Source organism: Colius striatus, chromosome 8, assembly GCF_028858725.1.
Source record: "Colius striatus isolate bColStr4 chromosome 8, bColStr4.1.hap1, whole genome shotgun sequence".
NCBI classification, from domain to species: Eukaryota; Metazoa; Chordata; class Aves; order Coliiformes; family Coliidae; genus Colius; species Colius striatus.
This window is the reverse complement of record NC_084766.1, coordinates 25212362-25332172: the sequence shown is the minus strand read 5'-3', so window position 1 is coordinate 25332172 and position 119811 is coordinate 25212362. Positions and strand designations below refer to the sequence as shown.

The window sequence follows — 119811 nt, the reverse complement described above, 5'->3', positions numbered from 1 at the left end:
TGCGGAAGAAGCCACAGGTGAAGGCCATTTCCATGTTTAATTGGCTCAAGCTGTAAACCAGCTGTATTTCTAGTGGTCATGACAAAGGAATTTTGTCTGTGTGGTTCTATGGCTCTTTCCTATGAAGTTTAAGAGTTCAGGCACTCACAACTGGGAAAGGCCTGAATAAATAAAAGGTAGGGTATGGGTGCAGTAGAATAGATGGAACTTTATTGGCTTATATTGATTTGAAGTTTTCCATAAGAACAATTGTTGGAATGGGTACACTGGTAAATTAGTGTGTGTTAAAGGTGTGAGCAAACTATGTAGTGATTAGTAAATATATATTAATGTGGTAGAATTAGTGTTGACTTGCGGAATCAAACTCTATAACTCAAAGAGTTATAAAGAAGGGATGTTTATTCGGCGCCGGGCGCACGGGGGATCGCTCCACCACAAACGTGCGCACCCGACTCGGCAACTTGCTTGGCTTATATTTGTTACAAAGTTACAAAATCATATGATGAGATTATCTGCCTAGACAAAGACACAACCTGTCCCCGATTTTCACATGTAAATTAGGTCTTCCTTTCATTTGCGTGATGTCTCCCGGTGATGGCTGGTGATGGTCTTTGGGGCCTTGGGAGATAAAGGCTGATAAGTCCTGAGGCTTTCTCACCCCTGATCTTCAGATATCTCTTGGCCCCTCGCAGAACCGGTTTCTGCCCTCAAGGAAGTTGGAGGACCCCGGAGGTATTGTGTGAGGAGATAAGCGTGACCTTTTACAGCTTGTGTGAATTTTGTCCTGTCTGAAAAATAAGCTTTATACTATTGCGATAAGTTAGTATAAGGTTTATTAGCACATGTTAGTATAAAGCTCTACATCAGTGTAGCCTACAAAGCCATGACAGATTATATTTTCAACCAAATGTGTCCTCTTGACAGATCAGTGCAATGCTGCCAGCCTTTTGTCCAGTCAAAAAAGGGAACTAGTGTGCCAGTTTTGTTCCTGGCTTAGAGATGTCAGTTCCTTGGGTGAAGTAGGCTCTGAAAGAAGAGCAAGGACTTCACAGGCTTGAGATATGAAAAATCCCCATGGGTGGAACTATTACTGCAGCTGAAACTGGTACTGTAAATATTCTCTCCAGATGTTCACCTAAATGAAAGCTGCAGTCGTCTGCTCCGTGAGCCTTGTGTCAGGATATCAGTATCTGCTTGGTATCGGAGGAGTAAATAGGTTCCTGGAAGGTTCAGGAGGGATTTTGCTGAGCATCTGATCTGATCCCATCTGGAAATTAGTAGGAAGGGAAGAGGTGCTCCAGAAAGTGGGAAGAAAAGGAAACTAGGAATGCTAGGGAATGTCTGTATCTGAACTGTATTGTAATTTGTGGCTGTGCTGAAACCACACACCAAATTGGTGGTGAAGGGAACAAAGAGCAGCTGAGTCTGGAGGAGCCTGGAAAAGAAGTTGTATCGATTTGATGAGTTTACACCAGCTTAGCTCAGACGTGTTGGTGTGAGCTGCAGCTGTGCTGCTAGCTATATGCTCAGGTATACATTTCAGGCAGAGGAAGCCAGCCTAATTCTAAAGGAAGTATTCTTTTTCTGTTTTCATGAATGTTTTTCAGCTTAAAAGAAGCATAGCACTCAGCAGCTCCCTAAACATTTGCAGTGCAAAGAGTAATGGCTGTCTGTATCAGAACACTTCCATATGAGTATGGGTTTTATCCCTTCTATCAGCTCCACTTTTTTCACTGTCTGTATTGTCTTAGGACAACAATGAAAATCTTCTACACAATTCCTGTGTCCATCCATTCCTTGACAGTATATGTATTCAAACATCACTTGTTTCCTCTTAGTTCCCATCTTTCCTTGTATGTGCCACACAGAATGATTGACCAATGGATACTGAGACAGAGATGGTCTTTGCTTCCTCTGCCGCCTCCTCTCTGTTCTTGTCTGGGTAAAGCAAAGCAATGCTGGGAAGAATGGGAAACCTCAGTGTAGTACAGCTGTTCAGCTGAAATAAGAGGAAGCTTAAAAGCATGACAAGCCCTTGCATTACAGATTAACATGCAGCTAACTGCAGCCATCAAACATGACACTATCAGAGAACACCTGTAGTAATGTGCAAAAGAGTCTGAATATAGCACTGGGATATACAGCATGAACTGCTCGTAGCTAAGCATTAGATCTATCTTGAAAACATGATTCTAATGAAAATAATTTATGGCAAAATGCATGGTGGAAGATAATCACATGCAGGAAAATGCATCATGCAATGTGTAAGAAATTATTTACATGTCTATAAAGGAGAATGATGGATGGGAATGTTTGAGTTTGGGGTGCTGGAGAGCTGAGCTGCCCCCAAAGTGTATCATTATACTGCCAGCACACAATGCAGTGATTCTTGCTGCTGAGATAGGGGAAATGTACGACCCAGAGTGTTGGTATGCTGAGCTTTGTGGGTAAACAGTGCTCTGGAAGATGCAAGTTTGGAGACAGATGTGGGTATCCGCCGCAAACTGTGACCGACCGTGTTTATAGTGTTTAATGGGAGAGAGAGCTGCCTGTGCTACACCTGGGAGGAACAGCCTACAGTGTACCTGGAACCATTGTGTCTCAAAACCCTCTTCTGAGTTTAAACAGACTCTACGGGTACATTTAAATGCACATGGATAGAGAAATAGTTACCAGAAAACAGGAAGCAGAAGAGAGGAAAAATTATGCTAAGCAGCTGTGTGTGAATGTATCCCAGGAAAGGATCAGCTCCAGAGCCAAGAGGTCTTGCTGAATCCAGAACTGGTAATCCCAGGATATAGTCAGTAGAATCAACACAGACCACCAGCATACACACCATCAGGCCACAGTCAAGAAGGAGGTGGTACCTACCTGCTGACAAAGATCCCAAAATTACACATGCATCTGCAGAAACACATGGACTTTCTGAGCACCGACCCTGAAGCCACTGGCACAGCAGTATGAACCTCCTTATCAGAGAAAACCACGGTGGTTCAGCTTTCCCCTTCCCTGCTGGGTAACAATGAGTGATTGCAACAGTGTGAATCATAAAAGAATAACAGAATTTGCTGTCTGGATTAATAAGTCTACCTGTTATTAATAAGTCTGCTACAGCAGCTTAATAAAAGGTATGCTAATAAACATCAGTTGATCTGTTTCTCCACAAACTTGATGCTATATCAGGGACAAGGACATTTACAATGCTTCAACTCCAACAGGAGAAGACTTACAATGATACCTGTCTTCGCCCTTAGCTGTCACTCCCCGTGGTTCACAGAAAAATCTTCCTTTTGCAGCCTCACTGATTATGTTTACTTCTCTTCTTGTACTTAGTGTTCTAGGAGAGTTTCACGGTCCTCTGCCACTTCAGAAAACTATCTTCCCTTTTCATTCTGATTCCCTTGAAGTTGCACAAGGTCAGTCATTTTGAATGACTTCCATTTAGTGCCTTTGGTGAGGTCTGGCACATTAAAACAAGGTGGAAATGAGCAGACTGATTAATGAAACAAGCAGTACCTAGAATTTCAATGAAGTGGTTAGGGAAAGTATTCATATGGAGATCTGAAACAGTCATGTAAAGCAGATGCAGGTTCATAGCTTAAGATGGTTATGCATGTGTAATGCCCTGCATGTCATATGCCATGTGGCTTGGCAACCTGCAGCACCTTCTCCTTTGTTTAAATCGGGGCTGCAAATCACCCTCATGGAAAACTATATTCTTCTCACAAATTGTTTGAAGAGGAAGTTTGAGTTAATGGTTGGACACAAATTACAACCTCTTTCACTGCTGAGGGTGGCCTCGTGGCTCTGAATGTCTGATGGCCCATGTACCCAAACGTACTTCTCTGCAAGTGATCTGCTGGCTCTCTGTGCACTGGCCAGGTGTGGCCACTCAGGGTTGCTCCTTTGCAGCAGTTCAGAAGAGCCAAACAGAGGCCGTGGCTGCAGTTGTTGGGAAGGATGGAAGCTGGAGTGCGTGTCTAAAAAGGTCTCTTCTGCCAGAGGAGCAGGTGTCTCCACAGAACTCCTTGGGCAGAGGGACCTACAGGAGGAAGAAACACTTCTTCCTTTTCTACAAACAAATTTGAGGTACTATCTCTGTGGCTTCTGAAATTGAAAGCAAACAAAAGCTGTTCAGGAAACTGATGTGGTTTGGTGTTTTTGTTTGTTTTTTTACAGTGTGATTTCAGCTACCATTCAAATACTTCAGAAGTAGTTAGTTTTCAGCGTTAAAGTGTGGTAATTCTACAGTGAAGGCTGGTTTCCTAGAAGAAAAGCTGAAAGTACTGATGTATCTAAAAGAAAATTGGACAATCATGAAGTCCAGCTATGCTTTCAAAAGCCTAAAGGCAATTTCTTCACAGACTAGAAATGGTGCTTTTTCTTTTTGCCTCCTTTTTATCTTTGACAGAGACATATGTGCCCTTTCAGATTTGGGGCTTTTAACTCTATTCAGAACACCTACATTAAAATGTTATAATAACGATCACATGGTTGTGACTGATAAGTTTCAGATGTTAAGAAGCTGTGGTTAGATCTTACTACTTCATCATGATGCAGCTGCATTGTGGGAAACTTATTTCCCTGTGGATACTGCGTAAAACCTCCTCACTTTAGGATATTTCCTGCTTTTGCATGAAAACAAAAGCATGAATCATTCTGGAAGGTAATTAAGTAACAGATGAAATAAATAGCAAAGAATGACTCTCATAATACCCACTCTATCCTTCTAGATCTACCTGTAACACCTTAACTAGGATCTCAAATTTGTACTTTTACAAAGTTTCTGGTTATTTGTGAGCGTTCAGACTGATGGGAAGGATGAATAGATAAGAAAATCAATATCACAGGACTAGGCAGGTGACTTTCCAACTTGTTCAAAGCAAGGCATGCAGTAAGTGCCTTCTACCTCCTGCTTAATTTGGAGGAAGGTTGTTGTATGCAGTGAAATGCTCCTAAATGGTCAGGGAAAGTGAGATTTACCTCCCTCCTTCTTGTGAATATTCAGCATGTATAGTGATAAATGATTCTAATTAAATTAAGTTCCAAAAGTAGTTTGTGTATTATGATTACCTACTGATAGCTACACTTTTGTGCTTAATGACTGCTACTGCCTATTTATTTGAAATTATTGCAGGGACCACGCATCAGACCAATATGATCAATGCAGAAGCCGTTCACTTTAGCATTCAATCACATTATAGATGTTATTCTTTTCTAAATACATGTTGTAATCTGTTATGACTGGGTAGCTCAGTCTATAATGCTCTGTTCACACACCTAATAGCAGAATATGATTTGTTAAACTTAACAATGTTAATATCTTGATAGTAGCAGTTTCTACATTCTTTTACCTGATTCCTTCTTTATCTATTATCTATTCCAAGCTTACACAGTTTCTTTTCCACACACACAGCTGCCTTCACATCTACAATCTAATAAGCAACTTGTCCTTGACTATTCTTTAGGCTCATTGTTCACTGATATAGCCAAAGTCTGAGGTCTGTGTCTGAGCCTAATGCAGCTTACGGTTTCATATAACCAAAGTCTGGCTGGGCCACATGTTCACTTTCCTTCAGGTACATTGCTACAAATTATGGTCTGGTGCATTAGTTTAAACAGTATTTGTGTGTACACAACTCTCCTGTTTGGGGAAAAAAACCACAAAACACAAAATCCCCGAAAATACAAACAAGCTGATACCATTACAGCTGTCACACCCGGGGTTTGTGTCCTTGCTGTCTGCTCCTTATGAGAAACACTTTCACCTTGCTATCACCAATGCTGGAACTGCACTTTCTGTTGAAGCTGCTTGATGTGTCTACATTTCCTGCAAACTTAACAAAACAGTCAGATACAGAATGCTTTGGTATCTTTTGCAGCTGTTTACATCTACAGGTCATGTAACTGTAAAAATGCCTCTAGGTCTGCTGTAGTTTTGCAGGGCTAAAGTATGAAACTGAAAGATAAAGCAAATGTTTCCACTGTTTCATTCCACCTGTTCCTTCAATGTGACATAAAAACATTTCTGGACTTCCTGGCTAACCCTGGGCACGAAACTTTGCTTTATCACTTTATTAGACAGTAATTCACATACACATCAGTGCCTTTTCAAGTAAAACTATATGATAGCAAGTCCAACTGTTTTTCACTTGTTGCTCAAGGAAGTTAAACCAAGCATAAACATGGATTGATTGTATGGTTGTGTACGGTGTGTCAAACAATGGGATCTTCTTCTGGTAGGTTTCTTACAAACATGGCAGAGAGCTCACAGCTGAAGATTGGATGTGTGCAGGAAACCACAGAAGGAGAAAGGCACATTATGTGATGGCAGCTACTGTTTTCTCTTTTGAGGTTGAGTTTACAACATCAAAAATTACATGGATGAAAGCTTTTGAAAAACAAACTGGGGGATGGGACAGGATGAAAACTTGGAGTGCACAATACATGGCAGACTCAGACAGTTCAGGTGTTCCAAAACCAGTTTCTTATTTTGACTTGTGCTTTCAGTTTTGCATCACTATTACTTCTGCTTTGCAGACTTTCCCTAGGCCAGCCAGCCTCAGATGTGTCACTCCTTTCCATGTGAGTCAATGGTCTCCTGGTGTTTCTGGATCCAAGACAAACATTAGGAAAAGAGTGGCCAGAGTCATATCTACTCTTAAAGTGCTAAAATAAACAAACACAATTTCACTATAAATTGCTCCAGGTAACTGTCAGGGCACTTGTGATGAAGGAAGCTCTATCCATGTCATTTCTGTACACCAAGGGCAGGGATTATAGAATCATAGAATGGTAGGGGTTGAAAAGGACCTTTGGAGATCATCCAGTCCAACCCTCCTGCCAAAACAGGTCCACCTAGATCAGGTCACAGAGGAATGTATTCAGGTAAGTTTTGAAGACCTCCAAGGAAGGAGACTCCACACCCTCCCTGAGCAGCCTGTGCCAGGGCTCCCTCACCTCAACAGTGAAACAGTTTTTCTTATGTTTAAAAGGAACTTTTTGCGTTCCATCTTGTGCCCGTTACCCCTTGTCCTGTCACTACATACAAGAGAAAAAAGGGATGCCCCAACCTCCTGACATCCACCATTTAGATATTTGTAAATATTAACGAGATCCCCCTTCAGTTTCCTCCAGACTAAACAGCCCCAGTTCCCACAGCCTTTCCTTATGTGGAGGATGAAAGATGTTCCAGTTCCCTGACCATCTTGGTGGCCCTGCACCGGACTCTCTCCAGCACTTCCCTGTCCCTCTTGAGCTGGGGAGCCCAGACATAGGACTCCAGATGAGGCCTCACCAGGGCAGAGCAGAGGGGGAGGAGTGGCCGCACTCTTCTTGATGCAAGCCTGTATGCAAGCTTGTATCTGTGTGGTGTCCACTTTTAACTGTTCATGCTCCTACTGTGGAGATGTGTTGATGCTGCTGATTATTTTTATAGACTAATCATGCAAATTTGCACAGAACACTACAGATGGCAGTACTGGCTCTCTTTTAAGCTTACAAATCTGCTTCTTCAGGTTGTTTAGTCCATGTTTTTGACCCTGGGACAAAATGTTTGAAGTGGGGCAGAGCAGCACATAGGGCAGTTCCCCGAGGATACATTTTGAGTGGAGCAGCGTGAAGCAAGGTAGAGTAAAGGTGCCCAGCGGGCTGTGATCAGGAAGGCACAGGTTCAGATGCTGTTTTGATGGAGGACGTGCAAAACTTCTAAAAGCTGCTCCCTTCCCACCTCTTTCTGCCTTCCACCAACCCGCTGCAGCGGCGTCAAGCGGCTGTGGGCACGGATGTGCGGCCTGACAGCTGTACCACGACCCCACAGGCGGCGGCTCGAGGGCTGTTCCTGTCAGGACGCTTCTGGAAGCTGCCCTCGGCGCGCACTGACGGGAGCGCCCAGCCCGGGCCGCGCTGCGGCGGCCGGGACGGGCCCGTGAGGGTCAGAGCGGGGGCGGGGCCGGGGACTCCCGCCTGGGGTGGGGCCTGCCCGGCGGGCACCAATGGGAGAGCGGGGGGTGAGCGGCACGGGACGGCCGCACAGCCCTTCCTTCTCGGGCGCGGAAAGGCGCTCCCTGCCTCCCGCTCTCCCCGCAACCAATCACGGGGAGCCCTGCCGCCTCGCCCCGCCCCTGGCGGCAAACAACCAACGGGAGGCGCCACCTCTTCAGCCGCTCGGCCAATCAGCGACCGCGCCTTAAAAAAAACATCCCAATCAGCGCGGGCCGCCTCCCGCCCGCAGCGTCCGGAGGCGAGGGTCGCTTGGGCCGCGGCCTTTGTTATGGTGCCGGGAGCGGCCGGTGCCGCCGCTGCCGTCCGCCGCCGCGCGGGGCCTGCCGGCCGGCCTGCGCCATGACCCGGCCGTTCGGCGCGGGCGTGCCGTCGCTGGGCCCCCCCGCCACCAGCTCCCGGCGCCATTTTACGCCGGCGCTCGCGGCCAGAGAGACGGGCCAAGGCGTCAGGTACGGGAGCCGAGGGGCGGCCAGGGCTGCGGGAGGTGGCTGCGGCCGCCACCCGCCGCTGTGCCCGCGCGGCGGGGCGCAGTTCGGCGTCCGCGGCGGGGAGGCGCTGGCGGCGTGTCGCTGTGCCGCCGGCGGGGAGCGCGGCCGCTGGGCGCCGCGCGCGGGGGCACGGGCTGGCGCCGTGGCCGCCAGGTGAGGCCGCGCCGAGGGGACCGGCGGTCACGGGAGCTTCACGGAGCCGGCCCCGGCTCCAGCTGCTCTATCGCGCCTAGGCTTGGCAGATGGGGGTGTGAGGCTGTCGGGGAGCACGGCGATGTGGCAGCCCCGAGGGGCAGCCGGTGCCTGGCTCATCCATGCTGGCAGCAATGGGAGTCCCAGGTCTGAGGTGCCGGCCCTTGTCTCCGTGTGGTGCTGGCGGTTTGTTGGCCAAGGCAGAAGGGGTGTAAGGGCAGGGCAAGCTGGCAGCACACAAAGAAGCTGAAGAAAATGTCAAAGTGCTGACGAATATCCTCAGCACATCATTCAAAACATGTACAGTCTCCTGTCTCACGCCTTCGGAGGTCTCTAGAGCTAGGGAGGCTTTCGAGCCTGTTGCACCAGTGAACCGTTACTGCTAACGGTGCTGAAGGATGAGGTCACTAATGAAGGCTGTGTCTGGCAATGACAGGTTTTAGACATGACCAACCCGTCTCCCAGCTAGAAATCCATATTCTGCCAAAGACTCAATTAGGTTTTTCAGCGGCTGACAATCAAAATAAGTTTTGTTCCTTGTGGTATGAAGTAACTCATAATTTTCTCTCCTAGGACAAAGTTAGTTTTCTTCCTAGTAGATGTTACAGCACTGTGTTTTTCGTTTAGTATAAGAATAATGCTAATTACACACCAATGATTTTGATTGTTACTAAGTAAGTCTTTACACTAATTCAACAATGTTTTAGCTTCTCTGTCCCTCCCAGCAAGAAGGCTGGAGGGGCACAAGAAGTTGGGAAGGGGCACAGCCAGGACGGCTGACCTAAACTGGCCATATTCCATGTGTCATGACATTGTACCTAGTGTATAAACCGGGGGGAGCTGGCAATGAAGGGTGGGTCACTGCTTGGGAGCTGGCTGAACATCAGTCTGCATGTGGTGAGCAATTGCATTGTGCATCACTTGTTTTTCTTGAGGTTTATTTCACTCTCTTGTTCTTTTCATTACTACTTTTAAATTTCAAGTATTAAGCTGCTCTTACATCCACCCTTAAGTTCTACTTGTTTTCAGTCCTTCCCATCCCACCGGGAGCAGCGAGCAGGCTGCTGGGTGGTGGTCAGGCCGTGGCTGAGGTTCATGCTGGTAGCTCCTTGTTCAGTTCACTTCTGTTCGTTTGAAGGAAAGGGAGAAGGTAAAAGTTCAGTTTCTCTTCCGTGTTGCTTCTTGCTCAAGGAAGTGAAACTGCTCTCTGTTTTGGTTTTTCTGTGGTCACCTGACCATTGTGAGGTTTTGTGTATCACTTTCTGTTCTGGGTTGTTTTGGTTTGGATGGGGCTTTTTTTTGTTATTTCTATGGTGCTCGCTCCATTTCATCAAAGATGTAGTGGCAGTTTCTAGTTTATTCTTGTGTTGTGTGGCTTTGCTTTGAGCTATTGCTAGTGTTTGCAGCACAGAGCTTTAAAACCACAGGTTTTATACAGTCAAAGATAACCACTGATACAGTTGAAAATGCTCATTGCTTTTAAAGGATGTTCAGAGGTTTGTTTTTAAACAAGAGTTTCTCCCTTCCCTTATTCATGCAGGCTCTGCCTTTAGTTTGGATACATAGAATCTTAAAGGTTGAAAGGGATCTCCAAACATCATCTAGTACTACCCCCCTGACAGAGTAGGACCTCCTAGAGTAGGTCACCTGGAAGGTTTGTTGGGTGCATCTTCTGCCTGTGTAGCTTTTTTCTTTGTCAAGTGAGATGATGTATTTATGAGGTTTGCCTTTCCTTATGTAGATGTTTCAGTGGTCTCCCTGGTGTCTCAGGTGAGATTTCCCCAAAAGTGGTGAAATGGGTTTTTTTGGTGGGGATAAGTATGTTTTGCTGAATATTCATATTTGGCTAAACCAGAGCTTTGTTGCTGTTGACAAAGAGATGTTGAATAACTGTGACTTTCCTGTCTGATAAAAAGAGTAAAATCCAGTAGTTATTGTTGCTTCATCAGTTCTTCATTCTTTTAGGGCTGATTATTTGACCTCTTATTAAAACAATAGCAGACATTCTCCTGTGAGTGGTTTTGAGCAGCTGCAGTCTCATTCACATTGAAAATTGCATGTTCTTTTTCATACATGTGAAAAGGATGTTGGAAAGCTGTGGTAGTTTGACCCTAGCTGGATGGTGCCCACCATGCTACTCTTGTCACCCCCCTCCTCACAAGTCAGGGAAGGGAGAAAATAAGACAAAATCTCATGGATTGAGATAAAAGCAGTTTAACAAAGAAATAGCAAAGCCATTGGTGTGAGAAGCAAAGCAGATGAAGATATTACTCTCTGCTTGCCATCAGCAGCACTGTCCAGCCGCTTACCAAGAAGCAGGGCTTCAGTATACGTAACGGTTGCTCTGGAAGGCAAAAGTGAATCAGAAATGCCTCCCTTTTCTTGCTTCTCTCCCCCGAGTTTGTATTGCTGAGCTAATGTCATATGGTGTGGAATATCTCCTTGGTCAACCCGGGTCAGCTGTCTTGGCCGTGGGTCCTCCCAGGATCCTGCCCACCCACAGCTACTGGTGAAGGTGTAGGACGGAATGCTGGAGGCACAGCCTTGATGCTGCAAGCAGTAGCCAAAACATTGATGTGCCATCAACACACGTGTTTAGCTAGGAACAGAAGGCACGGCACGGCACAACAAAGGGTGCTGTGGAAAACCACCACCACCCCAGACCCAATACAAAAGCCCACTGCCTTCTTGTGTTCCTCCTCGGACTGGATCCCGCAGTGTTGGCTCTGGCGGGGATAGGGTTAAGTTCCCCCGGGCGGCCGAGGGGGCGTGGCCAGGCTGCTCGCTGCCGCGTGACGTCATACGCAGCGGGTCGGCGCGGCTGCCGGCGCGCGGGAGCTGCGGGTCTGCGCTCGGGCACCGAGTAAGGCACCGGGCGTCGCTCCTTCTCCCTGTCCCTTGGCTCTCGTTTGCAACTGCGCGTTCTGGCCAGTTCTGGGCTCCCCAGCTCAAGAGGGACAGGGAACTTGGGGAGACAGTCCGGCACGGGGACACCAAGATGATCAGGGGACTGGAGCATCCTCCTTATGAGGAAAGGGAGCAGGATCTGGGGCTGTTTAAGTCTGGACAAGAGGAGACTGAGGGGGGGTGTCATTAATATTTAGAAGTATGTAAATGGTGGATGCCAGGAGTTTGGGGCATCCCTTTTTTTGATGGTATCTAGCAACAGGACAAGGGGTAATGGGATGAAGCTGGAACACAAAAAGTTCCATGTAAACATAAGGAAAAACAGTTTCTCTGTTGAGATGAGGGAGCCCTGGCACAGGCTGCCTAGGGAGGATGTGGAGTCTCCTTTCTTGGAGGTCTTCAAAACCTGACTGGACAGGTTCCTGCGTGACTTGATCTAGGTGGACCTGCTTTTGCAGGAGGGTTGGACTGGATGATCTTTGAGATCCGTTACAACTCCAGCCATTCTATGGTGATTATGAGACTGTGAAAGCACAGTTGTGAGTGGCAGGAGGATGGAGCCAGGCTCTTCTCAATTATGTCCAATGACAGGGCAAGGGGCAGTGGGTACAAGCTGGAATATAAGAAGTTCCAAAGAAACATAATGAAAAATTTCTTCACTGTTCAGGTGAGGGAGCACTGACACAGGCTGCCCAGGTGGATTCTGGAGTCTCCTCCTCTGGGAACATTCAAAACCCACCTGGACAAGTTCCTATGTGACCTACTCTAGGTGGTCCTCCTCTGACACGGAGGTTGGACTGGATGATCTTTTGAGGTCCTTTCCAACCCTTAAGATTCTGTGTGTATGGATGCTTGATTATGTTAGCTTAGAATCTGGAATAAATAAATTTTGCCTTTGTAACTACTGTTATCCAGACAGTAATGGTAGAGGTTTGTTTTGGAGGCACAAAAGGATTACAAAAGATGGAAGGAGATATTGAACAAGTCTGCACTATTTGTGCTTTCTCACACCAATGTCATGTTGGAACTTGAAGAAACACTTCCAAACAGGCATAAGTATAGTCTTGAAGTCGTTAGTGAACCTCTTTGCTGTGAGGTAGAGGATGAAGATAGCAAGTTCATAGTTCTCGATGTATTTTAATGTTCAGATTGTAAGTTACTGTGATACTGTGGTTCTACAGAATCCCCTTGTTACTCCGACAATCTTATCTGCCTGCTTTTACGCATGACGCATTTATGGCAAAATGCCTTGATTCTCTCAAGTCCCACTTATTCTTGCCAGAGACAACACCTCTGATTTAAAGCTGTGAATTACCTTGTTCATATATAAAAATGAGATGGTTGTAGGCTGTTTCTTTTGGAAGCCAGAAGATGCCTGTAGCCTAGGCTGGAAGAGAGACTACAGACATGTATTTTGTTAAGGGGCAGTGCTGGTACAGTTTCCTGCTGAGAAGCCTGGTAACAGTGCTGATAGGAATTTGCATCCCAGCCTGGCACCAGATGTGTGAAAAAAGCCACAAGGAGCTGGGACAACGTGAAGAACGCTACAGGCTTAGTTAAATTTTACAGCTTGCAATTAGAACTTTGTGGTCAGACTTGACAGCAACTAAGAATGAAGTGAAGCGGGTTTGGTCGCTGATGATGTTAAGTCTGGCTGCTTACCACTATCACACTTGACAAAAATAAATGATTACAGTAGTAACTACCAGCTCAAAATGTTGGCAGTGGAGATTGGGAAGTTGTTAACACAATCACATAAGGTACTGCTGAGGTCTCACCTAGAGTACTGGGTACAAGTGAAGTCAGTCCAGTTTAAGAAAGCTTCCTTTAAGCTGGAAGGACTTACTGGAATAGTAAAGGAAATGATTTGAGCAAGGAAACTGACAGATTGTTAACCAAACAGAGTGAAGGCTAGAAGGCAATAAGGAGGATGATTCTTTCTGTGATGTATCAGAAAGAGCTATCAGAAATAAATGACAGCATTGTAATTGTATCAATGTTTACTGTATGGGCATTTAGATATTGTTCTTTTACAAAGCTAAAGTTGTGTTTTCTCTTCAGAAACCAGTCCATTACAGAGTTCTTCAAACCAGTTTTAAACCAAGGTAAATATGTTTTTAAATGGAAGATATTTATAGGAGTTTTCATTATATGAGTGTACAGAAGTATAGTCTGATCTCATTCTGAATTGGAGCAGCAATGAGCATAGCTTACCAAATATGTCCAAAAGTACACATTTAATTTTTTTCTAATAGTTTAACCAAAAGCATTAATTTCCTGATAAACTAAATTTAGTTTTAATAAATGGAATAATAATAACTTATTATTTTATTCAATGATTGTCTCACATTTACCTGTTGTTGTTTGTAATAGCTGAAGCTGTGACACAGATCATGTGGTTCTTTGATATGAAATAGATCACATGGCATTAGCAAAACTAAACGATTAATTAAGTTTGGATTGCATGTGAGAGAGAACATTTCAAATAATACAGTCCTATAAGATTTTGGTTTTCAATAATAGTGTGAATGATTTGTCTTCTCTCTCTCAGGTCTTGGCCATAAAGACAGAACTGTGTTGTGTTCAAAAGGCAGAAAAGCTGTAAAAGAAGCAGGAATTGGACTCTCAGTTTTATATGCTGACCGTTTTGAAAACAAAATATCTTCTCCAAAGGATGTTGGAAGAAAACAGATGCCAGTTAAAACACCAAACACAAGTTCTGTGATAGATGCCTTTCGGAGAGGCATTGAGGAGGAAAAGGACAGTGTAATCATTGCGGAGAATGGCAGAGCAAGAAAGATGCTGGATTCATCATACCCGAAAGTTGTGATTAAAAAACTCTTTGCAGGGTCTCATGCCTGTTTCTTGGCCAAAGAGGATGAAACTGTCAAGTTGGAAGAGGGAAAAAATGGGGAGTGTCTGGGTGTAACAAGAGAAGCATTATCCTGTGGAAATAGTTGGGAACAGAAAACCAACTGTATGGATCTAGAAGACACTAATTCGGACTCTGACAAACGGGTTCCATCATCAGAGGCTGATGCTCAAAAAGCCTGTACTAAAAATAATGGCACTGCAAACAACACCTCTGTGTCTCAAAACCCAGGCCTTCCTAGGACTTTGCCCTGCAGTCCTACTGATCCTGAGTTCAGATTGACACTGGAAACTCTTTGCAGAGAAAGGAAAAGGAAGAAACATAGAACGAAGGAATCTAAGCCACATCCTGTAAAGCCATTCTCAGGAACAAGCATGTTGCATCAGGTGTGTTTAAAAGGGTTGATAAAGGTGCAAATCAGTGACCCATTGTGCATCTGATTTTGTTGTATTTGATTTTTATTATTCAGTTTAGGATGAGATTCTTGTTGCTGCCTTTTTCAGATGGAACAAAAGTTTATGCTCTTTTGCTGTCCCTTTGTAAATTTTAGGGCATGCTTGGGTATGCTGGATGAGAAATCTTCGTTTGAAAGCAGGGAAGATACTCTGTGCTAGATGCAAGTATGGAAGGAAATGCAACAGAAACTAACTTTAAATTGTCTTTAAAGAAAAAAAAAAAATCTGTGTCTTAAATGTCTTAGAATCTTGTGTTTTCCTACAGTGTAGCTTAGGGAACAACTGCAACATCTAACTAGCAGAAATTTGTCAAGCTAATAGCAATTCCAATTTATGAACTTAAGCCAGAGTGTTTAGACAAAAGTTGGGAATGGTCCTAGTAAGTACGTAGCATTTCATTACAGGTTGAGTTACATTCACTTATTTACCAACCAAGAAAACCCTTTAAAAGGTTGCTGGTTACTTGGGAGGAAGATCATTAGGTGTGCCTCCATCATGTGCTGTGAATGGAAAAAAAAGAGTGTTTGGCTTGTTTCCTTTTCTCCTTAGCAACCCTCCTTCTGTATTTGCTTGTCTGTCATGTTCCTAATGACTTGTTTGAGGAAAGAAAACTTGGCTATATTGCAATATAGCCCAAGGACAGAAGTGACTAATGGCCCTAAAGGTTGAGGGGACAATCTGAAGAAAAGATTTGAGCTGTAGCAAGTCTTTTGCTGAGATATTTGCAGCTATGTCTGAAGTTTCCCTTGAAATGAAGTATATTACTGTATTTTTGGGGTGTGCGGAACTAAGTGTGTGCAGGATTCCACACTTGGCTCAAGATGTCAACATCCTGTTTCTAAAAAGTGTGCTGTTAACATTTTTTCCCCCTCCATCTTTTTTTTTTAGGGAAATGGATGTCCTTTAAGAAAAATACCACATTCTGGTTCAAGGGAGACTGCCTTAGGTAGAAGCAGTACAGGTAATGTGGAATTACTTAGGCATTCAAGTTCATCATTTAGTGTCCTGTTAAATGGCTCTTTTTCCTTGAAGTCATGTTTTTCTATTTTATCTCTCAAAATAAAATCTAGTCCTGTAGAGTGAAGGTTATTTTAAATATGGCAAACTTTAGTTTAAAAGTAAATTGGGGTTTTAGTGAAAACCAGATTTTTTATAACAATTAGAAGTTGTGATTTTTTTTTATCTTAAGCCCTTAGTATTTTTAATTTCTCTTGCATTTTGGAGAATTCACATTCACTGCAGTGCTGAATAAACTTTGCCTTTAAGCTTAATCCAAAAACAGCATTCTTGTTGAGCTAAACAGTAAAGTTTAGCTGGTGTTCTTGTTGGGTTTTGTCCTTTTTAAGCACGTCGCTTTGTTATGCAATAGGTAGAACTGAATATAAAAAGCTCACAAGTAGACGCTTGAGCTAAGTCAGCAGGATGATTAAAAAGAAAGGAGATGGAAGGGAACCCAAACCAAGGAGAGTAGTCTCATGTTGTGGGTCCATCGCTGTTTAAACCTATCAGACTCTGCTGCTGTGCTTCACTTTCTTCCTGTTCTGGCACTGGGACTTGTCCAGCAGTTGGAGAAGCTGATCTGTCTGAAAATTGAGTTGGGAAGTTCTCAGCCAACATCAGCTTCATCAAGTGTCTGGGGCTGGTGTAGCTTAAGGGAGGAAGGAGAAAGGTGTGGTGAGGAAGATGGGCTCTGATGCCATAGAACCATCATCTGCAGACAAATTTCTTCACGTTCTGAATGCTTTTTTAAATGAGCACTATTCAAATTATTGCAGTATTTCCAAAATACTTTTCACACTGTTCATTATTTCTAACACTTATTATGGTTAAATTAACTTTCTTCCAGTCCCACCCCTCGACTGGACTACTATCTCTTTCCAAAGACTGATTGATTCTAATGTATAGGAAGGGTGTTCAATGGTGGCTACTGAGCTGCTTTAAAATAAAAGATTTCATTTCTTTTCCAAGTTTGTTACAAGAACAGCATAATGATACAGCATCAGCTAAATCTCGTGCTCCACTGTGTACAAGGAGAATGGAAACATTGTAGTTTCTGATTAAAATCTCAGTCATAATTGCTTAAAAACAGAAGTCAGCTTTTTAAAGGGTAAACTTATAGGTGCTTTTTCTTTCCTTTTATTTTGAAACATGGCAACAGCTGTTTACTTTTCTCTTAAACTCTTTATAGATGACCCATCTCAACCAAAAACAAAGAAGGTTTCAAAACATGAGACTTCTTCTCCAAATGCATTGAGAACATCACCTGAGATGGCCAATGGTATGTGGAAGAAGCAGTCAGTTTCTTCATGCTGCCTTAGCTCCAAGATGTCTTCTGGGCAAGCCAAAAAACCACATGTTCCTAAGAAAAGAAAACACCCTGCCATGAGTGTGAATGCAGCCGGTTCAAATCATTCTGAAGTATCAGATTTTAATGACCCTGCTTTTAATGCATCATCTGCAAAGTGCAAAAATAAGGTGTCTCCCTTTGTAAAAAATATCCTTCTGAAGTCTACTTGTGGTGATATTGTGCAGCTAAAAGAGGCTGCTGCTCTATCTAGATGCGATTCCACGCTTCCAGAGGAATACCTCAACTCAAGAGATTCAACCGAGAAAAAGAATTGCTCCTCTGGAAGTTTGTCATCTTCATGTTCTGCACAAGGCCCTGGTAAAAATAACCACATCTCTGAGGCAGATACCAAAGAGAATCAATTGCAGGTGGCTAACTCATGCTTTTTCTTGGAAAAGTCCCTTCCTATTTCTCAGGAAAAAAGTGCTGTGTTGCCTTCTCCTCACGACTTAACACAAACAAAAGGTGTGAAATCTCACCTCCAGACTGATGGCTTCTCTCAGGTATTGGATGCTAAGAAAGAGCAACGTGGGAAAAGATCAGAAAGACACCCACACAATAACACTTGCAGTGTTCAATCCAGCAATGGTTTGTCAAATACAAAAGACAAGACTTCAGAAAGTGCTTCGGATTCTTGTGCAGGGGAAGTTTGTGGGAAACTTACACTCCCAGAAGAGACTGGTACGAGCATTCCCCATACTTTGCCTTTTAAAGAAGGGTGCATGAACAGTAGTCATATGTCTGCACAGCTCTCAGGAGAGAGAAGAGGTGAAAGCACTTGTACAGACAAGTCCAAATTGAATGGAAAATCAAAAAGCAGCTTTGATAGTGAAGATGAGATATTGAAATGTAGTCTAGATGATGATGATGACGATGATGATGACATATTCATGCCACTGCAAGAAATTCTTTATTCAAGTCCCAAGCCACAGGCAGGAACTCTAGAAGAGTCTTGTCTCAACAGTTTTTCTCAGGACATGAGGACCCCATTGCTGAAGCTTCATGTAAGTGACTGAAAAACAAGGAAAACATCACATCAGCTTTGTTATGTTGTACTTTTTAATATGATTTCCCCCCGTTATTCATAATGCATGAAAACTCAGAGTTATTGGCCTGCAAAACTGGTTACTCAGCTTAAGGGTCCTGTGCTGTACAGTGCAATGTAGTCAGAGAAAGGCTTTGCGTGTTACTCTGCTAGTCCTTGGGATGGCTCGAAGATGATCTGTACAGCCAGATTCTGTTACTCTCTGTCTTTTGGTAGGGTTTAGGAGTTCTATTTTTGCTTTTGACTCCTAAAGAAAAAGGCAGGAGGTCACATTTAGAAGATGTGTGGGGTCTAATGTTTATGTTTTCCTGATCAGGTAAGATTTTTATGAGTTGAAGTTAATTAGAGGAAATTGATCTAAACATTGGGAGATCTTTGTGCTAGACTCCAGTCAGATATCCTTGTCACAGTCTGCGATTGTCAGAAATCTGTAATGAGTCCTTGATCTGTAAGCATGTTTTCTTTAAGGGTGGATTTCATGGAGATTGGAAGTATTTTAGAAAGGATTTTAAATAACTGAATGATTACTTCTGCTCACAAAGGATAGATGAAATATTTGAATCCTGGTTTGCAGGATATTATAAGGATGAATTGTTCTGTGCTTTCAAAAGTTAGTCTATTTTTTCAGTAACAGCTTGTCAAAGAAGTTGTGATTTTTAAGTTTTATTGTAATGTTTTAAGTAGGAAGATCCTTCAGTAGGGCTTAGTGTGGCACTCCTGACAAAGTTGGTACAGGTTGGAAATGGCCTGCATCTAAATGAAGAGGTTTTGTACCAAGTCTGCCTGGGTTGAAGGTAATTTTCTTCGTAAGAACTGTGTGGTGCTGCATGTTTTGGACAAAAACAGTGTTGCTAAGAGACCAGTCTTCTGGCTATTGAGGGTCAGGATTTTCACAGCACCAAGGCTTTAACTTCTTCCCACTCTTGCCCCTACAGTGAATAGGGCAAAAAGCTGGGAGGGAGCAGAGCCTGGACAGCTGACCCCAGCTGACCATAGGGATATATTCCATGGCACAGTGTCACACTCAGCTATTCAAACCAAGCTGGGGGAGTTGATCTGGCATGTAGCCATTACTTGGAGTCCAGCTGGGCATCCTTCTGCTTGTGGGAGGTGCTGAGCTGATTGCCTTTTTATTTCCCCTGCTCTTAGTCCTTCTTCCCTCACGTGGCAAACTGTCTTTATCACAATACATGAGTTTTCTTGCTTTTTCTCTTCTTATTCACTCCCTGCACCATAGGGTAGGAAAAGGAACAAGCTGCTGGCTGGGTCAGCCCACTGCCATTTTCTACAGTAGAAAACAAACAGAGTACCTGCATAAATACTCTCATACTCTCTCTTCTCCCCTCCCATTTTTAAGTCTTTACACTGGTTTATTTATTGACTGAGTTACTGTCTCTGTAGGCAGATGTTGAACAGACATAATTATTTAATCTGTCTTTAAAACTCATTATGCAGGCACGTTACAGATCGGGCTTTTGAGGTTGTACACATATTCCTCAATCTTAATTAACATATCTATGTAATTAAAGGTTAAGACTGATAAACAGGTGCAGCCTAGATCAAACGTTTGTGTATGTAACCACAACATTTGGCCTTGCCTCTTTCTGCATGGTCAAGTAAGACAAAACAGTTATGAATTGTCACAAAATTTCCGTGGGCATGGTTTTTCCATATACTAGTCCCCAGTCAGAGTGTTATGCTCCCATTAAATTATATTCCCATAGAATGAAGGGGCTTACAGGAAGAAGCTTTGTCACTGTTAAGAGGCTTGCAATTTAAGAAGGTAGTGTCAGAAAGGCAGTGCTTAATTTGGGTTTGAATTTTGATAGGAAGGTTTGTTTTGTCTTAGCAAACCTGGTGCTTTGCCCTCTGGGGACTCATGAAAGTAACAAAGAGATATTGGATCACTTTTTGAGTTTCTTGTCTTATACACAAGAATGGGGATTCTTGGGGTCTCAGTGGATGATAATGATAGAAGTGTGAGGTAAAAGGCTTCTGACGCTAATGCTTTTTGTGAAGGTTGGCTGGAGGTCAGCCTCAGGCAGAGCAGCAGAGACTTGCATTGCTGTTCAGATCTACTGTGAAGCACAGTTGTTTCTAAATTAATCACTGAGCTAGATTTGACCATTATATAAAACTGTCAAAGGACTGCAAAACCTGAACTGTCACTCTTCCTAGCTTTTCGGGGTCTCCTTTGAGTTTTTACCTTCAGGTAAAGTATCATTACAATTGGAAAAGGTTTCTGGTTTTATGAAGTTTGTGTATTACTCAGTGAGTTGATAGCTTGTGGTATTCTTAAAAATTTCTTACTATTTCATTTACAGCTTTCTAAGCCTCCTGTTGTTAGCCAGGTGTCATATGTGAACAGCTTAGAAAATCTCTTGAAGGAGAAAGAAGAATCTAAAAGGTTTGTTTTTTAAAGCTGCTTTGAAAAATTTGGGATAATATTATAGAAGTTCAAACTTACCTCATGTTCCCAAAACTGAGGGAGTTGGGGTAGCAGCAAGCTAAGCTTTGTCTGCTGATACCACCAACATGCATCTGATGGGGCCTACAAGTACAGCTGAACTGTAAGAGCTGAGTGACAGGCTCTTTCTGAGCAGTGATGAGTAATCTGTGATACATCTGTCTACCCTTCAAGAGCCAGGCTAGATTTACTGATGCCTTTGTTCTAGGTCACTGAGCCAGCTAGCAGCTGCTGGTCAGGCACAAAATAGAACTATTTCCGTAGACGAACTGTACTTGTTTCTCCAAAGGCATTTGTAGCTCAGATTTGGTTTCTAAACTGTTGTAGACCATTGGTATCTGACTAGTTACACAGTTTACTGAACAGAACTAATGAGTGTTCTTGCAAGGGACCTTCTGGGTAGAAAGTGTAGTGTATCTATACTAAAGGTAAATGGTGGTGGTGGATATATATGTGAGATTAAGTGTTTTGATTAAAGAATCTGACCCTAGTTACTGTAGGCTGTGGAGTAGTGAATGCTTCTGTAACTGATACTTTAACACAGAAAGTACAGTGTGACTTCAAAAAAAAAAAGATAAAAAATAATAATTTGACCAGAAGACTGAAAGTTTGTGCAAATATCTATCAGAAGTTGGTTACAGGTGTTTGTCTCTCACAAGCTAGTGATTGGTTGTACTCTTGGAAGTTCATTAGGTTTTGGGAAACATCCACTTTCTATCCTGCAATGGGAAGATGCTTGTTTTTTACCCAGATGCAATGTCTCACATGCTTTTGCCATGTCTGATTGGCCGCTGGCTCCTGGTTTCACGGTCAGAGCTGAAGTTTTGTTGTCTCCTGTTGTAAATACTCAATGGTAATGATATGTTCTGCTGCTACTGTTATTCCAGGGTAGATGAACTAGAAAAACGGTTACAGGAAGACATGAAAGAAAGGGAAACTGATTCTTCAGATGGAGATGATGAGGATAATAGCAGCAGAGATGAAGATCTCTCAGAAGAACACAGGTCCTTCCAACTCCAAAACCAATTAAATTTAGTTCTTCACTTTTCTAGCCTTTTTCTAATCTCTCTTTCCATCAGTTGTTATTAATATGCTTAATGTGAAATATTTTTTTACATCTAGTAGGATTGAGTGGATTTTTTTGGACATTACTGTATTTTAACAGTTCAGCTTTTGTATAAGGCTGATGTGTTCATCTGAAAATGTCTGATACAGTAGATAACCTCTCAATGTTTCAATTCATAAAAGCCATTTTGAATTTTACAGGGCATTTATAAAGAGATTTTCAGTAGTAGCTCATGCCATACCTGACTATCACCCTGGAGAAGAGATATTTGATTTATCAACCTCTGGGAAAATCTTCAATCAACATGACCTTGACTTGAGGAATTTTCAATTCATCCCTCGAAATCCTATAGAAAAGCTCCTTCTCAGGTAAGAATATCCTCCTCATTCTGTTGTGTTTACTTGTAAAACTTTCTTCAGTGTTAGCAATTTTGAAGATAAAATAGTACCTTTGCATGCACATGAGCTCTGTCTCACTGAGTTGAGTAGGCAAGACTGTGACTTCCTTTCCATGGAATTCTTTCCAGGTTAGCTTTGCAGAACAGTGTATTGTTTCTTGAAGCTTCCTTCTTCCCTCCTCTGTAGTTCTGGAGAAAACATCTTGAATGAGACATAAGATAAAAAAAACAGTGGTTCTGAAGACCTCTTCTGTGTTTCTGCTGTTGGCCTGTCACTGGTAATCTGGCCAGTATGTGGGAGAAATGCAGAAGTGAAATGTTACACTAAACAAAAACTTAACTGTCCCAAGATAGAAAGAAGGACCTTTGTGGTGAATCGATTTGTGACCTTGTAACGTTGCACTTTATCTTCTCAAAGACTTCTATGTTTTCATTCTGAATGAACCTGGGACTTAAGCAATCCTAATGAGAATTGCAGAAAGTCATGATTTTTTGCCATCTGTTAGATTCATTACTGAGATGGCAGTGAATCTGTGCGTAGATAAACAACTGTTCCGTAACTCATGGGAATTTGTATTTTATGTTTGTGAGGTTGTCCAGCTGCAAATAAATTCTGGCTTAACACTACAAATGTAAATTCTAAAAAATTCTGATTATTTCAGTTGGCATTTCATTCCAAGTTTGCATCAGTGAAACTGAGAGAATTCATTTAATCTTAAAGGATGTCACATCTAGATGTGCCATTGTGGGTGTGGAGGAGGAGGAGACTGGCTTCTCGTCTCTTGAAGTGCTGTTTGTGTTCTCCTTCTTTTGGCTTCAGGCCTGTTTGAATATGTTTTGAAGATCACAAGGATATAAGCTTCGAAAGTGTTGTGTAAATCAGTGACTGGAGGAATGAGAATTAAGCAGCTCATGCCTTGCAGAAGGCAGTTAAGATTTGATTGCTTATACATGCTGCCTGGTTGGCACAACTGGCATGTACTGGTTGTCCAGCTGACACATGTCTTCCTAGCCACATCCTCACTCAGACAGAGGGTATATGGAGAAGTTAATACACATCCCTCACCACAGCTACCTGGCTTAGTAGATGCTGGGAATAGAGAAAACTAAAGAAGGTTATATGGGAAACTGAATATCAGTAGTTCAACTGAGTGACATACTTGACTTTCTAAAGAAGACTAAAACTAAGGTATTTCTGTAGTAAAAATAACATATTTTCTGTTCTTCCAACAGCTACTTTTTGCACCTCAGATTTGAACAGTGAGATTAGACTGTTTGATTTTAATTGCATTAGTTTGCCTCTAGACTCTTCCTTTAAAAGACTATTTTAAAATTTCAAACAGGTTTTCATGTTCTTCTGTAAGTGTTGGTAAAGGTCACTGGGCAGTAAAATATCTTATTCAGTTGTCTCACTGAGCACAGCAGCCTGACTGTGTAAACAAACTTAATTGTTCCTACTATGATAGTGTAAGTCAATGCTTGAAGCTGTTATTTGCTAATAACAGAAGTGTTTCCAAATTATGTAGTATGGCATTCTGGAGAAAGACATAGTTGCTCTAAATAACAAATAAAGTTTAATTACTAGAGTATTTTGTATAGGTGAGACCATAAGGAAAACATCTGGTGTGAACATTCAGGTCTTTGTTTGCTGTTGATGCTAATCTGAGGGGTGGGGAGGATCTTTTCACTTTTGGGAAAGTGCTGATTCACCCACTAATTGATTCTTCTCTTCTCTCCCCACCTCTTTGTCTTACAGTTCTGGAGTAACACAGCAGCTTTCTTTAGCAATTAATGGTTTTCTAAGTTCTGCTTACACTTGTATCTTGTGTCCCATACCAATACTGAAGTGGCTTTTCCAGGTAAGACTGCGCTATTTATGCAGTTATACTCTGTCCAGGTATAAAAATCTTCCTGGAAGCCAGTTGTAGCAGGAATAACCAGAACAAGGTTGGGAATCTGCTGTGTTAGGTTAACAACTTCTAAATGAGCAAAATCTTTCTTTCTGGGTTCTGATTTGTTCTCCAGTCTGAAATACTTTGACTGTTACTAGGGATAAAACACTAGGGTCACTTTTTCTCCACGCTTTCTGAGTGACTGCAAAGCTACTTGTCCCTGTCCATCTTCACATGTGTGGCTGCCTTTGCAAGGGGAGCGGTACACGCTAGGTGAGAAGAAACTTCAGGACATAGTAGTGTAGGCCAAAGCACACAAGCAAATGTTAATCTTATTTTCTTCCACCTTTAAAACAAAACTAACAAAATACATGTAAAAGTATAGGCAAAAGTACCATTACTACATCTGTCACTTTCTCAATCATCAGAGATACCTGCATTATTGGAGAAAAGAAAATGTGTTTGTTCTCTGCTTTCTACATGTCTGTGGTGCTGTCTAAATCCTCAGGAATTTGTTTTCTATTTCTCAAGAAATGCCCCTCTCCAGTCTTCATTCTGGTATTATTTACCACATTCTAACTGTGCCTGAAGCAAGAAAGTAAGCCAGACCACCTGGGAAATTGCAGCTTTGGTCTGTCGACTGGCTTTCTACTTTTGCCTAAAGGGAAATATTCTGTTCCTCTATGTCCTTCCCTCCAGTCAGTAAAAAAAATACCTTCCACCCCTTCTGTGAGTCCTGGTCTTCCTGTAATAAGGAAGCAGTGTGAGCCAATTCAGCCCACTTAAAGAGCAGGAAACCATCCAGCACTTCAGGGAGAAAGAGTAGATTTTTTTTCCTGGGCTGGTGAAGTCGTCCAGGAAACCTGAACTTTACTTCATAGTCATGTTTTTGTAGTTAAGAGTTCTACAAAATACTAATTCATTGTTTCAGTGTAGTGTTACACATGTTCAACTTGCCCGTGACTGGAAAAGATTGTATTTGACTCTGCCCCAGCTCCTGATGAAGGACATCAGTTCTGTTAGAGATGCAAATAGATTCCAAAGGGATACATGATGCTTTCCATTCTTTTAACCATCAGTACCTCTTTATGAACTAACCAATTAATTGTGGGCTTACAGCATTCTGGTTTTGCAGAGAATTAATTTCACAGTATTTCAAGTAGTGCACAGGTGCTATGAATAATATTCACAATATCCTGTTCTCCTTGGTATGTATCTTGCTTTAGAGGCTTTGAGGTTGGTGAGGGTTTTTTTGTTACTGTTTCTTATTTTACTAAAGAGTTTGGGGTTTGTTTCTTTCTCTTTTTTTAATTGAAACTGATGTCATCATGCAACTTGGTGCTTGACATGTAGCTTCTTTTCTCACTGCAGTTGATATCTGTTCATCCTGACTACTGTGTTTCCACCCAGATTTTAGACAGATTGATGGACATAACACTAAAAAACGGTGAGTATTTGAGGGATGGAAAACTGACCACCTGAATGAAGGCATTTCATTTCCCTTTTATTAAGTACAGAAAGGTACTGGGGAGCAGATAAAAGGCACTGGCTGTGTTCTGTGATGCTGGCAGGAATTTAGGTTCTTCTGTTACTTATGTAATGCACAAATGCTAGGAGTTGGTCTGCACTGAGTATGTGCAAGCTGTGCCACAGGATGTGGTCCTGGCATGTATTTGCAAAGTAGTGCATCTGGTGCAGAGCCTTTTAAACTCCCTTCTGTTATTTCACAAATAAAATTGACCCAAATGTGAGCTCCAGTCTGCTCAAAAGTTTACCCTCTTCTCCATCTTTTACTTTTGAAGATGCAGGTGTACATTTCATAGCTTAAGGCCCCTGAGGTGTTTTTCACATAATCATACCCAGTATGTAGCACTATATAGTTTATTTTCCAGATAAATGGCCAAAGTGAAAAGAACCATATACCTGCAAAAACACACTTTCAAGGATCTGCTTCAGCCCATACTGCTCCTCATATCTTGTGTGTTTTGCCTTCCTTCATCTGTACCCTCAAATGCTTGTACACAAGTTCCTTTCTGTGTTCTCTGTGTCATCACTTTATTCAGATCCATCAAAAGTCACTAATTCATTTAAGCCTTCCAGTCACACTGGTAAAATGACGTGGTTCTTCTGAAGTACTTCTGAAAGTATGTCCAAATTGTACCCCATATTTTCATTCTTGTTTGAAATCAGACTAAGCTGATGGGAGAGAGAAGGTAACCTCCTTTATTTTTTGTTTGGCTGGCATCAAGCTTGATTCTGAATGAGCATTCAAAGAATTAAGGCTAGGAAGATCCTAACAGATCTCTAACTTGGAGCAGGATGAAATAGGCTACATTTGCTCTTGGGAAGTTGGCTAACCACCTTAAAATTTAAAAGCAGAGTCTTTAAACCATTCTGAGACACTCTGTTTCAGTGCTTTTCTAAGGATGCATCTTTCTTGGACTTTTTTTGTTTGTTTTTATTTGTTTTTACTGGATTGAACATTTCAAATCTGAACCTGCAGTGTCTTGAATGTGTATAGATATAGATATATAGATATATATATATATATATATATATATATGGAGAGAGAGAGAGTATATAATGTTCTATTATTTTTTTTACAAACTTAGTTCTAAGACCCCAAATAGACCCAGTTCAGAATTCTAGTGACTCCTGTCACTGCTTGGAAAACACTGTGTCTAGTTTCATGTTATTGTGCTAGTTTAGTGTCCTACAGACATTCCTCTACACAGTTTGCAGACTTTCAAGACTTACAGCCCTTTTTGCAATGAGCACAGCTTCTTATTTCTATCAAATAAATTAATTCCTTCTGTTTAGCACTTCTGTTCTAGAAGTCTTACCTGTTTTCAGATCTTATTTAGATCCACTTCCAGTCCCACAATAACACCTTCTTAGCTGAACAGTGATTTGTATGTTCTCTTAAAAGTAAGTACTGCCTCCTTGCTTATTCTGCTGTTTGTCATGGAAAGGGAAAATGGGTGGCACTTTAAAGTAATTCACCTGTTCCATAGGGAAGGTGTTTTTCTAGCATAAGGAGGTGTTAGACTACACTTTTTTTTTATTCCCCTCCTCATTCTGAAAATAAGCATATTGTTCAGTGTACCAGCTCTTCTGAGCTGAGAGCTGCTAGAATCGATGCAGCCTGCTGAGCTTATTTGTTTCCCTTAAAAGGAACTAATGCTAAGACTAAATTAAAAACTAATCCATTCCATGTCTTTTACTTGTAGCTTCCATCAGTGATGAACAGTCTAAACCATGGATTCCTTCACTAGCTGATGTCTCAGCTGTTTTTGTCAATATGGGTGTCTCGTTTAGATCTCTCTTTCCATTGCAGCATCTTCAGCCCAACTTTAACGAATGTGATATTTTGTAAGTGTTCTTCTTTTGATATTTATTGCTTAGATCCTGTGAAAGCAAGCCTTGTGCTTAGAATGTAGAAGATTGTCCTTTATTTCCCCTCCCTTCCATCAAGCCATACTCTTCAATTGTCCTTTGTCCTGCACCTTCTTAATGGAGATTTGCACTAATTGTTGCCTAAATGGCTGATGAGAATTGTAATTGGTTACAAGTTGAGGGAGATGTGTCTGTTTTGTAACTGAGGATCATTTTTATTTCAAGGCATTTTTAAAACTGCAGGGTTTGGGATTGTTTTTATTCTTCAGTTTAATGCAAATATGGCTTTGGGGGATTTTTAACTGTTGATTTTTTTTTTCTCAAATTAGGGTCTCTTTTATTAGAAATCAGATGCAAGAAACACCAAATAAACAACAGCCAAAGGGAGACCCAACCTCTGCCTGTCCAGCCTTCTCCAGTCTACCAGAAACTAATTTAATTAATGTCATTAAGGTAAGAAAATTCCAGTTAGTATGCAAGGGGTCAGGTGGGATGTGTGGATTTTTGGGGGGCAGAAAATGAGGGTGGGGTTGGGTTGTTGCTTTATTTTGGGGTTGTGAGGGTTTTTTATCAAATCCTGGTGTCTTGAATCTTGGGCATGTTTTGTGAGTAGATGCTTTACATTCAGCAGAGACCATTATAGGCTTGTTGGAAACTTCACTTTCCTGATTTCCATTGGCTTCACTCACAGCTCCACAGCTCTTCTGCCTCCCTTTTCTAGCTGTGGCACTTCTACATGAGGGAGCAAAAACATTTGTTGAAGAAAGAGTTGCTGTTGAGTGGTGTGTTTTATGCTGCCTAAATGTGTTAGTGCAGCTCTTGGAGATTTGTGATCATAGCAGCACAAGGTGAATGAGGTGGCAGCTCATCAGGTGGAGCTGTGACTGCCTCTTCTGTGGCAGTGAGCTGTTAGATGTGTCATGTGTCCCATGAGACCACAGGCCTAATTGGGGCACACTTCACAGGCTAATTCTCTTGGATTAAAGATTGTGTGGTTAAAATACTGACTATAAAACTGGTTTCAGAGTTCTTTTTGAAAGTATTTGAATCCTGCTAACATCAATTCTAAAGAAGTCAATCGGAGGTTAACTATAACATCACTTAGTTCAAGAGGAAGCACTCAGAGCATCTCCACTAGAGATGGAATACACATCTCTTCATTAATTTGTGTTCCCATTTACACACACATGCCATATTATAAGTAACCCATGTGATAGTACTTGGGTGGTGGAAAAATATCTCTTGATTTATGTGTTCAGTGTTAGGAGTGCAGTTACTGGGAGATGTTAGTACACAAGTGTTGAAAGAACAGCGTGTCATTTGAGGTGCCTTTTAATGTAATGATGGAAAACTTAAGTTCTCATCTAAAGTAAGCTAAAACAATTCCAGGTTTTAATGACTATTCTTTGTTTTTAAAGTTCCTAGGTTTCTGTACAACAGTATTTCAGGGTGGATATACTGATCAAGAAATATTGCTGCTGCTTCTGCTGCTATTTAAAATAAGCTTGGAGAAACAGTTAAAGCAAATTCCTTTGATAGATTTTCAGTGCCTTTTCATAAAGCTTCTGATAAGTATAGAAGACTGGGATACAAAGGTAACTTACTAAATAGTTTTCTTATACTAGGTTTCTGAAACTTAATTTTCAAGAAACTTCTGTGTGGAAGTTTTCTTTTTTTGTTGGTATCAGAAAAGTACTGCATGAAAATGTAACACAACTTGGATTTGTGTGAGATTCAAGTGGTGGGTGGGTATACTGAGAGGATTTTTGTTGCATGATATTACTCTTGCCTGTTCTCCTCTGCAAGGAGACTGTTGTATTGAACTTTATCTTACATTTACTAAAATAACTGTGTGTTTAAAATGTGTCTCTGAAAGAATGGAGAAGAGATTGCATTGAGCTAATAAAATGTCATTAAGAGCAATCTGCAACATTAAGAGCAACTACCCTGCTGCATTTAGCAGACTTAACTAAGGTGCAATGCAGAAGTATCTTTATGCACATCATCTCTTATGACATCTCTTTACATTCATGCTTGTGCATTATTTCTAGGGAGTAGATGTTTATCCTTTGCAGATAAAACAAATGCCCGCTGTATCCCCACTTCAGTGTTGTGATTGTTGTTATTACTGTTTTAAAGATGCCCGAGCTCTGCTTGGCAGTGAGTGAACTCTCCAGTCATCACCACAATCTCCTGTGGCTAGTTCAGCTGGTGCCTAGCTGGATAATCCGTGGACGGTAATGACACTGTAATGTCAGAGAGATGTAGGGTCAGCAGCTAATTTATTTGTGGTGGTAATTGCTGGCTCAAAGTCTGTTAAATGCAATAGGTACTAAATGGGGCTTTAAAAACAAAAAGTATTTGAGTTTTCTTGTATGTCACAGAGGTATAGACAATTGTTGGTGTTTGTATGTTGCCTCTGCAGTGGAAAGTGTTATTTTACATTTTATGTGTAGTTTTTCCAGCTGTGGACTTCCTGATACCCTCTAGTAAAGAAAAACTTGCAACTTCAGACTCTGACATCCACCACCTATTCTAATTCTTGTCTGAAGGGGCAAAAATGACATTTTCTTTGGATGATTCATTTCTACTTTTAAGTGTCAATCTGAGTTCTGTATCTTTGAAATTAATAAACTGTAACATATCTGAGGAAGGAGAGTTAATTGGGTGCTCAGTTTCAGGCTTGGAGGCAAATACCTAGCAGTGTTTACTTGTGCAGAAGAAAAGCTGCAATGAGATAAGGGTCCTTACATTTTACTATCTTCTTTACTAGTTTAATAGCACTTATATTCAGAAGATGCAATTTAATAGCTGTAGTGAAATTTCTATCTAGGGAAGCCAGGCAGAGCCAAATATGCTTTGTAGAAACAATCTGGACTTAAGTTCTCTGGGAAGTAAATATTTGTAATTGCTTTTCAGGGAAGTAAGAAGACGACTCAGCCTAGTGCTAATTTCAAAGCTGCTTAAAAAGCAGGTAGAAATACCTGATGACAGTGACAAGCAGGTACTGCATATGTGTGTTGTATGTGTATAGCTGGAACATATCTATTATTGTTTGTGTTTTAATACTGTAAGCCTCTTCTTAAAAACCTTGCAAAATCATAGAATGGTAGGGGTTGGAAGGGACTTTTAGAGATCATCTAGTCCAAACCCCTGCAGAAGCAGGGTCACCTAGATCAGGTCACATAGGAACGTGTCGAGGTGGGTCTTGAAGCCCTCCAAGGAAGGAGACTCCACACCCCCTCTGGGCAGCCTGTGCCAGGGCTCCCTCACCTCAACAGTGAAATAGTTTTTTCTTATGTTTAAATGGAACTTTTTGTGTTCCAGCTTGTGCCCATTACCCCTTGTCCTATCACTACATAGAAGAGAAAAAAGGGATGCCCCAATCTCCTGACATCCACCATTTAGATATTTGTAAATATTAATGAGGTTCTCCCTCAGTCTTCTCCTCTCCTGACTAAACAGCCCCAGTTCCTGCAGCCTTTCCTCATAAGGAAGATAATCCGGTCCCCTGGTCATCTTTGTGTCTCTGCGCTGGCTTCTCTTCAGCAGTTCTCTGTCCCTCTTGAGCTGGAGAGCCCAGAACTGGATACAGTACTCCAGATGAGGCCTCACCAGGGCCTTCATGTTCTGCAGCTTCTAAGTGCAATATGTTTATGTGCCTAAGTAATCTGATTTGGACATTGTAATCTTTAGACACTTCTTTCAGTCTTGCTCTGGGTTGATGTGGAGCCACTCCTTGTTTTTGTAGGGTTGATCTTTTATTGAGGCAATGTACAAACACTTCAGTTTGTGAATAGTTAAAAAGTACCCAAAGCATGAAACTTGTATTTTAATTACACATCCCACACTTAAGTTCTTGTCTTAGTGAACAAGTAATATTGTCATTGTACCCGTTTTCCAATTCTATTGCCAGTAAACCAGGCCAATTTGTTAATGTTTCTATTTGTAGATGTGTCTTCTGCATCAGTTTCTTGTGTACATGAAACCTTCTAATCTACTGAAGAAGATGAGAGAAGGACTGGAGCAGCAGAATGCTGATGGAGACCACCTTCACACAGAATTAGAACAGGAGGTATGTAGCTGAGAGTGCTCTTGTGCATTTGTCTTTTTATGCATCTTTTACAATTTGGAGAATGTTTCTTTTAAATTCTGTGAAGAGAGAACAGTTCTGTACATGAAACTGTACATACACTTTTGTTGTTGTTCATCTGTGTAATTAAAACATTACTCATGTTCAGTTTTGATTATTGTCATGGAGGAAGGAAAGAAGCAGCACAGGGATTAGGCTGGTTTAGAAACATGGGAACTGTCAGATTTTCTGAATGGCAAGGTCATATCTTGAGTCATTGTCTTCTGTAATTAGAGGACCATTCTCCCTCCTTTCTGATGTAGTCAGTGGAAACCATTTCATGCTAAGCCAGACCTTCACCTGCAGGCTTCAGATATCGATTTATCACTCTTTTATGAATCTTTTCTCGTGAACAAGTATTAGAAGGATTCAGTATTTCCATCCATCCAAAAACTGAACATTGGTCGGTTGTTTGAGTCTGTCATGGAATCTCTTGCAATGGTCTGTTCTCGATGTACATGGTGAGACAATAAAAGCCAACTGCTGAATTAATTTTCAGTAATTAAAACTACAGAAAGTTTTATATTAAGCAGCATAATACTGTTTTTAAATGTTTTTGATATGACAACTGTGTAGACATCCTTGTCCATAGATCTGGATGTTGGAGGAATCATTCCAGAAAGCAAAAATAGTGCTGTACCTAGATGTGAAGAGGTATCATTGTGCTTTGACTGCTAAAGCTCTTCTCATTTCTCTCCAGGCATACTACCTAATCTACATCCTCCTCCATCTAGTCAGTGAAGCCAGTTTCTTTGATGTTGTAAATTCTAATCAAAGGGTAAGTAACTGCAGTGGCTAGATCCTGAGATTCTAAAAGACCATTTATCATATGCATGTGGTCTCTTATCGTGTACATGTGGTCTGTGTGGGCTAGATGATCTCTAAAAGTCCCTTCCAACCCCCCTACCATTTTATTTTGGTAAGAGCAATCAAGTGATAGAAGGTCACCAGTGGAAAATAGCACTGGGGGATACTTTTGTTCTGGGACAAAGTCAATACAAAAGACTTTTCATTCACTGTGAAGAAGGAAACATCTTCTCAGTTTCTGCAGCTAGAAATATCTCAAAATATAAGACTTTGGATCAGCAGATCCAGTTTATTTTGGTTACATTTCTCAGGAGGTAACTGGAGGTAACACAGAAATTCATAGGATCATTGGACTTTGAATTTTTGGAATAGGGTTGAAATTTTTCAGTCTAGAAGAAAAATACTTTGAAAATATCCAGTAAAATATATCCAGGCACATCATAGTTTTCTGTGCCTGAGTGCAGCTATGCAGCAAGTGAAAGCTAGGATGGCATCTCTTCTGTTCCCTGTAGTGATAGTTCCTTTGTGCCAGGTGATGTGAACATCTGTTAAGTAAGGCTCAGCCTCTCAGTAATCCTGTTCAGATTTCTGTGGTTGCTCTCTGGGAGTTGCTTGCTGCAAGGTGCTGGTGTTGAATCACTCTTGGCTTTTAAGGAATCTGTCATATGAACTGTTTGAGAGAGGTACATTTGGGGACTAAAGTGTCTCAGCTTCCTACCCAATGCAAGAAGATAATCACAGAGTATAATCTGAAACAAAACTGTATTTGGTAAAGAAAATAATTACATTGTGATAACCTTTTGAGATTTAGGGGTTTTGCAACTGCCTTCCTGAAGAACTGTGAAGAACTTGATATAGTCTCTATTTCTCAGTGCAGAAAGAGTCTGTTATTCACCTACCCATTAGCCAACAAACCTCAAGAGGGATGTGGCTGAATATTCTGCAGGCCAGACTTTGTATCAAATCGATATCAGAGTTCCATTTCTGGTCCTCCTCCAAATAGATGGGGTAAATTGTCATGGTCTTGAGACACCAGCAAATGTTTATAAGTAGGATTTCAGCATGTCTCACGTGTTCTGCAGAACAGAGCCTCTTTGCAGCTGTTCAGTGAGGGACTGGAAATGGGAACTTTTAAAAAATTCACAGGCTGATCTTAGGAGCTGTTATCAAGAGATTATGAAGTTTCAAAACTGCTTTATTAGAGTAATCAGAAATGTAGAGAGAAGTAAATGAGTACACAAACCTTGAATAAGTTTCACCTGCCCAGCCAATTCCTCCAAAAGACAGTGACCTGAATCATCATTATTGAAAACGGTTTTTTTTAGCTGTTGTAACTTCCTAACTTTTTTTCACTGGTAAAAGATGTGAATGGCATTGCACTTGCTGCTTTGGGAACAGAAAAGATGTACAAATTACCTAGTAGGAACTTCAAAATTTGTGATGTATAGCTCTGCTGTACTTTAAACATTTTTTAAAGCTCTTAGACCTAGTTTACTGGGTGCATCCCAGCAACTGAGAGGATCTTGTCACCTGGTTTTCTCTCTTTTCCCACTTCCTTACTGTATATTTCAGAGAAAAATTCAGAGTGAAGTGTATCAGTTTTAAGTTGAAATAATACTTGTTGGAAGTGTTTTGTTTTGACATGGAGGATTTAAATAGCTGTGGACTTTTGTCTTTATTTAGCAACACTTACTGAAGCTTTGTGGTGCCTTAGACAAGCACATAAAGTCTGACATTAGGGAAGATGCAAGGCTGTTTTATCGATCCAAGGTAAGACGTACGTTAGGGTTTTGTGTGTTTTTCTGGATGTATGTTGTTCCTTTGTCCCACCCCTGGACATTCAAAGACTTCTTCATGGGTTTCTTCTGTTTCTGGTTTCTCTCTTTGCGTGTACATACATGTATGCCTGTTTTCATGCATTGAAAAATACTATTTTTGCTAACAACAGAACTCTTCAACAACTATAATTTTACTACTGGTAAAACTATTTTTCAGCACCTGTTCTGATTTTGGAGTTGAGGAGTGTTGATAGGCTCTTAGGTGTGTTAATAATCAGCTTACAACTATAAAGTGTGAACTTGTCTTCCATTTAGCCAGACATCTCAACTTTTACACCCACAGAGTTGCTGCATTTCTTTTCCTGGCAGTGCCTGATAGTTGACTCCACTTTTAAGAGCAGAGGCTACAGGCAAGGCAGGGTACAGGGGACCCAAAACCAAGCCTGTCTTGCATGTGTGCCTCTTATTTTCAAATTAGCGACTTAGTTCAAAATGTTGGGGATTTAAGCCAACAGGGTACATGATGCAGCACCATGCTTGGATAATGGCTTTTCATTTGCTTTGTGGGGTGGTACTTCCTGATCATAGTCCTGGTTTTGTGACTTTCATGCTTTGTAGCATGCTGTTGTAGCAAGCCAAAGCAGATCAGTGATAAAGTGACTGACCTCTGCTTTCAACACCCTTGGCTTCCTCAGCTTTAAATCAAGCACTGCAGATGTGTACATCCTTACATGAAAATCCTCTTAACAAGTTGCCTGGGATTTTTGTATCTCAGGTAACTTTCACTTTTGCTTCTATTGCCCCCACTGAGGTAAGGGGAAAACAGAGCAAGCTTTTCCCCTCATTTAATTTGTGCTGTACTGCAGTAACTTCAAGAGGACACCACTGTGCTGAGTTTAAACACAGCATATGATGCAAATCTCTCTTCTGAATGGCTTGGACTAAACACCTGCTTGTGGCTGGTGATGAAAAAGCCCATTTTTTTTGTATGAGGAATCAGTTTCAGCAGCAGCCAGCGCTGTGGAGTTGGCTTTTGTGATTGCAGTTGCAGGCACGTTTTCTAGGTGCAATCAGGACTTGTGAAACAAACCTAAGTCAGCCAAAGGATGAGGTAGATGTTTGGAAGCCAGAGGCCTTTGTGCTGATTCTAAGCACTTACCATGGGGAGTCATGTACTTGTAATGCATCTGTGTGGATGGAGTACATGACTTGGAATTCAGAGTCCCAAATTAAAGAGATCTAATTGGAGTTGAGGTGATACTTTGTCCCAGCTGTAAAATTGTTCCCTCCCAGTAACCCTTGGGTGTATCTGAGGCCCAGTGAGGTTGGGGAAGGGACAGAGGCAGAAATGCGGTAAGATTTGTAGCTTTTTTAACATACATGGCTAAAGTAATCAATCTGAATTTGCAGGTGAAAGACTTGGTTGCTAGGATATATGGCAAGTGGCAAGACATGATACAAACCACACGGCCTACTCAGGTACTGTAATGAAACCTTCTTCTGTCTTTTCATGTTGCAGGCTCATTTAACTAATTCTTTATCATTTGAAACCAGCATATTCTTTTGAAGAGATGTGGAATACACTTAGATGTATTAGAATAGATATTCATTACAATTCTTTGCTGGCTTCAGTGAAGCCAAGATTTCATCTTTATCCTCAAAAGTGCTGCTTTTGTAAATGGTTTATGTCATAGACTAAAATGCTAGCAGTGAGTCAATTCGGGGAGCCTGTCTCTGATTACAGTCATTAGCAGATGCTTTGAGAAGGATGCTGGGGCAGGAATGCAGTGATGCACTTCCTGCTGTGGTCCAGCACCCTGTGACTTGAGACTGAGTCCAAGGCTCTATCAACACTTGTTGAATTTCATGCAATGGTTAGGAAAAGCCTTTCAGGCTCTGTAAAAGTATGCAATAGTAAATAATGTCCTGATTAGTGCCTCATTAGTATTTGCCTTCCTGGTAACCTAGCTGCCCTTGGTGGAATAGGTGGGTAGTTTCTACCGGTAACCCAGAGTTCAGAGCTGTTTCTTCCAGTCTGGGATTGTAAGGTTTCTTTTGTAATGGGATCAAGCCAACTGTTTGAGTCTTGCCTTGGAGTATAAAGCTACCTGTCTTGGAAAAGCTTAGCTTTCCAGTAATGCAGTGTATCACTTCCATAAACAATACATTAAACATAAATGCTTGGTATTGGCTTCAGTTTAAAATTAAGCATTTGATGGTTAATTAATGTAACCAACCATTTTTCTGTCAAGACTACAAATTGCTCCCAGCAATGTGCAAAAAAGACATTGTGATATTTCCTGCCACAGAGGGGAAAGGGAGTTGGGCAGTAACAGTGTGGCGGCAGAGGCTGCTTAGGGATTGATGTGTTTTTCAGAGGTATTTGGGGTTGATTCACATACAGAGAGGCTGGCAAGTGTTTCCAAATAAAATCCTAAGGACTTGCTAGACATTGTGGTGACCCCAAGCAAAGTGCTTGCCTACTTTTTACTTCAGCTTTCTGACTTTATACTATTTTGCTTTTACTCTTCAGGGGAAGCTCCATGACTTCTGGGAGCCAGATCCATGAAATCTCACCTAGTTAAGGAGAAAGTAACAGAAAAACTCTGCAATCAAGGAGAAAGTAGAATGAGTGGTCAGAACAGAGGAATTCAGTCACCTGAGTTAGAACCTGATCTTCTTTCAGACAAATACCAGTAACGGAAGGACCTCATTTGATTAACATTGCTTCTGAAAAAATAAAGTGGGTAAACTGAAAAGAAGCCAGCTACTTCCATAGCCCTGTCTGAATTGGTTAGAAATACTTGGTCAGGTTGAAAGCTCAGGGAAGTTTTCTCCTTTCCATTTTGAATCACGAGGAGTATTTGAAAACCATATGTATTAGTTTTCCTTCCAGCACACACCCGTAAGTGTCGTTTCAGGATGATGGGAAAAGAGCTGCCCTGTGATGAGCAGTGTAAGTTCAGAATCAGTGTTAGACCTCCCCTGCTGTGAGGAGGTGGTTCAGAACTGGGCCAAAGAACAAATTTTGCAGAATCAACAAAACAGCATTGGTGTGACCATCCAGTGTACCCCAGAAGTCCAAAACACAGCAGTTGCGTGTGAACAAGTGACTGTTCTGTTCACTGGAGGGTGCAAACAGAGCTTAAGAGTGGCCATGCCCAAACAGGTGAAGGGGAAGTTTCTTTGCTCCATGGTTGTGTTTTTATCAAACAACAAGATAGAGTTTGCTATTACAGTGATGAATTTGTCTTCCTTATCCTGAGGTGCTAACTTATTTCTACAGTGGAAGTGACTGTGCAGAAACTGCTTCTCTAAAACAGAGTTATGAAATCTTATCCATCAGTGGTATTGTTGTACTGCTCTTAAAGAAAGAAACGTCTCTGTATTGGTTATGTGTCTCCTTTCTCTAAATGGAGAAAATACTGATCCTGAGTGTCAGCTCAGTGGAGATGTGGGGACATGAGCATTTGGCCCACCTGTGTAAAGCCACGTGAGCTCAAGTGTGAGCTGTTTGTGTAGGTATTGGGGAGAAACACCAGCTGGGATTCCCTTCACAACTGATGTTTTTATAAAAGCTCCATGTGCATTTTATAATTCTGCTTCTTTTTAATTTTGTAGGTTACCCTGTCTTGTCACATAGGATACACTCCCTGCCAGTTTCCATGATGAGAATGTAAAATAAGGCTAAAAAAACCCCACCAGCCCTTCAAATTTAAGTCTGTGTATTAAGTCTAAAGGAACTGCTATAGAGGGGACACCTGTCTCACAGGGAAGGTATTTTATTTGCATATTCATATGAAATGATCTGTGTCAAGTGTAGGAGAGCTAGTCTAAGGCCGCAGCATGATGTGCCCTTCACGGGATAATCAGCTTAGCTTTGTTCAAACAAAAGTTACCGTTCCTGCCAGGGGGAGAAAATCTCCTTGTTTTAAATCTCAATGTGTTATTTAAGAATTGGAAGAATCTACCTCAAAGGCTGTCTTTGTTTGGCAATAGAATTGCTTTAGGCTAAAAAAAACCCCATAAATTACCCGGTGTTCTATAGGTATGGCAATGCCATTGTCTGCCCAGCCTGTCTCTGCCAGCCCCATCAGCCTTCCCTCTGGTAGCAGTTGCTCACTCTGATGAATATATTGTATATAATTTTATTCATGTTTATATTTTTTTCTGACTGATGTATAAAGTTTAAAGGCAATTGCAGATGATGTTTACTGTATGAATGTGTATATATTTTCTTACCCTGTAAAGTTGAAGTCGCTGTCCTGTGTATTTTGGAGAAGGAAAGGGGAGGAGTTTAGATGAACAGCTTTTATACTGCAGTTCAAAGCACACTGAAACTGCTGAGGTCTGGGGTTTTGGGGTTTTTGTTTTTCCAGATGAAATAACCACTTTGATATTAACTCTTATTTAATAGAACAATGAAATAATAAAACCAGACATGCTTTTCTAATTAAACACCCCTGGACAAAATAGGCATACTTCAGCCCTGTTTCACCCAAAAGAAAAGGGCTGCAGGTCCTATTTTGGTCTTAAAACACACGCTGTCATGTTTGGGTTTGCAGCTGATTACCTTACTATAAATGGAGAAAAGCCTTGGAAATCATTCTTAGCTCAGCCAGTCCTGTTTTCATGCTTCATGTCTGTGTGTACATTCTGGCGTTTTCCCCTCTCTCTCTTTCCTCTCCGCCCTCCCCCTCCTGCTTCGTCTGGACTCTTCTTCCATCTGTTTCGTAACAGAGCAGTAATTCCCCAGTTGCTTAAGTCTAGACGTGGGGTGAATTGGAGCTCCTGGGTATCCGTGTGGAGGTGAGCCCAAAGCACCTCCGTGGGGGCTTTCCTGGGGCTCGATGAGCTGAGCTCTGCTCCAGGACTCCTGGAGATGAAATAGCAAACCTGCTGCTCCTCGTGTTCTGCCGACTCATTTCCTGGCCCCCAGCCAGAGGTTACATGCATGGGAAACGGCTGTTTGCACAGTACATGTCCTAACTGTTTGGGTTGTCTTCAGATAAGCATTTTGCACTGAGGTTTCTCTTTTGATATTACGTTGGCTGTATTAAGAGCCATTTTATCTCATTTTATGTGAATTTAGGTGCACTTTATTGCAGTAATCGCAGACAGAAAAATTAAAGGTTGACTATAAAATACACATTTGTGACTCTGCCTTATTTTTGGTATGTTTTCTGACAAGCCTCTGTATGGCTTAAAACTAAAAAAGCTGCTGCCTTGAAGAAACCTTGCAGTGAAGCTGTATGCACATCTCCTGTCCTCACTGCTCCTGCTGTGGGGCTTGGGGATGGAAGGGTGTTTCAGAGGAGATTAATGACCTGCAGGTAGTTCTGGCTGCAGGTCAGGAGGAGGTGTAAGCTGCAGTGAAGGACCAGCTGCAGGAGCTCACTGAACTCCCCAAAGCTGATATATAGTCCAATTGAGAACACCTTTAGGGAGCACAGGTGACTGGAGCACAAGTGTGCAGTTGCTGTTGGTGCAGCAGCTGGTGAGGGTGCTATGGGATAGGATTTTAGAGGCAGCATTTTGGTGTGGAAAAAGACCTTTGTTTTTTTATATTGAGGGAGGACTCGTTGATTCCCCAGAGGCTGTGCTGCCATTCAGCGGGATCTTGACCGGCTTGAGAGCTGAGCAGAGAGGAACCTCATGAGGTTCAACAGGACAAGTGCAGAGTCCTGCGCCTGGGGAGGAACAACCCCCTGCACAGGCTGCACCAGTACTGCAGCAGTATGAACTGCTGAAGAGCAGCTCTGCAGAGAGACCTGGGAGTCCTGGTTGGTAATAAACTAACCATGAGCCAGGAATGTGCCCTCATGGCCAAGAAGGCCAATGGCATCCTGGGATGCATCAAGAAGAGTGTGGGCAGGATGTTGAGGGAGGTTCTTCCCCCCTCTACTCTGCCCTGGTGAGGCCTCATCTGGAGTCCTGTGTCCAGTCCTGGGCTCCTCAGCTCAAGAGGGACAGGGAACTGCTGGAGAGAGTCCAGAGCAGGGCCACCAAGATGATCAGGGGACTGGAGCATCTTTCATATGAGGAAAGGCTGCGGGAACTGGGGCTGTTTAGTCTGGAGGAGACTGAGGGGTGATCTTATTAACATATATAAATATCTAAAGGGTGGGTGTCAGGAGGTTGGGACAGCACTTTTTCAATGGACAAGGGGTAATGGGATGAAGCTGGAACACAAAAAGTTCCATTTAAACATAAGAAAAAACTATTTCGCTGTTGAGGTGAGGGAGCCCTGGCACAGGCTGCCCAGAGGGGTTGGGGAGTCTCCTTCCTTGGAGGTCTTCAAGACCCACCTGGACATGTTCCTATGTGACCTGATCTAGGTGAACCTGTTTCTGCAGGGGGGTTGGACTAGATGATCTCTAAAGGTCCCTTCCAACCCCTATGATTCTGTGATGCTGCAGTGCTAACTTTCTCAGCACAGCAAAGGCAGGACTGTCTCCATCACAGGTGTCTGCTCAGCAGCGTGTGGCAGCCAGCTCTGGCTCTGGGAGGTGACCTAGCACCTGGGCTGTCAGAGAGAGACTGCACCTGCACTTGGAGAGTTCAAGCAAGCTTACACAGAGGGTTCTGCTGACCCTGTCACTGTCAGGAACACCTCCAGCCACATTACTGACACCACTGGTCTTGTGTGTTTTTCTTGTTTCCCAGGTGAGGTGTAGGTACAACATAGTACCTGGGTTTGGGTGTTGTTTTAATTCCACTGGTTTCTAGCATTGGTGTGACTTTGATTTGCTCCTTTCAGGGGGACAGGAAAGGGTGCTGCTGGAGGTGACCTCAGTAATTCTTCTGGGGGCTCATTCCCAGGGCTTAGGAGAAGTTTGGAAACTTCTCGCCTGGGGAGCACCCGCTGTGGGAGGGTAGCAGCTCTGGGCACTGACATACCACTGCCTGTTTCTGCACCCTGAAAAAGAGAAAAGGCTCTTTGGACTGACTGGTGGGGGGCAGAGAAGAGGCTTCATGAGCTTGTAAGAGCCTCACTTGGAGCTCCAAAGGAGTTGCCTGGAGAGGGTGGACAATCTGGAGTGGATTTAGCTCGTTCCTTGTGGGTTATCAGAACACTTTTAATGCTGTTCAAATTGCCTTTCTCCCATCTTGCCCCCGGGCTGTGAAATACCTTGATGTTCTGCCTGGTGGATGTCTTGCCAGCTTTACTGGTGGGGCCTCTCCTTATCTAGTGTTGAAAAGGGTTTTCAGTGCTGGAGGATGGCGTGGGCTGCTGATAGGGAGAAAGTAAATTCCTCAAAGGGCTTCTCCTTGCAGAAGTGCTTTCAGTTTTGCCTGACTGATGCGTTTTTCAGCCAGCACTTCCTTGCCTTTGCAGTAAGGAATTTGAAAGGGAATATGTTATCTGGTATCAAAAGGAGGGCTGGGTGGTGAGAGAGGAAAAGCATCCACGTCTTCCCATCTTGATCTTTCGGGCAGGATGCTGAAAGCCTGTCCCCATACTTGCAGGCTGCTGGTTAAGATGGATTTGCAGGTGGCTTTTAAGTGGCGTTTGAGACGTTGTCCTTTTCTGAATGCCTACCCGTCTCTGTGTGCTGAGCTGCTGCTCATGTTTCATCTCTCTCAGCCTCCCTGCCACCTCCCAGTGCCCTGTGGGGAGGTCATAGGGGAGGGGATGGAAACTCCGACTGGAATCGTTCCCTTTGTTGTCATCAAGGCGTCTTTGCCGTCAGCCTGAGGGGAGACCTAAAGCTTTTCAAGGCAGGTTTGGCCCGTATGGTGTGTAGGGGAGGGCACCTCACAGGGCCATTTTCACACACCCTTGGGTTTGCATTCAGCTGCAGCAGCCTGGAGCCGGGCGAGCGATGCCTCTTCCCTCTCCCAGAGAAAAGCAGAAAAGGGTAAACAGATTTATTCTTTTTGCTGCCTTTGTGCTATAAGAGGGACTCCTTCACCCAGCAGCCAGTGCTGGGAGCTGGGGCTGGGCTTGCTGGGCTCCGTGGCTCTGCCTCTGAGGCTCGGGCTCGCCTCTCTCAAGGATGAAAGTGCTGGCTCTCGGCACGCAGGCAGGAGCAGGGGGCGCAGGCAGGAGCAGGGGGTCTCACTCCACGCAGACCACCAGGCTGTGGCTGCAGTCAAAAGAATAGCTTCAAGCTACCAGACCGGGGGGGGGGGGGGGGGGGGGGGGGCGGTGGGATTGCTGGGGAAGGGATGGCCGGGCGTGAAGTGCTTTATTCAGGCTTTTCTAAAGGCAGTGCAGGGTGGCTGTGGGCTCTTCGGGCAGTGTGGGTCAGGCTCTCAGACACACTGGTGTGCCTGCTGGAAACTGAACCTGTGCCCCTTGCCCTGCCCCGGGCTGCAGGGCGAGGCCTGGCAGCAGAGGATGCTGAGAGGCTGTGCTGACACCAGCTCTCGTGGGTGTTTGTGGAGTGCCGCCTCCCTCCCTTGTGCACTAACCTATTTTTTTCAGTATCTTGGGCCCCAGCATTGTTATGGTATGGTTTGCACAGCACAACGTGTTTTTTTTCCCCCCTATCCAGTTGATTTGCTGTGATTAGCCCATTTTTCCTCCTGCCCTCATTCTGTTTCTCCCCTCAGAACATCGTTTGCTGAGAAACTGTGTCAGCCTTCCTCCTAATTGAGAGTCTGGCAGGAGCCAGCGCCACAGTCATTGTGGAGATGACGCCTCCAGTTTGGAGCTGACAGTAAGTTGGGGTGCTGTGGGGGGTAGCTCGGTGCTGGGGGTGTGGGGGTGCTCTCTGAGCAGGGCAGGGGGACCCACGAAGAGCCCAACCCAGGAGCAGGGAGTGCCCTGGGCACATCCCAGCTGGGGTGTTTAAACTGTGTCCTCTGGAGAAGCGGCTTCAGGAATGGTGAAATTGTGGGTTATATCACAGGTTTAGCCCTTTGGGAGGGAATCTGCATGTGTGTGTACAGGACAGGAATAAATTGCAGTGGCTCTAAGTCAGCAGCGTCTCTCCAGCTCAGAAATTGTTGTAATGTTGGAAAGTAAGATGGGGAGCTCGACAATTGAATGGCCTAAAAAAGGGTAAATACAGAGAAGTCATTCAGTGGTGCTTTGTAATTTGGCTTCATACTTTGTAGTTCCTTTTATTAGCAAGAAGGCTCAAAGCAAACAAAAGGAGACAGGAGCTGAGGATCTGCTTGCCTCAGGATGTCGCAGATGCTAAAAGCTTAGAGATTCAAAGAGCATTTTGCAGCAGAGAAATCCATCAGGGTCTATGAAATCACAGCAGCCATCCCTGCCAGGCTGAGCAAGCCTTGAGCTGCTGATCCCTGGAGGGTGCAGCGTGTGCTGGGGAGGTACCTCAGGCATCCGTCCTGCTCCTGTACCCCCTGCAAGGCGTCAGGAGTTGGGTGCAGCGTGGTGGGCCGCCTGTGTGCTTCACCTGCATGGCCGAGGGATTTCATGTTGCGTCATCTGACAGTTTCCAAACTCTGTTGTGTGCATGGTCGTGTCACTCCTTCCCCTCCTGAGACACGAGTTGCTGCTGAAGGTGCTGCTCTGAAGGCCCCTAGTGAGGTGTATGGGATCAAATGTCTCATGTGGCTGAAGGAAAGCCGGTGGCTTTTTTTGATCTTTCTAATGACACTGCAGGCGAGACCAGGAAAACAAGCCATGTGGGTCAGGAGCTCCAGCCAAACAATAACACCCGAGCAACCACACGCCAAAGCTGACCTTCCTCTCCCCTCCCACCCCATCCATAGATGTTTTCAGCCAGGGAGGAATTAAAATAAAAGCTCGGAGGAGTTTGGTTTGGGTTTGTTTTTGTTTAATCTTTCCCGTGTGGTCCGTTCAGAACAGATCAGCATTTCCTCTCTCTTGGCTGCTTTGTCAGATTTGCCTCTTGGGGGCAACCTCACCCTGCTCCAGCTGGCAGCGGGGCTTCTGGTGCTGCCAAGACAAAAGGGAGTTCAACCTGCTTGGAAGATGGTGACTCAGTGCACATCTCTCCCAGCCTTTGCATTATCTGATCGTTTTTGGCAATCGAGGTCATTGTTTACTGAAAGGATTTTAGGAAAGGCTTCGAGGTTGGCTTTTCAGAAATGATGTGACCTGTTCTTCAAGGTCCCATTCCGGGCCTGGAGTCCTTCAGGGTTTCCCCTGCCCTGCTTGTCCTTTGCAGAGAGGAGGGTGCCAGGGAAGGACATATGCGTTGTGGCTCTGGTCTAATGGACAGAGCATAAATCTGTGTGAGGAAGATTTACAGTGATGTCCCTGCTTGTCTTTTGCCTGGGATCCCTTGGACAGTCACAAAGCCCATCAGCACTGCATGTGTCCTGGCTTGTATACAGGGGAGAGAGCAAACAGTGCTCCAGCTCCGTTTCAGCCCCGTGTTCCTGAGCAGGCGTCTCATACGAGCCCTGGCCATAAATAACCATTTGCATTTATTTCAAGGGCGTTGAGGTATATGGTGGAATAAAGGGAGTATTATTCATGCTTCGTGCTGTGGTTCCTAATGGTACTTTACACACTGATATGACCTACAAAGCTTGTTGTTTCCTGCCTGCAGTGCTCTGATGTTCTTCCTACCCTGAGGGTCAGAAATTAGAAGAGTAAATGATGGTGACGGGTGTCTTGCAAATCCCCGCTCCCTCGCCTTGGCAGTGTCCTCGCTGAGGAGCAGCTCAAAGCAGAGGCAGAGGGGGAAGCCAACGGGGTGGCCTTCGCCTGAGATGTGAGGGCAGGTCCATTTATCCCTATTCCTGTTTCACCTTCTCCCCCAGGCGCAGGGGTGCAGCTGGGGCTGGGTAGGAAGGTTGGCCCAGGCCCAAGGCACGCAGGAACTCCCCTCAGGAAAACACCTGGAGCGAGCAGGGTTAACCACGTACCCTGGAGCTTAGGGAGCTACCCCAAAAAAAGGCACAGGAGTGGGTGCAGGACGTTGCAGCCTGTTTCTGCCTAATGAAGGACTGAGTCAGCCCTGCTGGGACAGCAACTCCTGGCTCCAACCCGCCTGAGCACTCAGCCTCAGCGACCGCCCAGCTCATTAACCTGGCCCTCCGGCACTCGCTCTGCTGGCCTTGCACTGTCCTTCTAACAGCTCTCTCTTCTTCTTTCTTTCTTTTCAGTTTTTTTTTAATTTTTAATAAAGGTAAATTAGCTGTATGGATATGCAGGAACATGAATCAAAGGAATCCATCCGACTCTCAAACATACCATTTGTGCAGAGGTGTGCTAAAGCACTGGGCTGTGGTGGATGCAGCCTGCTCGGAAAGCACCTGAGGACAAAAACTGCTTGTAAGGCATCTCACCACAGCTTCCCCAAATCTGCTTATGTAGGGGGAGGAAAAAAAACCCAAACCCAAAAATAACGAGTCTTGGAATACATTAACTCAGCTGAACAGTACAAGGAAGCAAAGAAGCAAATCAGTTCCCGAAGGCTGTGGAGAAAATCCCCTGACTTAGGGCTGCAGAGCAAGGTTGGATACACTTAGCAGAGTTACGTTTCACCTGAAATATTCAGAGCACTTCAAGTGCTCTGTGTATCTGAAGAGCCCACCAAAAATCTGCTTAGGAGGAGGTTTTAGAGGAACCCTGGGCTCATGCCAAGCTTTTGATGGGTTAACCCAGAGAAATGCAAGGGAAGGGTAAGAAAGACTCTGGCCTCCAACACAGGGAGGCAAAAATTACCATGTGCTGAATGCCAGGCTGCTTTTGGGACACGTGCTGATAGATCTGTTCTTTGGAGGGGGATGTTTCCATGGCAAAACAATCATCCTAAATGGCACTGTAGCTCAGCAGAGGTGTGGCAATGGCCCCAGGGACCATCTTCCTGTTCCATTCTGAGCATCCCTCGAGGGCAGGTGGGTGCAGGAGGGCCAGGAGTAGGTTGGGGCAGCTCTCCCTGCAGAGCTGGGACCCTGCTGGTGAGGCTGTTGGCTCAGGGCTTTTCAGTCCTTTCTGAGTTTAAAAGAAAATTACAGCAACAGGCAAGCTTGAAATAGCTTGTTTTATCTCAGCAGATAAACAACTTGCTTTGAGCATCATTGTCACTCAGGCTAAGTTACTTTTGAGATGGTTTTAGTGATGGGGTAATGTTTCTCAGTTGCTCATTGTGCATCACCCTGTTGGGGGACAGTCCGTCTGTAAAGACCAAGGCCTCCCTCGGATATGGTGGTTGCTCTTCCTGACATTGGTTTGGTGTAGTGGTTGGTATGTGATTCCTTGTGCTGGAGGTGTTTTCAGCTACATTTACACGTACAAGCTCTTCTCTTTGCATAAGGGGAGATGCTGGCTGTGCGATGCTGGCTGTGCCTGGAGCAGCGGGAGGTCAGGCACGTAGAGGAGAAAGTCTGGGCGATGGAAGGTGACAGTCCAAATCCTGTCTGCACTAAGGTTGACATGACCACAGGGCCAGAGGGATTTTAACCTGTTCTGGATTACCCCTTCCTTTCCCCTGGCTTGTAATGCACAGCACAGAGAGCTGTGACTTGCAAAACGATCCCAGTGGGGACAGGGTTTGCGACATCAGCCATGCAGGTTGCCCCAGATCCCTGTTTCCAAGGCAGGCGCAGTGCTCATGCTCGTTCCTGAAGGCAGCCTTTCAGCCACTCGTCCTCCCCAGCTCCGGGTTTTGCAGCGCTTCTAGGAGATGTATTTTTAAATCCGAGCTCATAAATTTTGGAAGCTCCTCTTCTTTCCCCACCCCCTCTCCCCATCAAAGTGTCAGAGCTGAAGAAAAACTGTGAGAGTGATGGATGCAGCCAGCTCTGCTTTCCACGTCCTGCCCGTGTGCAGGGGTTATTTACTGCACTGCTCCCGTTGTCTGTCCTTTGGCGGTGGCGATGGCAACGGGTTTTGGGGGCTGGGAAGGAGAGGCAGCCTGGGGAGAAGGTGCTTGGGCAGAGAGGCTCAGACGGCTCAAAGAGGAAGCTTTGGGGATGTGGGTCCTCATTGGCAGCTTGGCACAGAGGGTGGATGCTGGAGGCCATTGTACCCTCCTGGCTTTAGCTCTGGAGAGTGCAGATTGGCTCAACCAAAAGGGCAGCTCTTAAAAGCCACTGGTGTTGCCTCAGCCCCTGTGCAACCCCATGGATGGATGCATGTTCCTCCTTTTGGCAGTGTGCAGCAGAGACCCATCCTGCTATGCAGGGAGAAATTCTGTGTCCCAGCTGCCGAAACAGAGATCCCCCTCTGTGGTCCCTGACCAGGCTGGAGCCCATCTGCTTTTACTGGGAGCAGCTGGGATGACAGAACCATAGAATGGTAGAGGCTGGAAGGGACCTGTAGATCGTCCAGTCCAACCCCCTGCTAAAGCAGGTTCACCTCCATCAGGTCACACAGGAACGTGTCCAGGCGGGTTTGGAAACCTCCAGAGAAGGAGCCTCCACCCCCTCCCTGGGCAGCCTGTGCCAGGGCTTCCTCAGCCTCACAGGAAAGAAGATTTTCCTCGTGTTTAAGTGGAACTTTTTGTATTCCAGTTTGTGTCCATTACCCCCTGTCCTGTCACTGGGCAGTACAAAAAAAAAGTATCACTCCATTCTCCTGACATCCACCCTTTAGGTACTTTTAAGTGTTAATGAGATCTCTCCTTAGTCTTCTCCAGGCTGAACAGCCCCAGGTCTTGTAGCCTTTCCTCATAAGAAAGACGCTCCAGTCTCATGATCAACTTGGTAGCCCAGAGGCAGGTAGGCAGAGGGGTTGCTGGCATCCAGCTGAGCCAGCCACTTCTCCTAGGGCTGGAGCTGTGGCTCTGCCCCTTCCCTGCCTGTAGCCACCCTGGTTCTGCTCTAGTCCCAGAACTGTGACAAGACACTGGGTCAAGCTCCAAAATGCCACTCTTGGCTCTCCAACGGGATTCCCAGCAGCTGTTGGCATTTGCCCCCATGCTGCAGGAGCATCCCGAAGCAGCCCTGCCTGGTTGAAAGGCAGGTCAGGAGCCTGCCCTCCCTCAGCCCCAGCAGCCCTTTCCCTGCAGATGTGCTGCCGACAGATCCCGAGCCAGGCTGATGCCTTCCCCTGGCTCAGAGGGGTTTGCAGACAAGCCAACCAAACCCCACCATCTCCCTGTGTGAGCTCCTGGCCTCCACGAACTCCGGCGTGTGTCTCGCAGCCGGGCTTGTGGGAACAGATCGGAGGCTGCTGTGACTCAACTGCTTCTCCCCTGAGAAAATCCACCCTGGCACCACGCTGTGCTCTGTGGCTGGGGCTGCTGGCACCTGGCAGCCTTCATCAACAAACAGCCTCGGGCGAAACATCCCCATTTCCACTGCCAAGTGCTTACAGGGGATCTCATCTTGCGGGAAGTCGGGGCAGCAACTCTGCTGCTGTACTGAGCTGGGGCGAAAAGTCCTGTCCTTCCCCAGAACTGAGCCCTGGGCTGGAGTGGGTGCAGCTGGAGCTGGCTGTTCAGCTGCCTTCTGGCCTGCCTCTGCCTTCTTCCAGCTCCTTATAACTTTCTCAGACAAACTCTTCTGCAATTGTAATTTTCCCTGCTGGCTCTCAGCCCCAAGAAGCAGTGGTGTGGGCAGTTTGCTTGATGACTTGAAGGGAAGAGGCTCTTATGTTCTGTGCCCACTGGAATATATCTTTTCCCCTGAGGTTAATCTGTGGAGCATCACGCTTGGTCTGGCGAGTCCGTGATGCTCTCAAGAATCAAAGCTAAGCCTGGTGAGCATGCACTCAGCTGCCGGCAAGCCCTGAGTGCTGCTGCTGGGCTCCAGGCATCCCCCGTGGGTCTTCTTCATGCAGCACTGCTGGCCCGAAGCCCGGGCAGGCTGGTTCTGGGGCGAGCACCAAGACAGAGGGTGCCAGAGCAGTAAGGCTGACCCCACGGTGTGGGGCTGGTGTGCTCCTTGCTGGGCTTCTCCTCCACGGAGGCAGGCAGAGCAGGGAGGGATGGGGTGGCACAGAAAGGCCAGTTTGCTCCTTGTTACATTCTCATGTTGAAAGGGAAAGGGACCTGGCTTTCCGATGGTGGTTTTGACACTGTAACACACCTCTCGGCAGCACAGTGCGGGCTGGCACGGCTTTAGCATAAGTTTCACAACCCTTTTGTGGGTTTCATAAATCCCCAGCTGCTGGAGTGCTGTGATTTTGTAACACTCAGCTGCCTTTCAAACCAGTCTGGAGAGAGATTGAAACGGTCGGCCGCCTGCTGCCCCTCGGACCGCAAAGGCTGGCAAACCAAATCCCAAACACAGGTTTTATCTTGCTTTTCTTGCTCGGGGCGAGGGAAAGGTGTTTTCCTACCAAAGGTTGCAAAGCCTCATCAGCTCCATGGATCTGATAGACACTGACACCCATCCACGCCGCAACCCCAACACTGGGGGCTGTTGTGGTGTACAGCCCTGCCAGCCTGTTTCCTATTTAATGCTGGCTGTTATTCAGCCCCACTAAGTTGTTTGTATTTATGCTTCTGTCATCCATAGTGAAACCTTCTTCCTGGCCGAACCTGGTTCTCAGCAGTGGGAGTGGGGATGTGCAGCAGTGGGGAGGACAGGGGTCTCTTGCCAGTCACCCAGGACGTCCTCATGCATGGGGCATCCCCCGTGGTCCAGGCCATGCAGGGTGAACTTGAGAAGGGGCAAGGGGGCTGGAGCCTGGAGGCTGGCAGGTTTTGGGGCTGCAGGCAGGGTGGGAGATCCCTCGGAGCCCAGGGTGGGAGTGGGTGCTGAGCTACAACCAAGCCAGACAACTCTTCACCCCTGGCAGAGCCAGAGGCACAGCAGCGTCATGCATTAAGCAACATAGCGTGTGTCTTCTTGTGCTGTGCCAGGATTCTCTATGTCCCTCTAGGAAGGCTGCAGGCTGGCGGTGGCTGGAGAAACGTGTGTGGCTGGAGGTCTGGCAGGCAGCACACGGCAGCACCGCCATCCTGGGCACTGAGCTGCAGCCCCAGTGCACGCAGGTCACTGGCTCCCGGGCTGGGGGGAGCGCAGCGCGTGTGCTGGGAGAGCTGATCCGCACTAATCCCATCAATATTTCACGGTGCTGTGGCCCTGTTATAATTCCTCACGTCATCTGGGATGCCAGCTGGGACGGGGGTGTGGTGCCAAGTGAAACGTGAGAGCAGCTTCACCTCAGCTCCTTGGACATTGGAGGGGCAAAAGGGACTGGCTGTGAACATTTCTACCTGCTGCAGTGGGTAAGGGTACCTGGCAGAGATAGGTGAGCCCCAAAATGCTGCCTGAGCATGGGCATCCATCTGGCTTTGCTGTGTGCTGGAGTGGTGGGGCTGTGCTGTGATGAGCAGCTGACCATGGCATGGACAGAGCTGTGACATGGGACAGCCCCGCTCTGCCCCGTCCACTCTCTGTGGGACACGGTGTTTGACAACAAGAAATTAAACAGTAACTAGACCCTGGGCAGGTGATCAAGGCATTAAAGCATCTCCTTTTCCTAAAGGCCATTGGGATTAATGAGGAGAGAGCATTAAGGTTAAAATCTCCTCGCGTGGCCACGGAGAGGAGGGTTTGCCCAGGACACCTTGCTCTGGGCTGGGACAGGGTCTGCAAGGCTGCTCTTGATGGCAAATTCCCCTTCCAGCATCTTGCTGGCCCTGGGTTGAGGTTGGAGCACAAGCATGACCTCCTGGCTTGGCAGTACCGCTCTTGGGGGCACAGGGTGTGGGAGAGGGTCGGGTCTGGTTCAACTGCCGCCCGTATCCCCCCCTGGCCCTTGGGAAAGCCCGGCAAATAAGAGCAAGGCCCAGGCCTTCAAACTCGCAGGGCCCTGAATTCCTTCAGTTAATCTCACGGGGGCAGCAGAGCAGGAGAAGGCTCTGAAAATAGATCTGGTTCCAGCTGCCGATGACTCGTTAATTAATTAAAGCCTCACAAGCTCAGGCCTGTAAATACGCAGCGCTGGCCGCGCCAGGCTCCGCTCGCTCTTTGCTCATGCACTAATTACCCCCCTGCGAGGCCAGGAGCTACCGCAGCTCCAGCTCTGCTGGGCTCGGCTCGCAGCCATGTGGGAGGGTGCCCGCCAGCGAGGATCGCTGTGGGACGGGACGGGCGCAGTGCCCTGCAGAGGGAAGGAGCCTTGGGCAGCCCTGTCTCAGCCCTGGCGCCCCCTTGCCCAGCGCTCACGGACCCGTCTCTCCCCATAACCAGCCCCGCAGCCTCCAGCTGCGCCTCTGCTAAGGTAGGGGATGGGGTTGGGAGTGGATGTGGGGGACTGGTTGCCTCGCAGCACCCAAGCTCCCTGTCCCGGAGTACGACAGGCTGGCAAAAAGCGTTCTTGCTTTGCTAGCAGCGCCTGCTTCTTCAGCCTGCTCTCCTGCTGCCTGCACAGCACTTGGGGGCCAGCTGGGCAGGGCTGCGGGTGGCCCCAGCTCCCGGAGCAGTGCCTGGGCATCCCACTTCCGTGGGGTGGGCGGCGAGGTGGGGCACTGTGAGGCGTGGAGGAGATGCTGGGGCTTTGCCCAAGGATAGGAGGAAATGGTCATTAGCTGCTGGAGTGTACAGAAGGACAAGGGGCACTGGAAGAGGTGTCTCTGCTCTGCTTTCCTGGGGTCCCTGGGAGTGGGGACAGGAAATGGGTCCTGGCATCTCGTGCCAGACAAGGAGATGGTGGGTGCTTGGTGTGTGTGCACATGGATGACAGGAGCCAGCCTGTCTGCAGGAGCACCCAGAGGGGTCCCTCCTCAGCTGAGACCCATCAGAGTATAGGGACCGGGGGGATTCAAGCCTCTGCTGCTCTCTCATGGCCTTTTTAAGGAGGCAAGACCCTGGCAGTCAGAGGTCTTGCGAGTGATACGTTAGCTGGGATCCCCACAGTAGCACCTTGGCCCTGCCACTCTTACCAAACCTAAAAGGTCCAGGTGGTGGTGAGATCCCAGCTGGAGCTGCCTCTCATCCCCAGACAATGTTCAGCAGCTTCACAACCTGCTTGACTCTATGCCCTGCTGTGGATCTGACTCTAGGTCTGGCATGTGTGGAGTCAGGGTGGCCTTTGTCCCTTTCTTGGAGACTTCACCCGGTGTGGACTAGAGGGGATGAGCCAACATCCAAAGGTGCTGGTACTGGAACTGAGTACCACGTGGCTTTAACCATAGGCTGGCCAGCAGCCACCCTGCCAGCTTTGGGAGCCGTAATCCGGTGTGTGCAGGTACAGCACCTCTCCACCTCCCGCTCCAGCTGATTTCCAATTGCCCTAGATCCAACCTGCTGATTACATGCAGCACTCGGGGTTTTTGCTTTCAGGAGGCCTGCCGCGGGGCTGTGGCAGGGGAGGAGGGAGGCTTGGCCAGGTGCTGAGAGCTTGCGAAAGGAAAGCAAACGCAGGCCTGGGCCTGGCAGCTCCTGCCTGTGGGGAGGAGCCGCAGAAGCCACCCAGGACAAAAAGCCTCCACGCAGGGCCCCGAAGAAACCATTGCCTGCCCGTGTTTCCAAACAAGCTTCCACCATAGAGGCACGTGCTAATGGGAGGGGGAAGCCGGGGCCCGGTGCCCGTGCCAGGCGTGCGCTGCAGGGTGCCGGCGGCCTCGGCGGGCAGCGTGGCGCTGGCTGAGCGGCTGTGCTGTGCCGGGTCAGCACGGCGGGGTGACGCTTATCTGCGTTCCCTAACGCTCTTCTAATAGTTACAAGCCCAACTTACCAGCCCTTTGCCTCCCTGGCCTCACAAAGCGCTTGAACACAGCCCAGAGCCCTTTTTTGGGGCTGTGTAACCCAAACTGCCTGTGTTGAGCGACACCCCCCCAGCCCACCCTATGTGCTGGAGAGGGGCGAGGGGGTGTCACATGGCGATGGCTCCGCTGAGAGAAATGCTGTCAACCATCCCTCTGGCCGGGGACGCCCAGCCCCGGCTCCTCCTCGGCCAGCCCCATGCCGGTGGCCGGGTGGCTGCGGGCCGGGGCTGGCTGAGCCACCGAGGCCTTGGCCTCCGCTCGCCGGAACCTCGCGGGCAGCGGCGCGGCCGGTAGGGGGCGGTGCGGTGAGGGCGGCTCGGTGCGGCTCGGTGCGGCTGGGCACGGTACGGCACGGCCGGGCCGCGCGCTGCCGGCTGCGCTGCCACGGACCGCACCGCCACGGACCGCACCGCACCGCGCCGCGCCGCACCGCGCCGGACCGGACCGAGGCGCGCGCCCCCGCTGCGCCGCCGAGACACCCCACCGCACCGCACCGCACCGCACCAGGCAAGCGCCGGGGAGACGCCAGAGGGAAGAGCCGGCGGCCGGGTGAGGGTCGCGGTGGTGGGCTGGAGTCCGCAGGCACGGCCCGGAGGGCTGGGGCTGGGCGCCGCGTCCACAGGCGGGATCGGGGAAGCTGGATGTGGTTGCTGGGGTTCCGCTGCTGTATGCAGAGGTAGGGGCTGGCGGGCTGAGTCCGCCGGGCAGGGTCGGGGGGCAGCTGAGGCTCGGTGATGAAACTGCAAGGCAGGGTCAGGGGGGCTATGTTTGGGGTGCTGGGTCTCGGCCCAGGTCCACAGGCAGGATTGTGAGCGCTACGTGCCGAGTCTGGCTGCTGAGTCCACAGGCAGGATCTGAGGTATTGGATTTGGGGCTCAAAATCCCTTCATGAGGCCTGGGGTGCTCAATTTGGGTCTCTTGGTAGGGCCAGGGCTGCTGGATCCAGGCTGGAGTCTGCAGGCAAGATCTAGGGTGCTGGATCAGGGGATTGAGTCCTTTGGTAGGGCAAGGGCTGCCAGGTCTGGATCCGGGTCGGCGTCTGCAGGCAGGATTTGGGGCGCTGGATCCAGGTGCTGAGTCCCCAGGCAGGATGTGGGTGCGGGTGCTGGATGCAGAGGTAGGGCCTGGGGTGCTGAGTGCTCCGGTGGTGTACAGAGAAGGAGGAGCTGGGGTCTGACCTGCTGAGGTCATAGTCTTGGGGGTTATCGGGGGCAGGTGAAGGGAAGAAGCCTTGTGGGCAGGATGGAGAGGGGTTCCAGACAGGTTTGATGCGAGTGAGGATTTGGGAGTGACAAGCTGGAGGGGAGGTGGGGACAGGCAGGATCTGGTGACCACGCTGGAAGCTTTCTTTGGGTAGAGGTTTGGGGTGTGAGGTGAAGTGGGGCTGGGGGAGTGGGGCGGGAGTGACAGGGGATGTGCCGAGGATGTGAGGGAAGATGATAGTGGAAATTGCAGCTGGACAGGGAACTAGCTCCCGGGGGGGCGGAGGGCTAGATACAGCCCCTCCCTTCCCCAGCAGATCTGGGGGCTGTGGATTGCTGGCAGTGTTTGGGGAGGCTGGGTATTACCTGGAGGCAGACTGTGCTTCAGCCAGCTGGGATGAGATACTAAACCAATGCAAGTGTTGCAGTATAAATCTCTGCCCTCCCCCTTTCCCCTCAGGAGGTGCAGGGCGAGAGGGACATGGCTTGTCTGAGCCCAGGCTCCTAGGGGTGCATCACTGTGGGGGCTGTGGATGCCCAGGGCAGGGGTACTAGCTTATATTGGGGTGTTCTCTGTGTTGCTGTATCTCCCTGCCAGTCGAAGGGTAGAAGGTAGCTGCTGTGCAGCTGGGCAGCACTGAGATTTGGGGCTGCTTTTGCCCTCCCTGTCAGTACCCAGGTGGGCCAGTGGCTTGTGCCTGGCCTTTAAACCCTAGAGGGTGAAGTGGGAGGGGGAACCACGAAAGGGCTCTTCAGATGCCAAGAAAAACAGTCTCCAAAGACAAAGAGACTGCCCAAAATGGATGAGGAGTGCAGATTCCCCCAGAGGCAGGGAAATTATTAATAACAACGATGGCATTTTTTTGTGCTAGTTGGCCTACCACCGTGGGCTCTGGCTGCTTTGCTTCCCTCCATGGCAGGCACAGGCTGGGCTCCCCTTGAACCCCGATCCCGGGCGGGATGGCCGTGACGAGGCTGTGCATGTGTGTCCTGCAGGACACGTCTCTACTTCACCTCACCTCGGTTTGGCCAGGCTCACTGCCTGGAGGAATGAAGGGCAGAGAGCTGCCCCCACAGCGTGCTCAGATCCCTATCTTTGTTTTTGTGTTGCAACTGGAGGGGAAAAAAATACCCAAACCCCAACAACCCTTTCGGTTCCTGCAGATGAGGGCTTTGTGTCGTAGGCTTATTCTCCCTCTATCTCGGCTGCCTTGTCCAACATCCATTTGAACCTTTCACTGCTTTCCCTGCCAGGAAGGCAGCAGGTTTAACCAGAGCCAGGAGGTTTATTCAGCAAACCTGGGCAGGTTGCGTGCCAGGGAGAAAGCATGCAGGTGGGCTGGGCTGGGCAGCGACGGGGGGCCATGGCGTGCCATGCCATGCTGTGCCGTGCTATGTGGGCACTCACAGTGAGCAGGAGGGCAGCGGAGGGGTGCCACGGTGCCAGCCTCGCCTGGCCATGTGCGAGGAATTTCCCTCTCCCCACACTTGCCACAGGCCCTGGCTCCGCTTGCCATGCTGACGGGGCTTGTTGGGAAAGGACTCTTGTGATGGGTGGTTTGGTGGAGGGGAGCTGGTGCCTGGGGGCAGCTGGTGCCTCTCGGGGCAGTGGTGGGACCATGCCTGCAGAGTTGTTTTATGTTTCCCTGCTGCGAAAGCCTCTCAGCAGCCTCCGACTGCTGCTGCTGCGGGTGCTGGGTGGGTGCACGTTCCTGTTCCAAGGTGAGAGCTCTGTGCTCCACTGCTGCTTCGGGAGGAAATGCCACCGCCGTCTTTTCCCACCTGGCTCTGCTGCTGCTCCTGGTGATTTACAAGCATGAGGGCTTTGCCGGAGCAAGGTCATCTCCAAACCCACCCCCTCCATCATCCCTGGGGCCTGAGCTCTGCCATTTGGAGACAAAGGAAGCTGAGGGTTCCAAGCAGTGTTACCCACTGGTGTGGGGGCTGGGGTGCAGCCTGGCGATTCAGGGTGTGCTCTGGCTTTTGCTTTCCTTGTTGCTTAAAAACTCCCTCCCCCAGGTACAACCCTGTCTCCCCTTACCTGACAGAGGGCTCTCATTTGCCTGTTGCAAAGCCCAGCCCATGTAAATAAGGTGGGGAGCTGATTTTGGGGCATGCAAACGACTGTGGGAAAAGCCAGGTTTTACTGCCTCATGCTGTGCAGCTTTGAACGTGAAGTTTGAACATCAAATGGGGTTTTGACTCCAAATTTGAAGCTTTGTTGGAGGGAAAGCAGAGGAAATGAGAAGAGGTTGTTAAAGCTGGAAGCCATAAAACTGTTCCTGTCGTCTGGTTTTGCTGGACTTCTGCAAAGGAAACAGTTTATCTTTGGAATAAATAAAAGGCTTTAGGAGGGACCGGCTCGAAGCAGAAAGCCCCACGTTCACACCAGGAGATGTGGGTTGCGCTCTGGCTCTTGCCCCTGCTTCCGAGGGGACTCCAGGTCATGCGTGATTCCTGAGCCTCAGTTTCCCCTCAGGGAAGCTCTGCGCCATGCTGATGGTGGGAACCCCGGGCATTGCCAATAAACCTCTTTGAAACTTAAACCTGGCTTTGGGAAAAAAAAACCTGGGAGACAAACCGGCTCTAAACAAACACCCGAGTTAATTCCTTGTCTTGCATTGTGCGAGCCCAGTGAAATGAAACAAAGTACAGCCACGGGGACAAGCAAATGGGTTCCAGTGCATCGAAAAGGCCTGAAATCTGCTGTCTCTGAAGCGTCTCTGTACGTTTTAAGGCTGGGGTAGGTTTTTTTTTCCTTGTTTTCTTTCTAATTGTTCCTGGGAATTTGATTCTATGATTATTTTCCTGTTTCTGCTCGAGGGACAGTGTGCTTTGGCCACAAAAGCCTTTGAAGGCTGAAGTGCAGATGGCATCCAGGGCTGAGCCACTGGCCTGCAAAGGCCCCCTCGCTGGGAGACTGGCAGTGCTGTGGAGAGGTGCCACGTCCGTCTGTCCGTCCGGGCTGCCGGGGGGGCTGCCAGCCAGCAGCACAGCCTGCCCTGCTGCTGCAGGGGTGGGAGAGGGTGGCACACGTTGGGGTTTGGGGGTGATGGTGCTGGTGCTGAATGTGTCTCCCCTGCTGCCATGGAGGAGGAGTAGCCCCGGGGGTGTGCTCCCTGCATCCCACAGCTCGGCGGCTGCGATGGCCTCCCCCATGCTGCAGGGACTGGCTGCAGGGCCTGGCTGGCAGCGGGTCCAAGGCAGAGTCGGGCCATTGTGGCTCAGCGTCTTCTTGTTTCACTTCCTGGTTCCTGCAGCTCCCAGCTCAGGTGCTCCAGGGTCAGCCCAGGGCTGCTGCCGTGATGTTTCTGCAGGGGGAGAAGTCCTGAATGGGAGGGAATAGCCACGGGGACTTTGTCCTCACTGCTGACTTGCATGAGCCAAACAGCCTCTGGTACACGGGGAATTGCCCCTGTGATGGGAGATTTGATGCCTGGGGGTGTCAGGTCTGTGCTGGTTGGAGCATCCCTTAGTGCTCCTGGTTCCACTGCTGAACTGCAAGGTTTTGCCCTTCAGCCTCCCCTCCTTGCACCCTCCCTCCTGGGCCAGCTCTGAGCAAGGCTTTTGGGATGATGGAGTTGCGCCAGGAGCTGTTTTGACTGATGGCTGATGGTGCTGGGTTGGGGAGTGACGGAGCATTCTGTCCTGTGGTCCCAGGTATCGTGCTCTTGCTGTCTGCTTGCCGTGCGCTGGGAGCTGCTGGAGAGGAGCCGTGCCCAGGTCTGGCAGGCACCTGCAGGCAGGTAGTCCCTGCCCATGGCACAGGCTGGAGCAGCTTTCCTTATTGTCTCAGTAGGGGTTTTTGACTTGGTTTGGACAGGAGTGCTGTGAGAGCTCTCATGGGGACTCAGTAGTGAGCTTGTGTTGCTGACTGACAGCCCCTTTGAATCTCTTGCCCTGTGTCAGACCTGACCTGATGGAAGACAGGAACAAGTTCCTGTAAGAACAGTGAAAACAAGGAGCTGGGGAGAAGCTAAAATGCTATGATCCCTGCAGCTGTGCTATGTGCATGCCATGGCTGGGCCCTGCCCCTCACTGAGTGGACAGCATCCCCCAGTGCGATGCTGCAGGGGGACAGAGGTAAAGGCACGGAGCTGGGCCCACAGAGAGGCCAGTCTGTGGGAAATTGGGCTGTGGGAATAGGGCTGAGGGATCAGTTTGTCTTTTCAGGGTACTTAGATGTCTGGCTCCTGCTGGCACTAGTGCTCCATTAAACCCGATCCACATCCCCAGCTGTCCTTGCTTGCTCTCCCATCCATCACTTTCCTCCTCCACGGGCCTCCTTGCTGTCCTGTCGCTGGTGGGACCAGAGCTGGTCCTGCACCGGATGCGCTGGGCTCTGCAGGCATCGGATGGGGGCCGTGCCGTGCCGTGCCGTGCAGGGGAAATGTGGAGCCTGTTCCCACGGCCCAGCAGTGCCCGCCGCCGCCCCTCTGGCTCCACGGCGTCTGTGCCGTGCGTGGGGGCTTTGTGGTGGGACCGTTCCTCCCCTTTGCTGTGCCCCAATCCCAAATTTGGGTAGAGGAGGGATGCGTCTGCTTCTCGAATCGCCAAAGCTCTCGTGCGTGTCCGCTGAAGTGCCTCAGGGTCGAGTGTGGTTTTGTTTAAAGAAGGCAACTAAAATAAACTTGGCAAGGGGCTCCCGGGAGGTCACTGTGCTCCTTCCCTCCCCAGCCCCAGCCCCCAAACCCGTCGCACATCTCCTCTTCCCGGAGGGCTTTCAGCGCGTTAGCATTTTTTTCTTGCTGTTGTTGACAAAAATCCTGTCTGGTTGAGAAATATCCATGCGGCAGCGCCAGCCCAGTCCCATGGGTCAAATCCTGCCCCTGCAAATCTCTGCCGGGAAGGGCAGCTCATCCCGGGCTGGCCTTTGGGGACGCTGCCAGGGGGGACCCATCACCTTGCGCAGGGCCATGAGCAAGCCCTTGCGATGGAGAGATGGACGGGTGGGTGGACACCACGGTCTCGAGGTGGATCTGGTGTATTATGTTTTGGCTTTTATGCTTGCTGCTTGGGCTCTGCTACAGAAGCAAAGTGCTGGAAGTTCGTCAAGGGCTGAATTAAAGTTGCCTGGCAACCTCCATCCTGGCTCCTCTTCCCACATCTCGCAGGATTTCCCACCCGAGGTCTGTGGGCTCCAGGGAAGAGGGGCCCGAAAGGCACAGTGCTCGCAGCCAGGCAGGGGCCAGCCTCTTCTCTCACTGGATGGCTCTTCCTGAAATTCCTTGTCTTGTTCCCACGCCTGGGAGCCCGGAGCATTCCCTGCCTCATCCCCTGAGGCGAGCGCCTTCCCCCCCACCCTGTGCTGGGAACGGGTCAGGCTGTTTCTGCTGAACCCAACGGCAAATCCTGTGGGTCCCTGCAGGGGTAAAACGGTGCTGGGCCGGTGAGAATGTGGCTGAGGGAGCCAAAGGGGCTGGGGAAGCCATGTGCCAGCCTTAGCCCCCATAAGTAAAGTTGAATCACTTGCATAGAGTGCCTGGGCTGGGCTGCCATGGAAAAGCAAGGTGCAAATGGTGTCTCCTGATGCAGTCCCTGCTGGGAGTTTTGTTAAGGCTGTTTTGCAACCCCATAACCGGGAGGAGACCTGCTGGCAATCCTGGCCCCCACTGGGAAGCCAGAAGGCCTTACTGGTAGGAATGCATGGTGCCAAGAAGGGCAGCCCACGAGGAGGAGAGAAGGGTCCAGCAGCCATTGCAGAGCATGCTTGGGCTTTACTAGAGCTCAGTGGAGCATCCACAAGCTGTCCACAGAGCGTTGGGATGGGGAAGCTCTGCAAATCTCTGTCCCAACATCCAGCACGGATGCTGGGGCTGAACCAGACGAGCTGCTCCCCCCTGACATTTCCATTCTTTCTCCTGAGTTCCCTTTAAATGAAAAAGCTGGCATTGTTTTGGGCTGTCTCACTGAGGAAACAGCCATGGGGAGGACATAAGACCCCAGCTGAGGTCCCTCCATGTTTGCCAGCCCCGCTGACAACTCAGCTTCCCTGCAGCCAGCTCTTGCTCCTGGGTTTTGGTGCCTTGTGGCTTGGAGGAGCGCGGGGCAGCGGGAAGGGGCTGCCGTGGCCAGCAGAAGCTCTCACTGCCGCAGCCGTTGAGGGATGCGGCAGCTTTGGCTGGGTTCTTTGGACGGATCCAGGTTTGGCGAGAGCTGCCAGCAGGGAATTCACTCATCAAAAGCTTTTTGCTGCTGCAGAGGTGCCGGCTGCGGGGATGTGAAGGAGGTGCCGCCTGGGCCGGCTCGTTTGGGTGTGCTGTGCCGTGCCGTGCCGGCCGGCAGTGGGAGGCTGGGGCCAGCACAGTCATGCTCGCGCAGCTTCCGTCGTGACCCAGTAAACCCAGTCAGACCTGACCGGGGCTGTTCTGGCTGCACTGCCCGGCGCGCTCCCTCCCGCACGCCCCCGCTGCGCCGCTCGCTGCTCCCTGCCCATCCCGGCCCCAGCACACCCGGCCCGCCCGCGGGACGCGCAGCCCGGCTCAGGCTCGTCCGCAGCAGCACCCGCGGCCGCCGGTGGGAGGGTGGGCTTTGGCCCCTCTGGCTGTTACACGTTGGGATTACAGTGGCTGATTCCTGGCTTCTCCCCGCGCCCTGACAGCCGCCAGCCCCGCGGCCGCATCCTGCCTCCAACAGCCGCCTCTCCTTCAGCATCGCCAGCTGAGGTGGGAGCTGGTGCTGGGTTTCGGGTCCTATGTCAGCCCCCCCACCACTGGGAAGTAGGTGAGGTGCAGAAGGGCTCAGGAGCTCTCTCCTGGAGGTGGGATGGGATTTTCTGAGCTTTTATCTTTCTTAAACCTCAGATGTCATTGGAGCTGCTGCTGCTTTTCAGTCTCTTCCTCTCCCCCTTCTGTGTCACTCCCCTGGAGGAAGCTCTCTGTGATGTTTCCTCTCCAGACTTTTCACAGGGAAGAGCTGATCCTGAGCAAGCCAGTTGCCCCCAGCCCTACGGGTAGGTCCCACAGACCAGGAACTCTTCTGTCTCCCACCCTGGCCCTAGCTTTTACTCAGAGCTTTGAATTTGCATCTTGATGAGGTGGATGATGGATCTGGGGGGGGTTGGTGTGGCTGCAGCCTGAGATGACGATCTAAATGAGGCCAAGGATGGTTTCAGTTCCTTCTTGCTCTTTCTCCCCCACCCTAGGTATGAGAAATAAAAAGAGAAGCTCAGAGCAGCCCTTCCCTTTAAGTAAAATATTAACTGGCTCTTACAGCTAGCTGATTAAATAGTCTTTGGGACAAAGTTACATCTGATCTTGGGTGAATGAGCCTTTGGAAACGGGTGTAGCTGCTCCCCTGGAAAAAACAGAGAAGCTCATCCCCACTAGCAAGGGAAGGTTGCTCCCCACTGCCCCTTCCCCACTAGGAATGTGCACAGCCCCATGGCTTTATTTATTGTTGTTATTCCCTCTCTTGTGCTGGCTCAGTGCTCATGTTGGTTAAATGTTAGCTGAGGCTGGCTCATGGTGCCATAAACACCATCCCTGCCTCCGTGCACTCCCAGCTCCAATCCCTGTCGCACCCAGAGCCAGGCAGCGGCAAAGTTCAGGGCTTGTTTGTTCGGGGGAGATAAGGTGAGGACTCCTGGAGGGAGCAGGCAGCTCGCAGGGCTGTTACTCATTTATTAGACTGTTGTTTGCCTTGTCATAAGAAGGTTTCTTCTCCCCGCTGCTGTCTCAGCCCAGGTGCACGGCAGCTCTGGCGGCTCATGCCCGATTCTGGGCTTGTGTCTCCATGCAGAGGCCAGGGGAAGGGTCCCCTCAGCTGCCAGGGTGGCCCTGGTCCCGCTGGCGAGACAGAGAGCTGTCAGCACAGGGCTGGTCAGAGCACCTCTGTGCTTCAGATGTGACTCCATCGCTTGGATTGCCCTAAAAGCTTGGTTAGTTTGGCTTGTGCCAGACATGGTGTCACCAAAGCAACTCCTGTTGGACTCCCACCCACTTTGTTCCCCGCTCGCGTGCCTTGCATCAACCTGCCAGGCCCATCTCTCGTGGGCAGACCCTTGGTCCGCACAGGGCTTGTCCCAGGAACAGGAGTTCCTTGGAGGGAGGATGCTCTGGGTCCTCTGCTCCCCAGTGAGCTCAGCCCCAGGGGCAGCACCTTGCCCGCTCCCAGGGTTGGGTGCTGTAGGGATGCTCTGCACCGGGCTGGCACCTGGCAGGTGGCGAGGCAGGAGGGAGCAGGGCATCATCTGCCCCATTCCCGGGACGCTCTGGGGCAGCGGGCAGTGCAGGCATGAGGTCTGAATCTGAAACCTACCCTCACAAAGGAAACAGCAGTTTAATGCCAGCTCTGGGGCTATGGCTGGATCCCACATCCAGCCCCTCACTTCTCCTTTTCAGCCCCAAAGCCCTTTTCACTTTTATTTCACTTTGGTTTTGCCTCCCCTCTGCCCAAGACCCGTTGAGGTACTTGCTTCAGGGAAACCGTATGCAGCAAGCCTGTTGGAACAACTTCTGTGCAGGGCCAGGTATTTGGCTTATATTTGTTTATATATATATATAAGCCCCTAAACAAACACATAGGTGCCAGTGACTTTATGGGGAGGTCTCCTGCTTGGAGATACTTGCCCATCTCATTCCTCTTTCGTGCCTGAAAAATGAACTGGTGGCTTTACTGGAAGCAGCTGGGAGAGGTGGGGGATTATTCAGGAGTGATCAGACACATAAAAGAGAGAGCCAGGGTAGATGCTGAGCTTCAAGGCAGCTTGGGATGAAAGAGAAACTGAAATCAAAACGCTGTGGGGGAAAAGCTGTTCTTGCTTGAAAAGGCTTGATGGAGATGCCAAGTGGCTCCTATGGGTTTTCCTTTGCCCTGCAGCATCCTTCACTGCGCCTCTGTCCTCAGGAGTCTTGTCATTTCAGGAGGGGCAAAACGCTGGGGACAAGTATGTTCCCTGGCAGGAGACAGCTAACTGTGGTTTCAGGGAGGAGCAGAGCCCTTGGGCTCCCCTCACTGCCCATCCTGCCACTGACAATCCAGGGAGCAGGCCTTGGGGTACTCCAGTGTGCCAAGAGATCCACAGGGGTTTGGCCCTGAACCCTGCTCTCTGCTTTTGGGGGTAAATGTGCCTGCTTTTTGGGTATGAAAGTGCAATGGAGGGTCAGATGGCTCTGCCAAATTGTGTTGTTTGGTCAGGGGAAGCTGCAGGAGGAGGTGGTGGGGAGTGAAGGATGGAGGAACCCAGAACAGACCTGGAGGAAAATGACCCTCTGAGCAACCAAACCCGGCACTCAGCAAGTGGCTGCAGGTGCACTGATGCAGTGGGCACTGAGCCGCAGGGGATGCTGTGGGAGGTCATTCTACTTCAGCTCCCCTCCTTGCTCTGTGCTGGCTGCAGGCTCAACACCTTGTGCCGTGCCTCAGTTTCTGCCTTGGCAGGGTTTGCTTTCCCTGGGCTGAGGCCGCGCCTGGCTGAGCATCCAGGCATGTGCGTGGGCAGCTCCTTCCCAAGCCCACTTGCTTCTGAGGTGCTGGGGAGAGCAGGAGTGTGTGACCTGGTGCTGTGTGTTTCAGGAGGGGTTGGGAGCCTGTCCCAGGATCGGCTGTGGCAGCCCAGCGGCAGCGGGCTGTGTGGCTGCCCTCGCCGGGGGAGCGGGACCATGAGCAGGGGCATAGCCCATCTCCTGGCGGCTCTCTTCGTGGCAGCGGCCATGGGCTACCCGTCACGGCGCTCTGCCACCGACCTGGATGCCACCCCCAGGACAACAGTCACCTTTGATGGTAAGGAGGGTGGTTTTTGGGGGTGATGTCCAAGTTGATGTGCCCCAGGAGCAGGGCAGAGACAAAAAGGTCCCTCCTAAAAGGCAGCCCCCTGCCTTTTGTGCATGAGTGTCCTGAGCAGGGTATCACCGCTGGGCTGTCCTGCAGGGAGCTTTCTTCGATGATTTTCTCTAATTGCCACTGGGCCCTTGGCCTCGAGCCTCAGTGGTGTCAGCCAGTCCCGCAATGCCATCGTGCCTTGAGCATCCACACGACTTCATTCAGCTCATAAGCGAGGCCCAGCTCAGAGGTCGATGGTGGGAGAGGGCTGCCTCTGGGGTCCCAAGCCCCAGAGGACTTTCTCCTCCAGCAGTGGGAGGGTCCAAGCCTGGTCCCTCTGTCTGGGGCTGAGTCCCACCTCACACCTCTTAGCACCACAAATTGGATAGTTTCTCTGGCTCAGTGTGCAGGGAGCGCCTGGTGCCACTGTGGGAACCCTCCCCTTGCACAGCAGTTTTAGTTCAGGTTTTTTACATCCTTCCTTTTGTGCTGGCTGGGTTCAGCTCAGGGCCGGGGTCACCACCGGCGTCTTTTCACTTCCTCCAGCGGTTTCCGAAACAGCACATTACGTCTATGCTGGGCATGGATGTCACGGCTCACACCTCTGAGCTGCTGTTTTAATCAGCGAGGAGAAATTTCCCCTGTGAACCCGAGCCTGAATTAGTGCTTTTTGCCTCATTTCAGACCTCCCCTCTTCCTTTCCTCCTGCTGTACCCACTGGCACCATCTGCCCAATAACCTTGGCGGGTGCCTTCCCACTGCTCCCGGCTGCATCCTCCGTCTCTTCCCCCCGTGGCTCGTGCCGTGCGGTTGCCCCTTCAGTCCCCTGTTCCCTCTGCAGAGCTGTCGGGCACCCGGCGCTTCAGCACACACACCCTCAACTACAGCACCCTGCTGCTGGAGGACGACCGGGGCATCCTCTACGTGGGCGCCAGAGGAGCCATCTTCGCCCTCAACTCCAGCGACGTGGCCGACGGCTCCCACCGCACGGTGAGCCCGGCCGCTGCCCAGCACCGGCTGCTTGCCCTCTCCTGTCCCTGCACGAATCATGGCCACCCTATCCCTGCTCATCCTCCTGCTCGCCATCTCAGGTCTGACCTGAAGGTGCTGTCCCCACATCTGTCCCCTATGGACACCAGGCCATGGGGACAGCTGTGGGAGATGTCCCCAAGCTCAGAGCTGCCTGCTTTAGATACACCCCAGCAGGGTGAGGGGCAAGGGGGGATGTGCACTCCTTTGCTGTCCCCGGGAAGGACACCTCAAAATCTTCCAGAGTCCTGCAGGTGCTCAGGGGTTTCTGCCTGCGGGTCTGGGTGTGGGACTGCTCTTGCCCAGGGCTGGGGGCACGTGGGCCGGTTGCTGTCTTGTGCTGTGAGCAGCCATCCGCTCTCTAAATACCACACGGTGGCAGTCACTGTTCTCCTTGCAGATTCACTGGGAAGCCTCCCCGGAGAAGCAGCTGGACTGCCTGCAGAAGGGCAAAAACAACAAGGTGGGTGGGTGAGCCGGTGGGTGGGTGAGTGGGTGCCGCTTCCCCCGGCTGGTAACACATCCTCCCCCTCTGCAGACCGAGTGCTTCAACCACGTGCGGTTTCTGCAGCGGCTGAACAGCACCCATCTCTACGCCTGCGGGACCTACGCCTTCCACCCGCTCTGCGCCGCCATCGTGAGTGCCCCCGGCTGTCTCCCATCCCCTGCCACCACGTCACCCCAGGATGCCACAGCCCCCGTCCTCTCCCACCACCTACACCCACAGCCCTGTTCCCTTTCTGCCCCCACCCTCCCAGCCCTTCTCCGTGGCTTGGGGAGGAGGTGAGTGACCCCGAGGCTGGGGGTGGGTCAGTTTAGAGATGCAGTCACCATGACACAGATGCCCAAAGTCCCCCCACCCTGGCACTGGGTTTGGACTCTGACCCCATAACAAGATGGCTGGGGGTGGGATGGGTGCTATGCAGGGCACACGTGGGCTCAGCGGGGCCATCGGGGTGGGACGTGCCAGGACTGGAGCTGGTCCCTAGTCCCTGCTCTTGCAGGTTCCCTTCCCAAAGCAGGGACTGCAGAGTGGCTGGTGGCCAGCGGCAAGCGTGCCCGGAGAAGGTGACGGTGGCAGAGCTGACTCAGTGGCTTCTCCCCTGGGATTTCCTGGCCCAGGCTGAGGGTCCCCATGTGGCTGTGACTCATGGCAGAGTGGACAGGGGCAGCCACATCCCCCAGCAGCAGGACTTTCACCCCTGTGTGGTGACTCCTCAGTGACTCGGCTGCTCTTTGCCCACCTCCCTCCCTGAACTGAGGGGCAAAGGGACTTAAGGTGGTGTCCCCAGCATGGCTGGGGAGCCCTGGAGGGGCCATGCCCGTTCCCACAGCTGTGCCGCCGGTCCGGTTTGGCCGTTGCACGCCCTGGTAGTCAGGCAGAGGAGCTGCCAAGCTGGAAGGGCCCCGTCATTACTTGACACACTTTGAACTTCAAACCCCAAAGAAAATAACTGCTGCCGTGACGGGGGTGTCACCTGGGGGCACCCAACCCAGCTGGGCAGTGTCTGCCGGCCAGGCACAGCCCGGGCGCATCGGCCGTGCCGGCTGGCTCCTGCCCCGTGCCACGCAATGCCAAAGTGGGCTGCAAGGGCTCACTTTTCCCCCGTGGGTCTCTCCCTGCTGGTGGCTCTAGCTGCCCCTTTTCAGCAGCTGGAGGTGGTTTGTCTCACCCAGACAAGGGCATGGCTGTCTCCACTAGCAGCCCCTGCAGAGAGCCTGGGCTGAGGCAGCTCTGTCCCCTCTGGCCTAACCCGATCCCCTATTCCCTTCAAGGATGCTGACAGGTTCACGTTGCCATCCCACTTTGAGGAAGGGAAGGAGAAGTGCCCATACGACCCTGCCCGTGGCTACACCGGCCTCATTGTCGGTAGGTGGCACTTTCCCAGGGCTGGTGGGGACATACAGGATGCCACCAGTACCAGCCCCATCCCCACTCCCCCAGCGGGGGAGTCTCTAGATGGGTGGGCTCTGTGTGCTGGGGTCTTAGCAAGCCAAGACTTGGTCCTCCTTGGCCTCCTTTGCCTGGGGCACGAGGATGCCGGTGGGTTTTGGGGCTGTCCCCACTGTCCCTGTGGTGCAAGGCCATGCTGATGGGTGCCTGCCCTCCCCAGATGGTGGCTTGTACACAGCCACACGCTACGAGTTTCGGAGCCTGCCTGACATCCGGAGGAACCTGCACCAGAGGCCACTGAAGACAGAGGAGTCCCCGCTGCACTGGCTGAGTGGTGAGATGTCCCCATCCCACCCCGAGAACGGCATCACAGGCTGTGGGGCACTATGCATGGCCTCGGGGAGCGTGGCCCGGGAGTTGGAGGTGGCCCTGGGGTCCTGTGAGGAAACTGAGGCCGGGGGGGGATCCCCTGTCCCATGGTGGGTCCTCGATGTCTCACTCTGCATCCCCAGATGCTGAGTTTGTGGCCTCCGTGCTGGTCCAGGAGAGCAAGGACAGCCCTGTGGGGGACGATGACAAAATCTACTACTTCTTCATGGAGCAGGCGGGTGAGGAGACCACGTCCTTCTTCGACAAGAGCCAGGTGGCCCGAGTGGCCCGGGTGGCTCGTGTCTGCAAGGTAGGTGTGTGTCCAGGCACAGGGAGCCCGTCCTCCCAGCACAGGGGCTGCGTGCCTGCACCTTGGGGAAGCTGAGGCACGGGCAGAGGGGGACGCGCCAGCCTGTGCAGACGTGCTCCCTGCACCCTCCCAGAGCGATGTCGGGGGGAAGAAGATCCTGCAGCGCAAGTGGACGTCCTTCATGAAGGCGCGCCTGGTCTGCTACATCCCCTACTACGAGGTACTGCGCAGCGTCTGCAGCCTGGACGGGGGCGGCTGGGCCAGCACCGTCTTCTACGCCGCCTTCACCCTCTCGGCTCAGTGGTGAGTGGGGCAGCGGCCAAACGGCTGGGGCTAAACACCTGTGGCACAGAGGGGCCTGGGCATGCTCGAGGGGATGTGCAGGCGGGCACTGAGCACTCGGGGGTCCATCTGGCTGTGCTGAAGTGAGGTTCTGGCCCGCAGGAGGACCATGGAGGCCTCGGCCGTGTGCCGCTACAGCATCTCAGGCGTGCAGCGTGCCTTCGAGGGCCCCTACATGGAGTACCAGGACTCGGCTCGCAAGTGGACCCGCTACGACGGTGCAGTGCCCGAGCCCCGGCCTGGCTCTGTGAGTGCCTGGGGGTGTGGGGCAGCGGGATGTGGGGCAGCCACATCACTCCCTGACCCCTGTGTCTCCCCCCGGGCAGTGCATCACGGACCGCTCCCGCAGGAAGGGCTACAATTCCTCGCAGGACCTGCCCAACAGCGTCCTGGACTTTGTCAAGCTGCACCCGCTGATGTTTGAGGAGGTGAAGCCGGCCGGTGGGGAGCCGCTGCTGGTGAAGAAGAGCGTGGCCTACAGCCAGCTGGCCGTGGACAGGGTGCGGGCCCTCGACGGCCGCTCCTACGACGTGCTCTTCATGGGGACGGGTGAGCACGGGATGAGTTTGCTGGGTCTCTGCTGGGCAGGGGAGTCACCCCATGCTCCCTCCTGACCCCCCAGCTCTGCTTTCCAGGGGATGGATGGATCCACAAGGCCGTGGTGGTGGACTCTGGCATCCACATCGTGGAGGAGGTGCAAGTGTTCAGCGACCCGCAGCCTGTAGAGAGCCTGGTGATCTCCCACACTCAGGTGAGGGGTGGGAGAAGTTGGGGGACACCACAGATGGGACATGTTTGTGCTGCAAAGCTGCCTTTGGGCTGTTTGGGGGATGGAGGGCACATGACTCCTGGGTCACCCCAGCTCAGGATATGTGCCAGAATCCAGTTGGGCAGCCTGGGGAAAGGAACCAGCCTCCTTGACAGCTGCTGACAGTGCCTGGAGCTGGAGACCCTTCTCCCACCAAGGAGAGCTGTGCTCTGGAGCTCTTGGGGGGAACTCTGGGCACCATGGGGCATCCAACCATGCCAGGGTGGTGCCGAGCCAGCCCTTCTTTCCCCAGAGGAGCCTGTACGTGGGGGCAGCCAGCGGGATCCTGCAGTTGCCCCTGGCCTCCTGCGCCAGGTACGCTTCCTGCTACGACTGTGTCCTCGCCCGGGACCCCTACTGTGCCTGGGACGGCCGGGCCTGCCGCGCCACCGCCACCGCGCACGGGTAGGGACATCCCCACAGCCCTCCATCCGCGGGGCACACAGTGGCACAGTCGCCCCAGTGCCACCCCCACAGCTCTGCCGGCGGCCGTGACCCTGTAAGGGCGGGCTCAGCCGGGGCTGTACAGCTGAAGCTGCTGTATCCTGCAGCGTGGGGCTGGTGCAGGACATTCAGAGCGGCAACGAGGGATGCCGGAGCAGCTCTGGGCGCGGTGAGTCTGTGCGGGGTGAGGCCGCTGTGCCGTGAGGCGGCCGGGCTGGGTGCGAGGCGCTGCGTGTCCCCGCAGGCTCCCTGCCCTGGAAGAACCGGACGGTGCTGCGGGGCGACGACGTGCTGCTGCCCTGCGACCAGCGCTCCAACCTGGCACGGGCCGTCTGGCTGCTGAACGGCACTGAGGTGCCGGGCACGGGGCAGGGCCGGCTGCGCGTGGGGGTGGACGGGCTGCTGGTGACAGACACGCTGCCCCGGCACAGCGGCGAGTACCGCTGCTACGGGGAGGAGCGGGGCCTCCACACGCTGCTGGCCGCCTACAGCCTCACGGTGCTGCCCGAGCTGCCCCACGGCCCCACGCCCGCCCCGCGGCCCCACGCTGCCAGCCAGGCGGCCGCCGACGTGAAGGTGGCTTACGTCTCCGCCATTGTCGCCTTGGTGGTGCTGTGCGCCGTGCTCAGCGCCATCCTCCTCTACGTGTCCTGCCTGGAGAAGCGCAAGGGCAAGTACGTCCTGGGGGAACCGCGGCCCTCCAGCGTGGAGCTGCAGACCGTCTCGGCCAACTGCCTGCGCAAGGGCCGCCGGGAGGAGGAGGAGGAAGAGCTCACCTACCCCGACGGCTGCCTGCGGATCATCCCTGGCGAGGCGCCCACGGCCGTCACCTCCCCGGCCAAGGAGCTGCCGGTGGCCGTGGTCCCGCTGCCGCCGCCGCCGCCGCTGCCGGCCGAGCTCACCAACGGCGTGGGGGCTCTGCCCAACGTCCTCCGCAAGATGAACGGCAACAGCTACATGCTGCTGCAGCAGCAGGAGGAGCCGCTGGCCTCGCCGCTCTACAGCGCATCCTTCACCGAGGAGCTCAGCAAGATCCTGGAGAAGCGGAAACACACGCAGCTGGTGGAGAAGCTGGACGAGAGCTCTGTGTAGGGGCCGGGGGGAGGGTCCTGCCAGCGGGACCCTCCTCCCCTCTGGCCCCTTCTCCCACCCCCTGCCAGCAGTGTTACAAGACTCAGGCAAAACTACCTCCTGGATGGCAGAGCCGGGCCGGGCCCGGGCTCGGCTGTTCCTTTGGCTTTTCACTCAGTTTTGAGACTCGCTGTACAGAAAAAGAAGAATGTATTTAAATTTGGGAGCTCTATTTATGTATAAAAACCCACCGACGGCGGCCACAAGCTGGAGGCAGGAGCTGGCACCTGGCTGAAGGTGGACACCGGGGGGAGGGAGAGTTTCTGTTCGTCTGTCCATCCAGGCATGAGAGAGATGCTGCTGAGGACGTGTGGACTCGACCTGCCCCGCTGGACGTCCCTCGGTGCACAGAAGCCGGATGGAGAAGTGAGTAGGGAGCGGGGAGGGTGGCTGGGAGCTGCCCCGAGGGGCCTGCACCTCTTGCAGGGTGCAAGGTCCCTTCCTGGTGCAGGGCTGGGAGTGGCTTTCCCCCAAGTGCCTGCTCACAGGCAGGAGAGGGGCCATGGGCACATCTCAGGTTGTGAGGGGTGGCCTCGGTGGCTGCCAGCCCCTGCCCACTCTCCCATGTCTGCCCCCGTAGGGTCCCTCTCCAGGAGAGGACGGTTTGGTGAAGGTAACGGAGCAGGGCCGAGGAGCTGATGTCCCGACGGCCCCAGAGCAGCTGGTGGAGCGGCACGTGCCCACTGCAAGGAGGCCCCAGGTGAAATGCAGAGCTGGGTGCCCTGGGAAGGTGGCACCCCCAGGGCCTCCAGCCCTGACAAGGCTTTGTCGCTTCTCCCCAGGGTGCAGCAGGGGAAGAACAGGATGCCACCGTCATGCCCTGCAGTATGGCAAGGACCCAGCACAGCACCCATCTGCCCCCGACAGCTCCAGTGCCCCCACAGCCCTGGGCACCCCACATTTCTGCCTTCCTGCACGGTGCTGTGTGAGAACCGGGGTTCAGGCCTTGTCCTCTGTGGGGCAACATACAGAAGGGGAAACATCCTTGCACAGAGAGGAGGAACCCTGGGCAAGGGCCTGCCTCCCTCTGGGGCTGCCTGCTCTCCACGGCACTTTGTAGGAGCAGCCTTGTCCCTAAATCCCCCCAGCCACCTCTGCTCCTGGGGGAACCCTGAGGCCTGGGGTGACAAAAGCATCTCACACCCCAAGGACAGGGTGGGGACACCAGAAAAGCCAGGGAGGGACAGAGTTGGTGGCCTCCCCTCTGTTCCTTGCTGTCACCTTCAGGATCAGGATGTCAACTGGATGCAGAGGGGCAGGAGGGGGTGACAGTCCCCGGGGTCCTCCACGGGCCTGAGCCCAGGCCCTCCTGCCCCAGAAGAGTGAGGCTTAGTGGGAGAAGGTGAGAGCCAGATGCCTGGGCTCTGCCATCCTGCACCCGCCCTTGCTTTTGCTGCAAGAGGGATAAGAGCCACCCTGGGCACATCCCCAGCCCCCATGGAAGGGCACAGCCCTCCGTGTCTGACCCCCTCGTGCACAGCCCCATGTGGCCCCGGTAATAAAGGCGGCTCTGTCTGGATGTGGTGACGTCTGTCTGCGGGCAGGAGAGATGGCTGCGGAGGGGTGTGTGGGACACGCTTTATTGGGGCTGCAGGCGGGGGCCCTGGACGGTGAGGGCAGAGGGCTTGTTGGTGAAGGGGTGCCACTGGCCCTGCACGCTGGGGTTGTCGGTGTGGAAGGGCTTGCGGATGCGGATGATGTCCAAGCCCGACTGGCCGGCCAGCTTGGTGGCCAGCTGGATGATCTCCTCGCTCGTCTTGCTGGCGATGAGCTCCTCCCGCACCGTCCCGTTCACTGCGGCAGAGGGGGACGGGGGGGTCAGGTCACGGCGTCCCCCAATCCCGCCCACCCCCCGTGTCCCCCCACACTCACAGTACTCGGCCAGCAGCACCGGGGCCAGCCCGGAGCGGGGGCTCACGTAGAGGACGACGTCGGGGTGCCGCCGGGCAAAGTCCACCGCCGCCTCCTCTACGAACTGCCTGCGGAGGAGTGGGGATCGGGGGGCGTTCAGCCCCACGCTGGCAGAGCGGGGAGGTCCCGCAGCCCTCCCCTCGCGGGCCAGAGCAGCACCTTCCCCATCCCCAGCCCGGGAGGCCGGCGGCCGCCGCAGCTCCCCGCCGGCCCCGCCTCCACCGGGGTCACCTCCTCTTGCTCCCGCCCCGGCCCCACGCGGCCGCGCTGCCCCCGCCGGTACCTGGCGCCGCGGGAGTCGGCCGCAGTGGGGCTGAAGAGGAGCTGCAGGCGCTGGAGCTGCCGCACGTAGCGACCCACGCCGTTGTGCAGGACGGAGGCCAGGAAGCGGCTGGGCGACCCGCGGCCCGTCATGGCGGCGGCGGAACCGGAGGCGCGGGGTCGGAAGCGCAACCCGCCCGGAAGGGGCGCGGCGGCGGCGGCGGGCTCGGGCAATGGCGGCGGCCGCGGGGCCCACGTGAGGCCGGCGGCCCGAGCGGCAGCGGGGCCGGGGCGCGGCGCCGGGGCCGCGGGGCAGCCGCCCGGGCGGGACGCGGATGGCGGCGGTGCCCCTGCGGCCCTGGCGCGCCGTCGGCCGCCTCCTGCCGCTGCTGTGCGGGGGCACGAGGAGCAAAGGGGCCTCCCTGAGCCCCGGCGCGCCGGGCCGCCTGCCCCAGCGCCGCTACAAGAAGGACGTGCTGCCCTCCCCCGACGGGCCCGTGCCCTCCGTCTCCATCACCGAGATCCGGCAGTACCTGCGGGCACAGAGCATCCCCTTCCACGACGGATACAGCTGCCTGCACACCCCCAGCCTGTTCGCCGACGGCCGGGAGGACCAGCCGCCTCCCTCCAGCGCCCCTTACACGCTTTTCATTGACAAGACGACGGGCAGCTTCCTGTGCACGGCCACGCTGGCCGAGGGCACCTGGCAGGACTTCCAGGCGCACGTGGAGCTGCGGCACCGCGGCGTTCCCGCCGCCAGCTCGGTGGTAGGGGCGGAGGAGGAGGCGGCGCGCCAGGTTCATGAGGATGCCCGCTGCATCTGGGACCGGGCGCTGCCCCTCTGGCAGCTGCTGGACGAGGAGGAGACCAGCCACACCAAGGCCACGTTCGGGATCTCCATGGTGACGGACGCCACCCTGAAGCGCTTCGGGGTGCGTTATCTGAGGACTGCCAAGGCCCTGGTCTTCCCCTGGTTCAGCCCCCGCGATGCGACCCTGAAGGGCCTCAAGCTTCTGAGAGTGGAGAAGAAGGGGGATGGGACAACTTACGTGGAAGAGACTCTGCCCCGCTTCGATTCCTATCGCAACCTCTTTGGTCTGCACCTGTTAGGGCGCCGAGACACAGAGCTGGTGTTGACTGGGTGGGAGCTGGATGCCCTGGCCCTGCACCAAGCCACTGGGGTGGTCAGCCTGGCCCTGCCGCGAGGGACCACCTGTCTGCCCCCTGTCCTCCTCCCCTACCTGGAGCAGTTCAAGCGCATCACGCTGTGGCTGGGCGAGGACCTGCGCTCCTGGGAAGCCGCCAAGCTCTTTGCCCGCAAGCTCAACCTCAAGCGCTGCTCCCTGGTGCGCCCGGGCAACCTGCAGCCCCGGCCCTTGGAGGCTCTGAACCAGGGCCTCAACCTCACCAAGATCCTGCGTGACGCTCTGCCCGCCAGCCACAAGTCCATCATCTCCTTCCGGCAGCTGCGTGAGGAGGTGTTCGGGGAGCTGGTCAACACCGAGCAGGTGGCCGGTGTCAAGTGGGCGCGTTTCCCGGACCTCAACAGGCTCCTGAAAGGGCACCGCAGAGGGGAGCTCACTGTCTTCACAGGTAAATGGCTGGTGGAGGTGGGGAGCAGAAGGATTTTTTAGAGTGATGCCTCATGAGCCTTCCAGGCCCCTTTCTGCTCATGGTTTCAGCTGAGCCCGTCTTGGGGGTGCATGAGAGGCTGCAGTGGGGTCTGGCACACTGGTGTGGTGATGGGCTCCTCACCTGGGGTGGCACAGGAAGCCCTGGGATGCCCCTTAGTCCTGCTTACCTGCCACCTTCTCTCTGAGCCCGCCCTGTGTCCCCATGCCAGCTGCCCAGCCCTTCCCCACACCCTGCAGGGACTCACTGGTAATATGTGTGCTCCCAAACATGCAGCTTGGCTCAGGATGCTGCTTATTTCTGGTGGGAGTGCTGCAGGTGAGCTGATCTGATCCTGCTCCCCAGCACTTCCACCTCTAAACAACCCTCCAGGTCATTCAGGATGGGTCAGATCTTCTCTCCCAGCTAATTCTTCCCATTGTTGTCCTTGCTCCAGGCCCAACAGGCAGCGGGAAGACAACATTTATCAGTGAGTACGCGCTGGACCTGTGCATGCAGGGGGTGTGCACGCTGTGGGGCAGCTTTGAGATCAACAACGTCCGCCTGGCCAAGATCATGCTGACCCAGTTTGCAGCCCAGCGCCTGGAGGACCAGCTGGAGCTGTACGACGAGTGGGCCGATCGCTTTGAGGACCTCCCGCTCTACTTCATGACCTTCCATGGCCAGCAGAACATCAAGTATGTTCCCACACCTTCATTCTTGGGGAGCTGGGGCTCTTCCCCCATAGCGGGTGGCAGATTTTGGACTGGCGAGAGGCATGTTGGGGCTGTTCAAGTCCTGGAGTTGTTACATGGGGACTACGTGGCTCAGTGGGCCGCATTCCTGCTGGCATGAGGTCTGTCAGAGCTGCTCTCTGGGGTGGGGGATGAAGGGAGGGGAACCTGTCCCTGTGCTTGATGGCTGCTCTAAAACCTACCTCTCCCCCGGCAGGAGTGTCTCCCCACACCCTGGTGCTTGGCAGCACTTGCATTTGCTGAGGAGGGAGATGGGGCACCTCCAGCTTCTTTCATTCACTGGGCACTGTGGTACCAGCGTGCCCTGAGAGTCCCTATGGGTTGGGGCAGTGTGTGTAGTAGCTAGGTCCTGGTTATCTGTGGGGATGGGGCCACACATGTGGGACATGTCCAGTCCCAGCAGGTGCCAGCCTGGTACCTCTGAGCTCTGCCTCTCCCCACCTCGTGCCTGGCTCAGCATCCCCATCCTCCACTCATCCCTTGATGCTTGGGCTGATTCCGCTCTCCCCCTGCCCAGGACGGTGATTGACACCATGCAGCACGCTGTCTACATGTACGACATCACCCACGTGGTCGTGGACAACCTGCAGTTCATGATGGGACATGAGCACCTCTCTGTGGACAGGTAGCCCATCCCCCAGCTGCCTCCTTCCTCTGCCAGCCTTGGTGCTGGCCCTGTCGGGCATCAGGGCATGGGCTGAGGGCCCAGGCTGTCCTGTCAGTCCTGGCTGCCAGCCCTGCTTCACTGAAGGATGTGGGGAAGGGTGACCAGGTTACCTTGTTACCCCTGTTGTGCCCCCTCCCTTTGCCACCTGGGCCCAGCTTCCTCTCAAAAAGTGACTTGAGATCCCCGAGGGCTTCCTGCTGTGAGGCTGAGCCTGGCAGCAGCTTGCTCTGCACCCTGCAGTGCCAGCCTCTGACCCTGTGCTTGGTGCCCTGGCAGGATCGCTGCCCAGGACTACATTGTTGGTGCCTTCCGCAAGTTTGCCACGGACAATGCCTGCCACATCACCCTGGTCATCCATCCCCGCAAGGAGGATGATGAGAAGGAGCTGCAGACAGCCTCCATCTTCGGCTCTGCCAAGGTGAGCTGGGCCAGAGTGCTCCCAGGAAGGAGCTGGGATCCATTGGGCAGCCATCCTGGGCTCTCACCAGAACCTTGAGGCAGTGCTGGGGACCTGAAAGAGAAGTAGGATGTCCTCAAGACTCCTGTCACCTGCTGAAGATGTGTCCATTCAGCCAGATCTTGGTAGGGTGCTGCAGACAAGGAGCAAACCTTTTGCCAGCTACAGCTCTGTTGGGGCTTTAGGTGCAGTTAATTAGCACTCATTGACTGTGAGTGGGATGTAGTGTGAGGTAATTAAAGAAGGAGCCAGGGAGGGTGCAGGGATGGGCTCTCAGAGAGCTTCAGGCTCAGCTGGGATGCTGCAGTGGAGGTGCACAGTGAGTGTGCCCAGTCACCCCTCTGCTCCCCTGTTTCCCCTGGGTGTGCTGTGCCTTCGGCTCAGGGAGAGGGTTACTGGAATGTCCCAGAGGAAGAGGAGGGCTGGTGGTGGTAAGATGGCCTGGGATGCCCTGTAACAGGGCTTGGAGGAGCTGGGCAGGCAGCCTGTGAGCCATGTGACTGACTGCATCCCCAGCACCCTCCTGGAGATGTTTTCCTCTCCCCAGGCCAGCCAGGAGGCAGACAACGTCCTCATCCTGCAGGACCGTAAGCTGATGACAGGTCCAGGGAAGCGTTACTTGCAGGTGTCCAAGAACCGCTTCGATGGGGATGTGGGCGTCTTCCCCCTGGATTTCAGCAAGGCCTCTCTCACCTTCTCATCCTCTGGCAAGAGCAAGGTCAAGCTGAAGAAGATGAAGGAAGAGAAGGAGCCTTCAGCCAAGAAAGCTCCAGAGGGAGCCTCCAAGAAAGCTCCAGAGGGAGCCTCCAAGAAAGCTTCAGAGGGAGCCTCCAAGAAGCCGTGAAGTCTCTTCCTTGGTCTTTCAGGTGGGATGGAGGCTGGTGCTGGGAACACAGGACCAGGGCACCACATGCTACCCCCAGGGGCAGCACCTATGAGCCACTCTGACTTTCTTTCCTGCATGAACAATCCTCTTGGCCACCAGCATGGCGTCTCTGAGGCGAGAGGAGTGGGCTTGTGCCAGAGAAGAGTGGTGAAGGCTGGCTGCTCCATCCTAGTGCTGAGTGCTGGGAGCACCACGGGGCAGCAGCGTCGGCATGGGCTGGGGCACTGACCTGCAGCCCCGGCACTTGAGGATCTGTGGGCCCACAGCAGGTCCTTAAATCATGGGTAAAATGGAGCTGAAATCATGGTCTGTCACTAGTGGGACGGAGTGTGTGTGGGACACTGGGCAGAGGGACACATGGCAGGAAACCCCTCCTTATGGGTAGGAGTCTCTGGGATTGATCCCGGATGGAATGGAGCCAGTGAGGGGAAGGTAGTGGAGGGAATTGAGGAGACTGGGGGTGGCTCTTGCCCTAGAGCTGTGCATGTGGTGGGACGGTGGGAGCTGGACCCCCAGGGCACCACCACCTACCCCCTGGGCACCACTGCTCACCCATAGCTGGCTGAGGCAGTGCTGGGCAGCTGCAACATGGTGCCTGACTCAGACCCTTTTCCTCAGGGTCTCACCCAGCCCCTTTCACTGTGGGGGGCATCACCAGCAATAAAACCTAAGTGGGAGCAGCCCTGCCTTGCTCTGCCAGGCTCAGGGGAGCAACTACCCCCGTGCCCTCTGGCTGCGGGTGACAAATACTGTGACCTGGCCAGTCCTCGCCGTGGTGTGACAAGTCCACGGGTGGATCTTGGTCTAATTCCTTTGGGTTTTCCCTTTCCTCAGTTTTATTAAATCCTAAATGTGAGTGCTGTTTCTGTGCTGTTGTCCCTGTGTCCAGGCGACCCTGGGGCTTCCCTTCCCCTGGTCAGGGAAGGGGCAACCCTAGAAGCCTGGCATCCTGCCCCGGCACTGGCACAGGGGTTATTACCAGCCTCCACGCCAGGCATAGTTTTAACCTGAGCGGGCGGTAGGTACACACCCAGTGCTGGGTTTCCGGGGTGCACTGGCTCTCCCGGAGAGCACCCCTGGGTGCTGTGGGTGCAGGTGCGAGCGCCCTGCCTGGGGCAGCTGGGGGTGGTGATGGCTGAGGAGAGTCCCAGGGAAGCGGAGGTAAGGAAAAGGACTGGAGGGGGGAGCCAGGCTCAGCATGGCTGGGTCAGGGTTTAGCGGGGGGTGAGGGGTATTGGTGTGTCCCCCTGTGACCCGAGAGTCCCCTCATCTCTCCAGCCCCTATTTTTCGCCCAGTCTAGCCCAGGGCTGGGGTGGAAGTGGGGCAGTGGGAAAGCCCAGGACCCCCGTTTCCCACCTTCCCTCCTTGAGGCTGGGAGAGGCGATGATGGAGCTGGGCCTGGGGATGCCGTGGGTGCCCACAGCTCCCCACGCTGCATCGATATTGAGGTGGGTTTATGCTTGTCTCCCGTTTCCTCCAGCTTGGGGCTGTCGGAGAGCCTGGGGGTGGCAACAGCAGCTCACAGGAGGGGGAACGTCAAACGGGACACAGCCCCCCTCGACCCCTGAGTGGGGTGCTGGGCTCTCAAACAACTGAGAGGGGGACAGGCTGTATCGTCAAGTGCCCAGGGCTCTAGGGCTGCTTTGAGGGGGAGGGCGGGGGCAAAGCCTGAAGTGGGGGGCTGGGCTGGGGCCAAGAAGGGGACAAGCCCCGTGTCCCAAAACCAGGAATCCCCCGGAACGGGCGTGACCGCCCCCCCTCGCGGCCGCCTGCCCCATAGACCCGTCCCACGGTGCGCGGCCTCTGGGGGCGGGGCCTGAAGGGGGCGGGGCCTGAAGGGGGCGGGGCTTGCGGGGGGGCGGGCCCTGAAGGGGGCGGGGCCTGGGCGCGGCGCGGCGCGGGAGGGCGGCGGCGGGGCCGCGGTGAGTGCGGGGCCGGGACCGGGGGGGCCTGGCGGGCTGCGGCGGCGCGGGGAGTGGACCGAGGGGCCCCCGGGGCTTTGCGGGAGCTGCCGGCGCTTGGGGGTGTTGGGCGAAGGCGGCCCCCCCCCTGCCCCCTGTGCTTCTTGGAGCGGAGGGGTGGTCCGGGGCGCGCGGGGGGGGCGGCAGCGGCGGCCATGGGGAGGCTTGGGGGTGTTTCGGGGTCACTTTGGGGGTGTCCTGGGGATGTAGAGGGCCAGGCGCTCTGTGAGGCTGTTGAGGGGATCGTGGAACACTTTCGGGGTGCTTTAGAGGTGCTCTGGGGCAGCTGTGGAGAAGTGCTGGCCCAGGGGCGCTGTGGGGCATTTTGGGGGTGTTTTGGAGCACTTTGGGGCCGCTTTAGGGGCACTTTAGGACAGCTGTGGGGCAGCAGAGGCCCCGAACCTCTGTGGGACACTTTGGGGATGTGCTGGGACACTTTAGAGTGCTGTGGGGCAATACAGGCCCCGACGCACCGTGGGGCACTTTGGGGGTGTTATGGGCAGCTTTGGGGGTGTTTTAGCGCACTTTAGGGGACCTGTAGGGCAGGAGGGACCCAGGAGACTTTGGGATGCCGTGGGGTCGGGTAGGGTGGAAGAACCGTGGGGCAGGCTGGGTACTGTGGGGCTCAGTGAGGCAGCGTGGAGGGGGGGAGAGGGCAAGGGAGGGGGCCGTGGAGGGGACAAGCCGGAGGCAGCACCACCCAGGGAGACTCGGGGTGGGGGATGACTAGAGGAGCGTGCAGAGCCAGGCATGAGGGGTATGCTGAGGGATGAGGGGCCGCTTCCCCCCGCCCCGGGGGAACTCTGAGCTGCCATCGAGGCATCGGAGTCCCCGAGGACCCAAAAGCACCGGCAGCTCAGGGTGGGGGTCCGGCCGAGCACGAGCCGAGCTTTCCCTTGCTATTTTGGGGTCGGAACGGTGGGATCCGGCTTCCCTGCGCTCCAACCGGAGCGTCTGGCGGTGACGCCACGCCAATTGCTAACTGGTTTTACTGGGTGGCTGGAGGGAGTTTCTCATGGCAGTGGCAGCCGGCCGGGCTGGCCACTCACTGCCCCGGGAACTCGCCACCCCACGGGACAGCGGTGGGATACTCTCGGCGGGCTAGGGGGCCTGTGGGAGGGAGAAGATGGAGTCCGTTTGCACAGCCTGCCAGCCCGGCTGCCGAGCGCGGGGCCTCGGCGGTGGCACTGTCCCCTGCCCGGCTGGCCGCGGGGGCATCCCCCGACCCACACAGCCTGCAACAGTCTCGCTGCCCCTCAGCTGGCTGTGGCTTGGGGGGGCCCGAGGTGTCCCTTTGCGGGTCCTGTATCTGCATGGTCCCCGCTCCTGCCCTCTGTCAGTGGCAGGTCCCCGCGGGGGTCAGTTGTCCCCACCTCCCCTGCCAGGGTGACTGCAGCCCTCCCGAGAAGCTGCTGCTGGGCTCCCCTGCTGCCGGGCTCCCCTGCGCCACGCTGGCACCGCCTGCCCCAGACCTGCCAGCTGGAGAGTTTGGGCAAAGGGGGGCTGATGGGGGCACTGGGACCCCCGCCGTCGTTTGTTGCTCTGATCCCGCTTCCATTTCTCCTTCCTGCCTCAGGAGCCATCAGAGCTCTGTTTGCAGTGCAGTGACCTGAGTGGACCGGACGGATGGGCAGCGGCTGGCGAGGTGAGCGGAGCCAGGGGCTGGGGCTGGGGGATGTCACCCACCTTCCGTGGTGGGAGATCACAGTGCCTGGGGACGGCACGTGCCAGTGGGGGTGAAGGGGGGAGCTGACTCGCCAGCACCTCTGCCCTGCTCGCTCCTCCCCAGGCACTGGCAGGCAGATTGATTTCAGGTGACAGCTCGGCAGGCGAGACCGTGCGGGTAGTGGCCCCCCCTGCCTGTGCCAGCCGCAGCCATGTGCGAGATGCAGGGAGGCAGCTGGGGACGGATCCGGCCTGTCGGCTGCCTCCTGTCACGCAGGCGTATGGTGGGGGGGTGACAGAGCCCCCCCAGCTGGAGGGAGGCACATGAGGCAGAGGACAAGGGAGACCCAAGTGATGGGGCTGAGAAAGAGCCTGGTGGAGAGAGAACCTGGCACCCACATCCTGGACTACCTGCCTGCCCGGCAGTAGCCCCCTCAGTAGCTCTCTCTGGGACACCCCACACCCCACTGTGGATGGTTGGGGGTGGAGGGCATCCTCTGTGGGTCACTGCAGAGATGAGGGCTGTGGGGCAGGGGAAGTGGCTGTCCCCAGTGTGTGGGGCTGCCTCCCACTCTTCGTAGTGGCTGTGCTGGTGGGGGCTGTGGGCTGGGTGGGCAGGCTGCCCAGGAGCCGGCTCTCTGTGGGCCTCTTGGGATTCGCCTCAAGGCCTGGCACACATTCCGTGGCAGGGTCACGCTGGGGCATGGTGAGGGGCAGGACCGCATCACCACTGCCACGCAGTGCCACCAGCACCCACAGCCCTTGGCAGCCCCAGACTGCTGTCCCAGTGCGCTGAGCCCAGCCTGGGGGGTGCTGCTGCCACCCCCCTGCCTAATCCCAATTTTATTCTGGTTTGTTTGACATCTCTCTCTACCTGCTTCCCCTGGGGCTGGCCTGTGCCCACCAGATGTAGGTTCAGAGGTGCCCCCATGCCCACACTGGCAGTCGGAGGGCATGGCCAGCAGTGCCCCCATCTCTGATGCCTTGTCTCCTTTGCCCACAGGTTGCCCGCGTGCCCCTGCCTGCCAGGGGCCCCCCCACCATGGCTATTGTGCAGACTCTGCCCATGGCCCTCGAGGCCAGCACTGAGGGGGCCACGCAGCTGCGCGCTGCTCCCCGCTCACCCCCCATTGCCATGGGCAGCGTGGGCAGCCTCCTGCCCGGCCGGCCCCACCATGACTGCGCCAGCCAGCCCTGCGCCAGCGGGCCCTCCGCCACCACCTTCCGCAAGCAGGAGGGGCTGCTGCTCCGGGCCACCCCCCGGGACCCCTCATCCCCCGAGGAACCCCACACAGCTGTGCCAGGTATCGCCCACGCCTACGCCAACGGGGGCTTCTGCGGCGACTGGCTCGATGCCTCCTCTCCCATCAGCCCCTGCAGCGACTCGGACGAGCCCCGCGATGACCAAGCTCCGAGTGACCACCTCCGGGGGCCGCCCCCCAAGCTCGTCCCTGTGTCTGGCAGACTGGAGGAGGTGAGGGAGGGCAGCAGCGGAGTGGGTGGGTGCTGAGGTCTTGATTTTGCCCCTTAGCCACACTGGGCTTGCTGTCTCGGGTATATGAATGGAGGCCATTTTTTTTTGGTGTCCCTGGGGAGGGGGCAGTCCCTGTGCCCTTGATATCCACTTCTTCATGCCAGGGGTGTGTTCGGAAGCCCACCTGAGCTGGGGATGGAACCAGACAGTGACTGGCTCTTGTCTCCTTTGTCTCCTTGTCACGGCCCCAGGCAGCCCTTTCGGGAAGGTGCTGGGTTCCCCTCAGCCTCCTCACTCTCCCTTTTTCCCCTGGCAGAACGTGGAGAAGACCCTGATCCGCCCCATGGCCTTCAAGCCGGTGGTGCCCAAGGTGCGGAGCTGCCAGGCGGGCGTGCGCCCGGGGCTCTCGGAGAGCCAGGTGAGCCTCACTCACCTGCTGGGCACCGACAAGCCCGGTGCGCTGAGCTGCCGTGCCAGCACCCTCTCGGACTCGGGTCGCAACTCCCTCTCCAGCCTGCCCACCTACAGCACGGGCTGCAGCCAGCACCCCGAGGCAGGGGCCCCACCGACCACCCCCCACGGGCCCCCCGACGCCCCGGGGGGCTGCCGCCCCTCCAACTCGGACAGCGGGCGCTCGTCCTCCAGCAAGAGCACGGGCTCGCTGAGCGGCCGGGGCCGGCCCTCCTCAGACAGCGGGTCCTGCGGGCGCTCGCCCCTGCCCGGCGAGGAGGCCATGCTGGTGCGGGAGCTGGAGGACAAGCTGCGGGAGAGGGAGGCCGAGCTGCAGCTCCTGCGTGACAGCCTGGACGAGAACGAGGTGGCCATCTGCCAGGTAACACCACTGATGGCCCCCCAGCCCCCTCCCCAGGACACTCCACATGAGCATTGCCTCTGGGTGGGGGCAGGGGGCCCTTTTGGATGGAGATTCCCTTTTTCTGTGTGTTTGGGAGTGCTGTGCTGCCCCCCACAGCCTGTCCCCCTGCCCTCTGCCCCACCAGGTGTACGAGGAGAAGCAGCGTCGCTGCGAGCAGGAGCTGGAGGGGCTGCGGCAGCGATGTGCGGCCCAGGCGCGGCAGGCGGCCCAGGCAGCGCAGCGGGGGCAGCAGGTCCTGCAGCTCCAGGTGCTGCAGCTGCAGCAGGACAAGCAGCAGCTGCAGGAGGACTTGGCCCAGCTGCTGCAGGAGCGGGAGCTGCTGGAGCAGCGCTGCGCCTCCTTCCAGCGCGAGCGCACCGAGCTGGCACCCCGGCTGGAGGAGACCAAGTGGGAGGTGAGTCACTGGGCAAGTTGTGGGGGGGGCTGCAGGCTTTGGGGGTCCCCGGCCTGATCCCCGCTGTCCCCACAGGTGTGCCAGAAGTCGGGGGAGATCTCTCTGCTGAAGCAGCAGCTGAAGGAGGCGCAGGCGGAGCTGGCGCAGCGGGGCAGCGAGCTGCTGGGGCTGCGGGCGCAGCTGCGGGAGGCGCGGGCGCAGCTGCAGGCAGGCGAGCGGCGGGCGCAGGGGCTGCAGGAGGCCGCGCGCCTCAAGGCCCTGGAGCTGGAGGTCTGCGCCAACGAACTGCAGCGCCGCAAGAGCGAGGCCGACCTCTTCCGCGCCAAGGCCGGGCGGCTGGAGCAGGAGGTGGCGGGGCTGCGGGAGGCCGCTCGCGGGCGATGCCACCAGGCCGGCCCGGACAGAGGTCCCCAAGGTGGCCCGGAGGGGGGTCCCCAGGCCACGGAGGAGGCGCATGGCGGCGCGGGGCTGCGGCAGCAGCTGGAGCGGCTGCGTGCGGAGGTGGCGGTGGAGCGGCGGCGCGGGCAAGAGCAGCGGGACGCCTTCGAGCAGGAGCGAGGCACGTGGCAGGGCGAGAAGGAGCGTGTCATCCGCTACCAGAAGCAGCTGCAGTACAGCTACATCCAGATGTACCGCCGCAACCGTCGCCTCGAGCAGCGTCTCCAGCAGCTCCGGCTCCAGGGCAAGGACCCCTCTCCGCCTGAGCACTGTGATGGCCCCGGCCCCGACACGCCCTTCGAGGAGATCACGGCCACCGAGATCTGAGCTGCTGCCGCTGTGCTCAGAGGGCATCCGGCCCCTGGGATTTTGGGAGCTGTGGGGCTGCGGGGGGATCCCGCCTTTCTGCCCAGCTCTGCAGACTGTTGGCACTGGGAGGGAGCAGAGGGGACCACCAGGCGCTGCTTCCCCCTCCCCAGCGTGGAGATGTTGGGGTGCGTCGGCACCCGGCGCAGCGGGAGCTGCCCGGGAGATGTGAGGCCAGGTGGGCACCAAGTCCTGGCCTCGGGGCCGCCCGGAGCTGGTTCCTGCTGATCCTCTTAGCGCCCGGGGGATTAGCAGCGCTGACTTCAGCCAGGGTCACCTTGGGCAGCAGGGAGGGGGGCTGGCTTGTCCCCTCCCTCTCATTCCTCTTGGCACTGGCACCCATTCACTTCCACAGGGGATGGCGTGTGCCCTGTCCCTGCCTGTGCCAGCCTTCCCCCTGCCATCCCCCTCCTTCCACCCCCGTGTGTGTTTGTCAGGGGATTTGTTTCTGTGCCATTTTAAATAACTCTATTTTTGTAGGACCTAACAAAACATATCACTCCCTCCCAGCTCACACCTTGGCTGTCTTTGCCCACCTCACCCCTGCCACAGGGCAACTTGCCCTCAGTGCCTTTCCCATGCCTGTACCTCCAGCATACTTCTGTTTCCCCTCCTGTCCTCCCCAAAAAAACCCCAAAGCCTGGCCCGTGCCCCTGTGATACCCAGCCTGCAGGGGTGAGGGGCACAGTGCTGGGGGTGCCAGCTGGGGCCAGGGTGGGCAGAGGTGGGGGAAGGTGCAGCTGTGCACCCTGGGGGGTTAAACCAAAGGAAAAGCCTGGCTGTGCCCAGCTCTGGCTTGGTTACCCCCAGCTCCAGGGGGCAATTTTTGTACTTTATTTCGGTGGAGTCCCCCTCCCAGCGCCCGGCTCGCCCGTGTACTGCCCATGTACCGCCGATTAAAAACAAGCCCCTGGCTGTGGGTTTGAGGGTTTTTTTCAGGGCTGTGTCTGTACGTCTGGAGCAGGGTCAGGGGCACCCTGGCACCACTGGTGCTCCCACCTCGTGTCCTGCTGTGGGCAGCTGCTGCGTGCCCATGGGCCGAGCCTGGCTGCGCTGAGGTGCAGCCTGGTGCAGCGATGGGCCATGCGGTTCCTCTGAAGCACGGGCTGGCTCCTCGAACATGGGGGGAGGTGGGGATGCGGCGTCACTGCGGGGGGGCTCCAGGGACCCGCACCACCAGCTCCATGGGCTCCTTGGCTTTGTTGCGGTAGGCCTGGCGGATGATGTCCACGGCCCGCTGGTGGGTGACGTTCTGCAGGCTCTCCCCGTCCACCGACACCAGCTCCTGCCCCGCCTGGCCCCGCAAGACACGGCAGAGGAGTGAGGTGCAGCCGCTGTGAGGGTGCCAGGGGACTGCCAGCACCCCGGCACTGTGGGATGGGGGTGTGGGGATGCCTGTCCCCCCTCACCCCGGGCTGCATGGGGTCCCCCGTACCTTGAGGATGCCGCTGAGGAAGGCAGCTCCCCCGGGGAAGATCTTCTCGATCTTCACCACCGGCTGTGCCCGTGACTCGATGCCGCCTGAGATACTGATCCCTGGGAGGGAGGGGGGAGACCCTCGCACCCAGATGGGCTGGGACCCCCCACTCCCTCCCCTTGGCAAACATCTTGCCCTGTTGTGGTAAGTCCTACGTGGACAAGGAGCTGGGGCAGGGGCAGCTCCTCCCCTTCTAGTTTCGGAGGAGTGCTGGGGGTTTTGCCACCCACCCCAATAAGAAGGGTCCCCCCCGGTTCCCCTCCACCCCAGGCTTCCACCCGTGTGCCACTCACCTAGCGAGTGCTTCAGCTTGGAGAGGGTGACGGTGAGCAGTTGATACTCCTCCTCCTCCTCTTCTTCCTCCCTGCCACCGTCCCCGGGGCCATTGGTGGTCACCCCGGTTCCCCCTGCCTGACCCCCTGGCCCTCCAAAGAGAGGGGCGAGGGGGGGCCGTGCGCGCCGGGGCTTCCCCAGCACCTCGGGCCCTCCGTCGGGCAGCGGCCCAGGGGAGCCTTTGTGCCAGGGGCTGCGCGAGGGCCCGTGCCCCTCACCCGGAGGGGGCTCGGCCAGCAGCCAGTTGGGCGGCCGGGGGCGGGGGGCAGGCAGGGGCCGGCTAGCGCAGGCGTAAGCATCCACTGGCACGTCGGGGAGCGGGGTGTAGGTGCGGGGGTGAAGGCGGTGGGGGCTGGGGGAGGCTCGTGGCCGGGCTGGGCTCGCCTGCAGCCCCCCACCTTCCTCCGGCTCCGGGGCCCCTGCCGGCTTCAGCAGGAATCCGCCCCGATAGTCTGCAATGAGACAGGCTTGGGAATGCCCCAGGGACCCCTGCCACACAGGTATCCCCCAGGACCCACAGCCCTGCTCTCTTGGACACCTGCCACCCAGGCATCCCCTGGGGATCCCAAAGCCCTGGGACCTCTGTCACCTAGGGACTCCCCTGGGCACCAAGGCCCCCAGATCTTCCAGGGACGTTCAGACATACTTCCCTCCCTAGGACCTCTGATTGCCAGAGACCCCCAGCTTTTCTCCTCAGACTGCAGGTCCTCCTCCCCAAGCCCCCTTGGCTCCCAGGATTCACTGATCCTGCTGCTCCAGCGCCTCCCACCACCCAGGGATACCAGGTGCCTTCTGCCCTGCGACCCTCTACCCCCAGGCATCCCAGCTCCTTTTTTGCTCCCCAAAATTGCCCCTGTACTGCTCCACCTTGTACCACTCACCCCTAGGCAGTCCCCATGGGGTTGCACTCACCAGGCACTGGTGTGATGAGGTGTCTCTTGGGGGGTACATCATGGTGGGCCGGGCGGAGGGCAGGCGAGCGCACTGCAGCCAGGGAGAGCCCCCCGTCACTCTCCAAGCTGTACCTCCCCTGCCCACTACCCACCCCCGGCCACAATCCCTGGCCAGGCTCTACCTGAGCGGCTCTTCAGGGCATCAAAGGCTTCCAGCTCCAGCGGCATCACCATGCTGTCGAAGCGGCCCAGGTCCGTGGGGGCCACCACGCTCCTGCCAGGGCAAGGGGTAGGCACCAGGTTCATAGAATCATTATGGTTGGAAAACACCTTTACAGCCACAGAGTCCAACCCCTCACCTCACACGGCCAGGCCCATCACTAACCCATGTACCTCATGACTTAAATATCTCCAGGGATGGGGACTCCACCACCTCCCTGGGCAGCCCATGCCAGTGCTTTACAACCCTCTCAGTGAAAAAGCTCTTCCTAGAAGGAGGTCGTGGCAGCCTCTGGGATGGAGTGTGAGCAGGGCTGTATGTGAGGCCCTGGATGCATCTCTCTGGCTGGGTGGTAGCAGCATGACCCCCAGCACCACCCACCTCACATCCCGCAGCAGCAGGACCTTCTCGGGCCGGTCCAGGATGGCCAGCAGCGGCCGCACCAGATCCTCCACGCTGCCTTCGTGCAGGTACTGCGGGTGCAGGAGGGGCATCAGCACACAGGTTTCCCTCCCTCCTGCCCCACGCCTCGGTTTACCTCCCAGAGCTCAGCCCGGGCGCTGTGGCAGTGCCCAGCCCGGGATGCAGGGTGCCCGGGGCCGTGCCGCTGAGCTGCCCGTACCCGGGAGCAGTGTCGGAGCACGGCCGTCACCTCGTCGGGGCTGAGCAGGCGCGCGGCGCTGTCCTGGATGTGCGGGAGCCGGGCCTCGGGCTCGCTGCCGTTGGGCTGCAGGGCAGCCATGCCCATGGGACCCAGGATGCTGGCACGCCGGCTCTTCTCTGGGGAGTGCAAAGCAAGCACAGGGTGGCCAGAGGGGCAAGGACTGCTCCAGGCACCCCACAAACCTCCCCACCCCAAAAGCTCACTCCATGCCAGAGTCGGGCACACACACAGAGCATGGGGTCAGGCGCATGCAGAGCCTGCCCCGCACCTCCCCCTGGGCACACGGGCACCCCCGTTACCCCGCTTCAGGCTCCGGATGACAAACTTCTGCACAGCGCCTACTGCAATGGAGATGGAGACGGGTGGGCGCCCAGGGCAGTGAGCGGCAGCACTGCCCATCGCCAAAACTGCATGTCTGGGGACCCTCTCCCCATGCATCCCCCATCCATGCCAGGGATGCCACAACTGGCCTGTGGTGCCCACAGAAGGTGGGAGGGGGAAGGGGGGGCAGCTGGAGGTTTGGGTCCCTCCCCCAGCCCTGGTACCTCTGTCCCCGTCGGGGCGTGCCGGGGACTTGGCGCGTGGCCGGCGGTCGGAGGCGGGGGGCTCCTGGCTGGGGGGGGCCCAGCTCTGGCTGGTGGCACGGCCCCCCTTGAAGAAGAGGTTGACAAGGGTCTTGGAGCGGTGCAGCCCCGGGGGGGCCCCACGTGCCCCTTGTCCCTCTGGCTTCTCCTTCTTCCGCTTCTCCTCTGGGGACAGAGGCAGGGGGTGGGATGAAGTGGAGAGGCCAAGGGATGCCACCACAAATGGTGTTTGGGGGCAGGGAACGTGGTAGGGATTGGAGAGGCTACCGAGGGCACTGACTGGAAAACAGGCCAGATGTTGGGTGCAGGGAGTCTGCCGGGGCCATGGGGCTGGGCTTTGGGGTGCTTAAAAAGCCTCAGGGACAGAGCTGGGGCTATACAGGGCTATAGGATGCGCATGGCTGGTGGCCAAGTGCCTGTATGAGCTGGAGGCTACAGGGCACCAGGTAGGGGCCAGGGACTTGGCAACAGGATGCCCAGAAGTAGGGACCAGGTGTCCATGTGGGTCGGGGGCTATAAAATGCTTGAGTTTCGAGTGGGGCAGGGGCTGAGCTGTGGGATTGCCAGGGCTGGGGTGCAGGGTTGGAGGAGGACCCCAGGCAGAGGCTGTGTCCCGGTGCTTACCGGCAACAGTCAGGTCGCTCTGGGAGCGCGTGATGGGCTGCCGGGGCCGGCTCAGAGCCAGCAGCAGGGCCGTCTTGGGCGAGTGTGCAAAGGTGCGGCGCGGGTGGGTGCCGGGGAGCTCACGGGTGCCCTGGCCGCGGATGGCCGTGTCCCGCAGCAGCTCGGGGGGCCGCACTGTGCGCCGTGTCTCCGGCAGCCCTTCAGTGGCCGGCTCGGTCTGCATGGCCCGCTCGGCACGCTCCCGTGCCCAGCCTCGCCGCGGTCCGTCCTCCGTTGAGATGGCCACATCCACAGTGCGGGCGGGGGGCCCTGGGCTGGCCGTCCCCAGCCCGTTCACCGGCCCCGGTGCTGGCCCCGAGGAGTAGGAGGAGATGGAGGAGCTGGTCTCCGAGGCTTGAGACAGCTGCTGCAGCTGCCCGTTGGTCACTGCAAAGGCACAGCGGGGTCATGGGGTGACGTGCTGTGGGGCTGTGGGTAGCTCCGCTTCCCCTCTGAGGACAGGGGACATGTGGAGGCTGGCTGATGTCAGTCACATGGGGAGCTCTGCATCCCTTACAAGGGTCACGTGGACTCCCACAGGGTCACAGGGACCAGTGGGCTTCCGGCCATTACATAGGGATCGTAACATCCCCTCTGAGGATGGGGGGCACGTAGCACCCTATAAGCTCATGAGGACCGTGCGGACGCTAATTGCAGCACAGGGAGCTTCATGCCCCCTCCAAGGCCATGGCACCTCATAGGCCTTCTTTTTCTCTTCCCACAGTGGCCAGAGGCTGCTTGTATGGGGGTCCCAGTTCCTCCCCGTGCCCCCAGCCCAGTGTCCCTGCCAGTACCCACATAGCACTGCCCTTACAGCGACTGAGCCAGCAGTACTCGGCCACCAACTCCTTGTAGGCAGGGAACCGGCCCGTCTCCTATGCAGAGGGGGAGAGGACAAGGGGGTCAGCGAGCGCCAGCCGCCCCAGGCGAACCCGATCCGGTGCCAGCCATGAATAATGCATCCCCCCTTGCTCCCACCCGCCTGAAACCCAACCAGCCGGCAGCCGCACCAGCCCCACGGGCGCCAGGCCGAGCTGGGGCAGCGCCAGCGCCGGCGTGGGGACACACCGACACGCCTCACCGGGGGTCCCACGGGGCTAGGAGCAGGTACCTTGATGGTTAGCATGATGTGGGTCTGCCCCTTGAGCACCTCCACTGCCTTGCTATGGCTTATGTCTTCAAACTTGACTCCGTTGGCTGCAAGGACTTGGTCTCCCACCCGAATGCCGTTCTGTTCTGCCAGCCCCCCGGGGTCCACACTGCAGCAAGAGGGAGGGGGCTGGAGGGGGCCGGGCCCTGGCGAAGCTCCTGGCCCACACCTCTGCCGGGCAGCCCCGTGGCCCAGCGCCCACGGTGACAATGCCTTAGGAGGGTAGGGGGGCTCAGCCAGGGAGGGGGTGTCAAGCCTCGGCGTGGGCACGGAGGGGATGGGGGTGCCGTGTGCCCCTGGGGTGGCCGTACTTGGAGACGTAGATGCCGAGGCCAAACTCCCTGCCGCCGCGGATGTTGAAGCCCAGGCAGTAGTCGTCGGAGGTGGTGTAGAGGTGCACGATGCGCCGCAGCCCGTCCTCAGAGCCGCTTTCTGATGGTGTCGACCCGCTTTTCTCCACCACCAGACGCCTGTTCACCACGTCGACCCTGGAGCAGGAGCATGTTGTTAGGGTAGGGGAGGCTTAGTGGTCTGACTCTCATCCTCCAGCAGGATGGGGCCCCTGGTGTCACTCCGCGAAGGAGAGAAATGAGGATGTTGAGGATTGTGCCTGCACCCACCCCACCTGCTCCAGACCTTCCTGTCCCATCCTGTGCCCCACTTTGGGCTCTCCTCACCCGGACACCTGACAGACACCTCTAATGCTCTCCCTGGGGGGCCCCCAGCTCTGGGATCCTCCCTGGCTCTGAGCACTCCACATTGCGCCCTCCATGGGGTTGGGCTTTGGGGTTCTGGCCTGGGTGACTCCCTGCTCACCATGCCGTCTTCTCCTTGGAGAACTTGATGCCCGGCACGCGGCCCATCCGCCGGACCACCATGCGCAGGCGGTTGTTGCCGGTGAGGACCTTGACAGCACTGCTCATGGTGATGTTCTCCAGGCTCACGCTGTTCACCTCCGTGATCTTGTCACCAACACACAGCCCGGCCTGCTCTGTGAGGGGCACACAGCTCGGCTGAGCACCTGACCTGGCACCCATACCCTTGTTTGGTGTCCCCTGCCCAAACGTGGCCCCAGCCTGATCCAAACCCCGTGGGAACAGAGGTAGGGGTGCCTGGCAATCGTGCTGAGGCCGTGGCAGGCATGGGGGGCTTGTCACCTCACTGTGGCTTGGGGATGGAGCTCAGAGCTATCAGCACAGGGCTGCCCACTCCTCACCCCTGCTCTTCTCTGTGGGAAACCTGAAAACCCCACAGTCAGAGGTGACAGGGAGCAAATAGTGGCTCGGTACAATGCCGGGAGGCATCACTGCTACAGCAGCACGTCACCGGGAGCTCTCTGAGAGGGTCTTGCTGGCAGATGCCTGTCCCCACTGGTGTCCCTCACCCTGTCCCACTTACCAGCAGCGCTGCCCTCCTCCACTTTGCTGACGAAGATGCCCAGCCCGTGCTCGGAGCCGCCACGGACACTGAAGCCCAGCTTGCCATCCATGCTCTTCTCCACCGTGATGGCATTGATGACATCGCTCTCATTGCTGCTGGCTGTGGGGATAGAGACAGGACATGTCATGGGGGCTGGGGGCAAGCAGTGGCTGTGGGGTGTCCTCCTGCTAGGGTTGTCCCCAGTCCCCGTCCCCAGATCCACAGATCCCAGGCGTGCAGGCCCCATGCCACGCAGGTGGGCAGAGGGCTGGGACACTCCGTGTACCTTCGATGGGGGTGTTGATGAGGATGACGCGACCCATGGGGGAGGCAGCACGGCTGCCCCGGACGGTCCCATTGAGCAGGCGGCTCTGCTTGCTGAGGAGGTAGCGGGGAGCTAGGCTGGCCTCGCTGCTGGAGCTCCGCGACCGGCTGCCCGTCGTCATCCCCGGCAGCGTCGTGTCCCAGCCCTGGGCCATGGCGGTGCTGGGCACCCCGGCGTCCCGGCGTCCGGCTCGGGGCTGGCCGCGTCCTCACGGGGCTGGGGCTGCCCGCCGGCTGGGGGGGGACATGGCATAGTCCAGCAGCACATGCCCGGGCTCGGGCACCCGCTTCCTCTCAGCAGTACGATGGCGGGGCCGGCTGGTGTGGGCGCTGGGGACTGGCAGGATGGGGCACAGTAGCACAGCCTGCAGGGACAAGCAGCTTTGTGACCTCTCTCCAGCCCTGTTCCCTCCTGTCCTTTAGCCCTGCTGCAGGGCTTCTAGGAACCACCACGGGGGTGGCCTCGGGCACAGTTTGCCCGCACTGGGGCAAGGATGCTGGGCTGCAAAGGGGCTTTGCCTAGCAGCATAAATCCGGAACACGCGGTGCAAAGGGGCTTTGCCCGGCAGCGTTAAGTCCGGAAAGGTGCCAGAGAGGGAACTCGGGGACCTCAGCTTTATGCCAGAGAGCAGGACCTGACCCCCAGGAGGGGCAGAGAGACTCTCACCATCCTCCCGCAGCCAGACGAGCCCCCTGGTCCGAGGCAGTTCGCGCGGGAATTCTTCTAAGCGTGGGCGAGACGCCACCACGGCCCCCCCTCCCCGCTTCGTCCCCCGCTCGCCCCTGCCTGACCTCAATAAATAAGTGATGTCCCCGGCCAGGGGGGGACACAGAATCACACCGAGTGTCCCCGGCGCCTGCCAGTGATCCCCCCTGCCACCCCTATCCCCCGCGTCCCCACCATCAGCCGGCCGGTGCCCCTTCCCCGAAGAGGCGCAGGGGACTCTCTTGTCCCCGTCTATCCCCCCGGTCCCGTGCCCTCCTCACCTGTCCCCATGGTGCCACCTGCGAAAGAGACACCTGACAGCGCGGGGGGGATGGAGAAGCCGGGGGGGGCGAGGGGGGCAGCACCGCCTCCCGCCCCCCCGCCCACGAGTATTGGCTGCCCCCGCGGGACCGGCGTCGCCATCGGGCAGGAGAGCTGTCAGTCAAGAGCGGCCAGGGCCGGCCTCGCAGCTGGCGTGGGGAGCCCTGGCCGTGTGCGGGGGGAGGGGCTCGGGGGGGCGCGTCCTGCTCCGGGGCTGCGAGGGGATAAGGACGTGCTGCCCCCTCCCCCCCCCCGCCCCGAGCCCCTCCCTCAGCGCGGACCATCGCGGGGGCACACGGGGGAAACTGAGGCACTGCCGGCGGAGGGAGGGTCTCGCGTTCCCCCGCTCACTCCGGTGATGAGAGCCGGAGTCCCCCTCCCCCGCGGGGTGCATCGCCTCCGCCCTGGGCCGGCCGTGACCCCCCGACGGGGCCCGGCGCCGCCAGCGCGAACCCGACACCGCGGCGGTTTCAGGTGATGCGCGGCGGGCGGGGGGGCTGCGGGAGGGCGGGGAGCAGGCGGCGGGGGCGGGGAGTGGGGCGGGGCGGAGGGCCCACTCCCACGGGGGCGAGATCCGCGCGGAACCCTGGGGCAGCCCCCTCGGGGTACCCCGACACCGGGCGCGGGGGCACGGCCGGCGTGGGGACACGCACCCAGACGCACACGCACCCCATGCACCCGCACGTCCACGGCATGCGTGTTTGTACCCCTGCGCACGCACACGCGTGCCAGCCTGCGCGCAGACCCACGGACACCCACGGAGCGCCGCCGCAGCGCACGCGCGCGCGGCCCCGCTCACGGCCACGCGCTCGCGTGGGCCCGCGCGCGCCGCCCGGCAGCCGCCGCGCCACGCGCGAACACCCGCTCGGCGCGTGCGTGCGCGGGCACCCCCCCCCCACACCCGCGTGAGCCCCCCGCGGATAACGCGCGGCCGGGGCGGGGACGCCCTCGCGCGCCCCCGACACGCGCACGTGAGCACCCACGTGAAAACGCCGCGCGAGCACCCGATGCGCACGCACACGCGCGGGCGCGCCCGCCCACCCGCGAGTACTCTTCCCCGCCCCCCCCCCCACCCCCCGCGCGACCCCGCGATCCGCGCCGGGGCGGGGGGCGGCGGCGGCGGCCTCGTGCGGCTTGTCACGTACCGCGCCCCCCGCCCCCCGCAGCCGTCCCGGTCCCGCGTGGCCCCCGCCGCCCCTCGCGCGGCGCCGCACGGCTCCCCCCGCCCTACAACACCCCCCCCCGCCTGCCCGTGGGGCCGCCCCCCCGTGACGAGCCCTCACGTCAGCGCGTCGGGCGGGAGCGGGGCGGCGGCGGCGCGGGCACGGCAGTGACAGCCCGGGAAGCCGTGAGTGCGACCCTGGTCCGGGTCGTTATGGTTGGAGTCGGGGGGGTCACGCGTGGGGGGAGGGATGCTCGGTGGAAGGAGGGGGTCGGGCAGCAGAGCCGCGCATCCCGCGGGGAAGGGAGGGAGTAGAAAAGGGTTCGGGCGGTGCGTTTCGGTGCGTCCCCGGGTGGGGATATTCCTCTATCCCGGGCCCCTCCTCGACTCCCCCCAGCAGCTCTAGCCCCGTGGTGGCGGGTCCCTGTCCCATCACCCGTGGCTGGGGTGCACTGGTGGAGTGTGGGAGGGTCCCTCACCCCTCCTGGTGGCTGGTGCCAGCTGGCTTGGGGGACTCCCCGCTAAAGGACTGCAGAGTGAGGGAGGTGCGGTGCTGGAATCACCCGTCCGGGAGCTGCCCCATCTGCTGGGTGTGCTTGGGAATCCCCACTCAGCTCTGTTGCAAGGGGGCTCCCCATCCCACACTCATGCCCCCCGGCTGGGAGAGCCCCAGAGCTGGCCCAGACAGGATGTAGAGCGGGAGGGGGCCACTATAAGGCACAACGTAACCATCCCTGCCCTGGCCCCGCACCCCAGAAGATGCCACCATCCCTCCCTGCCACCATCAACCTCCGGGAGCCGCGCTGGGACCAGAGCACCTTCCAGGGCCGGGCCAAGCACTTCTTCATGGTGACTGACCCCCGAAACCTGCTGCTGTCGGGGGCCACGCTGGAGGAGGCTCGCCGGGTGGTGGAGGACTACAGGTACCGAGGGAGGCGTGTTCCCCCAGCACTGCACCCGGGCAGGATACGGCCTCGGGGCTGGGGGTGGGAACTGAGAGCAGGGCTGGACCCTGCTCCCAAATTGTCTGGCTGGTCCCTAAGGCATCTCCCCACGTGGGGTGGGGGAATCAGGTGGGGTATGGCTCCTGGCAGAGGGTCTCCCAATGGGTTGCTACCTTTACCTGGCAGGGCAGGCACGGTGCCCCCAGGGCTGACAGAGGACCAGCTTTGGCGGGCCAAATACATCTACGACTCGGCTTTCCACCCCGACACGGGCGAGAAGATGCTGCTCATAGGGCGCATGTCTGCCCAGGTCCCCATGAACATGACCATCACCGGCTGCATGTTGACCTTCTACAGGTATCCATCCCCTCCTTACCAGGAGGGTACCCTGGGGGTTGATGCCCATACCCCACAAGGCACTCATGCTGCAGGAGCGTGGGTGGCATCTCCCAGTGCCACCAGCACCCTTCTCTTTTTGATAGGACCACGCCGGCCGTGCTGTTCTGGCAGTGGGTCAATCAGTCCTTCAATGCTGTTGTCAACTACACCAACCGCAGCGGGGACGCACCCATCACCCCCACGTGAGCATCCTCATGCCCTCGGGGCACCCCAAAATACTAGTGAGGTGTCTTGAATAGCTTATTGAATAGCAGAGGGGGCTGTGAGATGGGACAATGGGGACCTGGCACCGCCAGAGATGGACACCAGGGTCGTAGGAGAAGTGTGAGAGGAACTCAAGTGATGCTGTTGAAGGGCGTGCTGTCCCCTCCTTTGGGGAGGGGCCCGCAATGGGGCTCATTGGTGTCACCTCCTCCCGCTCTTGCAGCCAGCTGGGGACAGCCTATGTGAGTGCGACCACAGGAGCAGTTGTCACAGCGCTGGGGCTCAAATCTCTCACCAAGGTAAGGTGGCCCTTGGCCATCACTGGCTGGGGCACCTGGACACTCCCTGTGGGGTCTTCCCCAAGCAAGGGATTCACTTCATCACCTGGGCAGGGGAGAAAATGGGAGGAAAGGGGTTTCCTGGGTGCACCTACCCAAGGCAGCCCCTCTCCCCAGGAATGGCTCTAGAGATGGCCTCTCCCTCCAGCCCTGCTCTGTCCCCAGCTGGATCTATCCAGGTTTCTTCCACCCTTTGTCCTTCCTCCAGGGCTGGGAGGGGATATAGGAGCCTCCCCTGGGTGTACAGCTTTCACAGGCTGGGAGTTGGAGGGGAGAAGGGAATAGCTTACCCCGGTGGGGCTGGGACACCCCAGGCTCTTGCAGGGGGGTGGTGGCAGACCTGGGGACAGCCATCTCTGCCGTGAGAGCCTCTGTGTGATGTGCTCCCTACTTGCCTCCCCAGCACCTGCCAGCCATCATCGGCCGGTATGTGCCTTTCGCGGCTGTGGCTGCTGCCAACTGCATCAACATCCCACTGATGAGGCAGAGGTGAGCCCCTGGGCTGGCTCGGGGTGCTTGGGCTGGCTCGGGGTGCTTGGTCTCACCTTGAGCTGCTCCAGGCACTGCTGGGATACATGGGGAGCAGTGCCCTGGCCTTGCAGGGAATGCAGGGAACTTCCTGGCCTTGCTGGCATCCGTTAGTGTGAGGGGGTTGTTTTGGGAGTATGAGCACACAGTCGTATCCCAGGGGTTAAGCTGGCTGTGAACTCCCCATCATCATCCAGCCCTGTTGAAGATCCCCAAAGTGTGAATGTGGGTCCAGCTGACACCCCACCCCACACGACTTATTATGCAGGCAGTGAATGGGGAATACAGGCAGATGCCAACCTCCCTTGGAGATACCCCTGTCCTGTGTCCCTGCCCTATCTCTTGCTCCCTCCACTCATGTGCCCTGAGGGTCCCTCACCCCCACTGTCCCTGCAGAGAGCTCAAGCTGGGGGTCCCCATCACGGATGAGAATGGGAACCGCCTGGGTGAGTCCACAGCTGCAGCCCAAAAGGCCATTTTCCAGGTGGTGGTGTCCCGCATCGGCATGGCAGCTCCTGCCATGGGTGAGTGTCCCCTCCTCCATCCGCACCTGGGGGCTGCAGCCAATCCCTGGCAGCATGGGATGGGGTCCTATGGCTGGCAGGGGGCTGGGACCACCAGGAACTCATGTCCTTCCCCTCTGCCCCAGCCATCCCTCCGGTGATCATGAACATGCTGGAGAAGAGAGCTTTCCTGAAGGTACCGCTGTTCCTGGGACGGGAGGGTGGGCAGTGGGACAGCCCTTTGGCTTGTCACTAGGCTGGCACCCTGCTGCGGAACAGCCATTTCCCCTTCCTGCTCGCCCCACTGACACGCAGCCTCTCCCTGTGCCTGGCAGCGCTACCCGTACCTGAATGCTCCCCTGCAGGTCGGCCTCGTGGGACTCTGGTAAGTCACCCCACGCCCAAGGGCATTGCCACCCCAGGCATAGACCAAGTCTGGGTACAGGGGCACTGCTGCTGAGGGTTTGCTTGCCAGGGGAGGCAAGAGCTGCCCCAGAACTCTTTGGTGGGATGCTAGAGCTCGGCCAGGCTGGTGTCCTCCCAGGCAGATGGGATGGGATATGGACTCCTGGGACCAGGACCTTTTTTCCCTTATCTTGACATCTCTCCAGCCTGCCACAGGCTCCTGCTCAGCATTGCTGTTCCCCCTACGCTGACTGGGACAGGCTTTGCCCCATTTCAGGAGCCAAACGTGGGCTGGGGAGCTTGGAGAGAGCATCTCCCTGCCCCTTTCCCAGCTGAGCAGCTGGTGTGGCCCTGGGCTGCCTCCTTGCTGCTCTGGGGTCGAGGCCTCGAGTGGGCAGGTGGTTTATGCAGCCCAGCTTCTCTTCTCTGTGTCTTTCCCTGCAGCTTGGTGTTTGCCACCCCTCTGTGCTGTGCACTCTTCCCACAGAAAAGGTAAGGACAGGCACCATGCCTATGGGGCAGGGCATGGGGCAGGCAGCACATGCCTGGGCTCCTTGTGCCCTCTGACCCCCAAGAGATATTTACACTTCTTTGAGCGCTCAGAGGCTTGAAACTAGGAGTGCACACACAGGCTGCTGTGCAGCCCTAAAGGTGGGGTGCAGGTGGGGAAGGGGTGGCAGCGGGTGGTTTCCCAAACTGGGGCTCCCCTGCATCTAAGCAAGAAAGTGATTGTCCCCCTGATGTTGGTGCTGGTGAGGCTGCACCTCAAATACTTTGTCCAGTTCTAGGTCTCTCACTACAAGAAGGACATGGAGGTGCTGGAGTGTGTCCAGAGATGGGCAATGAAGCTGGAGAACAAGTCTTGATGGGGAGCAGCTGAAGGGGTGTTTAGCCTAGAGATGAGGAGGCTGAGAGCAGACATGATCACTCTCTGAAACTCAGTGAAAGGAGATTGTAGTGAAGTGGGGATCAGTCTCTTCTCTCCAGGACATGAAGAAATGGGCCCAAGTTGTGCCAGAGGAGGTTTAGATTGAAGATTAGGAAGAACTTTTTCACTGAGAGGGTTGTCAGACACTGGCATAGGCTGCCCAGGGAGGTGGTGGAGTCACCATATGGAGATTTTGATATTTAGAAGACGGGTAGCTGAGGTGCTGAGGGCCATGGGTTAGTGCTGGGCTTGGCAGGGTGAGGGGAGGGGTTGGACTCTATGAGCTTAAAGGTCCTTTCCAGCTGTAATGATTGTATGATCCTATGTCCTCTTGGCAGCTCGATGCCTGTGAGCCGCCTGGAGCCTGAAGTACAAGCTCGGATCCGGGAGAAAGACCCACAGCTGGAGACTGTCTACTTCAACAAAGGGCTCTGAGCGGGTCCCAGGGCAGCCGGGGCGGCCGAGCCGCACGTCACTGGGCCGCTGCGTCGCTGAGCTTGCGCCTCAGAGCCCCGCAGGGCTGCCGCCGCTTCCCCTTGGCCACCACGTGTCTGTAGGTCCCAGGCGCTCAGTCCTGCTCCCTGAGGTGCCTGCAGCCCATCCCACATCCCATCCCTGTCCCTGGGCTCAGCCCCGCTTGGGGACCCCCTCATGGGCACCCCGGTGTGTTTCTCCTGTGCTCACCCTGCGTGTCCCCATAGCTGTGTGCAGTGCAGAGGGGGGAAAGGGTGGGCAGTGGCACCGGAGTTTGTGAGTGGGGATATGGGATGGGGAAGAAAATGGTGCTCCCCAGCTTTAAGAGGCAGAAGACAATCATGGTGTTGGAGGGTTGGACCCCTCCACAGGCACCCTCCCACATTCCCCAGTGGTTCAGCAGCTGATGCCTGGGGATGGCAGAGCAGCTGTGGGAGAAGAGAACTTCCCTGTACCCAAAATAGCCATGGGTGAGAAATACCAAGTGCACACAGTGGCTCAAAACCAGCGAGGCTGTCCCAGCCTGAACATGCGCTCCAAGGTCACCCTCTGCTCTCCTCTGGGCTTTTAATCTGACTTTCTGCTCCTTCCACCCCCGGAGCAAACGGCACGTTTTCATCCCAGCAGAGAGTCCCTCCCTTTATTCTCATTTTGATGCCATCTCAGGTCAGGGCTGGGCTCCCCCCCGAGGGGTCTCTACCCCCTCCTGGAGTGCTTGCTTTCAGGTGGACCTTCTCAAATAGCTTTAAGTGCACCGTGGTTTCCTTTAGTTCTTTTTGTTATACATACAAATGTGCCTCTATATACCAGATAATAAAGGCAAGGTGTTTATACGAAACCAAAAGCAGAGCACGTTGCTTTCCAGTTCGTGCCTGGCGCGAAGGAGCTGCCGTCGGGGTGGGGATGGGAGCAGGAGCGACGCGCAGATCGGCTGCCGGGGTGCCCCTGTGTCCCCCCCGCCGGGGCGGAGCTGTGCTGCCCGTTCCATTTTGCTTTGCAGCGGTGCCGGCTGGCTCGGCCTGGGGTTAAGCTGATCCAGCTGCCGGGAGGGCTTTTTTTAGCACGGGCGGCTTTGCAGCTCGCCGCTGCGCAGAGGGCTGCTGCTAAGCCGCTGCCCTGGATGCTCCCGCTTCGGAGAGAGCGGAGCGTGTCCGTGCCCCCCCGGCTCTGCCCACGCTCCCACCCCGTCTGGCAGCCCGCTCACAGCACGCTCCGCTTCAGTCCCGGCCCTGGGCCCGCATCTGCTTCTCCAGGGAGGAAATTTTTACCGCACTGTCTGTGCTCGATGCTGCAGTGGCGAGGCTGCGGGCAGCGGCCCCGGCACCCCAGCGCAGGGCGGGCAGGGGGAGCCAGCGATGTCCCGGCAAGGAGAGGAGGGATGGAGGCACCCGAGCTCTGCAGAGCCCCCCTAGCTGAGCCGGGAAGCAGCAGGGAGAGCCAAAGGCAGCAAAAGGGCCCAGTAGCCCAGGGCTACGTCGTGTCAGAGCTTCCCTGGCAGGCAGAGGTTGCTGCTGCACCCAGCACCCGCTCAGGATTGGGACAGGCACACTGGGGGTCCATCCCCCTCCTGCCGGCCCTGGCATATTGCAAATATCTCCCCTGAGCCAGCCATTGGCGGCTTATAAATAATGCAGCCCCTCGCCGTGCAATAAGGGCTTGTCAGTAGCTATTCTGCTCTCATAAATTAAAGATGAAAAGGTACAAGGCTCTTGCCAGAAAAATGAAGACAAATTTTTAATAGCTTGCCAAGACACAGGGAGATGGAGTGCTTGGGAAAAATGAATTACGTTTTTATTATGTGTTTTATTGTGGTGTAATTGAAGGGGATTAGCTGAGAATACAATATATTTCCAGGGCAGTGCAAAGAAAACAAAAATAATGATGACACCTACACCCCACCCCCTCCCTGCACCACCAGCCTGTGTGTGGGGACATCCTCTGTGCTAGAAACTGGCCCTGAGCTGCCGGTGGCCATGAAAGGTGGAGATGGGGATGGGAGGGACAGCAGAGGGTACAGGTGCCTGAGTCAGGATGGATAGCCAGGCAAAGGCCTTGGCTCACTCAGAGAGCCCCGAGAGCTGTGGGGCTGGGGTGCAGGGCAGGGTGGCACAGGAGCACTCAGCCACACAAAGCTCCCTCAGATGTCTTTCACTTGTCTCCATGTCCCCAGCTACTTTCATCCCATTCCTGAGATCGCCTTTGCTCTTTGAACAGGCTGGCCCTGTGAGGCTGAGACCTAACAAACTCAGCTCTGATGGGGAGGAGGTCTGGGGTGGCACCTGGCAAACCAGCCACTCTGACTGTCTTCTCCTGGAGCTGATAGCCCCCTCCAAGAGCCCACAGACTTGGCTGTTGAGCTGGGCTAAGGGGTGGCTGTCCCCATGGGTCCCCTGGTTGAGGAGAAGAGAAAGAAGACCCCCTGCATGGAAAGTTTTTGAAGGCTCCACAAGCCCATATGTGACACCGCTGCAAGGATGCTCAGTTGCTTCCCGAGCTGGCTCATCCCAGAGGTCACAGGCCAGCCCTCAGAAAGCAGTGGCTGGGTGTCCCCAGGGGTGCTGGAGGTGCTGGGCTGGGGACATCGATTGGGCCCTGATATTTTTAATGAGCTGCCCGACCACAAGCTTTAACCTTGCCCATAATGAGGGCGAGCAGCAGCAATCCCTACTGCCACAGCCGGCTCCCCCAGCCTTAATGAGCTAATCAATACTTGTTCTCAGCTTAATTTCCAGCTAATTGCTCTTTAATGACGCCTGGAAACGGGCAGCCTCTTGCAGGGGGAGTGGGCAGGCTCCCCCTCCCCAGCACCTGTCCCCCGTGGCAGGGGGGTGCTGGGATGCTGGCGGTGGGTCACCTTCCCTGGCTGTGTCGGAGCCTCGCTGGCGCTGCCGGGGGCTGGGGAAGGGGAAGGTGGCAAAGGGGACAGGGCATGGTATCAGCGAGGTGGCAAAACCCTCTGGAGCACCCAGCCTGGGCTTCGGAGGACTGTGCAGCCCTGTGTACCCAGGACAGGTTGAGCAGAAGGGTCCCTGCACCCCAGGAGGGTCCCCGGGCGCCTCGGGATGCTATGTTGTGATGGGGGTTTCCCGGGGTGGGCTTATAAGCAGAAGCTTATATTGGGGTGTGGGGAGGTTGGGGAGGACTGAGGCGGCCACGCACTGCCCCAAGATCTGCAGGTCCCAGGTACTGGGACAGTGTCAGAAAGAGATGGAGACGAGGCCAGCAGTGACCTGGAGGTGGCAGCAGAGACCCCGCATCCCCCTGCCTGCACACCCACTCCCCACCGCCAGCCTATCCTCCTACCTGCACCTCCCTGCCTGCACCTCCTACCTGCACCTCCCTGCCTGCACCCCCCACCTGCACCTCCCTGCCTGCACCCCCCCCGCCATCATCCCTCTGCCTGCAACCCTCACCTGCATCCCCAGCCTGCACTCTCCCACCATCCCCCCCCTGCCTGCACTCTCCCACCATCCCCCCCCTGCCTGCACCCCCCACCAGCGTCCCGCTGCCTGCACCCCCCAGCCTGGCTCTGCCGGGTCCCCCCTCAGGCGTGGGGAGGGCAGGCAGGGACTGATGGTGGGGGGCAGGTAGGAACATTTAGGGGGTGTCGCAGTGTGCTGCGGGGTCAGGGACCCTGGCATGTCACAAGGCAGTGGCAACCGCGCTGTCTCGGCACTGAGGTGCCAAAGTTGGCAGGGCCGTGTGAGCCGGGGGGGTGGGAGGAGCTTCCCCGGGAATGCAGCTCCCGCTGCCCGGAGTAGGAGCCGAGCTGCATCCAGCCCCGCAGAGCCATGGCTGCTGCGGGACAAAGGGCTGGGCAGCCTCTGACCGTGGCAGCCTGGGCACCACAGCATCCTTCCCCACCTGGCTGCTGCTCCTAGGGTCCAGCCCGAGAGCTCCCGTCCCTCCTGCTCACAGCTGCAACAGTTTCCCCAAGAATTTGCTGACGGGTTTGTTCTGGGGAGGAATTTGCTGTGGAAAAGACCAGAGAAACCTGAGCCTGACTGCTTTCCAGCTTCCCAGTGGCATGAGACCTGCCTGCTGCCTGCCCCTTGTCCCCTGGGGATGTGGCTGGGACCCCTGAGAGTTGCCAGCCCGTGGGGTAGGCTGGCCAGATCCCAGCTGTGCCAGGCTGCTCCAAAATGGACAGGAGCAGCAATAGGTTTGAGGTGAAATAAGGGAGATTTGGTTCATTATCAGAATGAGACCCCCGTGGCCCCAGGCAGTGTGATGGCAGCATCCCCTGCCCCAGCATTTCCCCGTGACACTTCCTTCTGCTGGGCCATAACCCGTGTTCCTGTCCCTGACACAGCTCATCAGCCCTCCCTGACATTACGTGAGTTGAGTCACTTGGCCCAGGCCTATTTTTCCAGGGTGGTTTGGTTTTTTTCCCTTGGTCTCAACTGCTGAAAGCTCCAGATCCCTGTGGGGTAGTTCAGGAGATCAGTGGGGGCTGGGGAGGGTGGTCAGTGGGGCCAGGAGCCTGGACTGGCCATGGTGGCTCTGCCATCAGAGTACGTCCTAATGACAGAGCTCTGGAGGGGTGCTATGGCTGTGGGTCCAACAGGAGCATCCACACACTCCTGGCTTCACTGGAACCATCACAGGGGAGTGGGGGCAAATGGTGATGGGGAGCAATCCCCCACTCTAGGCAGGGAGGAGGGGGGTTTGGTGCTTGAGGCTTCCTGCTCCTTCAAAGCTCAATTTTGGGAGCTTCACTAGGCTCAGGACAAGCGAGGAGAAAGGAGGGTTAACTGGCCTGCGCAGACAGGGAGCCAGGAATGGGATTTACCCCAGTACCAGGCCATGCAAGGGCTGCAACCACCCTTTCCCCCCCCCATATCTGCTCCCAGCAGTCAGAGCCACAAGCCCCAGGAGTAGCCAAGGCTGCACTGATTGAATCGAGGTATGATTGAGCACAACTCCTTGTTAAGCACAGGTTAGATCTTCCACCTCTCATTCATAGCTGCTACTATTTATTAACACATTCAATAGTCTCATTAAACAGGACGTTTAATTACCTGCCAGGTTTGAGCTCCATCTTGTTCAGCTGAGCAGAGCTGTGCTGTGCTGCTCGTGGCTTCCAAGTGCTGGATTGTGTTGCACCATGGCTGGAGCTTTCCCTGCTCAGGGCTCTGGTTGGATTTCACCTCTGGCCAGGGCATTTCCACCTGGGGATGTGGTCTTTCCCCACGCTGGGAGGGGCTGATGCTGCAGTGATGCTCGGATGAATCCAGCCCCTCAGAGCCCAAAGTAACCCCATGGAGACAGATATATGCCAGGCACTCAGGCCCTGGTATGTGGGAGAAGGAGTCAGGGCTGGGGTCCTCACATGTGGGGAAGGACAGCAGCGTTGAGGCCTGTCCCCCCCCTTGTCCATCTGCCAAGGGTAAGAGAAGCAAATAACCAGGGACCACCGCTGGCCCAACTTCTCAGTGGTGCCTGAGTTTGAAGGGCTGGCTCTTTTGTGTCAGCCAAGAGCTATGTGGGCTGAACGTGGCATCTGCGGCCAAACGTGCCCTACTGCTTGGCCCCTCTGTGTGGTGCAGGGACAAGTGAGGGTGTATTTGGTGTGGGGATGCCCAAACACCCAGGTGATGCTTTGTCCCACAGAGGGGGCAGCCTGGGAGACTCAGCACCTCTGGGTGGGTCACCTCCAGCCTGTCTCCTCTCTGCTCAGGCTCTGAACTGGCTCTGGTGGTCCATGTAGGAAAACCTCATGCCCCCCCTCACCTCCTCCCCCCCTATTTTCCCCTTTCCCAAGGCAGCTGCAGCCCCAGCTGCTCAATGGCTCGTGGATGTGGGGCCCTAAAGCCTGTGGCACGCCAGGACCGTGCTGGCTGGGCCGGGTGAGGGGAGCCGGGGAGGGAGGCAGCCCCGAGCCAAGGGGCTGGGGGCCGCGGAGGGGGAGCGGGAGGCTTAGAGCAGACCCAGCAGGAAACCCCCCTCTGCAGTGAGGGGCTGGAGGGGGAACTTTGGCGACAGAGGTGGATTTTGGGGGACTGAAGCTCGGCGCTTTTTCCATGTCAGCCATGGCTGGAGTCGCAACTGGACTGAATGAAAGCCCCGGAGCCCGGAATGAGTTTGGAGGAGGGTGTTGGAAAGCAAAAGCAGACTATTTGCAGTGTGGTGAAGGAAACCAGATCCTCTGAGGGGTCCTGCAACGGCTTTGCTTTGCCTGAGCTTCACTGGGGAAGCAAATCCCACAAATTCCTTACTTGGAGGAGGGGAGTAGGCTGTGGGATCCCCCTGCAGCACAGCACGGCAGCAAGATGCAAATGCAAGGCGTGACTGCACTACAAAGACAGGTCGTGTCCCCTGCTCCTTGCAGCCAGGGAAACTGAGGCAGGCAGCAGTGAGGCCCCAGCCCCATACGTGGGGGGTTTGTGCTGCTGTGGTGTGGAGCAGCCCCACCAGTGCTCCAGCCCAGGTAATGCCATTCCTTGTACCCCAAAACCCTCCTTGTACCTGACTCCTGGGACAGGGTGAGCACAGACATACCCCAGGAATTGTCCCCCCAGTTAGTTACAGCAGCTGCTCGGCCTTTCAACCTGTATTTCCCACTCAGATTACAGGATGGGAGATGCTTCTGCCCACTTCCCTGGCCGTGCCCATCGCTGGCTTTTTCTCCCTCACATTCTTTTGTCCCCACAGACCCCTACAAAGTCGCTCTCTGCCTCCCACCCCGGTCCCCTCCTGCCCCATGGATGGAGCTGAGCATCAGCCCAGGTCCCCCCACTCGGGATGTGGGGTGGCCTCGGTGTGGGGGGCGGCGGGCTTGGCGAGCGGCAGAGCCCCGCGGCAGGGATGCAGCGCGGTGTCGGGACCCCGGCAGGGAAGGGGTGCCGGCCAGCCCGGGTCCCGGTCCAGGGACGGGCCCGCAGAGGGGCGGGAGGACTCACGTTTCGCTGACATCACGGCGGGTGCCGGAGCAGCCGGGGGCCAGCAGCCCCGCCGCCGCGGCTCCCGAACCCCCGCTCCTCGGCACCCCGGTGAGTAGCGGCTTGCGGCGGGGGGGCGCTCCGAGGGACCCTCGGGGACAGCGAGCCCCTTTCCCAGGACACAGCCAGGACCCCCAGCGCCTGCCTCCCAGCCTCGAGGGAGCCAGAGACCAACTCCGCAGTTCTTTGCTCCGCACTTCCCTACTGCCCTCAGTCCACCGGGGGCTGGAGCCTTGCTCCGTACAGCCCGGGGCGGGGAGGGCTGCGCGGGGGGCGCCGGCACTGGGACCTCCAGCCCCTTTCCACCCCGGGAGAGCTCGGTTGTCCTCGGTAAATGGGTCAAAGCTTTGCAGCTTGTTGTCTGTGGAGTGTATGTGTGTGTAAGGCAATGACCTGGCCGGCCTCACCACATCAGCTCTGGGCTGCGAGGAGGGAAGGGCAGGCTGTGGGGTGCAGCTGGAGGAGAGGAGGCAGCCCAGCTGCCTGGGTGCTCTCTCCAGCCCTGCTCACTCTTGCTGGGACAGGGAATAGTAATTTCATTCCATCTCAGGGAGGGTTGTTGGCAAAGGGGTTCCATTCCTCGTCTCCCCAGCAGAGATGGGTCAGATCAACCTCTCTGCTTACCTGGGGTGGGGGATAATGCAGGCTTGGGATTTGGGGACCCTGCTGTACTGGTACAGGCTGACCACGCTGGTCCTGCTCCAAGCCTGGTGACTTCCCACTTGTGCACTGAGTTCCCCTGTGCTCAGCCTCAGTTGCCTGTGTGATGTCTGAGGTGGGTCACAAAGCTTTCTTGGGGGGTTGTTTCTTTCCTTTGCTCAGATGAGTGGTGCCTAAAAAGAGGGGTTACAGCAGAGGGAGGGGAGGGCAAAAGGCAGGCATGACTGGAAGCATCCTTCTGGCTCAGCTCCTCTCTGCTGGCTTCCTCTGACATGGAAAGAGCTCCTTGTCTGCAGGATCAGCCACTCTACTGTGCTTGTCTAGATGGTGAGGGGGGACAAAATAGGCTTGTGACTCTCACAGAGATAGGGAGAGGAAAGGGGTGCCTGGCTTGAGAGTAGCTTCATGAGAGGAGATAAGGAGCAGGGTACAAACCAGCTGGGCCATGACAATGCAGAGCAGCCTGCCTAGCTGCCTCTGGTCCTGTGGCTCCTCAGGCTGTTGGGGGGATTCTATGTGTCAGAGTAGGTTCATCTCTGCCCACCAGGCTGCCAGGAAAGAAAGAGGATATCTGGTGGGCGTGGGATCAGCAGCCCTGTACCACCTGAGCATGCTCAATGTCTTGGGGCAGGAGCCAGCTGAGGAGCCCCAGGGTGGGAAGGATGTGGCTGCAAGCAGTGCTGCCCCTCAGGGCAAGCCAGACTGGAGCCAGAGGGGTGGGAGATGCTCCCTGCACTGATAACACACATCATCTCCCCTCACAGGCCAGGATGGCTCCTCGGATCTAACCAGGGAGGCCAGAGCAGCATTGGAGATCCCTGTCCAAGTGATGGTGGGACCAGGATAGAGGAGCTACCACGAGGATGTCTGGAGCCAAGACGCTGAGCTCCTCTTGCCTCATGCTTTCCTTGCTCTCTTTGCACTGGGCTTTGCTCCAGCTGGGCCAGGCTTTTCCCAGCACCTCCGACTACCTCCAGCGGGGCTGGCAGAGGCTGCTGGAGGAAGGGGAGGGCTGTGCCGAGTGCCAGCCGGAGGAGTGCCCCGCGCCGCGCGGCTGCCTGGCTGGCACGGTGCGGGATGCCTGCGACTGCTGCTGGGAGTGTGCCAACCTGGAGGGGCAGATCTGCGACCTGGACAACACCAACTACTTCTATGGCAAGTGCGGGGAGCACATGGAGTGCCGTCTGGAGGCTGGGGACCTGAGGCACGGGGAGGTGCCCGAGCCGCAGTGTGTGTGCCTCTCCCGCCTGGCGCTCTGCGGCTCCGACGGCAAAACCTACGCCCAGATCTGCAGGTTCCTGGAGGTTGCCCGTGCCCACCCTGATGCCAACCTCACCGTGGCCCACAAGGGTCCCTGCGAGTCAGGTAGTGCCCTGGGAGCAGCTGTGAGGGCAGGGGGAGACAGGCTGAGAGGCTTGTACCTCTCCGGAAGGGACAAAGAAGGGGGTCTGGTTTGACTCTTTCACCTGGTGGTGAACCCACAGTGTCCACACAGACAGGCAGAGCTGGGGGCTGCTCCATAGAGCAGCAAGTCTCTCCTGCTCCCCTAACCTGAGAGTAGCCCCTGCAAATCTGGAGCCTGGAGAGGTCTGGGAGCAGCTTTGCCAAGTGGGAGCAGGGTTTATGGGAAGCAGCAAATCCTGCTGGAGCAGATGGGGAAGTTCCAGGGAATTGTTAGCGAGTTCTTGGCGGCACCGCTGGGCTCACACTGGCCCTGCGCTCCCCAGAAACGCTGCTGCCTCCTGCAAATGGAAACCTGCGGCCCTCTGACCTGACTGCACAGTTCCCATCTCCTGTTTATAACTTGTCTGGGGTCTGGAGGGGGTGAGCAGCGGTGGGGAGGCCATGTCCCAGTCTTCCCAGTCCGTCACAGGTCACCCAGTGCTGTCACCACAGCCTAAGAGGCATCAAGGTGGGCTTCATTTTCTGTAGATATTAATGTACTTGAGGGGGTTTTTTGTTTGTATATTTGGAGGTGGAGACCTTCCCTTGACCTCTGGCTCATGCTATGGGCCAGATCCTGGAGCAGGTGTGTGTCCTTCCCTTGACCACTGGCTCATGCTATGGGCCAGATCCTGGAGCAGGTGTGGGTAGGATGAGTAGTCCTCACTCCATCCCTCCAGGGAAGGGATGTGGGACCTGTAGATATTGGCTCTGTATGGCAGCTGGGGCCTCACTTGCTCCCTTAATAGCTGCCATGAGCCCTGTGCCAGAACAGAGGCCTCCTTCAGCTGGAAGCTCATCTACCTCATCCATCCCCACCGGGCTCGGGCTGGGTGAGTGCCCCTGAGCCTTTCCTCTGCAGGAGGAGCATTCTCTGATTGCAGAGGAAAGCTTTCCTCTGAGCATGGCTCTTACTGACCTGTGCCTGCTGCCTGTGCGTCCCTGAGCATTGCTGCACAGGTGGGGACAGTGAGGCCAGGAGTGATGGCAACCGCCCGTGGGCTGGAGGGATGGGGAGGGACCCCCAAGGTGAGGGTCTACCATGGGTGGGAGAGTGGCATGGGAAGAGGCCCAGCATCTCTACATGAGCCAAATAGTGCCAACCCAGAGGATACCAGCCCAAGAGAGCCTATGGGACTTGCCGAGGATGAGACCTCTCCTGGACTCACCCTGCTCTGCTGTCCCCTTCCCCAGAGCCACAGATCACCTCTCCTCCCTATGACACATGGAACATCACTGGGCAGGACGTCATCTTTGGCTGTGAGGTCTTTGCCTACCCCATGGCATCCATCGAGTGGAGGAAGGATGGCACGGAGATGCTGCTGCCTGGAGATGATCCCCACATCTCTGTCCAGGTGAGGGTATTGGACACAGCCCTGGAGTGACCCAGCCCTTCCCAGAGCTCATGGGCAACCAGACCTTAGGGTGGTCATCCCCTGAGGATGGCCCAGCCTAGATGCCTGGGGATGAGGAGAAGACTGGCCAAACCAGAACTGGTGTCTCAGTGGTAGAAGCCATCAACATAGCTCTCTTCTACGTTTTTCTCCAGTAGTTTTTGAACTCATGTTCATTTTTTAGGACCTGCAGCAGGTGGTTCCCCAGCTCCTTCCCTTTGCCTGTTGTCTTCACTTGTCTTCTGAGGTCCCTTCCAGCCTGGGTTAACCCCTGCTCCCACCAGCAGACTCGAGCAGTCCTTGCCCTTCTCTGTCCTCTCTGAGCAGGGTTCTCCTCCCTGTGCTGGCAGGCCCAGGGGTCAGTATCCTCCAAATATAGTCCCCAGACAGGCATAACCAGCTATTAGAGGATGTGGGCAGAGGCACAGGGGCTGTGCACCACAGCAGGCACTGGTGGGGTGGGAAGTGCAGTGAGATGGATGGCAGAAGCAGAGGGAGCAGTCAGGACCCAGTACCATTGCAGGGTGACACGCTGGTCCCCTTCCATCTTTGTGACCTTCCCCCCACAGCCTATCGTAGGGTCCTGCCGAGGTTCCTCATCCCAGGCAGGGCTGTTCTGCCTGGCTGGAGGAGACTCAGCTGTCCTCCCCTGGCCACCACACCATAATAGCAGCCTGCAAACACAGCTGCAGCCCAGCTGGGTCAGGAAAAGGCTATTTCTTTGTAGGGGCAGACAGAAAATAGCACAGTTGGCGTCAAAGCAATCCTGGGATGTCGCTGCCTGCAGACACAGGCGACTTGGGGCTCCTCTGAGAGGTCCTGGGCTGGCTGTGTCCATGGCACAGATCCTCACTTGTTTCTATAAGCCCTGCGGAGTACTGGCCTCAGCATCCTCCCCCTGCTTGTTGGCACTGGAGACACAGCTGGGAACCTGGGCCTGTCTGCAGGGTCCTGCCCAAAGCAGGGCTCCCACATCCTCCTGAAGGCAAGAAGATGCCCATTCCCCTCACCACCCCAGCTAATGAGAAAAGAGGGAACCTGGATCCAAGAGTGGATCCAGGGGTTCTGTGCCCGTGCCCAGAATGGTACTTAGGAGAGGCAATAAAAGTGTTTCCCTGTGCTCATATCCCCCTTCCCACCCATTCCAGCCCACAAGGGGCTTTCCTCACCCCGTGCTCACTGAAATCCCCCTTCCTGCAGTTCAGAGGCGGCCCGCAGAGATACGAAGTGACGGGCTGGCTGCAGATCCAGGGCGTGCGGGTGACGGACGAAGGCACCTACCGCTGCTTCGCCAGGAACAGGGTGGGCGAGGTGGTGGCATTGGCCAGCCTGACCGTCTTCACACCGGGTGAGCACGCTCTCATGGGGCACAAGGGAGCAGGGCTTTGGTCAGGGAGCACTGGGCCGGTGGGAGCTGTGGGTGTGCTGGGGATGCCCCAGCAAGCTGCTCTGTGTGGTTTGGCTTTGGTGCTGGAGGGGAAGGGGACGGGCACCGCGGAGGGTAACGTCACGTGGTCATTGTGCTGCCATTTCAGATCAGCTCAACCTGACGGGCTTTTCCCTGCCGAAGCCCCACACAACGCCTGAGGACTATGGGGAGAGTGAGGAGGACTATTACTAACCAGGAGACTGGATGTCCAGCTGCAGAGACCGTCTTGCCCATGGTGGCCACTCATGGGGTTTGGGGACATCTTTCGAGCAAGCACCCCCCAGCCCAAAACTCCTTCTCTGAACAGTCCTGGCACAGCAGCGTCTTTTTTTTTTGGGTTGGGAGACAGGGTGACACATCCCTTTGCTGGGGTTGCTCAGAGAGGGGACACTGGCTGGTTGGTGGCAGAAGTTTGGGACTGGAGGCAGCTCCGGCTGGGGCAGACTGGCTCTGCCCTCCAGTGTCAACTGGCGACATGATGGCAGGTAAGACTCTGTGAGGACAGCCATGCCATGTGTGACAGGGACTTGGTGCTGAGGGTGAAGACAGCCTCCCCCAGGAGAGGAGGGCCAGGGCAGGGACATCTCTGCCCCACACAAAGCATTTTAGGGAAACCAGAGCAGAGGGCTCGGACCTGACCATGACACCCGACGTGTCACCCCTGGGGCGGATCTGTGTCCCCTGAGCACGGGGGCCGTTAGGCCTCTCGCCAGGCCGTGGGGAAAACTGCTGCCAAAACATCCTTCTTTCCTGGTTTGTTTTTAACTGGAAAAGTAGTGATTTGAGGAAACCAGACACTTGTGGTTTTCAGTGCTGTCTTTTCTCTGGCCCAACCACCCATGTGGCCAGAAACACTTTGGCCTTTTGTGCTTTCTTTTCCTTACTTTGCCATTTCAATTACTGTTAGTTAAAATATACACGTAGCTCAAAGCTGACACAGACCAGTTGAGTGTCCTGCATCCATCTGGGGATGAAGGAGGGTGCAAATACTGTGGATGCTACCCTTGTCCATTGTGGGGGAGTTTGGATCACAGAGCCCTCCTGTCCATCCCAGTACTCACGGCTGGTCCTGGTGCTGGTCCTGCTGCTTGCATCCCGCATGGGGAGGGTGTTTCTCAGCAGACCATCCCCTGTGCAGTGGAGATGCATCAAGCTGGCACATTACGCTTCCATGAGTTCAGATCCCGTCCTGAGTCTGAGGGTCCTGTGCCCCGTGGCAGCATGGAGGGGGCAGAGCAGCTCTGTGCCTGGCTGGGGAAGGGCAGGGAAGCTCCTGTTTCCACTGGAAACACTATTAAAAAAAAAGCAGAACAAAAAAAAAAAGAACCCCCACCTGTCTCCCAGAGCTGGTGATTTAGAGAAAACTGTAGTTTTGGGTGAGTGTGGGAAGGAAGCCCAGATCTGCCTTGTGCTACTCTGTGCTCGGAGGGAGCTGGCAAAACTCCTTCCCATGGGCATCTTTAGCTCGCACTCAAGGGGTGCTTTGACCCTGCAAACCAGCAGCATTTACAGGACTTCTGGGACCCAAAACTTTCCCCATGGACCAAACTGTTCATGGTTACTCAATCCCAGTTCCAGATAGGTCTGGAGGTGCAGCAAGGAGCCAGAGCCCAAGAGGAAGGAGTTGGCCAGTTCCCAGGCAGGACACGCTGAGGCTGGTGGCTTGGGCACTGTGCTGCTCTCCTTTCCTTGTTTTCTTTTCTTTTGTTCCTCTTTCCCTTGAGAGCTGGCTCAAGCGATGCGATTACGGCACCGAGACTTGAAGCAAATAAAAGGGATTTGTCTGGAGCTGGCAGCAGAGCAAAATTCCTGCAGCCGGTGAGGCTGGGCCAGCCCCAGCCCCTGGGCCACAGCCTGATGGGACATGGCCAGCACTGCTGCCACCCTGCCTGCCCCTTGGCAGCAAACCCCTTCTTACCTGGGGAAATGCAAAAGCCTTAGTTTCTCCTTCTGTCTAATGGTGTAATAGCACCCTTCAGGGGCTGCTCCGTCAGAGTTGGAGGTTGTTCAGGAGGGACTGGGGACAGAAACGTGCCATTGGCTTTTATTTTGCTTTTTTTGGGAGCAAAACTTGCTTTTGGAGAAGCTGGGGCCTTTTCACCCTTCCTGCTCCCCTCCCTGCTTCGCACGCAAACCAGCTGGTGGAACTGGGCCACGCTCAGGATGAGGCTGCCACAGGGAAACCCGAGAGTGTCCCGGACCTTCAGCAGGCGAGAGCTGCTCACTGGCCTCCCTGCCTGTGCCCAGGGCTGGCCCCTGGCCAGGGCTGCCATGCCAACCCTCCCCGGGGCCAGACACCCTCCCCTGCTCGCCCTGCCTGCATCGGCTCCAATCCAGGTCATACCAGGTATGGATGCAGCGCTGGGCTGGCTGGGGGGGTCAGGGGTAGATGAGTCAGACGCTCATCCCTGTCGCTCTGTTCTCTGTGGGGTGATGCCTGCCTGGGCACAGGTGGGCATCTGCATTTTGGTCTCAGTCCTTGCACTCTCAGCTCCTCACCTAGTCCATCTGGTACCCTGCAGGTACCTGGTAGGGGATGCTGTCAGTTCCTGCTTCTGCCCTGCAGGGAGGGCAGTGGGGAGATGAGCTGGCTGAGAGAGGGGGGAGCTGGAGCAAAATTGGCCAAAATTAACCAAACTGGGGGCTTTGTCTCCCAGTCTCCTCAGATGCCAGCATGGAAGAGAGCTGTCTGAGTTACATGCTGACAGCTCAGCCAGTATTGAGACTCTGCTCACCCCAGGATGAGGGGCACCAGAGTGGCCCCAGGGACATTGACAGGGGGTTAGTGCCCCCCTGCTCCAACTCCCAGTTTTGCCATTTCCAGCCACTTAAAAATTAAAGAAGCCAATATCGCTGCGTGGCTGGAATCGGTCACTGACACACAGCTTAATTGAGGTTATTTGTTGGTTCTGAAAACATTTGGTGAGCTCTGACACTGGCTGCTCAGATGCTTCCCACATCTCCTGCCCGGAGGAAGGGATCCTCCCAGGCTCTGCAGATGCTTTCATTGACTCTGGGCACCTGAAGGGTCACAGAATCATAGAATCATTTTGGTTAGAAAAGACCTTTAAAGTCATCAAGTCCAACCCCTCACACTGCCAAGCCCAGCACTAACCCATGGCCCGCAGCACCTTGGCTACACAACTTTTAAATATCTCCAGGGATGGGGACTCCACCAGCCTCCTGGGCAGCCTGGGACAGTGTCTAACAGCTCTCTCAGTAAAAAAAAATTAATCCTAATGTCCAGTCTAAACCTCCCCTGGTGCAACTCGAGATCATTTCCTCTTGTTTTATCACTCATTACTGGGGAGAAGAGATTGACCCCCACCTCACTACAACCCTCTTTCAGGTTGTTGTAGAGAGTGAATGTGTCTCCTCATCAGAGCCCCCTCTTCTCCAGGCTAAATAACCCCAAAATCCCATGGCCCCAGCTGAGGATGGTGTCAGTGTGGGGACAGAGTGCCCCGATAGCATGCAGCACCAAACCTTTTTGGGGAGGTTGCTTTCTTGGTGGGGGAAGGGAGGTGGGGAGCTGGCAGGGGCCGAGCAGCTCCTGCCAGCCCAGCTGCCTGCACTCAGAGCAGCAGCTCGGCCCAGATGTTGGGCTGACGTCAGGGATGGGGTCAGCTGGACGGGGAAGCGCTAACGTGGCTGCTGTCCCTGGGCACGCACCAGCCCCAGCACCTCCCGGCTGCCTGGGCTGAGGAGGGCTTCTGGTTCCTCCACAGGCACAGAAGGTCACCACAAGCCTGGGGACAGAGAAAAGGCAGCTTGTCCTGCTGGCTCCCAAAGGACACATGCTAAGGGAACCAAAACCATGTGGTTAAAAACCCATCAGAGCCCAGTCCCTGTGGGGACATGCCCAGGGCTGGCAGTGCCCTTACGCCTTCCAGAGTTTCAGCCACCCCTGCTGTGTACTTGCAGATTTGGGTGTTTGGGGGGAAATTCAGGTAAAACAGCCCCATTCCAGCCTTCAAAGCAGCCATTTTCTGCCCCAAACCTGTGGCTTGTGTCACAGCCCCTGCTTGCAGGCTGCTGGTGGGATCTGGGCTCCCCCACAGCTCCAGCCTTCAGCACAGGGGCACCATGCAGGTCAGCAGCACACTCCAGGACCAGGGGGCCACTGAGATGGTTGTCAGCTGATCCAGAGATGACATTGGGATGCCCTGCTCCCCAAAGAGCCGACTTGACACCCCCAGTGCCTCCCTCACCCTTGTACGTCCCAGCGCTGCCCAGAGCTCCCCAGGCACCCCGAGCAGCCGCTGATCCACAGGGTTTGTGGTCTGCGGGGAAGTGCCACCAGGTTTGGCAGGTAGCTACGACCCAGCAGCGTAAACACGTTGTCCCTGTCCCTCCCGGCCCTCGATCTGTCCCCAGGCTGAGCCGGCTGAGGAAGCGCACTGGTGCCTCCCTCCCGGAGTCCAGCTTTGGGCCACAGCATGATTAGCCGCTAAACAGTGCCATCTCCTGGCAAAGCCACCGGCCACGCCGAGCCCTGTCACGGTCCTGGCATGTTCTGGGCTGCCGGCAAAGCCACATCTCTGGCATCTCTGGGCATCTCTGAAGCACCCAGACGCGTCAAATCCAGCCCCGCCTGCTCCATGCCCTCCCCCTGCCCCTGGCAGCAGCTCTGTCTTGCTGGGAGGAGCGGTGCCATCCCAAGGGACGTGGGTGCTGAGCTGTCCCTCGGGATGATCATGGGACTCGGAGCATCGTCTTGACTCTGGCATTGGGTGGCTGCAGCAGGCACAGCTGGATGGAACAGAGCTTGGAGGTGCTCAGCATCTATCCTTGGGGATATGCTTTAAACCAGAGCTGCAAAAGGGTCAAAATCCTTTGTAGCCACCCTGCCAGTCACACACACACAGAATCACACAGAATCTTAAGGGCTGGAAGGGACCTTGAGAGATCATCCAGATCAACCTCCCTGCCAGAGCAGGGCCACCTAGAGTAGGTCACACAGGAACTCACCAGGTGGGTTTTGAATGTCTCCAGAGAAGAAGACTCCACAACCCATCTGGGCAGCCTGTTCCAGTGCTCCCTCACCCTCCATAGTGAAGAAATTCTTCCTTGTATTTCTTTGGAACCTCTTCTGTTCCAGGTTGTGCCCCTTGTCCTGTCACTGGCCATCACTGAGAACAGCCTGGCTCCATCCCCCCGACAACTGCCCTTTGCCTATTGGTAAATATTAATAAGACCACCCCTCAGCCTCCTCCAAGCTGAAGAGCCCCAGCTCCCTCAGCCTTTCATCATAAGGGAGATGCTCCACTCCATCATCTTTGTGGCCCTGCGCTGAACTCTCTCCAGCAGCTCCCTGTCCTTCTTAAACTGAGAGGCCCAGAAATGGACACAATATTCCAGATGCAGTCTCATGAGAGCAGCCTCCTGTGCCATGGTTATCTCTCATGGGAAATCATTGATGGCTTCTGGCAAGGAGCTCGGCCATTCTGAGCTGAATACTGGTCATGCCTGGATTGAGACTTGCAGGACTATAACCTCACTCTGCTAATGGGTAAACTGAGGCACGGAGCAACCAGGCACAGGGGACTCAGCAAGACAAGCAGGGCAGAGCAGCTACACCCAGGACTTCTGTCCCCAACCTGTCCTCAGCCCTGGGGCCTGGGAGGGGTGGCATCTTCACTGCACAGCACCTCTTCATCCTGCTGTGCTGGCTCAGGGAGAAAATAAAAAGAGCAAGACTGGTTCCCTGCCTCCACTCAGCACTTACACCATCTGATAAACAAAATGGAAATAAATCCTCCTGCATTTGCAGCAAATAGGTCTCCACAGGGGGTTGCTTTCAATAATTCAAATGCCGTTGCAGAGCAGAGCCCACGCCAATGGGTTTTAATAAACACAGCCATAATGTGACATGCAATTTATTATTAAGCTTAAAACAGGAAGCAATGAGTTTAATAAAAGCACCAGGTTCCCTGTATCAGTCACAGCAAACAGTGGGGTGCTAGCTGTGGGGGGAGGATGGCCCAGCTGGCTGCAGGGGCTTACAGAGACAGCTTTGCTTTGCCATGTGCCCACTGGAAGCTCAGGGACCCCAGGCAGAGCATGGAGATGTGAGCCAGATCAGGGGAGTATGGGATTGTTACATAGAGAGGGGTAAGGTGTGAAACTGCCTACACCCTGCCTGCCTACACCACCCAGGTCAGGTTCAGCAGAGCTCTGCTCATCACAACAGATTTGCAAGGGCAGATTAAAGCTTTGGGGTTAGTCCCTCTCCCCTTTTCACCCCCATCCCTTACTAACTCAGCTCCCTCTGGGCAGCCTTGCCCTGCTCCACACTTGCCACCCCTGGGGCTGCCTTTAAAAGCAAGCAGAGGGACAGCTGAGCCTCCTGGGGACTGTGTGGCTGTGCAAGCTGAGATGCTGCAAGGCGTGGGGGACGTGAGCTGGTGGCTGGCACTGCACTAGGCTGTGTGGCTGTCCCTCAGACTGTGGATCTGCTCAAGGGCTGGTGAAAAGCAGGAGTCTGCAGGGAAGTGGCTTAAGCTGAGGGATGGAGCTGGGTGTGGAGGCACCTCTGTGCACAGATGAGGGGTGAAGGAAGCAGCAGCATCCCACATTCATCACCTAGCAGGAGCTAAGCACCGCTTTCTCACTGTCCCTGCTGTGGGCTTCACTGGGCACTTGAAAGATGAGATTTCCCCCAGGGATGTGGCTTTTCTGCCTCTTCTCCTTGGTCTTGGCATCCTAGCAGCACCCTTTCTGTTTGGGAAACCCAGTACCACTCCTGCAGAGACCGGCACTGCAGCTGAAAGAGAGGTGAGAGTTAGTGCAGAGACTGCCTACGCTGATTCCCTGAGGAAGTGGGGTTTGTACAACTGCCCTGAGCTTTACCTTGGGTGAATAGTCTCAAAGGAGAGGCAAGTCTCTGGATGCAAGTTTTGCTTGTGTTATATTAGACATCAGAGAGTCTCTTCCCCACCAAGGCTGTGGGAAATGGGAAGCTTTGTCCCAGCCTAATGATATCACAGCTTGGGGCTGAGCCAGATGCTCCAGAGCACCTGTAGCTCCTTCCAGCAGAGTGAGCAGCCCCTTATCTTAAGGAGGGCTTTCCAGCCAGATATAAGCCTCTGTCCTCCAGCTTGGTCAATGTGCTGGCAGGGCCCCACAAAGTGTGTGTGGGGCAGCTTTTGTGGGCTCTTTAACTGGTGTTGACAGCAAAGAGTTCATTCAGGGATTGATACAGGATAACATCCTCTTGCTCCTGCCAGCACCAGTGCCAGGTGGAGCCTGTAAAAGGCTGTAACTTGCTACTGCTTTTCCACTCGGCTGTATTTGCTGAGAGCTCCACTGCCTCTGTCTTTCAAAGCCCAAGGGTTGCTGATAGGACTCTGTGCATGTCCACTCCTGAGGCTCTGAGTAGGATATTGAACCTGGGTCCAGAGAGGGGACATGGTGTCTTGCCTTGTCTCCTTGAAGTGACAAATCCCTGTGCAAGGTCGTCAAAAGTAGCATCAGCCCAAGGAAGGCTGGAAAGCCCCCACAAGTCTCCATATGGAATGGAGTCTCCTTGAAAAGGAGCCTATGGTCAGCTGGGAGAAAGACCTGCCCTTGGTGGTACATGGGGATAGTGTGGAGATAATCCTTGCTATTGTAAACTTATATTTGGTCAGAGTTGGAAGGGACCTCGAGAGATCATCCAGTCCCACCCCCTGCTAAAGCAGGTTCCCATTGACCACGTCACACTGGAACACACTCCAGGTGGGTTTGAAAACTTATAGAGAAGGAGATCCCACACCCTCCCTGGACAGCCTGTGCCAGGGCTCCCTCACCTGATTAGCAAAGAAGTTTTTCCTTGTGTTTAAGTGGAACTTTTCATGTTCCATCTTGTGTCCATTACCCCTTGTCCTGTCACTGGGCACTACAGAAAAAAAAGTGTTGCCCCATCCCCCTTTTGGAACTTACAAGTGTTGATGAGGTTCCCCCCTCAGTCTTCCATTCGCCAGGCTAAAGAGCTCTAGGTCCCACCGCCTTTCCTCATAAGCAAGATGTTCCAGTCTCCTGATCAACTTGGTAGCCCCCCACTGGCCTCTCTCCAGCAGTTCCCTGCCCCTCTTGAGCTGGGGAACCCAGCACTACACAGGAATCCAGATGTACCTCAGCAGGGCAGAGTAGGAGAGGAGAACCTCTCTTGACCTGCTGGCCACACTGTTCTTAATGCACCCCAGAAGGGATATATCTCAGCTCATGTACTCATCTGATGTATTGGGTCTACTCCCCATTTCTTAGGGCTGGGCTTTCCCCTCTGTGTGGGGTGGGAGTGTGAGACTGGGGTCTGACCCCACGGGGAGAAGGAGATGAGCTGGAGCAGGCAAATAACCCGTGCAGAGACACGACCTGCAGAGAGCACAGGTACCCATTGGAGAGTGCCTGGGGTGGGTTATCTCGGAAGCAAGAGGGTCCTCAGCAGAGACCTGCCTTATCAGAGTGCTGGTTGCTGTCTCTCCTCACAGCCCTTTCTGCCCCAGGGCTGCTCTCTGTCACTTCTTTGCTCCGTAACAGCCGGAGGCAGGCGGAAATGGGAGCCCCTGTGCCTGGTCCCTGCCGGAGTGCCGCTGCTTCCCAAGTGGGGGGGGATCTGCCTTGCAATTACTGTGCCTTTGGCTTGGCAGGCCTGAAAGTGTGAGTGATGTGGACCCTGCAGAGCAGCCCCTGAGCCCCCCGTGGGCTGGGGAGTGCTTGAACCCACCCTCCCTGGCCGCCTGGGCTCAGTTTGTTGGGGAATGTGGGAGGGAAGCATGAGATAGCAACTTTGGGCTACTAGTGAGAACCCCAAAAAATTCACCTGGCTGGATGCCCATACCCAAAGCACAGCCTGAGCCCTCCCTTTGAATAACCTCCCTCTCCCAGCCACGGCTGTGAGGAGAGGCAGAAGCAATGCATGTCTCCTGTTACCACCCACCCTTTCTGATTTGCAGCTGAGGGCTGGGGTGGCTGTTCAGCATCTCTCCAGGACCTTTGCTGGAGCCAGTACTGCCCTGCAAGGAGAGCTCAGGAAGGGAGGAAAAAACAGTACCAAAACAAGAAAATTCTATTATTACATCTTCTCTGGGGTCACTGGGACCAGGAGAGTCTCGGGAGTCCTGGTCTGCAGGTAACAGACCACCAACCATGGGGCTGCTGCCATTGCAGGGTAGGAGTGGCAGTTCCCTCGCAAGCATTTTGGGAGGGAGGATGCTGCCTGTCCTGCCCAAGGACGAAGGAGCCACAAAGAAGTGCTGCTGATTCTGGCTCAACAGGGCTCACTTTAAAGAATGAAGAGTGGACTGAAAGCATTGATTACATTAGGAGATGTCCTCAGGAGTCATCCCAAACTCCAGCTCTCTCCCTCCACCAGCTTGCCCTGGCCTTGGGGAAGGAAGGGTTAAGCTGTGGGCCTCGGCAAAGCAAGGACTCTCCAAAAAAGCCAGCAGAGCTACCCAAATGCTGGCCTCCCCTCTGCCCCCACCCTTATCCATCTCTCTTATCTGCCC

General features: G+C 54.5%; 8 protein-coding genes across 17 annotated transcripts; 6 read left to right on the top strand and 2 right to left on the bottom strand.

Moving 5' to 3' along the window:
* The first annotated feature begins 8236 nt into the window (after positions 1 to 8236).
* On the top strand, positions 8237 to 39378 carry SLF2 (SMC5-SMC6 complex localization factor 2). Its single transcript, XM_062001571.1, has 20 exons — positions 8237 to 8453; positions 13653 to 13696; positions 14143 to 14849; positions 15807 to 15879; positions 17107 to 18269; positions 20635 to 20717; positions 21665 to 21781; positions 22044 to 22211; positions 23997 to 24099; positions 25504 to 25579; positions 27363 to 27504; positions 27858 to 27981; positions 28947 to 29123; positions 29668 to 29765; positions 30448 to 30532; positions 31481 to 31603; positions 32361 to 32438; positions 34151 to 34237; positions 35656 to 35724; positions 36779 to 39378. The coding sequence occupies exons 1-20, from the start codon at positions 8344 to 8346 to the stop codon at positions 36812 to 36814; spliced, it is 3663 nt and encodes a 1220-aa protein (XP_061857555.1). The 5' UTR covers positions 8237 to 8343; the 3' UTR covers positions 36815 to 39378.
* A 13859-nt stretch (positions 39379 to 53237) lies between these two features.
* Positions 53238 to 71598, top strand: SEMA4G (semaphorin 4G). Its single transcript, XM_062001538.1, has 17 exons — positions 53238 to 53351; positions 63521 to 63727; positions 64608 to 64756; positions 65196 to 65258; positions 65334 to 65432; positions 66572 to 66665; positions 66910 to 67023; positions 67202 to 67368; positions 67502 to 67671; positions 67813 to 67957; positions 68037 to 68259; positions 68346 to 68461; positions 68772 to 68923; positions 69070 to 69131; positions 69207 to 70459; positions 70674 to 70793; positions 70876 to 71598. Exons 2-15 carry the CDS (start codon positions 63607 to 63609, stop codon positions 70052 to 70054), a joined length of 2523 nt encoding a protein of 840 aa, XP_061857522.1. The 5' UTR covers positions 53238 to 53351; positions 63521 to 63606; the 3' UTR covers positions 70055 to 70459; positions 70674 to 70793; positions 70876 to 71598.
* Positions 71599 to 71657: 59 nt separating this feature from the next.
* On the bottom strand, positions 71658 to 72460 carry MRPL43 (mitochondrial ribosomal protein L43). Its single transcript, XM_062001539.1, has 3 exons — positions 72288 to 72460; positions 71966 to 72072; positions 71658 to 71887 (listed from the first exon to the last, which is right to left on the bottom strand). The coding sequence occupies exons 1-3, from the start codon at positions 72416 to 72418 to the stop codon at positions 71673 to 71675; spliced, it is 453 nt and encodes a 150-aa protein (XP_061857523.1). The 5' UTR covers positions 72419 to 72460; the 3' UTR covers positions 71658 to 71672.
* Positions 72461 to 72600: 140 nt separating this feature from the next.
* On the top strand, positions 72601 to 77497 carry TWNK (twinkle mtDNA helicase). Its single transcript, XM_010196346.2, has 5 exons — positions 72601 to 73858; positions 74334 to 74574; positions 75149 to 75256; positions 75575 to 75716; positions 76303 to 77497. Exons 1-5 carry the CDS (start codon positions 72601 to 72603, stop codon positions 76597 to 76599), a joined length of 2046 nt encoding a protein of 681 aa, XP_010194648.2. The 3' UTR covers positions 76600 to 77497.
* Positions 77498 to 77783: 286 nt separating this feature from the next.
* LZTS2 (leucine zipper tumor suppressor 2) lies at positions 77784 to 83870 on the top strand. Of its 2 annotated transcripts, none has more exons than XM_062000869.1 (6): positions 77784 to 77802; positions 80180 to 80248; positions 81272 to 81742; positions 82059 to 82574; positions 82741 to 83010; positions 83086 to 83870. In XM_062000869.1, the coding sequence occupies exons 3-6, from the start codon at positions 81311 to 81313 to the stop codon at positions 83773 to 83775; spliced, it is 1908 nt and encodes a 635-aa protein (XP_061856853.1). In that variant the 5' UTR covers positions 77784 to 77802; positions 80180 to 80248; positions 81272 to 81310; the 3' UTR covers positions 83776 to 83870. The 2 variants fall into 2 exon arrangements, with proteins under 2 accessions (XP_061856853.1, XP_061856854.1); XM_062000870.1 differs by lacking the exon at positions 77784 to 77802 and adding an exon at positions 78519 to 78564.
* A 763-nt stretch (positions 83871 to 84633) lies between these two features.
* PDZD7 (PDZ domain containing 7) lies at positions 84634 to 93741 on the bottom strand. 4 transcript variants are annotated; one of them, XM_062000866.1, is made up of 17 exons: positions 93714 to 93741; positions 91504 to 91906; positions 91197 to 91337; positions 90615 to 90789; positions 90110 to 90286; positions 89760 to 89907; positions 89463 to 89523; positions 88610 to 89035; positions 87947 to 88150; positions 87701 to 87742; positions 87360 to 87517; positions 87119 to 87210; positions 86700 to 86791; positions 86537 to 86608; positions 85585 to 86076; positions 85250 to 85350; positions 84634 to 85108 (listed from the first exon to the last, which is right to left on the bottom strand). In XM_062000866.1, the coding sequence occupies exons 2-17, from the start codon at positions 91694 to 91696 to the stop codon at positions 84959 to 84961; spliced, it is 2724 nt and encodes a 907-aa protein (XP_061856850.1). In that variant the 5' UTR covers positions 91697 to 91906; positions 93714 to 93741; the 3' UTR covers positions 84634 to 84958. The 4 variants fall into 4 exon arrangements, 3 of the variants coding, with proteins under 3 accessions (XP_061856850.1, XP_061856849.1, XP_061856851.1); XM_062000865.1 differs by lacking the exon at positions 93714 to 93741 and adding an exon at positions 92529 to 92573; XR_009819165.1 differs by lacking the exon at positions 93714 to 93741 and adding an exon at positions 92529 to 92573 and having other exon boundaries at positions 85033 to 85108; positions 85250 to 85343.
* Positions 92879 to 99286, top strand: SFXN3 (sideroflexin 3). Of its 6 annotated transcripts, none has more exons than XM_062000876.1 (11): positions 92879 to 93042; positions 94487 to 94653; positions 94861 to 95031; positions 95157 to 95255; positions 95501 to 95576; positions 96019 to 96104; positions 96540 to 96667; positions 96793 to 96842; positions 96982 to 97031; positions 97496 to 97543; positions 98318 to 99286. In XM_062000876.1, the coding sequence occupies exons 2-11, from the start codon at positions 94490 to 94492 to the stop codon at positions 98412 to 98414; spliced, it is 969 nt and encodes a 322-aa protein (XP_061856860.1). In that variant the 5' UTR covers positions 92879 to 93042; positions 94487 to 94489; the 3' UTR covers positions 98415 to 99286. The 6 variants fall into 6 exon arrangements, with proteins under 6 accessions (XP_061856860.1, XP_061856858.1, XP_061856856.1 ...); XM_062000874.1 differs by having other exon boundaries at positions 92962 to 93042; positions 94490 to 94653; XM_062000872.1 differs by lacking the exon at positions 92879 to 93042 and adding an exon at positions 93826 to 93916.
* Positions 99287 to 105381: 6095 nt separating this feature from the next.
* Positions 105382 to 111206, top strand: KAZALD1 (Kazal type serine peptidase inhibitor domain 1). Its single transcript, XM_062001528.1, has 5 exons — positions 105382 to 105445; positions 106819 to 107419; positions 108692 to 108852; positions 110092 to 110239; positions 110427 to 111206. Exons 2-5 carry the CDS (start codon positions 106918 to 106920, stop codon positions 110510 to 110512), a joined length of 897 nt encoding a protein of 298 aa, XP_061857512.1. The 5' UTR covers positions 105382 to 105445; positions 106819 to 106917; the 3' UTR covers positions 110513 to 111206.
* The last annotated feature ends 8605 nt before the right edge of the window (positions 111207 to 119811 follow it).

Bases quoted from the DNA above. Each gene is read 5' to 3' on its own strand.
- KAZALD1 (XM_062001528.1), top strand. From the start codon at position 106,918: ATGTCTGGAGCCAAGACGCTGAGCTCCTCTTGCCTCATGCTTTCCTTG. The intron at 108,853-110,091 runs GTGAGGGTATTG...CCCTTCCTGCAG, and splicing joins ATCCCCACATCTCTGTCCAG to TTCAGAGGCGGCCCGCAGAG. The intron at 110,240-110,426 runs GTGAGCACGCTC...CTGCCATTTCAG, and splicing joins CCTGACCGTCTTCACACCGG to ATCAGCTCAACCTGACGGGC.
- SEMA4G (XM_062001538.1), top strand. From the start codon at position 63,607: ATGAGCAGGGGCATAGCCCATCTCCTGGCGGCTCTCTTCGTGGCAGCG. The intron at 67,672-67,812 runs GTGAGTGGGGCA...TCTGGCCCGCAG, and splicing joins TTCACCCTCTCGGCTCAGTG to GAGGACCATGGAGGCCTCGG. The intron at 69,132-69,206 runs GTGAGTCTGTGC...GTGTCCCCGCAG, and splicing joins CCGGAGCAGCTCTGGGCGCG to GCTCCCTGCCCTGGAAGAAC.
- SFXN3 (XM_062000871.1), top strand. The intron at 96,668-96,792 runs GTGAGTGTCCCC...CCTCTGCCCCAG, and splicing joins CATGGCAGCTCCTGCCATGG to CCATCCCTCCGGTGATCATG. The intron at 97,544-98,317 runs GTAAGGACAGGC...TCCTCTTGGCAG, and splicing joins GCACTCTTCCCACAGAAAAG to CTCGATGCCTGTGAGCCGCC.
- PDZD7 (XM_062000866.1), bottom strand. From the start codon at position 91,696: ATGGCCCAGGGCTGGGACACGACGCTGCCGGGGATGACGACGGGCAGC. The intron at 89,524-89,759 runs GTACCTGCTCCT...CCCTCTGCATAG, and splicing joins ACATCATGCTAACCATCAAG to GAGACGGGCCGGTTCCCTGC. The intron at 86,792-87,118 runs GTGGGTGGTGCT...TTGCCCTGGCAG, and splicing joins CTGCTGCTGCGGGATGTGAG to GAGCGTGGTGGCCCCCACGG.
- MRPL43 (XM_062001539.1), bottom strand. From the start codon at position 72,418: ATGACGGGCCGCGGGTCGCCCAGCCGCTTCCTGGCCTCCGTCCTGCAC. The intron at 72,073-72,287 runs GTACCGGCGGGG...ACTCCTCCGCAG, and splicing joins GCCGACTCCCGCGGCGCCAG to GCAGTTCGTAGAGGAGGCGG. The intron at 71,888-71,965 runs GTGAGTGTGGGG...CCTCTGCCGCAG, and splicing joins GGTGCTGCTGGCCGAGTACT to TGAACGGGACGGTGCGGGAG.
- SLF2 (XM_062001571.1), top strand. From the start codon at position 8,344: ATGACCCGGCCGTTCGGCGCGGGCGTGCCGTCGCTGGGCCCCCCCGCC. The intron at 25,580-27,362 runs GTGAGTATTTGA...TTTTACTTGTAG, and splicing joins GGACATAACACTAAAAAACG to CTTCCATCAGTGATGAACAG. The intron at 27,982-28,946 runs GTAAGAAAATTC...TTGTTTTTAAAG, and splicing joins ATTTAATTAATGTCATTAAG to TTCCTAGGTTTCTGTACAAC.
- LZTS2 (XM_062000869.1), top strand. From the start codon at position 81,311: ATGGCTATTGTGCAGACTCTGCCCATGGCCCTCGAGGCCAGCACTGAG. The intron at 81,743-82,058 runs GTGAGGGAGGGC...TTCCCCTGGCAG, and splicing joins TGTCTGGCAGACTGGAGGAG to AACGTGGAGAAGACCCTGAT. The intron at 83,011-83,085 runs GTGAGTCACTGG...CTGTCCCCACAG, and splicing joins TGGAGGAGACCAAGTGGGAG to GTGTGCCAGAAGTCGGGGGA.
- TWNK (XM_010196346.2), top strand. From the start codon at position 72,601: ATGGCGGCGGTGCCCCTGCGGCCCTGGCGCGCCGTCGGCCGCCTCCTG. The intron at 75,257-75,574 runs GTAGCCCATCCC...GTGCCCTGGCAG, and splicing joins GAGCACCTCTCTGTGGACAG to GATCGCTGCCCAGGACTACA. The intron at 75,717-76,302 runs GTGAGCTGGGCC...TCCTCTCCCCAG, and splicing joins CCATCTTCGGCTCTGCCAAG to GCCAGCCAGGAGGCAGACAA.